General features: G+C 42.0%; 3 protein-coding genes and 1 pseudogene across 5 annotated transcripts; 1 reads left to right on the top strand and 3 right to left on the bottom strand.

The window, feature by feature from the left end:
• Positions 1 to 18,109: 18,109 nt before the first annotated feature.
• On the top strand, positions 18,110 to 20,567 carry TIFA (TRAF interacting protein with forkhead associated domain). The gene is made up of 2 exons (XM_060247335.1): positions 18,110 to 18,231; positions 19,535 to 20,567. Exon 2 carries the CDS (start codon positions 19,559 to 19,561, stop codon positions 20,084 to 20,086), a length of 528 nt encoding a protein of 175 aa, XP_060103318.1. The 5' UTR covers positions 18,110 to 18,231; positions 19,535 to 19,558; the 3' UTR covers positions 20,087 to 20,567.
• Positions 20,568 to 22,476: 1,909 nt separating this feature from the next.
• Positions 22,477 to 63,507, bottom strand: AP1AR (adaptor related protein complex 1 associated regulatory protein). 3 transcript variants are annotated; one of them, XM_060246919.1, is made up of 10 exons: positions 63,092 to 63,507; positions 41,888 to 41,936; positions 39,458 to 39,484; positions 38,353 to 38,378; positions 33,307 to 33,403; positions 31,611 to 31,709; positions 27,527 to 27,588; positions 27,101 to 27,174; positions 26,152 to 26,280; positions 22,477 to 25,176 (listed from the first exon to the last, which is right to left on the bottom strand). In XM_060246919.1, exons 1-10 carry the CDS (start codon positions 63,169 to 63,171, stop codon positions 24,911 to 24,913), a joined length of 909 nt encoding a protein of 302 aa, XP_060102902.1. In that variant the 5' UTR covers positions 63,172 to 63,507; the 3' UTR covers positions 22,477 to 24,910. The 3 variants fall into 3 exon arrangements, with proteins under 3 accessions (XP_060102902.1, XP_060102903.1, XP_060102904.1); XM_060246920.1 differs by lacking the exon at positions 39,458 to 39,484 and having other exon boundaries at positions 63,092 to 63,453; XM_060246921.1 differs by lacking the exon at positions 31,611 to 31,709 and having other exon boundaries at positions 63,092 to 63,453.
• A 10,816-nt stretch (positions 63,508 to 74,323) lies between these two features.
• On the bottom strand, positions 74,324 to 104,613 carry FAM241A (family with sequence similarity 241 member A). The gene is made up of 2 exons (XM_060246923.1): positions 104,025 to 104,613; positions 74,324 to 74,662 (listed from the first exon to the last, which is right to left on the bottom strand). Exons 1-2 carry the CDS (start codon positions 104,193 to 104,195, stop codon positions 74,420 to 74,422), a joined length of 414 nt encoding a protein of 137 aa, XP_060102906.1. The 5' UTR covers positions 104,196 to 104,613; the 3' UTR covers positions 74,324 to 74,419.
• A 32,983-nt stretch (positions 104,614 to 137,596) lies between these two features.
• Positions 137,597 to 144,179, bottom strand: part of LOC132577594 (casein kinase II subunit alpha-like) — a 16,083-nt pseudogene continuing 9,500 nt past the window's right edge.

Below are 144,179 nucleotides of genomic sequence, written 5' to 3' on the forward strand. Positions count from 1 at the left end.
AGAAATTTTATTTGCCTAATTTCTCATGAATATTACTCTTTCACAGCATTCAAGAAGATCTCCAAATGTAGAAGTCTAGAACTGTGAAGTTAAGTATTTTAGAATTTCATGGAGAGACCTTGCAGCAAGGCTTGTCTTATTTACAGTGCTATCCTAAGAACGCTGTCCTGGGAGTACCTTCCCACTGACTGGATTTCACTAGAGTACACACATTTAGAATCGCTCTCTTCATTTGGGTGCAATCCTGTCATCAGCACTCATCAGAAACAAGGACACAATCTTAGGCCCAATCATCATTTTTCTAAAACCAGCACAAATAGGGTTGCCAATCCCCAGGTGGAGGGCAGGGGAGGGGATCCCTGGGTTTGGAGGCCCTCCCCCTGCTTCAGGGTCATCAGAAAGTGGGGTGGGGGAAGAGGGAAATGCTTGCCGGGCACTCCATTATTCCCTATGGAGACCAATTCCCATAGGGTATAATGGAAAATTGATCTGCAGGTATCTGGGACTCTGGGGGGTGGGGCTGACCTTTGAGGTAGAAGCATCACATTTGCAGCATAGCATCCAGTGCCTCTCCCCAAAACATCCTCCAAGTTTCAAAAAGATTGGACCAGGGGGTCCAATTCTATGAGTCCTAAAAGAAGCTGCCCATATCCACCATTATTTCCAGTGGAGGAAAGGCATTTAAAAGGTGTACGATACCTTTAAATGTGAGGGTCAGAACTCCCTTTGGAGTTCAATTATGCTTGTCACAACCTTGCTCTTGGCTCCACTCCCAAAGTCTCCTGGCTCCGCCCACAAAGTCCCCAGATATTTCTTGAATTGGACTTGGCAACCCTAAGCACAAATGTAGTGAGCCTCACCTCCAAGATCCCATCCTATACATATAATATCATGAGTCACAAAAGAAAAAAAAATCTGAAATGACAAAACGCCAGCATAGTGTAGTGGTTCAGAGTGGTGGATAATCTGGAGAACCGGTTTTGATTCTCTGCATGAGATTCTCTGGTTTGGAGGCCCTCCCCTGCTTCAGGGTTATCAGAAAGTGGGGAGGGGAGGGAAATGTCTGCCAGGCCTATGGCCTATGGAGACTGATTCCCGTAGGCAGGAGTGTCAAATGTCTGGCCTGTGGGCCAGAACTGTCTCACCCAGAGCTTTAATCAGGCCTGTGGCCATGGAGCTCTTTTCTTCCCCTCCCCGCTCCTGTCGTCACCTTTTGAAGCTCCAAGGCTGCCAAAGTTCCCAACTCCTTCTTCCTTGTCTGTGTAGGCTGAAGCAGGAAGGAATTCCGGGCTTGCAAAGCTGCAAAGAAAATGCAGAATGGGCTTTCCATTGAGGTCTCTGTGCCCAGATAGACCACTCTGGGAGTAGTCTATCTGGGCACAGAGACCTTAATGGGAAATCCATTCCATATTTTCCTTGCAGTGTTGTCTGTGCTGCAATGTATTTTAATGGAGTGGAGCTCAGTTTCACTTTTCAGCAGTTATATGGTCAGTTAGAAGCTGTTCCTTGCTGGAGTTGTGTGACCTTGTAAATAAAGGGTTGATGCTTTGAGCCAGCCTGTCTCTGCTGAATGGATCTGAGAACTGATGCCTAGTGAGTACTCTAACATGGGAACCCATAGTTCTCTGTGGCTGAGGGCTTGTTCCAGGCTTTCTAATTAAAAGGTAGGGTGTCAAATTTGCCAGGGGTGTCAAATTTGAGGCCTGGGACCTGAAACTGGCACATCCAAGGCTGTTACCTGACTCACGATCAACTGGTGTGAGGTAGGGAAGGTAGGAAGCTGCTGGGGGGGAAGTGAGTGGGTAAACATGCACATGTGGCAAGGTGTGTGTGTCTGTGTATAGCTGAAGCTGTCAAGGAATACAAAGGAAATGACTAGAACAGGATTAGTTACGAGTGCCAGATTTGACACAAATGGGACTTTGTGTGTCATAAAATGTAATGCCAGGTAACAAAGATATAAACTTTATAAAAGATACAGATAAACACAATTAAATATATTATTTTTATTTAAAATAGAAACATGCTTAAAATTCTTGTAATATTTTCTTTAAAATGGAAAAGTGGGGGAATAGTGGGATTTGGCAATGCAATTTTAAAAATAAAACATCAAGAAAAAGCACAAAGATCACAGCAGAAACTGAAAATATAAAACGCTCTGGGCTTAGGAAAACATGATATGGCTGGGCACTGCAAGCTTCCCCCACCCCCAGGTCTACACAGATTGACAATAGATTTCGGTGTAATATGGGTGTGGGTTCCTATATTACAATACTCACTAGGCACCAATGCTCAGGTCCCTTCAGCATAGACAAGCTGGCTCAAAGCATTAACCCTTTATTTGCAAGCAGCTTCAACTGGCCATAAACATTGCAAAAAGTGAAACTGCCTTACCTCCACTGCATTGCAGCAGAAAATGCAAGGAAAACATGGAATGGATTTTCTATTAAGGTCTCTGGATGCAGAGACCTTAATGGAAAATCCATTCTGTGTTTTCCTTGCAGCTTTGCAAGCCCAGAAACCAGCAAAGACAAGGCAGATGGATCAGGGAACATTGTGGGTAGCCATAAAGTTTCAAAGGGTAAGGACAGAAGGGGGAGAAAATTGTCACAGGCCTGATTGAAGCCCTGGGTGGCCTAAGTGTGGCTCGCGGGCTGGGAGTTTGAAAGCCCTATTCTAGAGGTTAGGGCTAACAGGCTGAGGTAAAATAGTGTGTGTGGGGGCGAATGGAAGTGAAGGCAGAGAAAGAGGAATATGTCCCCCCACTGCCTCCTCTGACCACAGCTCAGTGAGGATTGGAGAAGCCACTACATGAGGGGGTAGAGCTGAGGGCTAGCACTGCCATCGCCTCACCAACCAACTTCATGTTGTTTTTCAAAGAGCAACTGTGAGGTGGATTGGCAAGAGTGGATGTGTGGCGCAGCAGTTTGTGGGTGTGTGGAGCTCACAAATGGCCAGCGGGGGGGGGGGGGGCGGGGCTGGCATGTGGATTGGGAGGCAATTGGGTTGTCTTGTGAGTTCTGCTCTGAGGGGAAAGACCTCCTGGCCTTGGAAGTGGATCAATGGGGAAAGGATTGCTGATATTTCCACTGTATGTCTGAACAGTCTCAGAGCTGGAGGGCAGAGTGAATGTTAGGGCAAGTGGGGGATGATGACCTCTCTTTTCCTTCCACCTGTCCTCAGCCTTTGGGGGGAAAGGGGTCATGGGAGGACAACAAGCGCCCCTGGAGGTTTTGGAAACAGCCTCTCTGTCAGGCCTTTTCTCAGCCCCACCACTTCGGTAGGAAACACAGAAGGGATGAGAACTGGGGGTGGTGGGATCTGGAAGAGCCAAGTGCAGGCTAATCCTTCCTGAGCCAGGACCCAGTCATTTGGGTCACATGGGGCTGTTTGCTTTGCCTGGCCCACCTCATAGGATTGGTGGTGGGGGTGGGATGGGATGCTGGAGAGGGGGGGTCTGGTGTACCTCCTCGAGATCCTCAGTGGTAGGATGGGGGAAGAAAAGGAAACAAAGAGCAAGAGATGGATTGTAGTCATGGTCAGCTGCTGAGGCTGGGCATATGGGTATGTGTGCTGAAAAACTACCTTATTTACTTGCAAGGATAAAGGCTCGTCTTCCAGTGCTATATATACAAAAAGTAGCTAATTTGCATGAAAATGTAAGATACCCCCCACTTATGATATTCTTATGATATCCTTTGGGGGAAAAAAACTAGTCTTGCATATTATTATATACATTTATTGGGGCTTTGTGGGTTCCCTAGTAAATCAATTGCTTTCTCTGCTAGGAACCAATTGCTTTTATTTGTATTTTGAGTTAAAAATAATGTTAATTGGGTTTGCCTGTGTCCTTTATGAAGTATATATCTCCATGAAATGTATATATAAAATGTTTATCTTACATGGCCCCACAAAGTAACATTTATGTTAGATCAGGGCCTTGCAACAAATGAGTTCAACACTCTTGAATAAGCTATAGTTGATATAGCATTATAAAATTATAACCCTCTATTGCGATAATATACCAAATTGCAGTTATGTACAGTCAGTAAATTGCCCCTTATAACTTCAAAACCCAAAAGGGCTAGAAACTTATTTTCTGAAAATGAGAGAGATGAATGAAAGCAATATCGTCTTTAGTGATTGGTTTTTTTTTTAAAAAAAAGCTCTCCAGTGGATAAGAGAAATAGCTGCTGCAGGGGCCAAGGAAAGAAAACTTGTGCCAATATTGGTAGGATTTTTTTTTGGGGGGGGGGGACTTCCTGACCACATGACATTCAAAAGCTTGTGAGGCATGCGTAGGGTTGCTAACCTCCAAGTGGTGTTTGCTGATCTCCTGGAAATACAACTGGACTCCAGCCAACAGAAATGAGTTCCCCTAGAGAAAATGGCTGCTTTAGACGTTGGCATCTGTGGCATTGTACACTGCTGAAGTCCCTCTCCTCCCCAAGCCCCACTCTCCCCAGGCTCCACCCCCCAAATTTCCAGGAATTTCCCAACCCAGAGCTGGCAGTCTAGTTGCAATCTTTCCAAAGTGCCATGAGAGATATAACTGTAGTATTCTGACTTTGCACTGTCTGGCATTGACTTTAGACATCATCCAGGGACGGCTATGACAACAGATGTAAAATATTTCTGGGAATTTTGAAGATGGGGTGGGGGGAGTTTGGGCTTTTCTTTTCTTTTTAAAATTTCTTTATCATTATACAGCACAGGCATGTAAGAACATATCAGACACAAAACATCCAAACATAAGAAATACAATACTTTCTCCCTGTTTTCATTATCAAAACAGTTTGAGTGAGACAAGGAATCAATTACTCCCCCCACCCTTGACATCCTACAAATGCCCCTTCTTCCAGGTACCCCATACCTTGCTTCTCAAAGTTAAAATATACTCCCCAGGATATTTGTGTACAAGAAAAATCCCCTCCAAGTCTCTATACTTAGTAGCAACCATAATTTGGAACACTGAACATTTTCTTTTCTCAGTAGAATTTAGAAGGATGCCCCATGGCGCAGAGTGCTAAAGCTGCAGTACTGCAGTCCTAAGCTCTGCTCATGACCTGAGTTCGATCCCCGGCGGTAGCTGGGTTTTCAGGTAGCCGGCTCGAGGTTGACTCAGCCTTCCATCCTTCCAAGATCAATAAAATGAGTACCCAGCTTGCTGGGGGGGGGGGGGGAGTGTAGATGACTGGGGAAGGCAATGGCAAACCACTCTGTAAAAAGTCTGCCGTGAAAACATTGTGAAAGCAACGTCACCACAGAGTTGGAAATGACTGGTGCTTGCACAGGGGACCTTTCCTTTCCAACCTATTTAAATTGTACTGTAAATGACTGAAACTGTCTTGGCTCAATAGATACCAGCGATAAAATAATAAAACCAACGTATTGCAGGATGATGTTTCCTTGTTACTGGAAGAAAGTATATTTCTTGCAAATCCACCTCTTTATTGAGGCAATCAAGTGCAAAAAAACCAAAACAAAACTGAAAAGGCTTTGCAGTGAGGAACTATGTGAAAAACAACTTGAGGAAAGCAAACACACTTGATGACAGAGATTACACAAGAGAGGAATTTCCAGCAGTCTTGGTGCCAATTTGCAACTCACCCTACATGTAAATAATCAATCCTATGACAGGTGCAAAGCATTCTGGGAGCTTAGAATGCTGAAGGAAAATCTCAGTTATAGAAAATGTTTCCCCATATCCCATGTCTACACTTTACTTGCTACTTCTGTTTCTCAAGGTGAAAGCCAGTGTGGTGTTGTGGCTAAGAGTGTTGGACTAGTATCTGGGAGACTCAAATTTGAATCTCCACTCATGCCATGTAAGCTCACTGGGTAACCTGGAGTTAGTCAAACTTTTTCAGCCTAACCTAGCTCAAAGGGTTGTTGTGAGGATAAAACAGAGGTTAGGAGAATGATGTAGGCAGCTTTGAACCCCCACTGGGGAGAAAAGCAGGGTATAAGTAAATAACAAAATACAACATTTAAAACTCTGGTAAAAAGTCTGCTTCTTATTAAAAACTTTAAAAAGTCCATAAATTCCCCTCCCAGTCTATATTCAGTTGTATGATCAATAAAGTGGTGACAGGAAGAAGGGTTTAAATCTCTTAGACACTGATGGCATTCTCAGACAAGCTGCACCTGTACAAAAGAGGTTCATTTGAACCAAAAGAGAACCATGCTGTGGACACTTCATATCATAAAAACATAAGAGAAGCCATGTTGGATCAGGCCAATGGCCCATCCAGTCCAACATTCTGTGTCACACAGTGGCCAAAACCCAAAGTGCCACCAGGAGATCCACCAGTGGGGCCAGGACACTAGAAGCCCTCCCACTGTGCCCCCCAAGCACCAAGAATACAGTGCATCACTGCCCCAGACAGAGAGTTCCATATACTTATCCAATCCCATCTTGAAGCTGTCTATGCTTGTAGCCACCACCACTTCTTGTAGCAGTGAATTCCATGTGTTAATCACCCTTTGGGTGAAGAAGTACTTCCTTTTATCAGTTCTAACCCGACAGCTCAGCAATTTCATTGAATGCCCAAGAGTTCTAGTACTGTGAGAAAGGGAGAAAAGTACTTCTTTCTCTAGCTTCTCTATCCCGTGCATAATCTTGTAAACCTTTATCATGTCACCCCGCAGTCAACGTTTCTCCAAGCTAAAGAGCCAAACCTATCAAAAAGGTACCAGAACAGCTTTTAAACTAATCCCAGGGGAAAAGTCAGTCTGCAGAACCTCCAGTTCAGGACAACTCAGAACAAAGGGACAATAGGGTAAATGCTCAGGATAATATTTGTAGGAAAGAGCACAATAAAACTTGGTGAGAGAGTAGGATGACAAAGGAGGGCCATGTATGGACACAAAAGGGCCAAGGGAATTGAGGACTGTTGGAGAGGGAAATGCGTTATAGGTATCTATATGCCAGTGCTAGAAGGCTCCAAGCCAAGACGAGGGAGCTGGAGTGCTTGGGGTTAAATAATTTAGATATAATGGTATTTTCAAAACATATTGGAATGGGAAAAATCAGTGGGATACAGTTATCCCTGGGTATAAGCTCTATAGGCAGTGCAGGACAGGAGTTGTTCCACTGTATAACAAAGTGGGCAACGGGCAGAGAGTCAACTTAGTTGAAAACATTAGAGCAGGGGTGTCATTTGTTAGGAGGGCTGGATCTGACACAAATGGGATGTGTCATAAAATGTAATGTGAAGTAGCAGAGATGCAGATTTTGCAAAGGACATAGACAAACACAATTAAAGATATTTTTAAATCAAAATACAAACATGCTTAAAACTCTTGCAATATTTTGTTTAAAATGAAAAAAGTGGGATAGTGGGATTTGACAATGCAGTTTTAAAAAGAAATCATCAAGAAAAAGCACAAGAATCACAGGAGAAACTAAAAATATAAAATGTTCTGAGCCTGGGTAAATATGAAAGGCGGGGGAATAGTAGGATTTGGCAATGCAATTTTAAAAATACAACATCAAGAAAAAGCATAAGGATCACAGTAGAAACTAAAAATATAAAGTGCTCTAAGTCTGGGAAAACAATGAAATGGCATTGCAAGCTTCCTCCCCCGCCAGTCTACTCAGATTGGTAACGGCTCTCCAGTGTAATATGCCCCTTTGGCTGTGGGTTCCCAGGTTAGAGTGCTCACTAAGTCAGGTCCATTTTGCAGAGACAAACTGGCTCAAAGCATCACCCTTTATTTGCAAGGACATAGCTGTCTATATCGGAACACTGAAAGGAAACTGATCTTCACTCCATTGAAAGACAGACAAAGCTACAAGAAAAATGTGTAATGGATCTTCCATCAAGGTCCCTGGGCCCCATCTATCTGGGGACAGAGACTTTAACAGAAAATCCACTCCATGTTCTCCCCACAGCTTTGATGGAGTGTCCATTCCATGTTTTCCTTGCAGCTTTGTCTGTGCTGCAACATGCAAAGATGGCAGAAAAGGCAGGGAACTGAAAGGGAAGGGAACTTTGTCAGCCTAAGAGCTTCAAACAGTGAGGACAAGAGCCCCGGGGGCCTGATTAAAGCCCTGGGCAAGACAGTTCTGGCCCATGGGTCAGATGTTTGACACCCCTGCATTAGAGGAATGAACTTCCTGACAGAAGCAATATGGGTGGAGATATTAGATCCAAAGGTTTACTTAAAAGTGGGGTGTATTGTGATACTGGGAGACTTCAATTACCCTAGCATTGATTTCAATGTGCTCAAGTACTACTGTCGAAATGAGATTTCTACATATCATAAATGACTGTGAACTGGAACAGCTGGTTACAGAGCCAGCCAGAGCAGTAGTAATCTTGGACTTGATTCTGAACAGGGCTTCAGACCTAGCACAAGATGTACATGTTGTTGAACCAACTGGGAGCAGTGACCATGGTGCTATTATGTGCAGCATTCATGTCAATGTAAAGTTACCCCTGAAGTCCAAAACTTGATTTGATTTCAAAAGAAGAAACTTACAAAAATGATTTCAAAAGAGGAAACGTTGCAATAAAAAAATGATTTATATCAAAAGAGGAAACTTTACAAAATTGAGGTAACTATTTAGAAGGAAACTGAAATGAAAAACACAAGAGTATCAAATCCTTAGAGCAGGGGTGTTGAACTCATTTATGAGAGTTGGATTTTCACCTTGTCGGGCTAGGCCATGTGTGTCATACAATGTAATGCCAGGTAGGGGAGATATAAACATTATAAAGGACACAGACAAACACCCAAACTCAGCCTAATTCACCTCACTGGTTTGTTGAGCCTCAACCAAGAGAAGGAAAAGAGGCTTGGCTCAGTAGCTCTGCTGTGCAATTGAGAGATCCTGGCAAAGCTAGCTCTCCTTCCCCCACTTCCTCCCCAAGGGAGGAGCTTTGCTCTGCAACTCCTGCGTGATTGAGAAAGCCTGTCAAAGCAAGTTGTGATACAGAACAAAGCAAGAGAGGGAGAAGGAAGCAGATGACAGTGAGTGAGTTGCTTGTGGGCCTGATAAGAGCCCCCTGGGAGCCTGATTTGGTCACTGGGCGGCATGTTTGACACCTCTGCCTGAAAACAATATAAAACCACATTAATTCTGCATTCCCTAAGTTACATAAGGTTCTGCATGCCTTCATGGTTAATGACCCAAGTCAATGAAAGCATAAAAGGCAAAAAGCCTTCTTTTTAAAAATGCCCCAGTGAGGTTAACAGGAGGGAAAATAAGATCTGGTGAAATAAATGTAATTTAATAATTAAGAATGTCCAAAGAGAATTTAAGGAGTGGACTGATAAAAGCACCATGACAAACAATACAAATCTCTGTAAATATATGAGGAGCAGAAAACCAGCCAGAGAAGCATTTTAGATGACCAAGGAATTAAAGGACTGCTGAAGCAAGATGGGGAAATGGGCAGAGAAGCTCAATAAATTATTTGCATTGTTCACTGTGTAAAGTTTTGGACATGTACCCAGACCAGAGCAACTATTTTCAGAAAGGGAATCTGGAGAACTGAGTTAAATTGATGTGAGGCAAGATGAATTTCTAGAACTATTACTCAGGCTAGAGCAACTACATTCAGCAGGAACTCTGAAGAACTGAAGTGAGGAGAGGTGAAGTTCTAGATCTATAGGGGAAATTTAAAAAACAGTAATTCTCCATGTCTGATGACATACATCCAAGGGTTCTTAGGGAACTCGAGTGTGAAACTATTGAGCTGATAGCTAGTATGTGAAACATCACTGAAATCAGCCACTGCATCAGAAGACTGGAGGGCAACAAATGTTACACCAGTTTTTAAAAGGTAAGCCTAACATTTTCCCAGGAAAATTAGTAGAAACTATGGATGGGCACAGACCCGAACACCGAACAAAATCCGGCCCAGACTTTACTTTGTTCAACGTTTGGACAGTTCAGTTTGAAAGTCACATGTTCAGACCAGGAAATCTCCGAACTTTCTGCCCTGTTTGGAACCTCTTGTGCAATCTTGGCAAAGAAATTCCACCCATGGAGTTTCACACTGAAAAGTGGATATGGGTGGGATATTTCCAGCCATCGAGGGACCAATAGTGACAGTCTGAAGCTGACTGGCAAGTCTGATTTCCAATGACAGGCATTGATCTGACTTCCTCAAGATGGGAGGGGAGATGTATATAAGATGGGAGGCACATTCCTGTCCTCTGTTTGCATCTAGATTTGCAAGTCTTGTTCTCCTTGCGCGTGAAAGAATATCTTTTGGTCGACTGAGGGGGGGGAGGGGGAATTACTGGGGTGGGTGGAGAAACCTGTTGAATCTCCTGGCCTCTATACAAACTGTCAGAGTAAAAGCATCACCTCTCTCTTTTTTCTCCTTTGCTTGCATTCAGAGCTACATATCTCCCCCCCCCGCCCCCTTTTTCTTTGCTGTGAGGAGTGGGAAACATGGATAGATTTTTTTCTTTTAAAACATGTTTTTTATTTGATTTGGGGGTGGACTGTTCACTTTTGTGGGTTTTGAAAACTGCCCTTTTTCTCCATGCTGGCTGTGGGGTCCCCTTTCTGCTCCTCCAAAAAGCACCCCGTTTCTTCCAGCATTGCTTGAGTCTCTGCCTGGGGGGTAGTCTCTTGCCAGTTTGGTGTAGTGGTTAAGTGTGCGGACTCTTATCTGGGAGAACCGGATTTGATTCCCCACTCCTCCACTTGCAGCTGCTGGAATGGCCTTGGGTCAGCCATAACTCTGGCAGAGGTTGTCCTTGAAAGGGCAGCTGCTGTGAGAGCCCTCTCCAGCCCCACCCACCTCACAGGGTGTCTGTTGTGGGGGAGGAAGGTAAAGGAGATTGTGAGCCGCTCTGAGACTCTTCGGAGTGGAGGGCGGGATATAAATCCAATATCTTCTTCTTCTTCTCTCTCCTCTTCCACTCAAGCACCCAAACTACCTACAGATTTCTGGGGGGTTTGGCTAACTGCTCTCTTCCCTGGCTGTGGGGTCCCCTTTCTGCTGCTCCAAAAAGCACCTCTATTCTTCCTGCATTGCTTGAGTCTCTGCCTGGGGAGTTTCCTCTCTCCTCTCCCACTCAGGCACCCAAAATATCTACAGATTTCTGGGGAGGAGGGGCTTGGCTAACTGCCCTCTTCCTTGGCTGTGGGGTACCCTTTCTACTCCTCAAAAAAAGCAGCCTTTCTCCTCTGCCACATATTCCCACACATTCCCTTAGCTAGTTCACAGTGTCCCATCACTGGGAGTCTGATGCCTGTAGCTTAACCAGGTCCACACTGTAGTGTCTCAAAATGGTGCAGGACAACTCCCCCCAAAACAGTTTCCTGGAGACACCTTGCTTGGTGGTCTGCTACTTGAAGCCCCCCAAATCTGACATGCATGTAACATGTGGGCCACGTGGAGGGTCACCCCAGGAAGGAACTGTGTGCGTTGAAGGCCTCTAGCTCACCCAGGTCAGTTTTTGTCACTCCTGAACCAGCAGAGGTGACATCCCTTTGAAAAGCATTGCACTAAATGACCTTTTTAGGATCCCCGAAGTCCAATGTGGACCAAACTTGGTGGGTACATTGAAGAGAGTGATCTGGAGACAACCTGCCGTTTTGGAGTCTCGAAGCCCTGTGTGGGGCTTTTTAAAAACTGGACCAGTTCGCAAACTGGTTTGCAAACCAAGCTATTGTTCAGTTCGGTAACTGGTCCGGGAACTGGTCCAGTTCTGTTGGTGAACCGAACCAGCATTTTCTGGTCTGTACCCATCCCTAGTAGAAACCATAACCAAATATAGCATTATTAGGCACACAGAGAAATAAAGTCTGCTGAGGGAAAATCAGCATGGCTGATGGTCCTACTTGACCAGCCTTTTGTAGTTTTTTGAGAAAGTGAACAAATGTATAGATTACCATGACCTAGTCAACTTCTAAAAGGGTTTTGACAAGGTCCATCACTAAAGACTCCTGAATAAGCTTAGCAGTAATGGAATAAGAGGACTGGTTCTCTTATGAATTAAACATTGATTAAATGACAGGAGACAGAAAGTAGGGATAAATGGACAGTTATCTCAGTGGAGGGAAATAAGCAGTAGGCTCCCACAAGGATCAGTATTGGGACCCATGTTATTTAATTTGTTCACAAATCATCTGGAACTGGGTGTGAGTTGTGTTGTAGCCAAGTTTGAAGATGATAAAATACTATTTTATTACTATTACGGGGAGGGACGGTGGCTCAGTGGTAGAGCATCTGCTTGGGAAGCAGAAGGTCCCAGGTTCAATCCCCGGCATCTCCAAAAAAGGGTCCAGGCAAATAGGTGTGAAAAACCTCAGCTTGAGACCCTGGAGAGCCACTGCCAGTCTGAGTAGACAATGCTGACTTGGATGGACCCAGGGTCTGATTCAGTATAAGGCAGCTTCATATGTTCATATATGTTCATATTTAGGATGGTGAAAACCACCAAGGATAAGTATAAAAAGCTCCTGGAGGGTAAGTGGACAACGATGTGGTAAATGAAGTTCAATGCTGGTAAGTGTAAGGTGCGACACAAAGGAACACAACTTGCTAACTTTAAGTATATGCTAATAGAGTCTGAACTTGCTGAGACTGAGAGGGAAAGAGACCTTGAGGTTGTAGCTGATCGTTCAATGAAAGCCGTCAACCGAATGTGTCACAGCAATGAAAAAGGCAAAGTCTAAAAGGACCTAAAATAAAACACCCAATATTATAATGCCCTTGTACAGATCTATGGTGAAAACTCATCCAGAATACTGTATGCAGTTCTAGTCAATGCATCTCAAAAAGGACACTGAAGAGCTGCAAAATGTACAGCAGAGGACAGTGGAGATGATTAAGGGGTTGAAGCCCCTTCCCCATGAGAAAAGGCTGTTCACTTTTTTCAGTTAAGAAAAGTAATGACTAGGGCATAATTGAGGTTTATAAATTCTGCATGGAGTGGAGAGAGTGGAAAGAGATCTTTCCCCTCCTCTCCCAAAATACTGAACTTGAGGGCATTCTATGAAGTTGTTGGGCAGTGGATTCAGGATAGACAAGAGGAAATATTTTATTCAAAAAGTGATAGAAATCAGGAATTTGCTGTCAGAATGTATAATGATGGGCACAGGCATAAATGGCTTTAAACAGACAGATTGGACAGGTTCATGGAGGGTAGATCTATCAGTGGCTACTAGTCATGATGTCTATTGTATAACAGTGTCTAAAGGGAATCACCACATTCAGAGTCAACCTCTGAATACCAATGTCAGGAAGCAACATCAGGGGAAAGCCTTGGCCTCTATGCCCTGTTGTTGGCCCTCCAAAGTAACTGGGTAGCCACTGTATGGATGCTGGACTAGATGGACCACTGGTCTCTTCCAGCAGGGCTCTTTTTGTGTTCTTAAATTTCGAAACTTAAATATAGTGCAATGTCTTCAGACTGCCTTCTGACCTTGCTGGTGGACTACCTGGTGACACCTGGGTTTTGGCCTCTGTGTGACGCTGGGTGTTAGGCTGGATGGACCATTGGTCTGATCCAACATGGCTTCTCTTATGTTCTTAACTTTACTTCATGGTGAAAGTACAGTGTGTAAGATAAGGAAATAGTGCTTGATTCTGGACAAGTCATTTTGCATTACTATACCATTTTCCCTTCCAAAAATGGCCTTTCTTAACTTAAAATTTGAGTCCTGTAGCACCTTAAGGATCAGCAAAATTTACCAGATGTAAGCTTCTGTGAGTTAAAACTCACTTCAGATACCCTGGAGAATCTTTAAGGAGCTACTGGATTTGATTATTACCATGTAGATCAACACAGCTACCCACCTCAAACATTCTTGACAACATTTTCTGCAGGGTCATACTACATCATACTCTGAATCAATCCTCTTCCCTTCCGAAACTCCTCACAGTTGCAGACACCACAGGAAAAAAACAAAGCCTGGCACCTGCACCATGCACAACACACAAGCAACTGATATATTCACTTTAAATAATGGCTTTTAGATTAGATAAATTAGTGGAGAACAGATTATTGAGTGGTTATTACTCACAAAAGTGAACTGGAACTTTTGCCTACAGCTATATCACCCAATCTGATCTTCAATGCTAAGCAGTGTGGGGCTTGGTTGGTACTTGGATTGGAACGGGAACTTTCTATTTCACAGCAGTATACTTCTGAATACCACAGATAAGGGACAAACAACAGAGGAAACCATCCCTGTTGCACCCTGTTTATAAATTTCCCAAGGCATCTGGCTGCTATTACAAATAAAAATAAAAATCTAAATTATTTTTCTCCCAGATTTGGCCATCACCATATTCCATCCAAATCCATATCCTGCTTATGTTAGCCTAGTTCCATCTCCAAAGGGAAGCCCCACTCCTCTTTCCTTATTATCTCCCTGTTTTTATTCTTAAGAAACACAATCCAGTCCTTTAGAGGGAGGTAATGCCTGTATTTCAGCTTGCAGATCGGTTTGTTTGTCTCTTCAGACCTGCTAGAGATGTAAGGGAATAAGACTGATGACATCTGAGAAACAGGCAGCAATTGGCCTACAGTGAGCCACCTTCTCCCCATTAGCTCAATAGTCCCCAATAGTCCTCTACTATTTCCAGAGTGCAGGCACCTGTGCAGAACTTGGCAACAACATACAAGGGATCAATCCTGCCAAACGGTCTCAACAAAGTCACCAAACTTGTGTGGCATGTGTACAAAAAATGAAAAAGACAAACCAGGCAGATAACTTGCACATTGTTTTGAAATCATTTTTCAAAATGGTGAATTTGCTATAACCAGCAAGAGATGACCATTACTAAAAAAACCTAGGCCAGTTTTAGGTACAAAAAAGTGGCTAGGGCACCTCATATGGCTGGTTTACTTAGATTGTTACCCAAAGAAGCCGTCTCCTATTTAATTGGAGGAAATTAGCTTTAAAGGAGACAAAACAAGGGGAGTCAACTGGAATTCTCAACCAATGTTTACAGGGATTTTCCCCCTTATGAGAACTCTCATAAACTAGGCTGATGTCCTTCAGGAAAGGTTTTAAAGAATGAGAAATGGGCAAAATGCACATATATACAAGGTTAGCGAAGAGGAAATCAGGGAGGAAAGGGGAGAATTTCAGGGAAGGCTGTTCAGTCTAGATGAAAGAGGTCTATGAAGACAGAGGCAAAATAACCAGTATGTCACAGAGAAGAGGAAAAGGCCCAAACACAAGTGGGTGGGTGTAGAAATCCAAAGACGCACACACACACTGGTGACTAGGGACTCCAGATATAAGGCAAAAAGTTCCCTGGGGCAAGCTGATGTGTTTGCTCCAGAAACAATGACTGAATGGTTTTTTTGCAATTGGACAATGATTTGAGAGAAATGTGATGGGTTTATCTGAGGTGAACTATATGCATTAAGAACAAAGTAGGAGTCAAGTTTCACCTTTAATGCCAACAAAGTTTTATTCAGAATGTAAGCTTTCGTGTGCTCTAAGAGCACTTGCTCTAAGCACATGGCTGCCCCCTTGGATCTATATGCATTAAGGGGCTTGATGACCCTGTAAGTGCCAGATGGAAAAAGCTACCAGGGTTGGTGAACAGTGTTAAGTGTTGCTTAATTAAGGTAAATGGGTGAGGAGAAGTGAGGCTGGGCACTAATGAGATTAGTCCAAGACTCTTGGGAGATCCATTGTCCTGAATTCTGTATCTCTCTAGAGTGGGGAAGAAGTCATTAGCTGGCTAGTCGCTCGTACTCATACTTCTAAATGACATGTGCAGAATTGTCTCTGGCTAACATCCATTTTGTGTCCTATTGGGCCAGACATTGTGTTGCATTTATGATATCTGAGATGATAGCACACGAAGGGTGTTTATGGGTTTTGGGCTATAAACTGCTCCTCAGGGAGAAGAGAGGTCTGACTGCTAACAAGATGACAGCTTTGGTTATAGTCTTTGAACCTCTGAGTCACAGATCTAGAGCCATAAAAATCCTTCAGACCTGTTCAGGTGTTTGCATATGCCTACTAGAACTTTGGATCACTTTCTGTGGTGACACCATGGAAATTGCTTTTGAAATCCTGCAAATTTTATAAGTGACTTGCTGGACCTTGTAAGGAACTGCTTGAAAGAAGGAGGAAAGTTAAAAAAAAACTGATATGAAAAAGAAGAGGAGTATATGGGAGGCTGCAGTTAGAATGATGAGAGAAAGGATAGCTTCTAATCCAATAGGCCATTTTCCCTTAAGTGGTTGTTCAATGCATGGTAGGGAATGTCTATCTTTCCTTCCCATGGTAGCAAATAATCTAGAGGGATTTTGACTAGAAAAACAGCACAAGAGCCCACTCTAATCCCTACAGCAACCTGCGCTGTCCCTCTAAATCCCTCCCTTCCCAGGTGCCACTCTCAGAATCTCCAGATATTTCCCTGTCTAATGCACAACTTGGCATTAGAAGGATTTGTTCTAAGCTGGATGGATAGAAAAACTCAACACTGCTGCCCACATTATAGTAATTTTGAATTTATGGTATGGGAGCACTAAAACTGTAATGTGTGAAACATACACATAATACCTTATAGTTTCATTTGAAGAATTTCTTCAATGGTTGCCCTAAGACTTTTTCATTATGCCTTGCAGCATGTTGTCTGTTAAGTTACATACAGTGTGTGTGTGTGCTTTTTTTTTTTTTTATAAATCCAAATCAAACCCAATGAGTAATTTATTAGCACTATCACCCAACATAATGAAAGAAAAAGGTATCCTGAACAGATGGCTTGCATGAAGCGTAAGTATGGGGCTTTAGCTCAGTGGCAGAGTGCAAACCAATACTGGTTTATTGTTTAAATGTTGTAAATTGATGTATTTTAAAACTTAATCCTATGTTAGAACTTTTGTGTTGTGAGCTGCCCTGAGCTGCTTTGGTGGGAAGGGCGGGATATAAACTAAATAAAATGAAAATGAAATGAAATGAAATGCAGGAAGTCCCAGGTTCAGCCCCTGGCACCTCCAGCTAAAAAAATCTCAAGTAGCAGGAGCTGGAAAAGACCTTTCTGTGTTTGAACCCTTGGATAATTGCTGCCAAGCAGAATAGACAACACTGAGCTAAACAGTCCAGTAGCCTGGTGTGACAGGCTGATGTTTTTATGTTCAAGTAATTTCTGCTTTTCATAGATGGATGGATGGATGGAATGTACTCAAACAAGGGATATTGGCTGTTGATCTCATTATGACATGACTGGTTTTAGACTATTTATTTAATATATTTAACCTATGAATTGTATTTTAACTGTATTATCTTGTTTTTATTGTTATAACATGGCCTATACCATGTCCTGTAAGCTGCCCTGAGCCTGCTTCGGCGGGGAGGGCGGGGTATAAATAAAAAAAAAATATTATTTATTATTATTATTATATACTAAACCCATCTTCTACTATATTTAATGTATTTTTTCTAATGGCAAACTAGAATGATGTATAGATTTAAGTTACATGTTAAAAGGTAAATTAGTTGGACAGGAAAAACTTCTGGGAAAGAAATGCCCTCATTTTGACCCAGGCTTAGCAATAGAATAATTAACAGACATTCTCACATGTTACTTTTTTATTGGTTTCCTGCTAATGCAACCCAGATCAAAGGTTTTCTGAATTTGTTAATTTTACGATTCTGCTATTGGATTTTAACTTTGTACCACTTTGCATTCTAGACCCCACAAGCTATATGTAGCTCTGCTTACTGTACCTCATTCCTCGTCTGAAGAAGTGTGCATGCACACGAAAGCTTACATTCTGAATAAAAGTTTGTTGGTCTTAAAGGTGATACTTGACTCCTGCTTTGTTCTACAGGTTAAAGAATGTATGTGAGAGACAGACAGATTGCAGTGTCTAGCTCAGCTAAATTTAGTATGGGTGGAAATATGTTTTAGCAGCAGTTCAACTAACCAAATTTGGTCCTTCCCTCCTAAATTTTGGCTTCTGCGGCCAAGACTCTGTTTTACAAAACTGACTCAAATGCCTCTCTCTCCTCCTCCTCCTCCTCCTTCTCTTTCGCAAGGAAAAGGGAAGTACAGAACCGAGCCGCAGCTACAACAGGATTTCCCCATCTCCCCTCCATTTCCCCCTCCTTCCTGGGGCGGGGAGAGTAGAAAGGAAGGGGCGACTCGAGTACTTTATTGCGGCGCTTCAGCTTGAACACTCGAAAGTTGCTTCGCCGTCAGAACAGCAGCAGCTGCAGCGGGGGCTTTTCTCCCAGATCCTGCTGGGATCTCTTTGGGAGCCTTCGCAGACGGATTTGCACAGGTAAGGCATAGCACAAAGCCAAGCGCTTTTCAAAACCGATCTCCTTTTCGGATGCAGATAAGGAGCTACGATTGCAGGAACGGCTGGCGGATCTCGCTTTGCGCAAATCCGTTAAATTCGGGCCGGGGCAAACATACCCCCAAAGTCGCGGGGGCTGCGCTGCTCACCTTGCTCTGTCGTCGTCCCGACTGTTTTGCGAGGGTCTTCAGCAGGAGGGGTGGGTGGGATCCTCAAGCCCTGCTCCCTGGGCGAGCCGTGAGAAAGCGTGCTGCGTTCCCGGAAAACGCCAGATGTGAAAATGAAAGTCTTCCTCGCCCGGCTGGCTTTGCTGTGGGGTGTGCTTGTGGGACTGGCCACAGTTGCACAAGCGTGAGTCAACGGTTATTCCTGAGATTGCGGGTAGTCATGCTTGTCTGTAGCAAACTCCTTCAAACAAGAACGCTGGAGCAGCCAAAGCAAGCTTTCGCGTTCCTTGCTACTCTTTAAGAGGTTAAAGGGTTGCCGTCCTCCAGGTGGAGGCTGAAGATCTCCCGGAATGACAACTGATCTCCAGACTAGACAGATTACTGATTTATTTATTATTTATTTATTGAAAACATTTATTCCGTTTCACCTGGAGAAAATGGCTGCTTTGGAAAGCGGACCACATACCATTATAGCCAGTTTGGTGTAGTGGTTAAGTGTGCGGACTCTTATCTGGGAGAACCAGGTTTGGTTCCCCACACTCCACTTGCAACTGCTGGAATGGCCTTGGGTCAGCCATAGCTCTCACAGGAGTTGTTCTAGAAAGGGCAGCTGCTGGGAGAGCCAGAGTTCTTCTGCAAAGAAGAAAATACACTGGGAAGTTCAATCAGTAAAGAAAAATGGAGGGAAAATTTTGCCTCTGAGGGAGGGAAGTGGACAGGGCCATTATAATAGATAATGAAACATAGTGCAATTTATAATTCTCTATAATGCATACTCATTGTCAAATGTTGGAAGCATTTTTTAAATTGATCACTGGCTTGGTACTGCATCAACAGCCATTTCCTTTCAGGCAGAGTTAATGCCTTATCTGTTGATGCCTCTAAAATCTGAAACAGGAAACTGACAGTGTAAGAACTGGAAGGAAAACTATTGCACTGTTCAGAGATCAACAGTGCAGTTCTCAGTGGAGTTGTATCCTTGTAAGCATGCTGACTTCAGTGGGTGCAGCTCTGCTTTGGGTTGCGCTGAAAGATCACTGCCTGTCTAATGGACTATATATGATCTTGCAAGTGTTGGTAATGTGTCTGGTACAATACTGTGGTTGATTGTCTTGCAGATTTTTCAGAGGATTAGCACTACCATGGCTTCTGAAAATGCAGAAACGGAAGAAACTCTCACTTGTCTCCGCATGACCCTTTATCATCCAGATCAAGGAGAAAATCAAGTATATGGTGACTTGAGCTTTAGCCAGTGCCAGCGAGTGAGAGCACATGATGTGATCATATTTGGCAGAGACAGTAATGTTTGCCATTTTAACTTGACAGATGGACGCGTGTCTCGCATTCAGTTTGCCCTCCAGGTCTTCAGATTGTTCAACAGCACAGAGTTTGGTTTTGAGATAAAGAATCTGAGCAAAAAGGTGAATATAATTGTGAACAATGTTGAACTGTCATACCTAAACAAGGTTGACTTGCCAGAAAACAGCATTGTTTGCTTTGGAGATTACGAGATCCTAATGGAAAAACAAAGAGGACGATCAGAAGATTACTTTGAAATTTGCTTTGAATTGGCCAGTGCTTCGTTGTCGCTGGACAGAAATGTATCTTTTCATCAGTCTATACCTGAAAGTGGCATTTCAGCTCCAACAGAGATGGATGAAAATGAATGAGAAAAATCTCACAAAGGCCAGGCAGGCTAATTTCTGTATTATAGTATTCAGCACCTCCTTTTTTGGTTTCTATTCCATAGCAATTGTTATAATTCATACTTGTAAGGATAAACAAAGTATGGGAATACTTTATATATTCAAAATTGACCTTTTAAACATCAAATAGCTCTCCTGATAAATATGAAAAAAGGCTGTTAAACCATGGTTTCCGGTTATTGAATATTTGTTACAAAATAGTATACCTAATAATCCTTTATATGCAAAGATGATATACTTTTAATAATTGAAACCATGTAAGATTTATATATATATAGATGACAACTTATTAGGAAACTCTTAACCTACTATTTTAAAATATGGTTTTGAATTTTTTGTACTATATTTTATAATTTGTTATATAAAATTTAATAAAATTTGAATGAAAAAAATAATTCATACTTATAGAACATTAACTTGCACTATGAATAAATTAGTATTATCCTTTGTAGCTGAGCACTTACTCCCCCTTTATGGGATGTTTAAAGACAATTTTAAAAGTTATGAGCTGGATCCAGCCATTTTAAAAAAATCTTGCCTAATTTTCCTCCATCCAGAGCTCCCGTCCTAAATGGCCTTTATGCAGTGAAGATCCCATGATTTTCAGCATGACTTTTTTGGTAGTCAGTGCCCCCACCCTTTTCAACAGTGTAAAAGCTGATTGGATCAACCTGAGGTCTCCATAACATTCCTTTTACACAACTACCTGTAATTGGACAGAACTGTAATCATGCTGGCTATCTGCATTACTCACCGTCCTGAAGAAAGGGCAACATGGAGTGAAGGGGTATAATTAAATACTTCCTGAGGCATCTGCCATAATGGTAAAACTGGACCTGATCGTTTTTATTTTTAAATCAGGAAGGCTTTGATTAAACCAAGAACTTGCAAGGCCATTCAAACATGCTTTTATACTTTCGTGAGCATATATTTGCAATGTTAATTTTAACAGGAAGGCTCACACATACAAACTCCGTCCCAACCTTGAAGAATGGTTGATAAGTAAATAAATACTTCATACTGTGTATTTAAATAAATTCATACTGCTATTAATGCTGCCCTGTAAGTTACTTTAAAATATGTATTTACTATTTGGATATTTTTGAACATTTTGTTGGGCTATAGAGATGGGCACAGATGAAAAATTTTGGTTCAGCCCGGGGCTTGCAAGCCAGGTAGCCCCAGACGGAATCCTGGACTGAACTGCTGAGCTCCAAACCCTGCCTGAACAAAATTGGTTCAGGCAGTGTCAGGACAAAATTCATTTTAACATTAGTGGCTGTGGCTAGATTGGCTATTGTGAAAAAATGCAAGTGGCAAATTAATTTGTGGGAGCAATATGTTATAGGGAAGATTATGAATAATCCCTTTTTCTCTGAGCCTCCCTTTGGTGCCGGGTCATTTTGATTACAAAGAAACTTGAGAACCAGTAATACAATATCTAACAAGAGTTATCCCTTCTGCTCAGTATATTGCTGTAGCATAAAAATTTTAAATGGGTGGAGTACTGTATAAATTACTGGATTATATCTCAGGTGGTTTTTTGATGAAATTGATTTTTATCTAAACGGTATTTTGATGTTATGTACCTTATCAAAAATAATAAAAAAGTGGGCCAAGGTACAGTCATTACAGTGCGTAGAAATATTCTCTCTCACAGAGAACATCAGGGTACTTGAATATTTTATAATTTTCTCCTGTGGTTGCCTTCTTTGTTTCACAAGCATTACGAGTTTTTTCAGGTATATACTCAATATCAACAAGGCAATCCTATACACACTGACTCAGAAGTAAGTCCCATTTTGTTCAATGGGACTTATTCCCATGGAAGTGTGCATAGGACCCAGGGCTTTTTTTGTAGCAGGAACTCCTTTACATATTAGGCCACACACCCCTGATGTAGCCAATCCTCCAAGAGCTTATAGGGCTCTTCCTACAGGGCCTACTGTAAGCTTTTGGAGGATTAGTTACATCAGGGGTGTGTGGCCTAATATGCAAAGAAGTTCCTGCTATAAAAAAAGCCCTGGTTGGACCCAATATCTACAGCAATTCCGCTTATACTGAACTCTGTGCCTTGACACGTAGAACCATTGCACTCATTATGTCTTTTCCATGTAGCTTATATCCAGGAATAACTGCAGCTTACTACTTTCCCCATACCACCACCAGTCTGGTTTATTTCAGTTCAAGAAGAGCTCCTCCTTATTCTTGTCTTTATCAAGCTCACTAAAATTAGCCCATCCAATAAAAAGGAACTTTAGAAGCAATCATTATGAGAAAGTTCACATTCTACTCAGCTATAAAAGGTATGAAGGAATACTGCAGCTTTGCAACATAAGCAGTGAAAAGATTAGTTATGAAGTGTGTATAAAATTTATTAACAGCTTGAGAAATTTAACCTTTAAGGGCTGATAACATGAAAAAGTTGACACACAGTAGCTTATGTCAAACCAAAAATATACATTTTAAGTGTACAAATCTTTTATAAAGCGTGTTACAGGCATTGCAAGTGTAGAATTTCTCATGTAAATATTTTTAGCAATAAAGCTTCAGTTTAAGAAATGCGATACATTAAGAAAGGTTATGCTGTTTAAGGTGTCACATATATACATATGGTCAAGAGCTATCTTTTTTTTAAAACAAAAGGCACGGGGAGAAATCAGTGTACTATGATATGGTATATTACACAGGTTAAGACAGATATACAATTCATAATTCTTTAATGCCACTAGCCATTTTACATCCATAATATATTATTGGGGCAGTGACTAACGTGTATAAAAGTAAACAATATGAAACTGGAATGAACTTAAGTTAATCAAGTTTTTAAATTATGAGAACAAGAAAATTAAAACTATGAGACAGAGAGAACTGTCACAGTACAGCTTGTTAACAATGGGTGGAGATGATGGAACTTAAAAATGAAAGTGCTGCCACCAGCCGTAACAACATCTCTATGGAGATGACCTATCTGCATGTTAACTCACTACATAGGGTGGTACTAAAGGAACAACCATGTTGGCCTCAACCTGCATCTGATCACCAGGTGGTCAGCATGGGGCAAATACACAGAGAAGAACGTGTGAATATGCCCCCACCTGTGATCAGCAACGTTGCTTTTGGAACGCTGCTGATCATGGGGAGAGCATGTGCATACAGGTACTTCCTCTGCATGTTCACCCTGTGCACACCACTCAGTGACTGTGTGTGGCCAGGGCCAACAGACATGTGCAGGTCCTCTGCAGCAGCCTAAAGAATGCTAGTACTGGCAGAAAAACTTAGGCAGAAGACATATAGCTGTTTCTAAAGCTCTGTATGCTGCCTTGTTCACATTCTGAGCTGCCACTGCTCCTCTTCATCACTAACAGCAGTTGCTAACATGAGCTATGCTCATGTTTGCTTATAACTGCATAGTTTTAACTTTATGTACCTTGGAAGAAACATCTCCTTTCTGATACCACAAAAGGGGAACAGAGGACTGTACAACAGGCAGAGAAGGACAGCATGCAGCCCAAGAGGACAAACAGTGAGTAATCACACTAAGAAAGCACTCTTCTGCTCCCTGATCGACTGCCCTCAGTAACATTCAGGTTTAGTACGCGTAAAAAGTCTCAGTGGCAGACACATACCCAGATGTAGCAGTATTACTGAAAAGAAAGCACCATTCCAAAGCAGCTTGCTTACCACCAAATAATTTAACAGGAAGAAGACTAACACTTTGCAACAGCCTCAAAAATGCTAGAATTAAGTTGACACTTGAGCTTTTTTTGAGAATTTTAAAGACTCTTTGAGAAAGATATCTTTCCTTTCCCCCCAAATTAGCACAAATTAAACCTGATTAAATTACACTTTTATAGCAAATCCTAAATTAGTTATAAGGTACATGAAGAAATCTTTTATTGTATCCAGAAAATAAACCTTTGGATTGGAATACTACTTTGCATTAATACAATTCCAGAAATATATGTCTTCCACTTATAAAACTTACTAGATGTTCTGAGTTTCAGTTATTAATATAAACTCAGTAAACAGAGAATTTGGAACAAAATTACCTTTGTATCTCTTAAAAGCATACACAACTAAAATCTTTGTTCTAACAGCATTTGGCATTTCATAGTTGGGGGGGAAATGGAACCTTTGGTTCTCTAACATTTTTTTTCTTCAAAAACATATACTGTACTTCAAAATGCTTTAACATACATAGTTTGTTACCATACAAGATAAAATGCTGTCTTGTATGATGTTTTTAATACACTTAAATGTGAGATGCATTGTGCTGGAGATCTGACTTTTCATTCAAATAAAGACATAAATAGAAAAGGTATGTAAATTTTTCATGTATAGCTTTCCTATTGAGTTTCACAACAATAAGATTGTTAGAAAGTTGCTCATTACTTTACACATTCAAGTATTAAATAGAAGGTAATGTTAATAGTTAAACAAATCAGAAATACAGCCCTAAAAAGTACCCAGGTGTGATGCTTCAGTTAGTGCAGATCACTGTATACTAAAATTCAAGGACACAACAATTTTTATGTAAATTTCAAAGGTTGATGATAAAATTGCACTTAAAATTCTGAATTCAGATGGCAAATCATACTCTTATTTTGTAACTGATGAACATTATCATATGGTTTCTTTCATGTTCTAGAAAAAAATCTGTTTCAATTCATCAAGTACTGTCAATGTCAACTTCCTTAGTTTAAAGGAGGTTGTGAAGCAGCAATGACTTGCACGCAACGCATACAGAATTGGACATTTTTGTCCAACTTCAACCATGTAATTTCATTATCTGTCTTGCTGATCGGCATCAGATGTCTTTTTGTCAGATGCAGACAGTTCTAAAACAGGGTTTACAAATCCAGCATACTCAGAGTTGCCATTATCATCCATTTCTGCACTAACAAAGTCATTCTCCCATTCCAAACCATTGGAGTCATCAGAGGCAGAAGTTGGGTTGCTTCCAGTTTTCTTGCCACTAAATTTTAGTGCTGCTCGGAGTATATCCTCTTCAGTTTTTGAACGTTCCCGCAATGGAATCATTCTGTTCATTCCTATAATGTAAGAATTTTTTTTAAAAAAAATTGGTTCTCTCAGATTTGTTTTTGAACTGTTTGGGGATTAAGTAAAATGTATCATGAATGAATACTTGCCCCCCACCCCAAGCTTACGGATATGCTACATTTACCATTCCCCCCCCCCCTAAAAATGTTAAGCAGACAGGCATATTCAATTATTTATACATATTTCTTTATCTTGTCAAATGGTGGTACAACATGTTTGGAAACATTCACTTGTTTGCAAACTTAAGAATTATTTCATATCCTTTCAAATAAGACCCCATTCAAACACATGGATGCTGCTTAGCTGAGCTCGTTACCAAATTAAAAGTGAGCAAGTAACTTATGCTATTCTTTATTTTTTTTAATCTAGGTATATTTATGTACATCTTCCCTTAAATAAATGCAAAGGATCAGGGAAAATGGCTTTATTTGGAATGGAGAATCATGCTCAAATAGACTAGCTATTCCTCTCCTTCTAGCCTGAGCTAGCCCACTTCTTAAAAAATGTTACCATACAATTTGTTTTCAAGTGCGGTAATCACTTAGGAGGGACGGTGGCTCAGTGGTAGAGAATCTGCTTGGAAAGCAGAAGGTCCCAGGTTCAATCCCTGGCATCTCCAAAAAAGGGTCCAGGCAAATAGGCGCGAAAAACCTCAGCTTGAGACCCTGGAGAGCTGCTGCCAGTCTGAGTAGACAATACTGACTTTGATGGACCAAGGGTCTGATTCAGTATAAGGCAGCTTCATATGTTCATTAAGTGGAAATTCACACATCCTAATTCCACCAACAGTATTTGCACAAATGAGTGTATGCCCCTCAATTTAATAACCATTTTCACAACATTTAATTGTCAGTTTATACTTTTGGTTCTAAAAACTATTTTAGTAAGTTTAGACAAGGCCTGCAATTATTGTGAACCATCATTCCATGTTTTCACACTGCTGCAAAGATTTTCAGAATATGTACCTTCTTCATCTTCCCACTCCAAATCTAAAGAGTTACTGTCATCATTTCCACTGGTTGATTTGGTTTTGGTCATCAAGTCACAACTGCTCTCTGTATTTGGTGTCAGAACAGTAGCATCAGATGAGAGCCCTGTGATCAAAAGATGTTTTTATTGTTCAGCTATTCCATCTCTATTAAACACCAGCTCTAAAGCAGCTTTCCATTTAAGCCAAGAACCCCTATTGTCTATTTTAGTTTTTGGAATAAACAACTGCTTAAAAGCATGACAAAAGTATCAAGATGCATCAACACACAGAATTGACATTAGCACTGATGCACTAAAACCTGTGTAAGTAGAACAGAACACCATATGTTCCAATGACAGGATACTACTGAAATCAGCATTTCTGATTAGGCTAGTCAATACAGATTGAGGTACAGGTAAACCATTAAAGTCAGCAGGCTTAAAGGTGCCAGATACTATGATGCATTGTAGCCATTCTGCTCCCCCCGCAACAAATAATACTGCTAGTCTTTCAGACATTATCTTTATAACACAGCTTGCTAGAATCATATTAAGAACTGATAAAAGGAAGTCTTCACCCAAAGGGTGATTAACATGTGGAATTCACTGCCACAGGAGGTGGTGGCAGCTACAACCATAGACAGCTTCAAGAGGGGAATGGATAAGCATACGGAGCAGAGGTCCATCAGTGGCTATTAGCCACAGCTTATGTTGGAACTCTCTGTCTGGGGCACTGATGCTCTGTATTCTTGTGCTTGAGGGGGGGCACAGTGGCAGGGCTTCTAGCCCCACTGGTGGACCTCTTGATGGCACTGGGTGACACAGAGTGTTGGACTGGATGGGCCACTGGCTTGATCCAACATGGCTTCTCTTATGTTCTTATACTGCTGAACAAAATATACAGTAGTAGCAGTTTGAGGAGAAAATACATTTAAAAAACCTTACTGCTACTTCGAAAAGCTTCATATTGTAGTTTCACATTTCTCAAGTAAGCATCGAAGTCTTCTTCTGTCATAGAGCTGTAAGAGACACCAAAGAGGACTATATTCAGAAAAGTAGCTTGAAATCAATCTAAGCTAAATTTACTTAGAGAGTAAGCGTTTCCTGCAATTTCTTTTAGTATTTTTAGAACTATCCAACAGGACTGCAAAAAATTCACTATCAGATATGTAAAACTGGATGAATATTTTTTGTAAGAATATAAGCCCTAGCGTTTGTAGCTCAATGTAGCATATACTGATTGTCAGACATTTCCTTTAGACCAGGCATTGTTACTACAAGTTATTACAAATTCAAGGGACTGCTGCATTAAAGGAAATGTAGGTATTTTGAGATCTTTGCAAAACTAAAAGTTTTGGCTGTACATCTTACCTTTGATTATCTCCACTGTTTGCCAGTTGTGCTCTTTGCATTATCCTCTGCAGCCTTTGTTGCTAACAAAGAACAAACATTTCAAGAAACTGATGAACAAGTCACCGTTTAGCATCTCTTTCATGCCAATAGTTCATATGAATAGTAGCTCACAACACATCAGTTTTTAGAGCCAGTGATCACAAAGGTAAATGCTCTACTAAATATCTTGTATCTGAGAGGGCTGATGTGCAACAAATAAGACTGAAGCCCATAATTGTCCTTACTTAAAAATCTTGTTCCTAACTTGACTATGCTTCTGAGTTTCAAACTTAAAAATTCTAACCTGTGGAGTAGTCTACTCACCCCTTTCCATCATCTGAATATTTTAAAACAGGTCTTAAATGTTCAAGAAGTTTAAGATCAAAGATCAGAGGAAGAACTTGATTATTGAAGAACAGAACATTTTCCCTCACCCTATAAGGAAAATTGTATCACTGCAAGGAATGTTTTTTAAAAATTCCCAAGAATAAAAATGAACAAGAGAAAAGAGGGGTTTTTTTGTTGCTAATATAAAAATTACATCATATGCTAATACTGTATCTTTTCCTGTGTTCTCTAGGGCAATGCTCAGTAGCAGTCTACTACTCTGGAATCATTGGTTTTTAAGTATGTAATATGTCACACAGCCAATTCTATTAAAAAAAAAACCTAACAGACACTTAAAAGTCTTGATTGCCTCTTCTTTTATTTATTTATTTATTTAATTATATTATATTTATATCCCACCCTCCCCTATTGGGCTCAGGGCGGCTCACAACAGTTAAAATACATAATGTTAAAATAAATTACAGTAAAATTGTTAAAATTCATTGTATACATACAATACATTTGCAGTTTCAGTCCTAAAATCCAAGATGGCATCAGTATTATTAATTCATATTTGGTGCTGCACACGATAGTGTTGTTCAATGCTGTGGAATAGTGGTGGCATTCCCTGTTAGTTGTTAAAAGCTAATTTACACAGTTCTGTTTTGTAGGCCCTGCAGAATTGTGGCAAGTCCCACAGGGCCCTGATATTTTCAGGGAGAGCGTTCCCGATAAAGTTGTCCCAAAATCTCAGGATACTGGAAGTTCTTGACAAAGTCTAGGATACACTTGGCATTCTATGATCTCTCATGTGGCAGTCATTCCTTTTCAAAAAGAATATCCTTAACAGCTGGATCACAAGGCTGCCCTGGTAATGCTGATCTTAGACTATTCTATTGTCATTTAGGAAATTATTACATTATTATCGAAGATTTCAGGTTTTCACGGCTGGTAACATAATTAGGGTTTGTAGAATCTTTCGGGATCAAGTGCCGTGTTCTACTGGAGAAAGTTTTCCTTCCAGACGTTTCGTTCTCAGCTGCGGAGAACATCCTCAGTGGCGTTGCAGCCAGAGCAGGCGCTCAGACCTTCTTGGCTGCTGTGCATTGAGTTTCAAACTCTTGGCTTTCAAACTTCTTGGCTGCTGTGCATTGAGTGGGGCCAGGGCTGCTGCCCTGGCCCCACTCAATGCACAGCAGCCAAGAAGGTCTGAGCGCCTGCTCCGGCTGCAACGCCACTGAGGATGTTCTCTGCAGCTGAGAACGAAACGTCTGGAAGGAAAACTTTCTCCAGTAGAACACGGCACTTGATCCCGAAAGATTCTACAAACCCTAATGATATTACATTATTGTTACTTTTATGTAATGGGTGCTCTTCAGTTCCATAGTTCATAAAGGCAGGGATGGTGGAGAAGAAATATGATGCAATACACTGGGAAGATTTCTTTCTGAGTAGTTCCAAATATTGTATGTATATATCTATATAATTAATTGCCCAATCCTTGCCACAGACAGGACTCTGCGTGATACACAAAATTAATAAAAACAACAAAATAAAACCAGCTAAAATATTTACAACATTCCGACAGTCAGATGGTAAGAAATAGTCAAACCCAATCCCAACTGCCAGCTACTTTGTGGGCAGGGGCGAAGAGGATGAGGAAGATGTAAATAACAGAGGGGGGTACCAGTCAAGATGGAACTGTCACTGTCCTCAACCAACGGACTGGCAGAACCTCTCCAACTTGCAGACCCTGTGGAGTTGCATCAGATCCTGCAGGGCCCTGGTGGTGTTTGGCAGAGAGTTCTAGCAGACTGAGGCCAGGAATGAAAAGGCCCTGGTCCTGGTTGAGGACAGCCAGATGTCTTTGGGGCTGGGGACCACCAGCAGGTTGTCATCTCAGGAGCACAATGCTCTCCTGGGGATGTAACAGAGGAGATGGTCAACACCAAAACCTTGAACTTCACTTGGGAGCCAATGCAGCTGCCGCAGCACTGGATGTATATGTGTCCTCTGTGACATTCCCATCAAGACTTGTGCCGCTGCATTTTGGACAAGTTGGAGCTTCAAGGACGGGCCAGCATAGAGCAAGTTACAGTAGTCTAACCTGGAGGTGACCATGAAAATCTATTCACATGTAATTTATATCCCTTGTTCCAAAGTAAGTAAAATCTGGGATCAAAATATCCAATGCTGGATTTCATAACTGTCTTCATGTTCTACATGGAGTCATTGAAATGCTTCCTCCCACAAATCAAGGGATGAAAGGAAGACACAGATTTATAATTACATTTAACAGAACTTTATTGGTTCCTAACACATGCAGAAGAGCAATCTTTAAAAAATTTCTTCAGTATTGACATTTGAGGCACACTTCCCTATGAAGGGGAGTGACAAGTCGAAATTAAAGGCAGAAAATTTTGATGAATAAAAAACAAGAACAATACAAACAAGGAAGATGTGTATTTTAAAAGACACATGAAGTAATTAAAATCATCAGCAGGAATAATCACTTGAAGACCTACCCTCATTCCATCTCATGGTGCCTGTTTTGTCTCCTCTTTTTGGCATTTTCCACTGCATGCTTACTATTTTAGGACAAGTTCCATATCCTAAGTTTTAGCATGTGGTATCCCTGCTTCTTACCTATACTTTCCAGCATACTTAGATATAGTACTGTTCTCACACTGACAGTTTTATCTCAGAATGTATTGGCCAATACATTCTGAGATAAATTCAAATCTCATCTTTTGTTCTTGCTTAATTATGGATTAGATCCAATAAAAAATTTCTGCAGATGGAAGGAATTCCTCTCCTCTTTTTGGCATTTTCCACTGCATGCTTACTATTTTAGGACAAGTTCCATATCCTAAGTTTTAGCATGTGGTATCCCTGCTTCTTACCTATACTTTCCAGCATACTTAGATATAGTACTGTTCTCACACTGACAGTTTTATCTCAGAATGTATCAGCCAATACATTCTGAGATAAATTCAAATCTCATCTTTTGTTCTTGCTTAATTATGGATTAGATCCAATAAAAAAATTCTGCAGATGGAAGGAATTCTCCTCAGAGTTTGACTTGCCTCCCCCTTTCTACTGTGGTCCAAAATACTGCTGCAGGAGTGGGAGTGGCTAGGAAGTTGCTCTGCAAATGCTCCACTGAATTAAGCTTTGTCACTATACTCCCTTTAGTTCTCTGCAAGAGGCCAACACCTTTTCAATATTTTTAGATAACTGGCCAAACGTTACTTACTAATCTAAATTTCAGCTATAACAACACTTTGAAACATGTATATGATGCTCTGCATATGCTACCTGCTACTCAGCTTCAGAGATTACAAGGCAACAAAGAGAGCCAGTCTGGTGTAGTGCTTAAGTGTGCGGACTCTTATCTGGGAGAACCGGGTTTGATTCCCCACTCCTCCACTTGCAGATGCTGGAATGGCCTTGGGTCAGCCATAGCTTTTGCAGAGAGAGATCTCTCAGCCCCACCTACCTCGCAGGGTGTTTGTTGTGGGGGAGAAGATAAAGGTGATTGTGAGTTGCTCTGAGATTCAGAGTGAAGGGCGGGATATAAATCCCCTATCTTCTTCTTTTACTACTACAAACCAAGGTTTGCCTCAGAGGTTCTTTTTATGTTGTTTTTTTAAAGACAGTGAAACTAAGAGCAAGATACATAACAGAAGCTCTGATATACAGATACTGATTTACCGACGGGGTCATTTCCCCTCACCTCCAAGAGCTTTTTCTGCTTTGCTGCCCTGGCTGCTTCACGCTGTGCAGCATATAAAGCCTCCTCTTCTATTCTTAACTTCTCCTCTTGTATGGCTAACTGTATATGAACAAAATAATAAGGGTTAACAAAAGAGAACCTAGCTACCTTTCCTATGAAAACAGGTGCACTAAATTTAAACCAAAAGTCATCAATTAAATAAAACGAAAACAAAAGTTACCAATTAGTTAAAAAAGAAAACACTTTCATACTATTTTCCAATACCAATTTCAATTGAATTACACATATTGCCTAAAAATAACAGGAGGGGGGGAAACGGATGGGAGGGAAGGGAAATCTACTTTCACAGGTCACAGAATGGCTGCTAATACAAGGCGACAATGACTTTTCATGACACACTCCCTACTACCAACAGAACCTTGTCACTCAAATTTCACTACACTCCATTCTTTGGATCACATTCTTAGAGTCTTTTAAAAAGCTATAGCTTTTTTTCCCCAAATGACAAATCCTCTCATAGCATGAAATTAACAAAACTGGCACTTCTTGTGAAAACTACCACAAGAGGTAGATTTCTTGACATGTGCACATGCACGTTATTAAAAGAAAATGACAGCCAATATTATGCAACAGCTAGAATGTCGGACTAATGATCCCTCTAAGCTGTGGAGTCTTGTGAGCAAAAATTCTACTTTGTGAGCTGCTGGCATTAAGTTGTGAGCTACTGCATAAATTAGTTTGCTCTGGGTCATTTTTTGTGAGTTAAGACAAAAATGTGTGAGCTAGATGTTAAAAAACTGTGAACTAGCTCACACTAACTCAGCTTAGAAGGAACACTGTGTCAGACTAGGATCTGGGAGATCCAGAGTCAAATCCTCACGCTGTCATGGAAGCTCACTGGATGATCTTGGGCCAGCTCCACACTCTCAGTCTAACCTGCCTCACAGTGTTATTGTGAGTGGAGAGCAGAATGCTGTAAGTTGCTTTAGGGAAAAAAGGTATATATGGAATAAATTTAAAAAGGCTGCTTCAGATATATACATGACAATAACATATGAAGCAGCTCTTAGCCATTCATAACATAACTTCTCAGTTTTCTTCCACGTTCCTATCCCAAAAGTAGGACTGCAGACCTACTATTACCCCCCCCCGCCCCCTCCCCAAAAAACAATACCACTTTTCTATACAAACGGGATCTTGATATTACAAAACACCCCAACATGACTTGCACATCTTTTATTTATGCTTCAGTTTTAATGTCCAAATCAACGTTTATGCACTTCTTTCAAAAACAGACGCATGCTGTAGATATACTTCTGATTCACCCCTCTCTCACAGAGGAAATGTAACATTCACCACTTCAGATATTACAGTGGAAGTAACACAGCAAGATGCACAAGTCACTTGCTTTTTCTCTGTTGGTACTTCTTGCCATATCCAGAAACTGTCAAAATGTTGACCCTTTTTACTCTCCATTGGATTTATTTTCTATGGAAAGAGTTCTAGTTACATTTTTGTCGCCTCAGCTTATTACAGCTTGCTCATTTTTTCTCTTCTTAGCCTCTCCCTTCAACTCTGATAGGGTCATTCACATTCCTCTTTCACACACCAGATCACGCTTTCAATTTTTTCAGCCAATTATTAAGACTATTCCTTGTATTATAATGGTCCATGTACAAACTGTTACTTCTCTTACCTCTGACTGAAGCTTATGATCTAGTGTTCTTTGTTTTTCAGCAATGGAATTGTAATGCCTTGCTCTTAGATCAGCTATTTCTTCTTCTGTTAGAGGTCTGAAGAAAAAAAGGGAGAAAAAGTTGGCTCAGGGGAGTGTGTTTGTACTTCTTGGCAATATATACAAAACAAATTGTTGCCAGTTTCCCTGCATTATCCACAAATAAGTCCTGCACACTGATCTAACAACAGAAAAGTTAATGTGGAGCTCTTTCAGAAAAGTCATTCAATGAGTTGTTTTGGAGGGAAGAAAAGCAGGGAGAAGAAACTGAATCAAGCCCTCCTTCCCTAACAGCTCCATTTATGCTGCTTTCAAATGAGGTGTCTAAATTCTGTCTAAAATGGAAGAAATACATTAACTGGATTTTTTTTGGTGCAAAAATGGAAAACTTAATAGTTTTGTGCTAAGTGAGTCATCCAATCACAGGCTTGAATCCAAAGAGCTACTTAGTTTACACACCAGTGCATTGGCCTAATGGGATTGTTAACTTGAACAGCTGATACCACCTAACAAACAGCTTTTGAAATTCTTGTCAATTTCTTCTCTCTAAGCTGCTCTCCCCAGATGTTAAACTAGGAGCATATAGCTAAGGATGTGTTTTTAATTCAATAGATTAGTGTACTTGGCCTAGTATATTTTAAGTACTTTTTAAAGAAATAACAAGCAGTGACTTGCAAGAAACTTCCAAGGAAATAGACCAGCAACTGCCAGGAGGAAAGGAGTGCAGTCTTATGAAGCTGATCTCTGGCTCCCTTCCACCCCAAGCGCCACTGGCACTTGACACCCACCTCCCCATCCATCTTCCTCTTTCCCTCCCAGCAGCAGCAAGGAGGAGGAGGGGTGGAAGAGGAGGGCAATGACAGCATGGCAAACACCACCAGTGCTCAGCATGCACCTTCCCCAACCACCTTACTTGACCTTTCATCAGCACCCCCACAGGGCTGCCTAGAGCCACCATGGCCCCCCAAAAACATTCTATCCGGGGTCCCTTCATATGAAAAGGAAAGGTCCCCTGTGCAAGCACCAGTCGTTTCCGACTCTGGGGTGACGTTGCTTTCACAACGTTTTCACGGCAGACTTTTTACGGGGTGGTTTGCCATTGCTTTCCCCAGTCATCTACACTTCCCCCCAGCAAGCTGGATACTCATTTTGCCAACCTCGGAAGGATGGAAGGCTGAGTCAACCTTGGGCTACCTGAACCCAGCTGGATTCGAACTCAGGTCGTGAGCAGAGAGTTCAGACCACAGTACTGCAGTACTGCTGCTTTACCACTCTGTGCCATGGGGCCGCTTCTTTCCATATGACTTTGATCCAAATTAGATATCTTAACAAAACAAATCACTTGATTCACTGTTACCATGAATCTAAAGAAGTAATTATGTATTCATCCATCTGTCCATTTGTGACAGGCAAAACTCATCAAAAAATGAAGCTAGGAATCTCAAAATTGGCCACCAGCTTTAGGATGATCGTGGGAGTTCCAGGAGCATTAATGAAAGGAATCAGAATATTATGGCCCAGGTTATTCCCAGACATTTGCAACTGAAGCTAAGGGTATCTGTTTGTAGCAGGCATGACTCATTACAACAACAACAACAACAACAACAACATCAAAATTTTATTTGTATCCCGCCCTCCCCGCCGGAGCAGGCTCAGGGCGGCTAACAACACAGTTTAGGTTTAGTTATACAGAAATAGATAAAAATACATTTAAACATTGTAAACATTTTAATTAAAATTCTACGTAGGCTTTAAAAGTTGATTAAATTAAAATTAAATTATATAATGAGAATATAATAAATATGCATGTTTGGAAACTGGCCACCAACCCCAGAATGATGGTGGGAGTTTCAGTGCCAAAAATGAAGGGATCAGAACATCCTGGATCAGGTTATCTCCATGAAAGGAAGCATGTAGTATGAGAACCTTTAAGTAACCTTTCATGTGTCTCTTATACTTAAATCTCCAATGGAAGGCAGCTGGGTGACCTTGGGCCGGTGCCACATACTCAGCCAGACTTAGAAGAAGAAGAAGAAGAAGAAGAAGATATTGGATTTATATCCTGCCCTCCACTCCGAAGAGTCTCAGAGCGGCTTACAATCTCCTTAACCTTCCTCCCCCACAACAGACACCCTGTGAGGTGGGTGGGTCTGGAGAGGGCTCTCATAGCAGCTGCCCTTTCAAGGACAACCTTTGCCAGAGCTATGGCTGACCCAAGGCCATGCTAGCAAGGTGCAAGTGGAGGAGTGGGAAATCAAACCCGGTTCTCCCAGGTAAGAGTCCGCACACTTAACCACTACACCAAACTGGCTCTCCTTATAGGGTTGTTGTGAGGATAAAATGGAGGACAGGAGAACAATGGAAGCAGCTTTGGGTCTCCATTAGGGAGAAGGGCAGGATATGACATATGCTATAAATCTGCTTTTGCGTATAGTTCATCAAAAAAAGACAGTCACTCTTGCTGTTGCTTCATCAGATATTGCCACGGCTTTTTTGGTAGGAGAAAGAACGGTTTCAAATTATCATTATACTTCAAGTGCAGTAATCATGTGAAGGACCTTAGTAGTATCTAAATAAGCCTTCATAACTATATAAGTGAAACAGAAGTACATTTCCTTTGTCTTCCCAGACAAGCGGTTCCTCATCTACGGTTTGCACAACCTATGCCTCTCAATATTACTCTTTATAGCCATGTGTCTAATTTTGTAATTTTATATTATGCACACATATAGATCTCTAGCAATATAGAATACACTTCCTATATCTAATAAAGTGGGCCCTAGTTCACAAAAACTTTGTCACAATAAATTTGTAATAAGTACCCTGACCTGGATAACCCAAGCTAGCCTGCTCTCATCAGATCTTGGAAGCTAAGCAGCGTCAGCCCTGGCTAGTATTTGGATCGGTGACCTCCAAGAGATACCAGGGGTGTGATGCAGAGACAGGGAATGGCAAACCACCTCTAAAATATCTCTTGCCTTAAAAACAAGTCTAGCTCATCACCTATTGGTGCATAATGCTAAAAGAGTTAGAGCTTCTGGCTGCCAGACAATCTGAGGATCTCCTGGTTATACTACACACACTTCCATATAATGATAATTATTACTCAGAAAGTAAATCAATCTACTTCAGTTTACCCCTCTACCTCTGTACCTTTACCAAGTACAAAAGCAGGGACAAAATGCATTATGTAGTAGTGCTGGATAAGAAGTGCTGGAGTTATTGGGAATTATTTTGCTCACATTATCAAAAAGATTACATTATTTGTCATACAACATGAAGCTTAATGCCTACAGTAGTAAAGTAGCCTTTACAAAGGGATATACGATGTCCCAACAACACAATAATAACAACCAATTTCCTGAACAGTGTTTAAAATGTACTTACACTAATTAAATGGGAAGGTCTAATTTCTGTTCCACATCTATAATGACTAAAACAGATTAACATTCCATTACTATGCCTAAGGAACTGTGAACTCAGTAGTTCATTTGACCTACTCATTGTTCCTAAAAATAAGCATAAGAATTCACTCAGTGCTATGTTGGTAGTAGGGAGTTGAGATCAAGACTGAAAACAAAATGGTGGTGGGGGCGGGTGGAAGAAAATGACAAAAATTAGATCTGGGGAAGAGAGAAATTACGGCAGATCAAGAAAGGAAGAAAGCAAATTGAAGAAGAGAAAAGTGTGGAAAAGAGGGAGAGAAATTAAGGAAAAGAGAAGGAAAGATGGTTTTCTTTGGCAACAACACACTAACTACCCCTTTGCAGGATTTGGCTAGGCAGACAAAACGATGAAGCTTGCAGCAACAAAAGGGAGAAGGATACTGCTGAAGACAACAACCTTGTTAGCACATTGCAGCCTGGCAATTACTGAAGGAGCTATGAGCTGTGCTGACAGGTCTTGACTTGTTCCAATGGTGGGTTGGCTGATGAGCTTAGTTGATCCTTAGGCAACGGTTTGCAGAAAAGCATGTGCACAGATAGTCAGAGAGACTACCACTTACTACGCTCAGACTTCCCTGCACCCCTGGGGCTGCAGTGGAGAACTGCATTAAAGGTAAAATAAACTGAAATGCATTCAGTAGAATGTAGCTTGACTTCAGCTTAATGGGTCCTTGAGCTCATTTGGGCGCCAGGAATATTATTTCTCTCATCCCTGCCTGGAAGGTCCTACCCACCAATACATTTTTTGGGTTGCTTGGCTGGTAGGTACTGATATTGACTTAAAATACAAATATATTTCGTTTTCACCTGTCTACAAGCAGAAAACATTGTGATCTAAGTAATGTTATGACTTGCATCATTTAAAACAGGAGTGTCATACATTTATTTATTTGGCTTATTCACATGTGGCCCGGGGGCCGAATCAGGCCTCCAGAGGGCTTCTATCAGGCCCATGAGCAAGTCTGCTTCCTTCTCCCTCCCTCTCTCTTGCTTCTTTCTGTGCCACTGCTTGCTTTTCCAGGCTTCCTCAACTGCAAAGAAGCTACAGGGCAAAGCCTGTATTTCCCCCACTGGCTGAGATTGCTCTCTTGGGGAGGAAGGGGGGGGGGGACTTGCTTTGATACAGACCACAATATTGCAAGAGTGCTAATACTTTAAGCATATTTTATTTTAAGGTGTTATTTTTAAAAAATATTTAATTGTGTTTGTCTATGTCCTTTATCTCCACTACCTGGCATTACATTTTATGACACACACGGCCTGACCCGATAAAGTCTCACATGTCAGATTAAGTCTCATTTATGTCAGATCTGGCTCATAACAAATAAGTTTGACATCCCTGATTTAAAACATAACTTATTAATCAGAGTAAGATAATCAAATCGTTTACCTACTCAAAAAACCTAAATGGGTTTGGAAAAAAAAATAATGAAAATAAACAACTAGAAAAATTCAACCAAAATCAGTTCATTGCTAAATTGACTGAGATGTGAAAAGCATTTAATATAAAAGAAAAAGAGAACAAGGTCGAGGGAAATGTATTGTAAGTGCCACCTCTTACCTTTGGCTGCTTCCTGGACTTTCACCCTGTTTAATTAATGAAGAAAATTTAAAACTTAATTCAAGGAAGAACAACAACTCTGTTGCCAAGTTATCTTCAAACCATAAAGCTAACAGATGTGAATTAACAACAAAAATACTCTGCCAAAGAACATCACCTACTCCCATATGAATATAGCTGAACCCTGCAGTCATCTTCAGGGGCCCTTATTTGGGTACTCTTCCTGTTTGAGATTGGATGGGTGGTAACCTGAGAAAGGACCTTCTCAGTCATGGCACCAAAATTATGCAATTTCCCCCCAGGAGACCTGTTTGTCCCCTTCTATCATTTCTTCTGCTAGCATGTGCTTTGTTTGGTATTTCCTCACTGATCCTCTGTATATATGTTTTAACTATAAATGTATTTTGCTTAATTGAAGCTTTTAATAGGTTTTAGACTATGTATTTCAAAAGCTTGTTTCAAAGTTCTGGATTATTTGCTGCTTTGAGGATCCAAAACTAGGTGAAAATGTGGAACACAAATGTTTTAAGTAAACAAATCTTATAAATGGGTTGCAAAGAAAGTTTAATTTAACCTGAATGCTTAGTGAAGGGTAAAAATACTTTAAATTAATAAATTAAAAACAAAAATAGGAGTGAATGGCACTTTGTAGGACTCAGGTTTAAACAAAGCAGTCCGCCACTATCACATCTACTTCAAATCTTAGGCACAACAAAAACCTTCCATGTTAGCCATTTCCTTTAATAGGACATATATACAGCTCAGCAGCAGAGTAGAAAAACATGGTTCTAAGCTACTGCTTGTACGAGAAGTAACTGTATGGCTCAACTCATATAAAAGATGACAGGAATCACAGTGCAAACGGCAATCATGACAAGTAGAACATTCTCTTACATTTATCTTGTCTTACAAGAGCATTGTGGAAACACAGAAAGGAAATGTGAGAAAAATACTGCTCCCTTCCACTATTAAAAAGGTTGCAGAAAACTGTTGCTATTCACATTTTCCCTGTTTCGTGACATTCTGTTACAAACATGCATTAGTCAGTTCATGATCCTAGTTATGTACTTTTCTACTGATTTTTTTGCCATCAGAAATCACTTACCTCATCGCTTTCCACTAGATTTTCAAACTGCAAAAAGATACAATCATTTATTTATTTTATTTTTATTTATTTGCATTATTTATAGTCTGCCTTTCTCACAGAGACTCAAGGCAGATTATTACACATAGTGAGTCAGTACAATCAACAAAATGGGAAATCCAATAACTAGTGCATTAGGATATTAGGACTGAATACACATGAAGCTGCCTCATACTGAATCAGGCTATCTACCCATCAAAGTCAGTATTGTCTACTCACTCTGGCAAGAGCTCCCCAGGATCTCAGGTTAAGGTCTTTCACATCACCTCCTACCTGCACCTATAACTGGAGATGTTGGGGATTGAACCTGGGATGTTCTGCATGCAAAGCAGAGACTCTTCCTTCATGCTACAGCCCCTTCCAAAGAATTACAGCTGCCACCTAGCAGATATTTACTCATATATACTGTCTAATGTTTTCTTAGCTTTGCTCAAGCATGAGATAAAACAGGTGTCCTACAAACAGAACTTAACATTTTAACAAAATAATGTGCATATGGAGCAATATGAATGAACAACCAATGAATTTAATTTGTCCTTGTGCACATGGAAGAGATAATGGGGATGCAATTGTTCATCTTGGCTGGTTCAAGCACACTAAAAGAGGCTGACTGTGTGGATTATTTATCTAGAAATTATTTTTATTGGAATTTCTGTACAAATGTAAAGACTGCATGTGCAGAAAGTATAGTTTCCTCAAGTTTCTCTGCACTGCTGCAGCTCTTTCTCATACCTGGAATTACTAGTACCAGGCTCCCGGAACCCATGTTAAGGAAAACCTGGGGCTGGGGCTGCACTGAGGAAAGAATGGAGATTAAGTTGTTTCTCTTTGCTGAGAGGAAGGGGCAGTTTCATCCCCTTTTCCCTATAGCTCACTTATCCTCACAGTTGTCCTTCTGCGCAGATGCTGCAACTCCAGGAATTATCTTTCCAGGGGTTGGAAGGAGCTGCAGAAATCCAAAAGAACATGAGAAACTCTTGTGTCTTCTACACATGGATGGTAGGGATACCGCCCACTATAGCAAGCACTTCCCTTATATGAACTTGCAGCCAATCACCCTTTTAGCTAACGGAAGGGGAAGGATGGTGTCTCCTTTGACCACACAAAAAGCTGTGCTGGGATCATTGGAGGGGAATTGCCTAAGGTAGGATAAAAAAGCTGTCTAGATTCAACTCACTGCTTAAATTTAGGTGAAAGACTGAAGGCTTTGAAATCTGTTGATATACTAACTTTAGCATGACATCAGTGTTCCTCTAAGCTGAGGTAGTGTGAGCTAGCGCACAGATTTTTAGCCTCCAACTCTCACATTTTGTCTTAGCTCAGGATGAATGACCCCAGAACACAATAATTTATGCAGTAGCTCACAACTTTAATACCACTAGCTCACAAAGTAGAATTTTGCTCACAAGTCTCTGCAGCTTAGAGGGAACAGTGAATGACATGTGAATTAAATTCTCCACTCATCTATTTCAACATAATAACTTAGTCCAAGGAGGTCATTTGACATCTCGTTACTTGTATTACCTGTTGTTATAGTCATCAATTTGATATAGAACTCCCTGTACCATAATGTGAGAGGACACGTATAAATATTAATTTAGCTTTGATTTTTATTTAACCTGCTCAGCCAATCAAATAAATTTTTCAAATAATTAAAAATGTATGTTCTCTCAGACAATTCCTAGGGATACTCATCAGAAAAAAGTGCAACTCTTAAAACTGCAAAGTTTGCCTAATATTGTATTGTCAATGACATCCATTCATTGTTAATTTTATTCAACAATGCATCTTTAGAAATGGATTGTTTTTCTTAAAAAAAATAAAGTATTGGGAAACTTTCCACCATACACCCTCAGGAGAAAGTAAAAAAAATGCTTGAAATAAACACAACTAAACCAGAGCAAAAGAATGTGTCTACTGCATCATGAGAAACAGTACATCCCAAACGACATTCAGTTCTCTTAAAAGCTAATAGTCTGATTTCAGCCTTAGTTTTGGGGATATTTATTTTTAAGGTTTTTCAAACTATACTAACTGCAGGGAAAGACAAGCACTGCAAAAGAATAACCTATATTCTGAAGGTTATTTGAGTACGGCAATATTTTCTATTTTTTACATTTTTTTTCTATTTCCCCAAGTCAAACAAATCTGAAACATGTTGCTGCTCTGCCTTTGGCAGTGGATACACTGTATACATTCTTCTACCCTACAAACAAGCCTAAACATCAACCTCTAAGGCCTCACTTGTTGAGGTGGTAGCACTAAGTTTGTATAAAGTTCATTTAGCATATTTCCCTTGTTTTTTGTATAATGCTTCACAAAACAAAACACAAGATTTTTCTTCTTTAAAAAAAGAGGTTGTAAATTTTGGAACAGAAAACTTGTACTCACCTCTATAGTGAAATGTTCTCCGGTAGAACACGTCCTGAAGTACTTCGATCTAGAAAAAAAGACAACATTGTCAAGAATTCCAAGTCAAGAATTGTTTGAGCATTTTTTGAGTATTGAGAACCTTTTAATACTAGTGCTTTCTCCCTCTTCGATATCGTAAGAAAATTTGCTCCTTCCTTGTCCCTTGAGTGATACACAGCCCTGTGGGTCCTCAGCTCTTTAAAAATATGTAAAAGTTGTGTCTCAATGCTGTTATGAACAATGTAATACTTTATGAAATGTTAATAAAAGTTAATATACAGTATGTCACAGAAAGGAGCAAATATTTAAGTATATCTTTTCATGTGACAACACTGAAGAAACAACACTTGGCTACAATGTAAAGTAGTGAGTCTACAGCTTGTATAACAGTGCAAATGTGCTGTCCCCTCAAAATTATGCAACACACAGCCATTAATGTCTAAACTGCTAGCAACAAAAGTGAGTACACACCCTAAGTGATAATGTCCAAATGGGGCTCAAAGTGTCAATATTTTGTGTGGCCACCATTATTTTCCAGCTCTGCCCTAACCCTCTTGGGCATAGAGTTCACCAGAGCTTCTAGGTTGCCACTGGCATCCTCTTCCACTCCTCCATGATGACATCACGTGGCTGGTGGATTTTAGAGACCTTGCGCACCTCCACCTTCCGTTTCAGGATGCCCCATGGATGCTCAGTAGGGTTTAGGTCTGGAGACATGCTTGGCCAGTCCATCACCTTTACCCTCAGCTTCTTTAGCAAGGTAGTGGTCATGCAGCCCCAGACCATGACATTCCCACCACCATGCTTGACTGTAGGCAAGACACATTTGTCTTTGTACTCCTCACCTGGTTGCCGCCACACATGCTTGACACCATCTGAACCATCTGCAGGGCTGTTGTCCCAGAAGGAAGCCTCTTCTAAAGATGATGCACAAGAAAGCCCGCAAACGATTTGCTGCAGACAAGCAGACTAAGGACATGGATTTCTGGAACCATGTCCTGTGGTCCGATGAGACCAAGTTAAACTTATTTGGTTCAGATGGTGTCAAAGCGTGTGTGGTGGCAACCAGATGAGGAGTACAAAGACAAATGTGTCTTGCCTACAGTCAAGCATGGTGGTGGGAATGTCATGGTCTGGGGCTGCATGAGTGCTGCCGGCACTGGGGAGCTACAGTTCATTGAGGGAACCATGAATGCCAACATGTACTGTGACATACAGAAGCAGAGCATGATCCCCTCCTTTCGGAGACTGGGCCTCAGGGCAGTATTCCAACATAACGACCCCAAACACACCTCCAAAATGACCACTGCCTTGCTAAAGAAGCTGAGGGTAAAGGTGATGGACTGGCCAAGCATGTCTCCAGACCTAAACCATATTGAGCATCTATGGGGCATCCTGAAACGGAAGGTGGAGGTGCGCAAGGTCTCTAACATCCACCAGCTACGTGACGTCGTCATGGAGGAGTGGAAGAGGACTCCAGTGGTAACCTGTGAAGCTCTGGTGAACTCTATGCCCAAGAGGTTTAAGGCAGTGCTGGAAAATAATGGTGGCCACACAAAATATTGACACTTTGGGCGCCATTTGGACATTATCACTTAGGGGTGTACTCACTTTTGTTGCTAGCAGTTTAGACATTAATGGCTGTGTGTTGCATAATTTTAAGGGGACAGCACATTTGCACTGTTATACAAGCTGTAGACTCACTTCTTTACATTGAAGCCAAGTGTTGTTTTTTCAGTGTTGTCACATGAAAAGATATACTTAAATATTTACAAAATGTGAGGGGGTGTACTCACTTCTGTGACATACTGTATATAGTTTATTTAAAGGTTAAAATATTTTATTTTACAGTACAGTCTCTATAACTTGGAAAGGTCCCCTGTGCAAGCACTAGTCCTTTCCGATTCTGGTGTGACGTTGCTTTCACAACGTTTTCATGGCAGACTTTTTACGGTGTAGTTTGCCATTGCCTTCCCCAGTCATCTACACTTTCCCCCCAAGCAAGCTGAGTACTCATTTTACTGACCTCGGAAGGATGGAAGGCTGAGTCAACCTCGAGTCGGCTACCTGAAAACCCAGCTCCTGCTGGGGATCGAACTCAGGTCGTGAGCAGAGCTTAGGACTGCAGTACTGCAGCTTTAACACTCTGCAACACTTAGCAACAGATTAAATCATCTGCCAGCAGGAGTAGGCCTTCTAAGAATTGCATTAACCCCTGAGAGCAGTTCATAGAATCATAGAGTTGGAAGGGATCATACAGACCATCTAATCCAACCCCCTGCTCCATGCAGGATCAGCCTGAAACATCTCTGACAAATAATCATCCAGCTCTGTTTTGAAGACTGCCAATGAAGCGGAACTCACCACCTTCCTAGGCAGCTGGTTCCACCTCTGAACTACTCTGATTGTAGAACATTTTTTTTCTAATATCCAACCAGTACCTTTCTGCTTGTAATTTGAGCCCATTGCTTCAGGTCCTGTCCTTGGCTGCCAAGTGGAACAGCTCCTTACAGGGCTGGTGCATGGGAGTAGGCGAGGCAGGTGGCTGCCTAGGGTGCCACCTCATCATGGATGTGGGCAATCCTCCCCATCTCCGCTCATGCAGCTTCCCTACCTGTCCCTGCTTGAGATGCTTCAGATACTCCCCCCTGCTTCAGAGAGAGCAGGATGGGCAGCGGCTACCTGCATCCTTCTTCCTTCGCCCCAATTCAGAGTGAAGGAAGAAGGACACGGCCATGGTCCAGCCAGCAAAGTGTGCCATTGCGATGATGTCACTTTCGGGTGTGATTAGAGTCCAGGGGGACAAGGGCACAGGGTTCTGCCTGGGGTGGCAGAACCCTTAGCACCAGAGCTGACTTTTTGCCCTCCTCTAAATGACAGTCTTTAAAATGTTTAAAGAGAGCAATCATATCCCCCTACCCCTCGATCTCCTCTTCTCCAGAATAGATATTCCCAAGGCCCTCAGCCTTTCTGAATAGGATTCTTTCTCCAGGCCATTGATCATTCTCGTTGCTCTCTTCTTCACCTGCTTGATTTTGTCCACATCTTTTTTGAAGTTAATGGTGCTTTGCCGCGCATACTCACACAAGCTCTATTTAGTAAAATTTCTTATTTCACACAATTATTGAAAATACCTAAGATACTACATTAGAAGGAAATCAGGTCTCATGTACCTTGACACTAGGTGCAATGGTTATGAGGCCCATTACAAAGACTTAAACATCTTGTAGCAGCTTTTCACCTACAGACAACTTTCTCATACAGCAATTAAAGGACTTAACTCTGCCCCCAACAGAACATTCATATACTCTGCAATTAACAGAAAGGCTATATGCAATAGTAAATCAGCTATTCTGCCTCCACTAGAACCACAAGACTTGTCTCCTCTTCCCTAATAATTATACCTAATAACTGTGTACTGCCTTGCAGGAAGGTATCATATTTATTTCAAAATAATTTATGTAACTTCAGCCCCAATCCTGAAACTTAGTATTAAAATCCACAAAGACTGTTTCTTAGTGTTTCCAATACAATATTGTTTCGACTGTAATACAGTTAAGAAGAAAGAACAGCCTTTACCCACAGATCCTTAAGCAGCACATGTGACTTACAGTGGCTTGAACCTGGCCCAATGATTCTTCCTAACAAACAATAATCACTGAGTAATTAAAACTGTAATACCTGATTTTCCTGTTCTACTCACAGACACTTTAGGATGATCAATTTATTCGTTTTCCAATTGCTACCTAATATGCAGCTATATTCATTCCTCCCCATTCCATTCTCTCTCTTGAAGGTACATTTTTACAGTGTTACAGCGATTTAAAATTTATAATAGCTTTAGATTTTTGTTTATCTTAGATATGTAGAGACAATGGGCCACTTTGTCTTTGCGCTTCATTGGTTTTCAGTTGCTATTCAAGCCAAGTTCCATGTGCCAGTTTTGACCTAAAAAGGGCTTGGGTCTAGGATATTTTAGGAAGAGCCTTCTGACATATCTATCACTCCACTTTCCCTGCCATTAAAATAAATTAAAAGGAAATACTATAGGTGCCACTATTATCCAGTGCAGCTTATAAACTGAATGTCTTCAGTCTCAGCAATGCCAGGCTTTCATAAGTAGATCTCTCACAATAGAACATAGAAGACCTGAAGAACTTGTCAGACAGCAAATATGCCAGAGAACACCTGTTGCTGTTGCTGCCAGTGCAGTAATCTAGCCTTAGTGGGATGAAAGGATGGTTACTTTTAGACAAATGCTGACCTCAAAGAAAGACCACAGCAGGTGCACCAACTGAAGCTGGCTAGAGACGCCATTCATCAAATACAAGCTTTCTGGGCACTGGTCTAATAGCACCCCCAAGCTATTAGCCCATTTCTTCAGCGCCATCTCTGGGTTTCAGGTGACCTGCACAAGATGCTCTACAATAGTTTCCCCATTAAGTGTATTGCCCCTTTTCCAAGTGCTGCAAGTGCCCCAGTATTTCCCCTCCCACTTGAAATATGGAGAGCAATTCTTTCACTCTCCTTTAAGCCTGGCTGGTCCTGGCAGAGCAGAAAAAGAAAGTGGCAGTGGCACTTTGCTTTCTACAACATTCCCTGGCAAAGCTGTTCATTTCCTGCTCTGGACAGCACTACCAAAAGTAGGCACCACAGATTTTGTTGTTGTTGTCACTTCCTCAGGGCACAGCTACAACTGTCCCTTCTTCCTAACTTGCCTTCTCCCTCTAGCTGGTGCATCTCAACTATTTTAATTTAATTGAATTTGTGATTTATACTCTGCCCTATCCCGCAAGGCAGGCTCAGGGTGGCTTACAACATTAAAACATTGCAATAACAAGAAATAAATAATATCCAATTAAGCAAATATCTCATAAACATAATACATAGAGGGTCATAACTCCAACAATAATACAGCCAGAGGCCACAGTTCAGCAGTTAGTACATTCAGAAGTGAATGAATAGTTGGCTAGTGATCTGCAGAAGAACATGAAGATACAAAGTCTGTCCTACTTGATTTAAAGATAACTTTTAAAAAATTGTGATCTAGAGCTGCTTTGTTAAAAAACCCACACCAGAGGTTGGCGCCAGAGAAAAGCCTTCCACTGAGGTGAAGCTAACTGCAGACAGAACACAAGAAGCTCCCTTAATAAACCTTGACTCAAGTTTAAATTGTGAGCTTATATTTATATTTATCCCCAAAGTGTACAAAAACTAAACTCTAAAGACTGGATATTGTTGTAACTGACCTCTGTGAAAACAATTCTCAGTCTAGCCAAGTACACTGCAGCCAGAGTGAGGCAGAACCTATGGGCCCTGCCTCCCTTGGATTCTTAACAGTTAAGAGCCAGCTACTTTGCAGCAGCCCTTCTTAGATCTTTCCAACCTATTAACCCCGAACAAACTACTACTCAGGCACAAAGTTTACAAGCTAACATGAAGATTGAAGATGATAATCAACCAAGAAAGACCACATACCCATCCCTTTAGGCCAAGGCCCCAAAATTCAATTAAATTCCTAACATGGACTATTGCAGAACAAAATAAGAATCGATTGTACCTTTAAGACCACGTTCTGAATAAAACTAAGCTTACGTTCTGAATAAAACTAAGTTGGTTTTAAAGGTGCAATCGATTCCTATTTTGTTCTACTACTTCAGACCAACACGGCTGCCTACTTGGATCTATCTACATGGAATATTGCAGGTTGGGCTTCCAAGGGAGCTGATAACTCTTAACTCTTTTTTGGCTCAACATTTCATCATCTGCCTCCAAGAAACCTGGTCCAAAGACCCATTGTACACAGATGGATTTACAATAAACAATCTCCAAACCACAGAAGGGTAGGAAAGGAAGGGCCAAAGGAGAGTTGGCTCTTCTTATTGCTACTAGACTACATGTGACAGTTACTCTGCTGATCCCATGTGAACACTGGGCTCAGGCATGTACGGTCCAATACAGGAAACAAACCCTACTGATTATAAATGTTCACCTTTCCTCCTATGGTACCAAGCAATAGGCACACAAAATCTGGATCAAGTTTGAACTATATTTAGACTTGCTGCTCACCTCCTTTTTAAATATATCTGTTGTAGTTACCGGAGATTTTAGGGCCAGACTTGGACCCTCAGATGAATCACTATATACCTTCTTCAACTTAGTATAATCAGTGAAAGATTAGAACCTTCAAAGACAGCTAATTAAACCTGAAATGATACCACTGAGCCTTGCTCAGTTCCGCAGGGTCTTAAAGACTGCTCTTTTTCAGCTGGTCTTTACTTAATGATCTTGCAGCAAATTGTTAAATGAATACCACCGCCACAGAAAAACTGTACAATGTTTAACATCAAGATTTTAATTTTAATCTAATTTTAGAATGTTTTTTAATTACAATGATGATTAATTTTATAAATGTTTGATTTATAATATGTATGTATGTATAATATGTATTGTTTTAATTGTTGAAATACCTGTGTTGTGAGCAGCCCTGAGCCTGCTTCGGTGGGGAGGGCGGGATACAAATTAAACATTATTATTATTATTTTTATTATTATTATTACAGCATGCATCTAAATTAGACTTTTCCATCCTCAATGGGGCTATCCAAAGAGATATCCCAGGGGAGTATATATACCGGTCTGAACATGGTTCAAGTACTATAGACTTTGACATCCTACAACCTGTTCCTGGAAATAGTCGTCTCAACAGGACAGTGACCATCTCCTAATCACTCTGGAGCTTTAACCTATCAGAATGTATCTCTTAATAACTCAACATCGACCCAGAATCTGTTCAGAGCTACAGGAGGTCAATCCGGTCTGAGATAGTAGATCATCAATGCCAAAAATACTTTACCTCAAACAATACTTCACCTCAGCTCCAAAACACTGTGATCTCAGCAAATGCCATATATACAGTGATTACATCATACCAAGCCTCATTCTTGGCTGGATGCAAACTCCCCTAAGGAAATCTCATGTTCAAAGTATCCAACCATTAAAAAAAAGCAAATTGAAGATCTGGTTTGATGCAGACTTCCATGCAGTGAAAAACAATCTAGTGCCCAAATTGCAGCAGTACTGGCTAAGCAATTCATCCAAAATTCCCCCAGAGCACAAAACCCTAAAACAATGCTAGAAAAACCTTCTAGCAGAGAAAAAACAAAGAGCTCAAAGAGACTCCTGGACTTGGATGATCCAAGCTTCTAAATCAAATAATAGCAACCTTCTGGCACTTAATCAGGGCTGAGCTCCATACAGAGTCCTCAAGATAAGCTGCAATATTTCCCCCCAATTTTGGGAATCTCACTTCCACAGCTCTATTTGTCTGAAACAGACCCACATACTCCTCTGGAGATCCAGATACAAAGCCTCCGAAAATGGCCACTGGTAATTGTCAATGACGTTAAAAAAAAACTAATAAATCAATTTGAGATTATTATGATTTATTTAATTTGCTTAATTGCCTCATCCTGGCCCAGGCTGGGCTCTGGGTGATGTTCATCAAATAAAAACAGTACACAAATTAAAAACAGCACAACAATTCAAATAAAACAATAAAAAACCTCAACCTCCCCCCCCCCATGGCATCCTGCTAATTGTGTTATCTGGCAAGGCTCTTCTAAGTGATATCTCCAGAAATGATAAAATACAATATTGGCTGGTGGGCCCCAATGTTCACTGCATCTGTCGGCCCATATCCTCTAAGACTGTGGCCATTCAATTACCATCCCAATGTACAAGAAGGGGGGGGGGGAACTGAACCCCACCAATGATTGATTAATTAGTCTCCTTAGTGTTGTTAGCAAATTATATTCAAAGAACTTATATTGGAAATGTGTTAACTGGCTAGATCAAGAAAATATACTGATGGATAAGCAAGCAAGTTTCAGAGCTGGCCATTCCACCATAGACCACTGTATGATTTTGTACCATCTCACAGAAAAGTACAGATCTAAAACCAATGGAGCACTCTATGCTCCTTTTGCGAATTTCAAAGCATCCCAAGGAATAGGCTCTGGACAAAGCTTGAGAACTCCTCAACAGACTGAAGACTCTACACGCTTATTTGCTTGCTGCATGAAGGAAACTTCCTAAAAGTAAAATGTAGTCCTTAAGACTATCTTTCCAATAAGATTTCATTTCACAAAGGAGTTAAGCAGGGCTGTATCCTGGCCCCTCTACTTTTTAACTATTATGTCAATTCCTAGGTGTAACTCCTAATAAATCTAAACTTCCACTCTCCAAAGCTTGCTGATAAAATGATTCCTGCCTTACTATATGCAGATGATACTGTCATCCTATCTTATTAACAAGTGCGCCTTAGGAGAGCACTCCGTACCTTAACCACACACTGTAAAGAGCAGCAGCTTGTGATGAACTATCAAAAAACAAAAGTCGTTATCTTTACCAAAAAAAAAGCAAATCCATAGAAGGCAAATAGAAGGCCACAACATTAAACAAACAAAAATCTTTTAAAATCTTGATATAGTCTTCAGTAGTTTGGACATTGGAGAGTTCAGATACTGCATGCCGCAGAGACTGCCTGCAGAGCAACCATCACCATTGTAAGATTCTACCCTGCAATAACCAAGGTCTTCCAAGGAAAGGTTGTCACCCAGCTCTTATACAATTCCCAGTTTTGTGTTTACAAAGAAAGGCACTCACTTGAAGTGATAAAATCCAAATTCATATGAACAATCCTTGGAGTCCTGCAATGTAATCCAAATATCCTTCTTAGACTAGACTGGATCGATGCCCTTGGAGACTTATATGTGGCTACTTGCAACTATCTATTGGTTAAAACTCATCTTCAATCTGGTGGGCCTAGTACCCTTGATCCTTGTTGACAGTCACTGTTTAGCCCAGCAAAGAGGAACTGAGGGGAAACTCCAGGAGTGTGGCCTCTCCCCTCAAGCCTTACTGTACCCTGGGTACCAAAACCCCCCAAAAGAAATCATTAAACAGCAGTTCTGGGATCATGCCCTATAATCAGATAGGGCACTAATACAGAAATATCCAATTGTTCTGCAATATGCCAAATGCTTTCAACCAGTAGACAGGGCCTGGTGGTTGCCTAGAGCACCAGAGTGAGGGAGGCGCAGAATTGAGTTCCCCCTGGTGCCCAAGACAAATGTCTAAATTTGCCTCTCTCCCCCACCACCAGCCTTTTCTCTTCCGTTCCCCCCGCCCTGTGTGATCAGAGGAGTGTGCTGCGACAAAGAATGGCCCTACCGGCTTTGAGGTGGCCGGCATCTGAGAGTTCTTTGAAGAAACAGCTGGAGGAGGCTTCACTCCCCCCACACTTCTGGTTCCAGAAAAGGGGAGGGGGAAGCCTCATCCAGAGCTCTCTTCAAAGAATGCTCAGATGCCAGCCGCCTTGAAGCCGGTAGGGTTGATCCTTGTTGCGGTGCGCTCCTGACTGATTGGGGGGGGGGGGGCACGACAAAGCGCGGTGCTGTGGAGGGAGGGCAGGAAGTGGCAGTGGTGGGGGGCAGGGAATCTGCCTGGGGTGCCATGCGCCTTAGGGCTGGCACTGCCAGCCGGTTATCTTTAGATCCCTTGAGATCTCAAAATATCAGGACATCTTTACCTTGTCACACTTTAATGTTCAACCTTCAGCCCTTCTGGAAGGCAGATACCATCATGTCCCACTCCATCAATGGCTCTGTCCACACCATACACAAAAAAGTAGAGTCTATCAAACACATTCCGCTGTACTGCTCATCCTGAAAGCCAATCTCAGTACATCATTCCAATCCTGCAAATTTTACCAGGAAGACCGGAACAACTTTATGCCTCTCTCCTTTTTGGAGACTCTTTCCAGGAGATAACTAATAAAGTTGGCAAATTTTGCTTTTGGGCATGTGGGATACACAAGCAACAGAATCTCAATAATTTTACTTTTCTGTCCCCCTAGAATCCACCCTCATTGCTTTATGCTTGTTACACTGCATGTGTCCTCATTTTTTATCTTTTTTATTTACTGTTATTACTGTTGATTATCTGGTGCTGATCTTGTATCAAAACAACAACTTGAAACTAGTTCACTAGCAATGAAAACAGCAGGGGGCACCGGACCAATTTAGCAGTGTGGTGGTAGAAAGGGTCAGTGCCCAAAGGGAACACTCCTCCAAAGGAAAGGCTAGGCAGCATCCACTCTTGGGGTAGGCAGAGATAGTTTGTTGGAAAGTAGCAGAGGATCACTGGGTAGCTTGCCCAAGGATGAATGGGCAAGGTGTGTGATGCCACTGGTCTTTTATGTACATTGCTATAGCACAATACTGACAACACAAAATAACTGCATGGGCTTAAAGAGATAAACTCACTCAGTGTTTTAAGATCATTACTAGAAGCTGTAGCTGTTTTAAAACTGTTTTAAAATATTTATACTGAGAACTGCCAACTTAAAGAGACTGAAATAAAACTTTAAAAAGTGAGACTCAGCTGGTTTTCTGCCATTCGTTTTATGGATAACAGAACACATCAAGAACATATCAGGCACAGGATTCTTTAGTATTCAACTGTCAACTGAAACTACAAACAACCCATAAAAGTTTGGGATATAGTTGCTAAGATATTAGTTTTACACTATGAATGAATTATTAAAACTGTTTAGGCATAAGAAATTTATGTGACACTAGAGATGGTAGGATGCCGGCTTTGATTATTCTCCAGATATAGTAACAGAATAAGTTCAGAGTTCTAATTATATTTATTCCTAGAGACTTGTTAAGAATGATGTTGTGATCCCTCTAGGAATAAAGCAAAAGCTGACAATTGAGGTCATCGAAAGTAGACCCGACCCACTTTCTAATTATGGCTGTGGCACATAACCAACAAACTGTTACAACAAACAAAACAGATATTTCTAGAATAACATTCAAATCCTTCTTACAAGAATTAAATATCTATAATACAATGTTTAATTTTTTAAAAAACTAGTTTAAAGGCAGAAATCATGCAGTTATTCTAAAAATTCACAACTAATACACAAATATATATACCATACACACACAGTTTTAGTAAATCCTATGATAGGAGGAAAATTTATGTTAGTTTGGAGATTCAAGAACATTAATGAGCAACATATATTATATTGAGACTGTTCCAATCAATCCAGGCATATTCATAAATCATTGCAGTAAATTCTTCAGATAGGTTCGGATAAAATAGAGTTGGACAAAACAAGTGAACTCAGGTCCTGACAGAAACAAAGAAGGTACAAGTTCCATGCATTAAAACATAAAGCCAGTGTGGTACAGGTTCCAATTCCTACCTTACTATGAAACTCTCTGAGTCGCCTTGGGCCAGCGATAGTCTTTCGGTCTAGCCTACCTCTCAGGATAGTTGAGAGGATAGAATGGGATTGAGAGAATCCTGAGTTTCTTGGAAGAATGGCAGAATAAAAAATATACTAGATAACAATGTGTTAAGTATCTTAATACAAATTAGCACCTTCTCTCCAGCCTATTATAAATTTCCATTTTGGCCTTTAACTGCTAGTCAGGAGATTAAAACAGTTCAGAACCGTCTTACCTTTACTCTTACTAGAGACATTACTATAAAAATATGTTTCATACATCATGCACTAGATGTTCCTTTCCAGAGTGGGAAGAGACAGGGTGGAAAAGGAGGACACATGCGACACCTAAAACATTTGCTACTGATGCAGCCCTGTTCTTCTCAGTGTCCTGTTACAATGCTACCTAGCTGTTTGCCTCAGTTGTTCTTGATCACAACATCCATTTTTCAGAATGCTCCCCAGAGCTGTAAAAGTTCAGGGGGAGCATTCAGGGGCACCTGGAAGTGTTAAATGTAACAAGGTACCGAATAGGTAAAAATGCTGATGGTAAGTTAGTGTATGAAGCTGTCTGAAGCATCTGTACATACATTATTTCCTTAGCTCAGGGGTGGCCAATGGTAGCTCTCCAGATGTTTTTTGCCTACAACTCCCATCAGCCCCAGCCAGCATGGCCAATGGCTTGGGCTGATGAGAGTTGTAGGCAAAAAATATCTGGAGAGCTACCGCCGGCCACCCCTGCCTTAGCTGATTGCTTCAATAAGTCAACAGTTCTCACACATTTAAGGTGTTTTTGTTCATATTGCATTTAATCATTTTATGACAAGATTTCAATAGGGGAATTCTTTGCTATATTTTAGTCCATAAACAGCTTGCTCTTCTTGACATTCCCTAGTTACCTGCTTTCGTGGTCACTTAACAAGGTCAATGGAAGGCACTTGATATTGCATCTAAAATCCTAGCCTCATTTACTTGCCAATGCATAACACATTTAGCTATATAAGCAAAACCAAAAGGTATGTTGAACTGGAGAACTGGAGAAAAGCCACAGACTGAAATGCATATAAGAAAAGAGTCTAGAACAGTCATGGACAACACACAGGGAACAGACTCAGTCTGCTATCAGCTCACCAAATTCAGTTCTGCAGATTCTATTTTCTTTCAGAGGCAGGAAAATTATGATTCTCTATTGGGGGGGGGCGGGGGGGGGAGACCCAAGGCAAGACATATCTGTTGATCTGAAGTTTGAAATATCAACTGAAGCTCTTTTTCTTGGAAGGTAATCATTTCCTTTGAAAATGTTAAACAGTCCTTTACCCTCTCTCTCTCGGCTTGGCTTCGCGAACGAAGATTTAAGAAGGGTGTAATAGTCCACGTCTGCTGCAGGCTCGCTGGTGGCTGACAAGACCAACGCGGGACAGGCAGGTCCGGCCACAGTGGCTGCAGGGAAAAGTCTGATTTAGGGTTGGTGCTGTAGCAGTGCGATTCTTCCTCAGTCTCCTTTTGTCCTCAAGACCAGCTATGCGTGCGTTCTCAAAGGAAGAGACAGCCTGGTGGATGGTGTGTCTCCATGCTTTGCGATCTGAGGCTAGGTCAGACCACTGGTGATGGTTGATGCGACAGGTGCCAAGGGATTTCTTCAAGGAGTCCTTGTACCTCTTCTTTGGTGCCCCTCTATTTCGATGGCCGGTGGAGAGTTCGCCATACAGGGCAATCTTGGGAAGGCGGTGGTTTTCCATCCTAGAAATATGCCCTGCCCCACTATGTCTACTGGTTGAAAGCATTAGGTATATTGCAGAACAATTGGATATTGTATTGTGTATTAATTGTGAATTGTTAGAATAACTGCATGATTTCTGCCTTTAAACTAGTTTTTTTTTAAATTAAACATTGTTGTACTATAGATATTCAATTCTTGTAAGAAGGATTTGAATGTTATTCTAGAAATATCTGTTTTTTTTGTTGTAAAGGTTTGTTGGTTATGTGCCACAGCCATAATTAGAAAGTGGGTCGGGTCTACTTTCGATGACCTCAATTGTCAGCTTTTGCTTTATTCCTAGAGGGATCACAACATCATTCTTAACAAGTATTAACTTTTCCAAATTATGACGAAACTACTGAATACTTTCTATGTCATTAACTCAACTTTCAATTATGTATTTCTTCTTTGATCATTTTAGCATGCTGTGAACATTTACCTAAACAAAAGCACATTAAAGAATTTAAGAATCTATGAAGGTGACAACTGCTGCTCTGACAGGAGATATATTCTCACCACAATCATATATCCAGGAGTATCTTCCAACTGGGGTATTCTGCTGCATCTTTGCAATTATCAAAGCTCTGCAGGATTAAAAGCAGCAAAACTAGCAGGGTACAGGTAGAAGCAGCCAGCTGGAGCCAGCCTAAGTGTTATAGCAGTCAAGATCCATATTATTTATGCTGTCTGCACAAGGTATAGATATTCTATTTTCTTTCAAGATCAAATTAATTATTACGTGTGTACACTTTCAAAAAGGTTATACTTTCCTTCACAATTAAAGCATATTTTCTTCTGCATCACTTATTTAAGTGAAAACCATAATACCAAACTAGAAGAAATTTGCCTTCTAAAAGTTAGTTTTGAAGACTGAGTTTGATCCCGGTGGAAGCTGGGTTCAGCTAGACGACTCAGCCTTCCATCCTTCTGACGTCGGTACCCAGCTTGCTGGGGGGAAAGTATAGATGACGGGAAGGCAATGGCAAACCATCTCATAAAAAGTCTGCTGTGAAAACGTTGTGATGCGACGTCATCTCAGGGCTGGAAACGACTGGTGCGTGCACAGGGGACTACCTTTCCCTTTTTTTCCTGAGTAGAAGACATTTTCTGAAATTTTATAATTAGGATGTAATAACTCAGTTCCTGTATGTTCTCTTTCAGTATGGCTTAGTTCATCTCAGAAAACATCAGACCACTTTATTTGGTATTTGGTATTTTATTTTAAACTGAATTTTAAACCATTATTGCAAACCACCTTGAACCTCTAGGATAGACTGGTATAAATGTATAAATAAATAAACAAATGCTTTCATGCTTGGTGGACATAAGACAAAGAACTACGCTCATATGCCTGCTCTTGTGGACCCTATAGCACTTTCCTGTGTTGACAATATAGAAGAGGTAGGTATATGAAGCTGCACTATGTCTTACTTCCAGGTTTGTAGTTAAGCATTATGACAACTCCACTTGTTCCTCTCTGGTTTCTGAACTCAAAGCCCAATTTTCAGAAAAGGCTGCAGAATGACAAAAGAGAGAGGGGCATCCAGTTACACTGTACTGATATCTTCTCCCACCAGGAAGTACATCTGTACACTGTTTCTATATCAACAGAGAGCAAGCATGAGTGACCATACATAGAGATGGCACAGGATGCTGCTTCATCTCCCTGCTATATAAATGTTGGGAAATATGGTGGTTTCCACACCTGCATTTTCTATTCCAGTTGAAGGGTTCTAACAGGTGCAATACTGTAGACTGAAAGGAAGCAGGGCCCGTTTTGGAATACCATGTGAAACAAGCTAGTCCCTAATTAAAAGGCCATATTGCCATTGCATTTGATATCTTAATGTTCATGTGAACAGAGCACTGAACCTGCTCATGTACAGTTGAAATGACAATATTTGAAAACACCCCTTAGCCTTCAGGGTCATTAGTCATGTGCATATTATACAGAGCATCACCCTGTAGTGCCAGTATACAGAAAACAATTCCCACTGCTAGCATTTCTTTTCAATGCTGACTGTATCATTCAGATTCTTTAAGTGATTCCATGTCCTTAGAAAAGTAATGTGTAATTGTATTGCTGCTTCTTGTGTAAATGTCAGTGGCAAGAATAACAAATGGGAGTTTCAAACTGGAAAGGCTGTCAAGTCTGCTTCAACTCTGGTCAAGCCTGTGTATCATCTTTGGTTCAGGGGAAAGCCTTCTGGGTAAAAGCCATACTGTATGCCAATGTTGCTAGCTCTACTCTTCCTCCTCCCCCCTTCCTGTCTTTTGTTATGTAGTTTGCTCTGAAATGGAAGCATGTGAAAGAGATAATAGTGCCTTCTCAGACTGGGCAATGGGGGAGAGGCGCCTAGCCCAAGGCCAGCTGGCCTGAGAACAATTTGTAACATCAATGTGTGAATGTGCCCTGCATAGTGCCCCCTCCCTAAAGAATTCCTTTGAAGAACACCTTATATGATTATCCTTACTGTATGTTCCTCAGTCTCTCAATCTCTTAGCTGTTGGATACAATGATTTCAATAAACTAGAAACTTTTTATCAAAAGGTTATTGAATCAGCCGACTTGACATTTTGAGAGACTCCCCTTCGAAGTTCGACCTTTCCGGCAACTTTAAAGCCTTATGGCTGAGCAGATTCCGAACAACAGAGAACTTCCCATCAACATGGATCTGGAAGGGGCAGAGGCACTGTGGCACGTCCTAGACTCCAGGAGAGCCGCAGACTCACCCCCCCCAGTTCCAGCTAGTGATCACGCCCCGGCAGTATCAACCGAGGACCTCTACCACCATCATGGAGCAGGCCCCGATCCGCCGGGAGGCTATTCTGACTCGCCACACCAAGCAAGTCCAGATTGCCGCAGCAGAGGCCGCCGAACCGGGTCTCATCGAGTCGGGAGAGGCAGACAGCATCATCATCGTCCAGGTCCCGGAGGACGACAACATGGGTGCTGAGTGCAGAGGGGCCGAGAGCGGGGAGACGAGGCCCAAGGACAGGCACGATGAGGACTACCAGATGTTCCGTTCGATGGTCCGGCGGGAGGTCGACGGAGCGATCCGGGGCCTGAAGGATGAGATGCACACCTTGACGGCGCAACTGGGGAGGGCCCTGGGGGTGACCGGGTCCCGACACCAGCAGCCAACCCAACCGGTGACCCGAGGCTGCCCGGGCCCACCGGCCCAGGCGGCAGCCCCCGCGAGAGGCGCCGCTCCCCAGATACCAGCGGCTCCATCGGCACCCATGGCTCCCCATGACGCGGGCCGGGGACGCGAGTTGGATGCGACCTTTGACAGGGACCCGGAGGAGGTGAACTACTTCGCCATTCAAGCTAACAGCTTTATGTATTACTGGGGGAACTCCTTCCCCGATGAATTCAGCAGGGTAGACTACCTGGGCTCGAAGCTGAGAGGAGCAGCCAAGCGCTGGTATGTGAGCCTGTGCGAAACCATGAGCCCTGACCTGGACTATGTGCATACCTTCCTCCAAGCCCTGCTGACCCAGTATGAGGACCCCCTGCAGGAGACCCGTGCGTTGGCGGCTCTCCGCAACATGCAACAAGGGTCCCGCTCCATCCGCGAGTACGCCGCGGATTTCCAGGCGAACGCGGCCAGGGTGCGAGGGTGGAGCGAACTGATGAAAATCGAGCATTTCTCCAACGGGCTGAACGCCAGTATTCTGGATCGGGCCCTTACCCAGGCGAGCCTGGACACTCTGGTCAGGTGGATCCAGCTAGCGGGAGAAGTGGAAACCAACTTGAAGTGGGTGGCGATGCTGCGCCAACACCAGTCCGGGAAGAGCCAGACGAAGGTTGAACAAGGTGTCGGGGGGGAAGATTTTCACTAAGTTGGACTTGAGGGACGCGTACTTCCGAGTGCGCATCAAGGAGGGGGATGAGTGGAAGACGGCGTTTAACACCCCGATGGGACAGTTTGAATACTTGGTCATGCCGTTTGGGTTGCAGGAGGCGCCGGGAGTGTTTATGAATTTTATAAATGATGTGCTCCGCAAATTTTTGTACAAGGGGGTGGTGGTGTACCTTGATGACATCATTATTTACTCACAAGACGTACAGTCCCACGTGGAACTAGTGAGAGAGGTGCTGAGCACATTGCTCGAGCACCAACTGTATGCCAAACTGTCCATGTGCGAGTTTCACTGGACCGAGCTAGACTATCTAGGCTTCCGGGTGTCAGGGCAGGGGTTGGCCATGGACCCCACGAAAGTGCAGGCGGTGTTGGAGTGGGCTCCCCCGAGGACACATAGACAGCTCCAATCATTTCTCGGGTTCGCAAATTTTTATAGGGCGTTCATAGAGGGGTTTGCCCAAATCGCTCTGCCTCTGACAGAGCTCCTAAAGACAAAGGGGAAGGGGCCGGAAGCCAAGCGGCCGGGAGCCAGGTTAAACTGGACTCCCGCGTGTCAGGTGGCATTCGACCAGCTAAAGCGCCTGTTCACCAGCGAGCCGGTCCTGAGCCACCCCGATGAGCAAAGGGCCTTCGTGGTTCAATGCGACGCCTTCGACGTGGCCGTAGGAGCCATTCTCATGCAGCGGGATGGGGAAGGGAAACTGCGGCCATGCGATTACATCTCCCGAAAATTTTCTGACGAACAGAGAAATTGGGCAGTTTGGGACAAGGAGGCGTTCGCAGTCATGTTTGCCCTAAAAACCTGGAGATCTTGGCTGGAGGGGGCCAAAGTGCCATTTGAGGTGTGGACCGACCACAAAAACCTGGAGGCTCTCACCGGGAAGAGGAAACTCAGTGAAAAACAAATCCAGTGGGCGGGTTTCTTCTCCAAGTTTGACTTTACCCTGAGGCATATCCTGGGGACGAAGAATTTCTTAGCGGACGCCCTCTCCTGCCTCTCGCAACACGAGAGTCAACGGGAGGAGGTGGTAGACGCGCTCATTTCGCCCTCCCAGGTGGCGGCCATGGTAACCACGCAGTCCCAAAAAAGGAGGGAGCTGGGGGGAATTAGCCGTGAGCGCATTGCCGCAGAGACCGAGCGGGAGGGAAAGGACCGCCCCGAAGGGGTGCTGAAAGGGAAAGATGGGTTATGATACAGAGGGGAGAAAATGTACATCCCAGAGGGGCTCCGGAGGGAAATTTTACAGCTCTGCCACTCCTCCAAGTTACGTAAAAACTCCTCCAAGTTACGTAAAAACCAACCCAAGTTGGTTACGTAAAAACCCTTCACTTGGTGAACCGGCAATTCTGGTGGCCGTCCCTGCGGCGGGACGTGTCAGAATTTGTAACTAACTGCCCGGTGTGCATAATGGCCAAAAGGAGGGGGGGGAAGCCACCAGGACTTCTGCAACCGATCAAGACTGCTAAACGCCCTTGGTCAATAGTCTCGATGGATTTCATAGTGGAACTTCCCCCCTCCCGAGGGAAAACGTTGATGTTAGTGGTGGTGGACACTTTTTCGAAGCAAGCCCATTTTATTCCCTGCACCCAATTGCCCACCACCAAGAAACTTGCGGCCCTCTTTTTCGATCACGTGGTAAAACTACACTCATTCCCAGACAAGGTCATTAGCGACCGCGGGCCGCAGTTCGTTGCCACCTTCTGGCGGGAGTTTTCCAAGTTGGTGGGCATGGAGCAGGGACTGAGTTCTGCCTATCACCCACAGACAGATGGAGCGGGTGAACGGGGTTCTGGAGCAATACCTAAGGTATTTCATTAATCAGCGCCAGAACGACTGGGTAGACCTCCTCCCCTTCGCAGAGTATTGTTACAACAACAGTGCTCACAGTTCCACCAAAGCCTCCCCCTTTGCAACGGTCTTTGGGTATGAGGGTAAACCAATCCCCCTCCTCCCGGGGGGGGGGGGGAACTCCGGAGACCCTCACTACTTTTCAACAGTGGTGGCAAGGGCTGAGCCAGAGCTGGCCAACTATTAGGGAAAACTTAGAGGTGGCCAAAGAGACTTACAAGAAGCAATATGACAAGTCCCATGTCCCGGCATGGGATTTCAAAGTGGGGGACTCAGTGTACCTATCAACCAAGAACCTACCTCTTCCCCAGCCTTCCTGAAAACTGCCGTACAAATATATTGGACCTTTTAAAATCAAAAGAGTCATTAACCCAGTGACTGTAGAACTAGAGCTGCCTCCTGCCCTTGGTAAAATAACCCTGTATTTCATTGCAGCTTGCTGCGTCGAGACCCTGGTTCTTCGGACTGGCACCCTCCATCTCCAACACCCCCCCCTCTCTCTCAAGGGGGGGCAGGGCCATTTGGGCCCCAAGATCCAGGACTTTAAAACCCATCCGCCTCTCCCACAACCACAAGCGGTGGCGGGGGCTTAGGGGGGGCAGCATGTCAAGTCTGCTTCAACTCTGGTCAAGCCTGTGTATCATCTTTGGTTCAGGGGAAAGCCTTCTGGGTAAAAGCCATACTGTATGCCAATGCTGCTAGCTCTACTCTTCCTCCTCCCCTTCCTGTCTTTTGTTATGTAGTTTGCTCTGAAATGGAAGCATGTGAAAGAGATAATAGTGCCTTCTCAGACTGGGCAATGGGGGAGAGGCGCCTAGCCCAAGGCCAGCCGGCCTGAGAACGATTTGTAACATCAATGTGTGAATGTGCCCTGCATAGTGCCCCCTCCCTAAAGAATTCCTTTGAAGAACACCTTATATGATTATCCTTACTGTATGTTCCTCAGTCTCTCAATCTCTTAGCTGTTGGATACAATGATTTCAATAAACTAGAAACTTTTTATCAAAAGGTCTCGTTATTGAATCAGCCGACTTGACAAAGGCTAAAGAATACATGAGTTGCAGAAAACATGAAGAAATCTGTGGGTATTTTAAGAAGAGAGGAGCGGGGAGGCACTTAATGAAGGCAACCTATCAAAATTATAAACAAAGTATCTGGGTCAACTCCTTTCAGTCAAGGAGGCATTAACAACTGTTTGATCAGGTATTATCACAAGTTTCAAAACTCACTTAACCTTAATTTACTGTCCCTGCATCTTGTGACAGGAATTCAGAAAATCTACCACAAAATAAATGCATCAACACTCTGACTCAACAGCTCTCTATTTTCCCCCTCCTTATGCAAACAAAGATGAGAGACTTACTGTGTTGAATCCAACTGGCCTTTTTTGCTGTTGAAAAAAGGAAGACTCTCCTTTGATTATCAAAAAAAGGCTAAGCTGGGGACCCAAATGCAAGAGGGGATGATATTCAGTGAAAAAGACAGCTGGATCCAACCCATAATGACCCAGTTTTTATATGTTGTAATGGAAGATCACAATTCAAATTTGCAGCAAATCAATTTCCTGTTTCCTCCAATACAAGACCATAGGAAGACGTCTGATCTTCCTGGATCAGACCAAGGGCCCAGCTACTGTATCCTGTTTCCAGCAATGTGCTTCTGGAAAATCCCGTAAATAGGGCTTTGAGATTATACCCCCCCAACCCCTGTTCTTAGGGCTCAGAGACATTAGCTATCATTGCTCATAGCTGCTAAGGGGTCTATCTCTCTATGAAAAATAGCAAATTTCTATAGCAGGCGTGAATCTACAAAGTATTTCACATATATGTTGATGTAGTCCTTGTAAGGCAGGTTGGCACTATAATGTATTTATCTTTCATATTTTTACTTCACCCTTCTTCCAAGGAGTTGAGAGTGATGTACACTGTTCTCCCCTCCTCCATCTTATCCTAACAGGCCTCTGAGGATGGGCTACCAAACGAGCCCATGGCAGAAGGAAAACCTGACCCCAGAACCTCTCGGATCACAGATGTTAGTCACAATGCTAAACCAAAATCCCCTTTCCCAGTAGGGGCCAGCAACATATCTCCTGGCTGCGAGTTCCAGAAGTTAATTAAAGCGCTATGCGAACAAACACTCTTTCTTCCCTTTTGAAAAGCACTACTTATCAATTTAACTGTGTTGCTCTAACTTCCCAAGAGTCTAAAGCCGTTGGAACTCCCTGCCCTTCGTAGTACGAAAGGGGGAAATCCTCCCTTTCGGTGGGGCGATGCCTTGGCCATCAAGGGCCGCTGCATCTGTGGGATGGGAGGGCGAAGGCACTTGACAGCCCATCCCCGCTTCCACTCACTCCCGAAAGGCGGAGCCCAGGCCTGTCGCCTTCCCCGCCCCCATCCCGCACTTACCCTCCTCCTCGTTGGATCCGTCCAGTTTCCCGCCTCGGGAAAAGCCAGCAGCACCACTGCGCCGCCCAACTGTTCCCCATGGCATGCTGGGTGCGTGCGAACAGGGTCACGCGCAGGAATGAACAGCGGCGGTTAGTCCCCAACCGTCACACCGCCGGACCTCAAAGACTGTCCCTCCGCGGCGCAAGCCGCCGCCGCCCAATCGCAGCGGCATCCATGGCCAGGAGGAAAGTGAAATGGTGAGGGGAGGACGGCGGCGGTCGCGATGGCAACAGCTCCAAAGAGTTACGGCCCGACGAAGCGCCGCTTCTCTGGCCTCATGGCACTGCTGCGTCCTCTCACGTTGCGACTGCCTGTCGCATGCAAGTCCGAAGCTCCGCCCGCTAGTCCCCATTATACCACGCCCCTCTTCTCTTATTCACGGTGCCAACCCCGGAGGAAGAAGGCCGGTAAGAGCATGCGCAGTTAGGAAAAATTGGGCTCTGCCCCTTGCAGTTTCTTAAATCCGGTTTACGGACAAAATGGGGGAGATTAATGAGACATATTGAGTGGGAAACTGGTTGACGTTGAAAAGGGCAGAGGTGGAGATTGTACGGAACGCGAGCATGAGTAATGGCAGACGTAATCAGTCATACACAAATGATGCTAGCATTCCCAGGGCTAAAACCCAGAATATATTTCCAGCACCAACACTCAACCCCGTACTTTTATTTAACAATGCTAACCTGGATGCCTCGATTATGCAGTTAATGGGTGGTCCAGACGAGATAATACTGCACCATGTCTAGAAAGACAAATAGTCGCAGAATTTCTTGATGCGGTTTAAGAAGCTTCACTTGAATTTTGGGCGCCTTTTGACTTCCAGTTTGACTCTGGTTTGAACTGAATTTCGGACAGAGTGCTTAACTGATGCTGTTATTTTGACCTCGGAGCTTGCTGCTTTTATTGTTGGTAGATTTAAAAAAACATAAAATGCTTAAAAACCTCTTAAATTGCTAAAATATTGCAGTTGCTTAAATGCCATAATTGTCCTGGTTTAACCTTCTCCCTCCAGCTTGTAAAGTCTGTGTACAAGCCGTGGTTATCTAGTGATTTTCTCAGGTGTACTTGTGGTTTGATCTCATCCTGATTAGATTTCAGCGGTGCAGTCTATGCAGTTGCCTTCCAAACTGGACCATGTGCTGTCAGTTGGTCTCTGTTAAAGGTATGAAAAAAAAATCTAAGGTCAGGATGGCAGGGCAGGAGAGAAACCCAGAGTGTTCTGCTTGCTAGACATATCTAACCCCTTTGAGTCCCAAAAGCCAGGTTCAAAGTCTATGGTAATGTTCACCAACTCAAAATGTAAGTCCAGTTTATTGAACTACATCAGAAAGCAATTGCAGAATCCATTCCCAAAGAGATCTATACTGGTTCACTAAACATTGTCCTAAAGCAGAGTCCTACTCACGAAGATCCACTTTGTAGATAGCACAGACAGCACTTTCTTTCTGCAGCTAAGTAGAGTGCCATATGTCAAGAAGGCCTTCTTGCAGCAGCAGGAACTTTTTCTGTGAAGATGCTGGATGAGTCTTCAAGCTTGTTTGGTGTAGTGGTTAAGTGTGTGGACTCTTATCTGGGAGAACCAGGTTTGATTCCCCAGTCTTCCACTTGCACCTGCTGGAATGGCCTTGGGGTCAGCCATAGCTTTCACAGGAGTTGTCCTTGAAAGGGCAACTGCTGTAAAAAGCTCTCTCAGCCCCACCTACCTCACAGGGTGTCTGTTGTGGGGTGGGGTGGGGGTAAAGGAGATTTGACTGCTCTGAGACTCTGTGATTCAGAGTATAGGGCGAGATATAAATCCATTATCTTCTTCTTGTTCATTGCCCTAAGAGCAGTTTCCCTTTTCTCCTGGCAAGACAAAGCTTTGTACTAGGGTGCTGATTTCAGTGCACTCAGTGATGAGTTCAGCTATCTGCAGTTCTTGCTTTTCAGCTCTTCACAGCTTCTCCAGCTCTCCCAGTGTGGATTATTAAATTCTTCCCAACTAGCAATTTCAGTTCTGTCTTTTCTGTCCTTTTTGGATCCAAAGTTTGTTTTAAAAAAAACAAAACTTTGGGCTTCAGAGAGTACCATCTTCAGTTCTTCTCAGCCTATCTGCCCTTTTTGTCCTTTCAGGTAGGCCAGCCCTGTTTTATACAAAGTCTCAAAGTCATGGTGGCTGTTTGAAAGCATGCCGCATGAGCCTTTGCTAAACAAGCAAATTAACACAAGCTACTGTATCTGCTAGTCCGCCCTGGCCTAAGGTCTAGCTAAGTAACTGCAGTCTACTAACCAGTTGTAGGCCCCAAACCGTTTTCCCCAGTAAATGTATCATATCAACACAAAACTTCCAGTACATATATCATTAACATTCCGTTATACAAATGTATGCTTAATGGCATGGACTATTTTACAATTGTGTGCAAGGACTAGCTCATGAGTCTTTTTAAAGTTAGGAACTCCTTTATGTGGTCTTGTGTTTTAGCATTCTGTATTCTTGCCAAAGTAAGATTTTCAGTCATTTGTTCTTCCAATAACTTAATGGATTTAGGAGAACAAATAGTTTCTAGGCCTTTCCACTGGCAATGACTAAGGTCTTGATTATTTTCTGTAACCAATACATGATTCCAGTATATCCTTATGTTGTCATCTTACATTTGGTCCAGCAAATGACTGACTTCTGCTGTAGAAATTTAAAAAAAAGTTATAAGAGAATGAACTAGAGAATCAGAATGCAGCTGAATAGAAGATCTAACATCTGATATTTCTATCCAACTCTGGCAGTGGTATTTTCACATGTGTTCATCAAGCAATGATATGCAAGAATATAAGACTTCATAGATCAGATCTCACGGATAGGTTTCATGGCAGTTCAGATTCAATATATTATATAGGAGATTCATCTGTGACACGTAAAGGTTGACAAATCATGTTATATTGTGAGAGTTTGTATATGTTTGTAAATTGGCCCACTTTTTGCTAGAGAATTCAGCTTTTTGAATACTTTGGTGTAATCTAAAAACATGCACATGCACACATAATGATGCATTACTATCTCAGACATTATTAATAAATAATGTAAAGTGCTATTTAAAACAGTGGTCCCAATGAAGATGTTTAAGACATACAGTGCATGTCCCTCCATTGCGAAAATTGTCTATTGCTACTGGTTGCTTCCTGTCTTTTCACTGATTATTTTGTACTGTATCTGGTACCAGATCATCTTTATAATTTTACTCTCACAGTTAGGATCTTCCGTTTCCTGCATCCTCTTCCCCCCCACACACTTTACTTCTTTCTCTCATTCTGTTAGCCCCTACAGTCTCCTTTCCCTGCTTCTTTCTCTGTTTAGAATAAAAGTAAAATATATAAATGTTCACTTAGTTCTTCACCTTGTCAATTACAATTGGGAAACTCACCAATTAACCTAAAACTTTAACCCCTTCCCACAGATTTGCATTTACAGATTGCGCAAGTACTGTAGAAGGGGAACAGCCATTTGCAAGAAGATACAAGGCCTGAACTGAAATCAGTGAAATGTGGCCTAAGAGTGAAGAAGCAGAAATCAAATTGGTGCATTCATGGGTGGAAGTGTTTATAAAATGAAAGAATAGACTTTATACACTTGAAAAGAATATAGTGTACTACAGACACAGCATGTAACTGTTCTTCATAGGGGGCACTGTGAAGCTTGTTCAGAGCTCCACTCCTGTAGTTTAAAAATATCAAAATGTGTTTGCAGTAGTAGCAGAGATGTTATAAATCTATGATGTGCTGCATAAGAATTGTTCAGCTAACCTCAGCTCATAATAAAGCCAATAATGCAGAACAGTACAAAGATAACAATCCTAATTGCTAGGCTTAGGTTGCACTAGAAGCACTATAAACCTTTGCTTTTCCATGGGGACGTGCTAATGCATTTTACAGTAAAGCAAATGCAAGGAACATTTGACCTCATTGCTTCATGGGGCTAAATACACTCAACTATGTTGTTATTTTTTTTAAGCCAGGGGAAATATATGAGAATTGAGCTCTGCATCCAATTTGAGGGCTTTCCAACAAGGAAAGATCTACTTCAAAGTTAGCTGCATGTAAAACTGTTATTTAGATTTCATGTTCTTCACCCTTCTTACACTCATACCTCACACAATACCAGAAGTTGAAAAATATAAAATAAGCAGAGCTGTGTGCTTATTACAAAGCCACTCAAATACTTGTACACCAACTGTTCATGATGGGTTTTGATAATAGCTGCTAGTTCTACATACTTGCCAACTTCAGAAAATCTCCTGGCACCCATTCAGATCACGTTCCCTAATGGATCCTAGAAACAAAAACTTGAATGTGCTTTGTACTGCCACGCTGCAAAGCTGAGCAATTTTCAGCCTGTTTTCAGTGCCAAGGCGCAGTGCTTATTTTCAATTACCAGGTGGAAGCCTGTGCTGAAATCACAGAATAAATGCCTGTGGCCCTCAAATGTAATAGCATTACAATACTTCTGAATTCTGGGGGTAGAAAGTAGCCAAGAGGTAGTTTACGTCCGCACTCATGTTCATTTTTATTTCTTTTTCTGCTGCTTAACTACCTTCAACATTTTGTGGATCTCTAATAGCAGTGAGCATATTTAATACTCATTAGCCAGTAGAGTGGCACTTGTAAAAAATACAAAATGTTAATTTTTTCTACATACACAGGGAGTTTCTCAAAAGTGCTGAAATATTTACCATTTCTGAAGGAAATCTTGTTTGTTGTCTGTAATAGGTACTAAAAAATTAAATACGTAGTTAGAAGGAACAACTAGGAGCCTATCAGGTATCATGGGGTAAATTAATAATTTGGAATCTTCCTCTACACATGCAATCCACAAATTCTTGGGGTATGCTTATTCTTCAGTAGGCACAAGATGCCCACCTTATTGTTAAAAAGTATAGAATCCCTGTCTCATAATCATCAATGGGGGCATGACAGCATCCTTTCTTGTTTGATTCTTCTGGATTACTAGTGGCTTTTGGTACTATCATCCATGATATTCTTCTGGAGAGCCCAGCTGGGTTGGGAGTGAAAAGCATCATGCTTCAGTGGTTCCACTCTTACCTGACTAGCTAATTCCAGAAGATGGTGCTGGTGGACTGCTGTTTGGCCCCATGGTACTTAGGCTCTGCAGTTCCAGGGGGTCCATATTGTTCCCTGTGTTGACATCTACATGGGAGACTGAGGATTTTAACGAAGGTGCCTCCAATATGCAGAGCATGACACCAAGTTCTGTTTCTCCCTGAAAGTTGAGTTGTGTGGGTCTGTGGAAGTCCTGGAGAAGGTAATGGGGAAGTTGAGTGCCCATAAACTGAAGCTCAAATCAGACAAGACTGAAAAGCTGTTGGCCAACAACAAAGCTGTTTAAAGACTAAGGAGTCGGCCTGTCCTGAAGGGGTTTGCATTTCCCATGAAAGTATCCTGGAGGTGCTGATGGATCTTGGGGTGCAGGTCTCCTTCACAGGACGTAGCAGCTTCTTTAATTGTTATGCCAGCTTTGGCAGAAATTGCGATCTGGCAGTGGTGATCCATGCTCTGATCACATCCAGATTAATGTAATGTGCTGTATATTGGGCTGCTTCTGAAAACTGTCCAGGCCCTTCAGTTGATATGCAGTGCAACAGCTGGGCTATTACTGAAAGAGCTTCCCATCTGGTTCTGAGCAAAATTCAAAGTGCTATGTCTTGTTTTAAGGCCCTAAATGGCTTGAATCCAGACTTGTTGAAGGATTGACTCCTTCACATATTGTCCAGTCTGCCAGTTAACATCTTCTTAAGCTCTGCTCATTGTTCTCCCACCTGCAGAGGTGAGCAAAGACTGTGCTTTTTCAGTGGGGGAGAGGAAAGAATGCTGTAAGCTGATGTAATGGCTGACAACTCCTCTCTATTAAACAGTCTGTCAGATATAGCTGTTGGTCTGAAAGGTTTCACTACAGGTCTGAGGCAGAACACATTTTGGCCACTCCTGACTATAGCTGCCAGTTCCAGGTTGGTGAGAAATTCTTGAGATTCTATGGTGGAGTTTGAGGAGGGCACAGGAGTTAGGGCTTCAGAGCAGGGACTGCTGGACCCAGGTCCTTGCTGTGAAACCTGACTGAGTTATTTTGGACCAGTCACAGACTTCCAGCCTATCTCAACTCACAGTATTGTGAGAGGCAAGTGAAGCAAGCTGCTTTGGTCCACCCCCTTCCCCCAACCTGTGAAGAAAGACAGCCTATGTAGAGGCTGCAGGGAGGGGGAAGGAGATGGAAAACTGAAGTCAGAGGGGCAGATAAAGGGAAGGAGATAGAGTTGCCAACTCCAGGTTAGGAAATTAATGGATATTTAAGGGGTGGGACCTCAGGCAGGTATAATGCAGTTTCCTCCTACAGAACCACTGGAGATCACGCAGATTTACAATTGCTCTCTAGATAGCAGAGATAAGCTCCCCTTGAGGTTGGGGGAGGGGAGAGACAGCAAGGGTGACAGGCACTTGTACAGAGCCTCTTTCAAGAGCCCATTATTTTTTTCTTCACAACCGGCCTTACTCCTAGTTTAAATTATAAATCTAGAATCTGAAGTGTTCCTTAGGTGCATACAACTTCTGTGGATAGATCAGAGCTCTGATCCCCCCCTTTGACTGCAACTCCTAATATTAAATCAGGGGCTGATCCCTGAATTATCTTACACTGGGCAAGGCATATAGCTAGTTTTGGGTGAAGGATTCTCAGAAGCTCTGCTGCTTGCAAGGAAACTCCTCAGATAACCCTTTGGATTCCTGGATCCCTGTGGATTGGTAAGGAACACTTCCAATATGAAAGCTTATGTTGATGTTGCAAACTGTCAGTTATAACTTAAGTTTTTGTACCTATGAAAGTCTGTCTTGTGAAGTAACATTGACTTCCACTGACTGAACCTTGTATTGAATCAAAATAATGTAATAACACAACTTTGCCATTTGAGCTTTCCATGCAAATTTAGATATCTCATGGCAAATACCAGGCAGAAAAATGGAAGAACAATGTGTAATGAGCAAATATTTTATTAGAAAACATAATGAAGCGTTTTCAAATTATAGTTTATACAAATATTGAAAAGGAAACAATTTCATCTTGTGGTCAGTTTGTGTATAACAGTGCTTCAGTGCAAATGATGTCCCCCCAACCTATTAATACAGTCTAAACCAAAGAACCCCATGTAAGCAAAAAAGCACCTCTGTACATGTATTGGTGTCTGGATCACAATTCATACCCTTGACTTCATCCAGTCATGTGGCCCTATACACAATACTGGATGAATCAGTGATCTTTGCTGTCTGGTGCTGTAGCAGAAATGTAGGTCTGGGAACGCTCTGCAAACACTGTGTATGACCCTTTGAATCTTGATTAGTTTCCTGTAAACAGTAATTCAAATCATGTATCTAATAATGATAGGTGTTTAGGTGTTCCTCCTGTGTAGATAAAAAAAACTGCAAACATCTCTAGGTTAGGGTATATGTGTATGTAAACGCAAATGCAAGGTAACCCCACAGCTCTGAAGATAAATCTGAAATCTAAAGGAGAAGGAGGGCGTTAGAACAATCATCCAAAAATAGCTTGTGATGCCTGCCATTTTGCCGACATTGCAGAAAACAAATCAGCTGCCATTATGGATGCTGTATGAAGACATCAAAAAGACAAAGGGTAGGAGATTGGTCAGGGGAGAAGAAACACCAAGATAAGGGGAAGAGTATGTGTATGCAGTTAAGCAGGTTGGAAGTGGAAGAACAATAAGGTGGATGGTGAAAGAAGAAAAAACAGGGATTGGCAGACTGGGTTACACATGGGAGAAATGGACCTATAAAATGGAAGGAAGTACAGACTAGTAAAAGGTAAAATTGGGTTTCTCTTTTCCCCATCAGTAATCACAGGTCTTCCTCTTGTAACTATATTTGAAGAGCATTTTCCCTCCCCCCCCTCATGACATGAACATAGTATGGAGTAACAAAGCATTTAAAATGAATACATCCATGAATGCAGAACCTTATGATATGCTCCAAAAGTTATCATTTAATATCACTGGTCATATTATTTATTTTAAGCTATAAATATATTCCCATAAATAAAATATACATATATACAAATGAGAATTTGGGTGTAAGAAATCCTCTTGATGTCAACAGATTCTCTTCAAAATGAACATGTCAAAATTCAACACTATCAACTTTTCTACATATTTCCCATGCTTTCCAATGGCTTTTACACTGGAGCAGTACTGAACTTTGCCTGAAACAGAATATTAATATTAGAACATATTAATATAGTTAATATTTTGCTCTTTAAAATGTGGGACACTGCCTCCTTCAAAACAGAAATTTCAATAATTGGGACCTGACATTTTCAATCCTAACATTTGTCTCAAAGCATGCAACAAACATCTTTATCTAGATACCCAAAGTTCATATGGAACTCTTCTGCATATGGTGATAATCCATATATTTCAATGGAACTTGTACCTCTAAGAAAGCATCTTTTTTGCATATAGACTTGCCATCCTTTCCTGAAATGAATGGAACAGATATTGCAGGTGAAGAAACTTCAAGTGCATGTCAGAGTCACAGTACACCAAGAAGTCACTGGCCTTGACTACAAAACCAGTAGTCTTCATCTTGCACACTTGATAGATACTGGCACATTCAGTACAATAAAGGTACCTTTCTAAAAATCAGCAAGATCAACTACTTCTCCCTTCATTAGAAAGAAGCCCTTTGTATGTAGCAAGTTGCACAGGAGAAAGAGAATTGGTTCACTTATTTTTCACATCAAACTAGCTTATCTGTAGGTAAATTCATGGTTCTTTCAGATCTAGGGGAACTGTGATGTTTGTAGGAAAAAAATCAGGTTTTTAAAAAGCAGGGTACAGCACACCCAACTTAATAAATGTAAATTTAAAAACTCTGGTGTTTAAGTGGCATTTGCCCTTGCCATTGCAAAATTGCATGCAAATCATTGCCATGGCCATCAACAACAGGTAAGGGGAGTAGTCTGACCCAGTTGTGCGTACTCATGCCATCCTGAAAAGAAGACAAGCAGGTAGAAGGTATGGGGAAGTCAGAGTTGGAAGGGAATACGAGCCAATGTGGCAAGAAGGAAGTGGGTAGCTTGAGGGGGGGGTGTGCCAGAGCCAAATGGTGACAGGGAAGTAGGGGGAAGATAAACTGGAAAAGGTAGCAATTTTTCTCCAGGGCCAGTTTGGCCAGAGATCCTGGAGGGTGTTTTTCCCATCTTCAGCAAAGAGCACTGGGGTGTGTAGAGGGGAGGTATTTGTGAATTTCCTGCATTGTGCAGGGAGTTGGACTAGATGACACTAGAGATATCTTCCAACTCTATGATTCTAAGGAGATTAAGGAGGCTGTGATTCTAAGGAGATTAAGGGAGAAAAGATGGAGGGAAGGAGGTAGAAAATTGCATTTACTCTCTTCCACTGAGTACTGATGGATCTCCCTTGACTTGATACACTTGACTCCAGAAATTCATACAAAGATGCAGAATATACATGGCAATACTAAAATTACAGCAAAATACATCCCAAACCCAGAGCTGCTAAAATTCTGAGTATTTTATTTTGCAATCTATATTCTGTATTGAAAAAGATGTAATTATATTGAAGAATGAAACGGTTTTTTTAAAGCCACCATTGTTTTTCGAACAACATAGTAAAGCAGTGTTCCAAGGAGAAAAAATGGGTTTTGTGACCTGTAGCAGCCATACAACAAGATGCATAAAACAAAAAATGCAAAATAATTCCTTCATATTGTCACTGCATTTGTATGGTTTCACTTTCTTCTAATTTCCCCACAACCCTCTTATTTAAATAAATCTTTCACTTTGCAAGTCAATATAACCAGAGTCACAATAATTTATAAATGCAGTACATGCACACAGCTTTACCAAGGAACAATCTATAAGAAACTGTGAGAGGAATGAACTAGATAACATGATCTGAATTATAAGATGCATAACAAGCAGCATTAACCATGATCTATTAAATGAAACTTTAATGTTTTATACTAGTCAGGAATAACTGAAAGCACGTTTCCCATGGTTCTTGATTACCCTGGATGTTTTTGCACATGATCACAACTGTGTCTAGAAAGCTTTAGTACACAGTAGCAGCAGGAGCATTTACAAACTGAGTTGACTAATTACAAACTGGTCAGAATTGAGATGTCTAGGCCCAAACAGTTTATCCAAGGAACTTTCCTCACATGGCTGAAGAAACATGGGGAAGAGTATAGATAAGAGTGTTTTGTGTAGCTGAGTCTGCTTTGTTTTTGCATGAATTTCAACATTTGTATAATAGCTTTCTAACTTAACTGCATTAAATGACAGCATTTTTATTTTGGCTACTGGTATATCTCTTTTGAAAATGTGAACTGACAATAGAAACATGACTAGAGAGGGAATGATGCTTTCAGGCTATCTGAAAAGTCCAAAATGATTTTCCCCCTATGATCCAGGCATTAGGCTGGAGCCTAGAAATCACAAGCAGATGTCCACTTGCAGAATGGATCCTTTCTGCATGCTCCTCCTTGTTGCAGCCACCTGACCCCTTGAAAAGCCACTTCTGAGAGTCATGGGGCCCTTGGGAACAATCTGAGAAATGGCACATGAAGCTGCAGCTTGAAGGGAGAATCCACAAAACTTGCAGGTCTCCCCTTGTGCAAGAAGAGTTAATCTGAATACAACTCATAGCATTAATGGCATCAAGTCTGTCAGACAAACGCAGATTCACTTTGGTAGATGGTGTATGTTCATACAGTAGTGTAGGTACCCAAAATTAACTGCATAAGAATTTAAGCGAAAAAAGTCTGCAAAGAGTTTTACAGTTTAAAAAATCATTAAAAGCATAAAAGCTTATACAAATTGGCCTTTTAAAGTTCAGTTTCCAATACAAAACATAGGTATCAATTAAAAGCAGCGATAGCACAAATATAAAATTGATGCCAATCATTTATACAAAGATGTTTTATACTAGAAAGAACTGAAGTTCACAGGCACTACTTTAATTCAGTAGCCTCTGATCATTCAAATACATTATGTTCCATGGCCTTATACTAAGATTCCCCCTGTACTGATCGTTCATGCTGAATCAGAAATGTTTAGATTCCTTTTGAACTGCAAAGATAATAACCTGAAAAGAAAGAGTATAGAAGTTGGCTACAGGGTTCAGCATAATAGCTTTTAATACACCATTCCTGCTTGGCTAAGTACATAAATCCATCGAGATATGGCATCGTTGTTCAGCAGACACACACTGTACTTTATTGTTGCACATAAATAATGACAAGGCACAGGACAGCAACCAGTCCAAGGGCTTGCAAACCAAGGAACCAAAGCATAACCCAGAAGAATATGACTATGACAGGTTCCACAATCCGTTCTCCAAAGTATATCCTTGTGAAGCCTATGCTGATGAGGCTTTTGTTGATCTCACCAAAGAGAGTACCCATCTTTTTATAGTCATCTATAACAGGTTCATCATTGTTGTTTCTTCCTTCTTGGACCTGTAGCCAGAAAAGACAAGCAGACAAATCCATAATATATCAATTCTATTTGTAGAAACCCTATTTCTTTAACTTTTTACTTAAACTTAAATAATGATTGAAAAGGATTTCAGTTTTTTTTTAAATACTATACCATTATTTAAATCACAGACATGTCACGTTCAGGATTTTTGTTGTTCCTCACAAGAGTGTTTAGCCCAGGGGTGCCAAATGTGCGGCCCAAGGACCGGAGGCCCCCAAAGGGCTCCTATCAGGCCTGTGAGCAACTCACTATCATCTGCTTCCTTCTGCATCACTCTTTGCCAAGATCGTTCAATTGCCCAAGAGTTACAGAGCAAAGCCTCTATTTTCTCCAATGGCTGACCAGCACACGAAGCAACTTATGTCCAAAAGCTAGTAATGCCCAGCTATTTCATGTTTTCCGCTGAGTCTTAGGATCAAAGCATTGGCTACAGGATTTCTGTAATGAATATCAATAAATCAAAAGTAGGTTTGCAACTTACACACACCTGAACAACATACTCAAGATTACTACAGCATAGATGTTGTCTCCAGATTTTGATGCAATAATTCAGAGCAAGAGGTGTCAATTACCAGAAACTGTTAAACAAAATATTGCAGGAGTGCTAATCTTTTAAGCATATTTTAAGGGTTTTTTAAAAAATCTTTAACAGTGTTTGTCTGTGTCCTTTATAAAGTTTATATCTCTGCTACCTGGTATTACATTTTATGACACACACGGCTCAGCCCAACTAGGTATTTATGTTGGATCCGGCCCTCATAACAAATGAATTCGACACCCCTGGTTTAGCCAATAGTAAAAAACTTTGCTTGTGGTATTTCATATCCCAAAAGGAGTCACAGCAAAGCATTAAGAGGCCTCAAAAGTGATCAAAAGCAATAATTAATCCTCAGAACTAGAATGACCCAACACCAAACATGTCTAGGGTCACACCTTGATCTGGATAGTCCAAGCTAGCCTGATCATGTCTAATCTTGAAAGTTCTAAGCAGGGCTGGCTGTGGTTAGTAGTGGTGTGGGAGACCACCAAGGAAGTCCAGGGTTGCTATGCAGAGGCAGACAATGGCACCCCATCTCTGAATGTCTCTTGCCTTGAAAACCCTGTGTGGTCACCATAAATTGGCTGTGATTTGATGACATTTCTACCACAAAACATGTCTGACAGTAGTGGAACCTTTGTGGTTGGACAGTCACGAGCAGATGGAGTTAGCACCTACTGGATTTAATATTTTTCTTATTAAAGTACTTTAAAAGAAAGTGTTGAAAAAAACCCCTAAAATAATGCTGATACTCTGCTTTCAGGCTTACCATCTATCAAATAAAAAAGGGCAAACAGTGGAAAGGCATATGATAGGGATTTAGCTTCAGGGTAACAGCCAGGGAAATCAATTGTGTCTTCTAATACCAACCCTAAAGTTTGCACATGCTCTACTGTCAGGAGGCAGGGAATTTCCTAGGAAATACCAGTCCTTTTGTGATTCACCTAGATTTACAGAAATACCAACTGGCAGAGGACTTTATTACCTTTTATGGCATGGCTAATCAGACCAAATGGCCAAGCTACACTGTGTTACCATGTGACCAGGCTGCATACTTAATCTACAAACAGCTTGTATTTCAGCCCACAATTCCTGATCCCTTTGTCCGATGAAGTGTGCTTAAGAAAGCACACGAAAGCTTACGTTCTAAATAAAATCTGGTTGGTCTTAAATCTGGTTGCTGCTTTGTTCAACTGCTTCAGACCAACACAGCTGCCCTAACCAAACCCTATGGGCCCATTCACTATAATGATTCCTATAGGCTATAATGGTGAATGGAAAAAATCCAAGACTTTGCCCTATCAACACTATACCTTTCAGTGTAATATGAAAGCTATCTTTAACCTCACCCTAAACCGAACTGTATCTCGCACTTAGGGTGGCCAGACCGTCCCGGTCCCCCGGGACTTTCCCGGATCTGGCCCCCAATTCCCGGCTCCCGGGCTGGGTATACCGGGACCATTTTGAGGTCCCGGTTTAGCCAGCCAGAGAGCCGGGGGCAGCGTGCGGGGGCGGGGAAGGCGGTGAGTGAGGGAGGGAGCGACCCTGAAGCAGCCTGTCGGTCACTTCCAGGTTCCTGTCCTGCATCTCGACCTGTCTTATTAGTGACAGGCTGCTTCGGCGTGCCGCTGCGCCGGCCCCCTGGGCCCCACAACGATGGGACCGATGCCACAGGGACGGGCTCGAAACACTCTATAACCCCTCAAAAGAACAGCAGTCTAGCTCGCTTCCCCCGAGCCCTGCCGCCATAAGCCTCAAGGGGGCTCATTTTGCGGCATCTCCCGGCGGGAGGGTGGCACCCGCACGGGACACATATCAAATGAAAGAGGGGGCGCAGGGCTATCAGAAACAGCCGGCGGAGGGAGTCGGGAGACCACCCCACTGGGGGATCCACACCCCGAAAGTGATGAAGGTGGCGCAGATAGAGCCAACAGAGCAAACAGGACAAAATAAATAGGCTGCATTATGCAGCACAGTTGAGAAAGTGCCTTATCCCATATACTGATGAAGTATATACAGGATTTCAGAACAAAATTGTTTCCGGCAGTGATATTTGGGGGATTTTTGGGGATGTCACAGGAAGTGCTGTGAAGTCACTTCCTGTTTCCGGCAGTGGCATTTGGGGGAAATGATGTCACGGGAAGTGATGTCAGTTCCCATTTCCGGCAGGTGACGCGGGGGAAATGATGTCACAGGAAGTGATGTCACTTCCTGTTTCCTGTGGTAGCATGCCGTCACCGGAAATGATGTCACAGGAAGTGACGTCACTTCCTGTTTCCGGCGGTGGCATGCCGTCACCGGAAGTGACGTCACTTCCTGTTTCCGGCGGAGCACGCGCGGAGCGCACGCGCACCCCTACCTTCCCCCCCCCCCAACGTGTCCCTGGCTGGCCTTCAGACATTATGGTCACCCTACTCGCACTGTAACCTGTGACTCAATCCGTAACCCTAACCCTAACCCTATGGACCCATTCACTGAAATGATTCCCATAAGCTATAATGGGGAATGAAAAAACATTCAAAACTCTTCCCCATCAGCACTATACCTTTTAGTATCATATGCGAACTACCTTTAACCTCACCGTAAGCCTAACCAAATCTCGAATCGTAACCTAACTCTGACCCAATCCGTAATCCTAATCCTATCCTTAATCCTATGGGACGATTCACTGTAATGGTTCCCATTGGCTATAATGGGGAATGGCAAAACATCCAAATCTTTCCTCCAGCAACACTATATATTTCAGTATGATATGCAAGCTACCTTCTACTTCACCCTAAACCTAACCATACCTCAAACCGTAACCTAACTTTGACTCCATCCCTAACGCTATGGGCCCACTCACTGTAATTAGTCCCATTGGCTACAATGAGAATGGAAAAACATCCAAAACATTTCCCCATCAACACTATACCTTTCAGTAAGATATGAAAGCTACCTTTAACCTCACCCTAGACCTAACTGTACCTCAAACTGTAACCTGTGACTCAATGCATAACCCTTACCCTAACCCTGTCCCATCCAATTCCTATAAGCTCACTCACTGTAATTATTTCCATAGGCTGCAATGGGGAATGGAAAATCATCCAAAACTTTCCCCCATCAACACTATCCAAAACTTTCCCCCATCAACACTATACCTTTCAGCCTATGCAGGCTACCTTTAACCTCACCCTAAACCTAACTGTACCTCAAACCATAACCTAACTGTGACTCAATCCGTAACCCTAACCCTATGGCCTTATTCACTGTAATGATTCCTATAGGCTCATATGTATAGAATGGAAAAACATCCTAAACTTTCCTGCATCAACACTATACCTTTCAGTATGATATGCAAGCTACCTTTAACCTCACCCTAAACCTAACCGTCCCTTCATCCGTAACCTGTGACTTAACATCCATGGGCCCTCTTGCTTACTTTGCCAGTTTATGGGGATTTCTACCGACTTCATTAGTTGTTTTAAAATGTGCTGTTTTTTGTGTATGTTACAATTGAATGGTCTGCCCCCCTCTCCTTATTTGTGTGACTTGGTTCAGTCTTGTGGGGTGGACTCTCTCTCTGCCAAGTTCTGCTTGTTAGAACTGTATACTGCCTGAGGCCCAGTGTCATAATACAAGTTTCTCCAGACCATGTATTTTAAGGTTACGAGTTCTGCATTGGGAAATATCTGGAGATTTTGAGAGTGGAGCCTGAGGAGGAGGATGTTTGGGCGGTGGAGGGAATTCAGTGGGGTTGTAAGGCCATACAGCTCACTTTCCAAAATGGCCACTAATGGGAACTGATTGCTGTCCCCTGGTGATCAGCTGCAATCCCAGGAGATCTCCATCCACCTTCTGGAAGTTGGCAACCCTATCTCTTTGCTAATCAATTGTTTTCTACATACCATCTCTCCTGTCTCAACCTGAAAGCAGAAACCTGAGTAAATACCCTATTCCTGACCCGTGAGCAAAAGGGTTCCTTCCTTCCTCACACACACACAAAGAGTAGCAAATTAATAAAGGATTAGTCTGTCGGTCAATATTACTCAGGACAGCTAAATGGAACCTCCATGTTCAGAGGCAGGATCTTGTAGAATATCAGATACTGAGGAGTCCAGGGCTCTTTTTCTGGAAGAGGAGGAGCTGGAACTCTCAAGATGGGAAATGAAGGAGAAACCCATGGGATTCTTTGAAACAATATTATTTTCATGCACTATGAACTTACCTCTACTTTAAAGCAGCAACAGCAAAAACTCCCCTTTGCTATCTGGCTGCTTCCCTGTTTGCTCACAGCAGCTACCAGGCATCCACTCATTTAAATCTTATTTTTAAAATTTTAATATTTTTGTGATGTCATAACTCATGGCATGCACTCATGGTGCCCCTCCCATAAACTTCTAGACATTTATTGTAGAATTTGCTTCCACAAAGAGGTTCCAGAACTCTGTTCCAGCATATTTCCCCAAAAGAAAGCCCTGCTGAAGACTCTTCATTAATGCCTCTACTTTTTTCCTCTGCGGCTTTCACAGTTTTAGAGTTCATTTTGGAGTACAAAACTTAAACAATGCATTTCCTAAAATATAAGAAAGCAGAACTATGTACAGCTGTGGCATTATATCTGTGTGTACATAAGAATAAAAAGATAGCAAAGCTTGATCAGTCAAGAATGACATTTGGCTGGCAGAAAATGGCTTGTAGTTTAGCTGGAAGGAAAAGCAAGAACAGGATTAATCTGTTAGTGTTGACCAGAAAGATAAGGAATAAATCAACATTGGAAAGCAAACAGGCACTATACAAAATTATTTAGCTCTTATGGCAATAAACATCCAGATATGATTTCATTTACAGGAAATAAAGCTTAAGGATTTGCCAAAAGTTGTTATGGCAACTGAGCTCTTAAGGAGTAACTGAACAACTCTAATTCCACACAGTTGGACTCCAATTCAGTCAAATCTTTATGAAACATTTTATTTTAAAAGAAGCCATTTTTCCAAAGCATTTAATGAAACTAGAACCTAAACCAACTACAAGTTATATTGGCTGTTTAGCTCACTTGCAAAGATGTTGAAGGTAGAAATAAGTCCAAGTGTCAAGTTGAATTTGAGATTTGCACAGGTCCAACATGTTTCAGCACACATCAGACCTGCAGTCTGCACTGCATGTGCATGTTCATCAGGGTTCAGTGCTGTGTTAGTGCTTTGTGAATGACTATTAGTTGCATTAAGAGCCCGCTGGCACAGAGTGGTAAAGCTGCAGTACTGCAGTCCAAACTCTGTTCACAACTTGAGTTTGATCCCAGCGGAAGCTGGATTCAGGTAGCCAGCTCAAGGTTGATTCAGCCTTCCATCCTTCCAAGGTCGATAAAATGAGTACCCAGCCTGGTGGGGGGAAAGTGTAGATGACTGGGGAAGGCAATGACAAACCACCCCGTAAAACGTCTGCCGTGAAAACGTCATGATGCAACGTCATCCCAGAGTCAGAAATGACTGGTGCGTGCACAGAGGACTGCCTTTACCTTTATAAGTTGCACTGCCACTATCTTGCATTACACTGTTTCTCTATAAACAGGAACCTGCAGCAGGCCATCAATCCTCCTGTACCAGACACTGACTTTGCATTTAATGTCTTTTCCAAACAATAAAACCACAGATGTTTTCCTCCCCTGCACTATATTTATATTAGCCCTAATTCAGTGCAATATTTCATGGACGAAATGACAGTTCTTGTTGCAGGTTATGTAAATTATGTAATGCATATATTTGTCAGTTGACTTTTTGAAAAACCCAAAACAGTTATTCAACCCCGAGTACAAAAAGTAGGAGAAAAACCTTAAAGGTCTATGAAATGAGGGTGTTATGTTAATCTGAGGGCAATATTTATCATTTATAAGAATTAAAGGAACTACTCCATGCTGGAATGTGAAAGGGAACACTCTTAATGACCCACCCCTATCTCCCACAAACAGAACAAAATGTTTAAAAGATGACAAAGTGGTGTGAGCATGGAGGGTGGGAAAAGAGTTTTGTTTGTTTTGGTCTTCCTTTGACATTTTTCTCATTTCAACAATACTCAGTAGTTGAAGATGGAAATGAGCCTGTGATCCAAACAGGGCAAAAGTCTCAATGGTAGCTGATGTTCCTGGCTTTCTCACTCTCAAGGTCCACGTTTATGTACAATGGAGAGGGAAAATGAGCTAGCAAATGGATATAATTTGATCTTCTGCAGCACCCCATGGTCAGATAGCCTGTTTTAGTACCCTACTGACTTCTCAGAACCCATGATGTCTGAGCTGTAGGAAAGGGCCATGTTTGAGAATAAAGCCAGGAAATTAAGATCAGGCTGCATGTCATTAAGAGGTTTTTATTAGAGGGAGCAGCCGATTCCCAAGAGAACTCTGACCCACCCTAATTGAAGGCTCTGTTATGTGCACCTCTGAGACTCATCAACTCTCTGGCTATGATTAAAGCCCAGGGCTTTTAGGATAATAACCTACCCTCTCAGACCACTTAGGAATCTCACTTCCAGTGCAGACTTCTTATTTATTTATTTGATTTATACCCCGCCCTCCCCGCCAAAGCAGGCTCAGGGCGGCTTACAGCATAAAATCCCAGAAGCAATAAAAATTAATAAGTATTAAAAATACATATTCGGTAATAAACAACAATAATTAAAACAGTTAAAACAATTAAACAGAAAAACAGACTATTAAATTGGTGCTATTCTGATGGCGATGGCCTTCTTCCACAGCTTTTAAATACTGGTGCCAGTCAATTGTATGCCAGCCGGAAGAGGACAGTCTTGCAGGCCTTGCGGAACTGCACCAGGTTCCACAAGGCCCTCACTTCATCTGGTAGTTGGTTCCACCAGCAGGGGGCTATGCTTGAGAAGGCCCTGTCTCTAGTTGATTTCAATCAGGCCTCCTTCAGCCTGGGCATTACTAACAGATTTTGTGATCCCGATCTAAGTACTCTCTGGGGAACATGTGGGGAGAGACGGTCCCTAAGGTAGGCAGGTCCTAGGCCATATAGGGCTTTAAAGATAACCTAATCAGAAACCTAATCAAATGTCCAACCAGGACCCCACCTCTTGACTAACTGTCGCCAGATATCAGCTATACCTGCTACACAGGTAACTTGATCATTTCAGACAGGTCTATCACCCACTCCTATTACAATACCTAAACCAAGGGTGGCCAAACTGTGGCTCGGGACTTACTTGTGGCTCTTTCACACACATAGTGTGGCTCTCAAAGTCCCTGCCACCCTGTTGGCGGGCTTGGAGAATGCACTTAAAGTTGATCTCTTCCCATCTCTCCACCTCCTCTCTCCCCATCTTTTTCCTCCTTCCCTCCCTTCGATATTCATGCCTTGCAACTCTCAAACATCTTTTGTTTATTCTGTGTGGCTCTTGCATTAAGCAAGTTTGGCCACCCCTGACCTAGACAAATCCCTCATGAACATCTCCCCCCAAGAAAGTTCAGATCTTGACATTTCTTCCAATAAGAATACAGGTGCAAATACTTCTACACTCACAAATCAAACCTAAATTCCTGAGACTGGCTGGATTCTAAAGTTTGGCTGAACAATGTGGATTCAAACCTTAACCCAATAATATTTGACCCCCATAGTAAACGCCTACTGCCCTGTTCACATGTACTATGAATGCACATAACATCCTGCTAGTTTGTGCATTCCTGCCAAAATATATTCAGTTTGCAAAGAAAACTGAGGACCAGTGGGGTTTATATTACATGTTGAGTTGCACATGTATTGACAGTAACACGAGAATTACTCAATGCACATACAAAGAACAGTCAAGTGTACACTGTCTGTGGATTGTATGTGTGTTCATTATAACTTGTGAACAGAGCTTAGGTAAAAAGAATACCAGAATGGCATTCTGAAAGTCTCTGTCTCAGACGGTTCCTCCACTAGTTAAGGACACAAGACAAGGGGGTTGGGGATATGAATTTAAGACCCCAGGATTGCTTCACCATCACAGACACTCATAGCTTAACACAGGTATGTCCAACAGGTAGATCGCGGAGGGGTCAGAGGTAGATCACCAGCACCACTTGGTCTCATGGTTTGCTGGAGAGGTTTTATGTTTTTTTAATGATTGTTTGGTGTGGTGGTATTTGTTTATTGGTGCCAGTATGATGAATTCTTATTTTTACTTTTAGAACTGCATGTGTGGCTTTGGCATCATCCAGAGGTCTTCAGTTCCTGTTGATCTTTAATACTTTGGGACAGTGACAGTTTAGGACCAGATTCAGCCAGTGTTAACTTAGCACCCCAGCCACCCCAGTATAACGAAGATGAGTGTTCCAAAGAAGAGCAAAACCTACCACTTTCATGATGAATGGGAAATGGACTACTTCATCATGGTGAAAGACAAGTGTTGTTGTCTACTTTGTAACGCTACTGCATCCTTGCCCAAAAAGGGTAATCTGGAGCGTCATTATAAGGCTTTGCATAGCAATAAGTTTGATGCTGATTTTCCACCCAAAAGTGAAATTCGTAAACTGAAGCTCAAAGAACTTAAATCTAAATTGGCTGCACAGCAACAGTTGATGGAGAAGCCAAGGTCACATTCGGTCAATGCAATCATGGCATCCTACAAGGTCAGCAACCTGATTGCAAAGAAATGCAAACCTTTCAATGGAGGAGAATTTGTAAAAGATTGTTTTCTTGAAGCAGCAATCTTTTTGAAGGATTTAAGAATAAGAAAGAGATCATAGCTGCTGTTCAAGATGTACAATTGTCAAGAAACACCGTTGTGTGGCGAATAGAAAAGATATGTGGAGACACAACTGAACAATTGTTGGAGGATGTTTCAGTTTGTGTTGCTTTCTCACTCCAACTGGATGAATCTACAGACATAAGAGACATAGCCCAGTTACTAGTCTTTATCTGGATGGTTTTTGAAGATTTCAGTGTTAAATAAGAACTACTTGGAATGATTTTTTTTAAAGGGAGAACTACCAGTCAGGAAATATTCAGCTCTTTCCATTCTTTTGTGATAAAGTGTAATATTCCATTGCATAAACTTGTTTCCATCACTATTGATGGAGCAAGAGCAATGACAGGTGAGGTTAACGGTTTCATAGGCCTCTGTAGACAGCATGACGACTTTCCAGATTTCCTTTCTTACCACTGCATCATTCACCAGCAAGTTTTGGCAAGCAAGAGACTCAATACAAAGGCTGTCATGGACATCACTTTCAAAATTGTAAATTCAATTCGTGGAAGATCACTTCAAAGATGGCTTTTCAATCTTACTCTTGATGAAGGGGCAGCGGAAATCATTTTGCACACAGATGTAAGATGGCTAAGTAGGCACAAATTTCTGCAAAGATTTCGTGATTTGCTGAATGAAATAAGGTTTTTGAAGGAGAGGGGAGATGACAAAGCAGAGTTGGAAGATGAGGAGTGGTTATGTGATCTGGCATTTCTTGCTGACTTTACAGGCGAACTAAGTGATATGAACATGGAACTTCAAGGTAAAAACAAATGCATTGGCGAAATGATGAGTACAGTTTCATTCTACAAGAGCTAATGATGACTGACCTTGCAAACAACACTTTTGATCATTTTCCTAATACGCAGGACCATCTGGGACAATATTCAAATTTTGTTTTTCAGAACGAGTAGCATGTGACAGAAATCTGCTCTGTTATCCAGGAATTCGAAAAAAGATTCTGTGACTTCCAAAGAATTGAAAAAGTTGTGGAGTACTTGTCATACCCATTCAAAGTAGATATGGACATTAAGGAAACTGCAGCTGCTATCAGTAAAAATTACTCACTGAACAAGGCATCTCTTGAAAACTAAATAGTAACCCTTAAAAATGACATTTTTCTCCCTAAGAGGCGGAGGACATCTTGGGTGTTTCCCACCGTCCAATCAGGGAGGCAGGAATCTTAAAAAACTTCCCCTTCCTGTGGATGTGGGAACCACCCTCCTTCCAGTTTATTTCCTGCCTCGACAGGGAGTAGCAGCGTTTAGGCTAGGTTCCTACCCTTTCTCATTACTTGCCTATCTCTTAAAAAAAAAAAAAAAGATACTTTTTCTTTCCCCTCAGTTCCTACCTTGTTGTTCATCTCCTGATATTCTACCTCAGATTTTTTTTTTCTGCCTTCTCAATCCGTCCTTCAGTCCCTCTCAGCTTCTCTGCCTCCTTTCCCCCCCCCCACTTTCTTCAGCGCTTCAGAAGCGGCGCGGCTGTTTAAACTCAAGCCGCGGCCGAGCGCACAGCATTCAAGCCGCAGAGGAGAGGGAAAATGGCGCGTCGGTCAAGAGACGCGTTCATGGACGACGACCTGGTTCCTGACGCCTGGCGCGGAACCGAGAGGCCCGCCTCCGGAGCCGGCATGTCTTCTAAGCTTGCCTCGGCTACCGGCAACGTGCCCTGTAGGGGCGAGAAAACCCAAAGGCGAACGCAGGCGGCGCTGGTCTTCCCCAGCCACGGAGGAGGCTTCCTCGTCAGGGCTCTTCCCCACTGGCAGCGGCCATCTTGGGGAGCGCAAAAAGGCGCGAAACGGGGACAGACCTCAGCCATGCACCTTCCAGACGCAGGAACGTCCTGATGCCAACCTCCTGGCGGGAGACTCAGTTGCAGATGTGATCCAACCTGCGCTGGAAGCCACGCAGACCTGCCAGCCCCAGTCGGGCTTGGGTAACGTACCCTTTATGGGGCCCTCCTTTTTTACTGAGTTTCTTGAATCAATAAAGCAGACGGTGGGGGCAGCAGTCAGGGCATCTGGCCATAGGAGACCCAGGTCCCCCAGGTCCAGTTCCCCCTCCAGATCACCTTCTCCAAAGAGGTCCAGAGGTAGCTCCAGCCACCATAGGGCTTCAAAGAAACCTCTGCTCTGTGACTAGATGGAGAGCGAAAGATCCATTTCTGAGACCCACTCTCATGATTCCTATGGGGGAGATCGGGAGGAGGGGGAATTCTTATCTGATGAGGAGCTAGAGGACGTTGCAGTTCCGGAACCCTCATCACGGTTTTTTCAAGGCAGAAGAGTTCCAACCTCTTTTAGCCAAGGTGCTGTCTGCTCTAGACTTACAAGCATCACCCGAGGAGCAGGAGTCTCCCCACCCACTAGCCAACCCCAGAAACAAACCCAAGGGAAATACGGAGTTTTTCCCCAGATTCAGATCCTCTGAAAAGGTTTTTCCCTTCCCTGAGTTCTTTGAGCGTCAGTTGAAATCTGAGTGGGCCAAACCTAGTACCAACAGACAGGTACCCAATTCTATCAAGAAGCTCTATGAATTACCTGCCTTTGCTAACGATATGCTGCAAGTACCATTGGTGGATGCACCAATCGCAGCCTTACAGTCTGTTAGCCTAACAGCCTTACAGTCTGTTAGCTGAGGATGGCCATGGCTCGGTGCGAGACAACTGGGACAAAAAGATAGACTTGGCCTTGAAGAGGAGCCACGAAGCTACGGCTCTGGCCATCAAGGCAGCTGCGGCCACCTCTATAGTTTCCAGAGCAGCGATCGTCTGGATAAGACGGCTTACTCAGCTACTGCCGGACGTGGATAAACGGGTCCTGGAAGGTACCAGCAGACTCCTTAGGGCCTCCGAATTTTCAGCGGATGCCTCTTTAGATGCCCTCACTTTCTCCGCTAGAGCAATGGCATCAAGCACTGTAGCAAGGCGGGGGTTATGGCTCCGGGCTTGGCCGGCAGACGTGCACTCAAAGTCCATCGTGTCAGCATACCCATTCCAGGGAGAAAAGCTATTTGGAGACACCCTGGATAAGATCCTGGTGGAAACACGGGATAAGAAAAAGGCCATGCCCAAGTATCTGCGACGCTCCGATAAGAGAAGCTTCGGGTCTGGTTCCTTTCGTGCCTCCTCCAGCTTCTCCAAACCAAAACAGGACTTCAGAAGAACAACCTGGGGACAGTCCAAACAGAGTTTCCAAAAAGGGCTTCTCCAATTAACGATTCCAGAGGAATCAGCCCGATAGGTCCGACAAATTTGAGAAGGGCCCCAAGCCCAACAAAGCATGACTGGAATTCTATTCCAGTGGGGGGCCGTCTACTACACTTCCAGCAGGCGTGGGCGGCCTCGAGGGTCGATGCTTGGACGTTGGAAATTGTTTCCTGGGGTTACCCCATAGAATTCAAAAGGGCACCTCCTGTTCGTTACTTGGTGTCTCCTCTTCGCTCAAACCCAGAACAAAAAAGCATCACCCTCAAAGCAACTCAACATTTGCTGCAAATTGCAATGATAGAACCTGTTCCTCCATTGCAGAGAGGTCAAGGCGTCTATTCCATCTTCTTCACGGTACCCAAGAAAAACGGGGGCTGGAGAGCGATTCTAGACCTGAAATTTTTTAAACAGACATATCAACCTCCGTCACTTCAGGATGGAGTCCATCAAATCTATAACGGAGTCCCTGCACCATCAGGACTACATGTCTTCTCTGGGCCTAACAGAGGCATATCTGCACATTCCAATCCTCCCAGCACATCGCAAGTTTCTTCGTTTTTTGCGTAAATGGGACTCACTACCAATTCAGAGCCTTACCCTTCGGCCTGGCGACGGCACCACGGGTGTTCACCAAGGTGTTGGTGAACCTGATTGCAATCCTCAGACAGAGAGGGATACATGTGCACCCCTTCCTCGACGACCTGCTGATAAGATCCTCGTTGAGGGAGAGTGCGGAGCAGGACGTTATACACACCATATCCTGTCTTCAACAACACGGGTTCATAATCAACATTCCCAAGAGTCATTTACAACCGTCCCAGAGGCTACAACATCTGGGTATGGTCATCGACACAAGGATGAATTCTGTTTTCCTCCCAGAAGACAAGATACTGAGGACCAAGGCATTGGTGCTCCAGTTAGTGCGGGAACCATTGTCATCTCTCCAGACCCTGGCACGACTTATGGGTCTTCTAGTCTCAAATCTGGAGGCGCTTCAATGGGGTCGCTTTTCACACCAGACAACTTCAGATGTTTTTGCGCCCTTATCAGATCCAGATCATGGAGAAGCGCCCTATGTCGTTGTCTGTTCCCAAGAAGGTCAAGGAGAGTCTCCTGTGGTGGACGAAGGACCACAACCTGCGTCACGGGAGAACGTTCCTCGTAGAGAAGGAAATACAGCTCCTTTCGGACGCCAGACTTTCAGGTTGGGGGGCGACCCTCAACGAGATACCTACCCAGGGCCAGTGGACACCCGAGGAGGCGAATCTTCCCATCAACCTTCTGGAACTCCGTGCGAATGGACAATATCGCTGCCAAGGCCTATTTAAACAATCAAGGGGGGTCCAGGTCGACTTCCCTTCGCAAGGAGGCCGTGAAACTGTTCGAATGGGCGGAGAGACATCTAAAGTCCATAAGGGCGGAGCATATCAAGGGGACTTGCAATATCAAGGCGGACTGGCTCAGCCGGGAGAGCATTCAATCGGGAGAGTGGTCTCCCAACAAGAAGCTTTTCTTAACGCTTCGGCCCGCCGGTGTTGGACCTCTTTGCGTCTTCTCAGAAACCACCAGCTTCCTCGATTCTACACGAGGTACTACCACTATCAAGCGGAGGCCACGGACGCATTAACTTCTCCCTGGCCGCAAGGCCTTCTATACGCCTTTCCCCCAATCCCGATCATTCCGAGGTTGCTCAGAAGGATCAGGCTGCTAAGGGCCGACGTCATTCTGGTTGCTTCCTGGTGGCCGCGACGTCACTGGTTCTCATCAATCCAACAGATGTCAGTAGCGGAGCCGCTTCACTTACCAATCTGTCCAGACATGCTGTTACAGGGCCCGGTGTGGCATCCTCATACAGACTGGCTGAGGTTGACCGCTTGGAGGTTGAACGGCTCTCTCTCCTAGATCTTGGTTATGCAAGTGACGTGACGATCACCATCCTAGCATCCAGAAAAAGCTCCACAACGCGGATCTACGACATGTCCTGGAAAGCCTTCCACAGATGGTGTCGGAGAAAAGCCGTGGACCCGTTGCATCCTTCTGTCCCCAAGATCCTACAGTTCATTCAGGACTTTCTCCATTCTGGATTGAAGCCAGCTACCCTCAAACGTCAGGTGGCAACCTTATCCTCAGTTTCTCCAGCAGATGGACGGCGTGGACCTCTCATCTCACCCCCATATTCGACGCTTCCTTAGAGGAGCCTCCATGAGTTCTCCACCACAAGTACATCGGTTTCCTACCTGGAGATTGAACCTGGTACTCTCGGCCCTAACAGGTCCTCCCTTCGAGCCCTTAAGTTCTGTATTCCTAAAGTTCATGCGTATGAAGACCATCTTTCTGGTGGCAATAACATCAGCCAGAAGAGTTTCAGAGATCGGGGCCTTATCGGTTAAGAGGGAACTGTGTGTGTGTTCCACAAGGACAAGGTGGTCCTCTATCCGGACCCTACCTTCCGACCGAAGGTCTCTTCTAGATTCCATCAGAGTCAAGAGATCAACTTACCATCCTTCTGTCCAGATCCCAAGCATCCCAAGGAGCGCACATGGCATACCTTAGACGTGCGAAGAGCAATTAAGGTCTATCTTACAAAACTGAATCTATCCGAAAATTAGACTTCATGTTCATTAATATAGCGGCTCCTAGACTGGGACAGAAGATGTCCAAATCAGCAATTAGCTACGCCATCAAGCAGTGTATATCGGAGGCGTATAAGGCGTTAAACCTTCAAGTACCACCAGGGATCACTGCACACTCAACCAGGAGTGCGGCCACCAATGCTGCCTTCAACAGGAATGCCTCCATAGAGGAGGTGTGCAAGGCAGCTACGTGGGCATCTATCTCCACTTTCATCCGACACTATAAGTTGAACGCATATGTGTCGGCGGACGCAACTTTGGCAGACGAATCCTGCAACACGTGCTGCCTGAGTAGGACGATCCCACCCGGTATGACATACTGCTATGGGAGCACCCAAGATGTCCTCCGCCTCTTAGGGAGAACGACCCTTGGCACTTACCGTGAGGGGTCCTTCTCCTAAGAGGACAGGAGGACATCTTGCCCTCCCCTTCTTCTATCGTCCTACCCTGGGCAGCATCTATGTATCTGGATCTAACTTCTTCTCCTGTAGTCTCACATACAGCTGTTGATTACTCTTTAACACAGGCTACCTGTAGTTTACATGTTTTTTCTCAGTTTCTATACGAGTTTATTTCAGTCGGTTTGGGAGGCTCATGCCAAGTTTTTGTACCGACCACCAGTTAGCTCACCTTTTTTCATAGCAGCGATGGTTGCAAGAGTTCTTTACTGCTTCTCGGAGTCACCCGAACTGGAAGGAGGGTGGTTCCCACATCCACAGGAAGGGGAAGTTTTTTAAGATTCCTGCCTCCCTGATTGGACGGTGGGAAACACCCAAGATGTCCTCCTGTCCTCTTAGGAGAAGGACCCCTCACGGTAAGTGCCAAGGGTCGTTCTCATGACCCATGCTGAGCAAGAATCATTTTGGAAGCTAGTGCCTAGAGACAAATTTCCCAACTTGAGAAGATGCAGTGAAGCTGTACACTCCTGTTTCGGTTTAACTTATTTGTGTGAATCTGCGTTTTCTCATCTGAAAATGACAAAGAGTACACAGCATTCCAACATGACAGATGAACATCTCCAGGATTCCCCGAGACTGGTCCTCGCGCAATATTCACCCAACTTCAAAAAGCTGGTGGATGAAATGCAGGCTCAGACGTCTCAATAATTAGCAAGAGCGAAGTTTTAAAGATTGTGCAAGATCAGCCTGGATCAGTACTTGACCTACATTTAACACAAATTACTCAATAAAAGTTAAAGTTATTAAGACAGTTAAAGAAAGTTATAACAATAAAAATTTAAGAAAAACTGTTCACAGTTCTTTCTGGATCTTCGTCTGTTTTGTTTTTGCTTATTTTGCTTACCAGTAAATGACAGAAGGTGCATTGTAAATGGAGGGGGCGGGGGGGCAGTGGAACCCAACTTTGGTGGGTTAAAATCTAATTTGAAACTAATTTGAAATTTAATTTTCATGGTGGTAGAACACCAGCACTTTTGTCCGGAAAAAATAGATCACGACCTGTTCGAAGTTGGACATGCCTGGCTTAACATATTCCCTAAATATAGTATATTGCTTTGCTTTTTCATCATGGTTTTTGTTATATGTTTGACAGATAACAAAGTTAGTTACCAACTCCCTCTGTTTTCTCAAAGAATTCCACTGAAATGTTCTGAGTAAAATCACATAAAATCAGGCCCAAAGAAACTTAAAAGTGTACAACTGAAAGCCAAAGGCATGTGATTCCTTGCTTCTCTGGTAACACAACCCCTTGTCAAACCTCCAGAAATCAACTGTTTAATTTGGTTTCTAAGCAGTCAACAGACATACAGCAATAAGTTTTAAAAGTTGTTTTTCCTGCTCTGTGCCCTCCCCCCTTCCAATATGACCTCCATATCAGTCATATCATCTTTAGAGGCCTGTAAGTAAATCAGCATATGAAATTAGCAATGATTAAAGGAGGGAGACTCATTCTGTAAGGCACAGAAATTCAAACTAGGCCCCTTCAGTGATGTATGTGACACAGCCTCAGTTAAATATATTAATTTTTTTTTTAAATGACATGGATTTCTCATTCTTCTTCAAGCCAAAGCGGCCATAGCCATAATGAATTTACAATGCAGGACACCCCTTATCCCTTTGATAATTTTTGGTGGTTTTGTTTCTTTTTTTAAATTCTTTTTGAGTGTGGGATTGTGAAGAGTGGAAGTTTCTGCACTGCAGATATATGGAATATCATATGTGGAATATGAAAACAGTCTGGGTTATATGTTTTGTTGCATAGGCTCAGGGCAAATCTTTTGCTTCATGCTTACACTACAGGTACCAAACAAGCATGATTGTGTCTGGCTAAACTACCACCTAATGAAATGATCACAGCATCATCCTAAGCAGAGTTACATCCTTCTGAACTCACTGAAGTCAATGGGCTTAGACCAGGGGCGACCAAACTGCAGCTCAGGAGCCACATGTGCCTCTTTCACACATATTGTGTGGATCTTGAAGTACCCATCCCATCAGCCAGCTTGGAGAAGGCATTTGTCTCTTTAAATCACTTCAAGTCAAGTCAGCTGGCAGCTTGGAGAATGCATTTAAAGTTGCTTTCTTTCCATTTCCCTCTCCCCTCCCTCCCTGACTTGCAGTTTCAAACATCTGATGTTTATTCTATGTGGCTCTTATGTTAAGCAAGTTTGGCCACCCCAAGTTTAGAAGGTCGTAGCTATACTTAGGATGGCACTGCTAATAAAAAGAGTGCCTGATTACATACCTTCCCCAGTTTTCTCCAAGCAGGGAAGAATAGACAGCTGATTCAACTATGACTGCCTTGCTCTTGCTGCAGGTGTTTTACCTTTTTATGCTGAACAGAACAAAAATATCACAAGACAGCAGCAGGCTGCGTAGGATGCTAAAATCCACGTAGTGACCAGCTGTGGTGCTTAGAGAAAAGTGCTCTCTACATACGAAGAGGCAACCTTCCTTCCAGGAACTGGAAAAACAGCTCAAGCAAATCATCCAAAACAAAAGCTCCAGACCTCAATACCAGCGCATGAAACAAGGGTCCGGAGTCAATCTTCGCCTGAAGGTGACACATCACAACAGCTGTTGGTCAACACATAGCAGGTTTTTCTTGAGGAGCCTAATTAGCTCAAAGAGACTAAGCAAGTGCGCAAACATTTGAAACGATATAATGCTCAGACAGGGGGATAAGGAGCTTTGATACAAAACTATCCAAATACTGAGCAAATCTTATATCAACAATGTTTAAAAACTAACAAACACATCCTGTCCAAAGTTTATTTAGCTATATATGCTATATTTTCATTGGTGCAAAATAACTATAAAGAATGTTGGAATAAACCTGAACAGTTATAGCTGTATGGTTGATGATCCAACCACATGAAGAATATGTAATTGCTCTCAGGTTTTCCTAAGAAGAGGGTGTAGATTTTTGTTAATTCCCCCTTCCCATTGTAGATCCCTGCTATGTTGCTCCCAAAGGTCTGCTATGCCTCCCCCCCACAACAAAACTTCAAGGGGCTAAAGGGGCTAGGGAGTGGGAGGGAGAAAGCAGTGAAATTCACTACTCTCTCTGAATGGTTGGATCTATGCCACTGCCTGTGTTTCCCAAGCCCCAAAGGCTATTCTTGAGGTGCTGCAAAACCTTGGTTTATATTATTCCTAACACATATTTTTGATGGATTTTACTAGAGTTTCATTACTAATTTAAGAATCCTGAAAACACAGCTTTACAAAATAATAAACAGAAGCTGGCTATATATTACTCCTCTGTGGTAGACTGTTTTTTTTCCTATTAAGGCAAGAAAATGAACAAAGGCAATGCTAACTCTCAACAGCTGGTTCCTGAAAATGTCATAGGTTCCTCCACAGTTAAAAGCATAACAGAGTTAGCACAACAAATACTTGCTTTCTGTGCAGTATTTTCAGAGTCTTGCAAAACATATATAATTAAACTTAATTTAGTTAGAAAGTAGAAAAAGCAAGTAGAAACCTGCAGTGTTTTATGGAATGCTTTCAATATGCAGAAAATGCCTAGCTCTCATAAACCCTTATGAATACACATACAGACCAGCTATTTGTATAATGAGATCTTCAACTTATTCTTGAATAGACCTTCCCCCTAAGGTGAGTCCACCTTGTGCCTGTCAGCATTTTTTAATTTTGAGAACAGGTAGCAAGCACCACCATAAAATGGCTGCCAAGATGGGAGAAGCACAATAAATCAAAGAACTGCCAGTGGGAGTTTAAATCCAGTCATAAAACATTGGTAGATTCCAAGTTAAGTGTTCTCCTATGACAGAGGCAGCTATTTCTGAACAGACGCTCCTTGCAAACACAAATGGACTTTTCTTAATCAACAAATGACCCAACAAGGTAGAGAAAAATGAAGACTGGATCTTCACTTTGGGTTTAGCTATAAAAGGGGATTGGACAAATCCATGCAAGTTTCTCCATCAGTAGCTACAAGTCAGTGTTACCAAAGGGAACCTCCATGTTCAGAGGCAGAAAACCTTTGAATACCAGCGCTAGGAGGCATCATAAGAGGAAGGTTATGGCTTCTATATCCTGTTGCTGGCTCTCTATGGTAACTGGTTGCCCACAGTGAGACAGGATGCTGGACCACTGGTCTGATCCAGCTGGGCACTTCAATGTTCTTAAGAAGGAAATGGATGCCAGGAAACAAATAAGGGGATGCCATATTAGCGCCCTTTGAAAACTTTCAGTCTTTCTTTAGTGGTCACTGGAGGCAGAACAAAATGCAGACTACACTAGGAATCTGTACTTTAACCACAGAAGTTCTCTGGGTGACAAGATCTACTTATGGGGAAGCCACCTATAATCAAAGAAACCCCCTTTCTCCAGAGGTGACCTTGCATCTCTATCATTTCTCTTCCATTGCCGCTTTGTTGCATCCTTCACTATGGATGTGGCTGTGCCGACCTCCTTATGCTAGGACTTGGGCTGTGTAAGAGAAACCACAGAAGTTCTCTGGGTGACAAGATTGACATGGGGAAGCCACCTATAATCAAAGAAACCCCCTTTCTCCAGAGGTGACCTTGCATCTGTATAATTTCTCTTCCATTTCTTCTTTGTTGCCTCCATTATGGATGTGGCTGTGTCGACCTCCTTATGCTAGGACTTGGGCTGTGTAAGAGAAACCAAGCCTGACTAATTGCAAGTCACAGGTGAGAGATGCTCTCTTTAGGAGCAGATCTCCTTTCAACACAAACCTATTTTTCTGGAAAGCCTTCATGATGCAAGAATTACAGGAAGCTCAAAATGACCTGCACTGAACCTCAGGAAGGACTGTTGTACTTATTTGTGAGGTTCCGGCAAATTACCTAACTGTCTATTAATAGATATTAATACAGTATAGCTTAAAGATAGAGTTGCCAGCTGCCCTGAAGAAAAACATCCTGTCCCTTTAATGTGTGGACCTGGGCAGCCAAAGGTTTTCATGGCACTGAGGAAAATATCTTCCTTTTAAAGCCTCTATTAAAGGGGGAGGACATTTTTTTCTCCAAGCAACTGGCAGTCCTACCTAAAGATAACAGAAGAAGGGTAAAATTCTGCATCTTTAAAACTGTGATCCTGTTAACCTGGGACCAAGTAGCATTTTATGTGATGAGATTTACAAGCAAATTTGCATACAATCAGAAGAGCTGAACAATTTTTACAATAGGAAAATGTGCCACATACCATAAAATATATTAATTTCATCATGGAAATCCAGAACATTTGTTTGAAACTCTCCTGTGCCACATTTCAATTCAATTTCATGCCCCCAAGGTATCCAAAATGGTGAACATTAATATGTTTTGAACATTAAAATGTATTTTACATACAAATACACATGAACACAAAATAAAACATATGAACACATAAGAACATAAGAGAAGCCATGTTGGATCAGGACAATGGCCCATCGAGTCCAACACTGTATCACACAGTGGCCAAAAATTTATTTATATATATATACACACACACACACACACACTGTGGCTAATAGCCACTGATGGACCTCTGCTCCATATTTTTATCTAACCCCCTCTTGAAGCTGACTATGCTTGTAGCCGCCACCACCTGCTGTGGCAGTGAATTCCACATGTTAATCACCCTTTGGGTGAAGAAGTACCTCCTTTTATCCGTTCTAACCTGACTGCTCAGCAATTTCATTGAATGCCCACGAGTTCTTGTATTGTGAGAAAGGGAGAAAAGTACTTCTTTCTCTACCTTCTCCATCCCATGCATAATCTTGTAAGCCTCTATCATGTCACCCCGCAGTCAACGTTTCTCCAAGCTAAAGAGCCCCAAGCGTTTAACCTTTCGTCATAGGGAAAGTGTTCCAAACCTGTAATCATTCTAGTTGCCCTTTTCTGCACTTTTTCCAATGCTATAATATCCTTTTTGAGGTGTGGTGACCAGAATTGCACACAGTATTCCAAATGAGACCGCACCATCGATTTATACAGGGGCATTATGATACTGGCTGATTTGTTTTCAATTCCCTTCCTAATAATACCCAGCATGGCGTTGGACTTTATTATTGCAATCACACACTGTCTTGACATTTTCAGTGAATTATCTACCACGACCCCAAGATCTCTCTCTTGGTCAATTTCTGCCAGTTCACACCCCATCAACTTGTATTTGCAGCTGGGATTCTTGGCTCCAATGTGCATTACTTTGCACTTGGCCACATTGAACCGCATCTGCCACGTTGACGCCTACTCACCCAGCCTCAACAGATCCCTTTGGAGTTCCTCACAATCCTCTCTGGTTCTTACCACCCTGAACAATTTAGTGTCATCTGCAAACTTGGCCACTTTACTGCTTACTCCCAACTCCAAATCATTTATGAACAAGTTAAAGAGCATGGGACCCAGTACTGAGCCCTGCGGCACTCCTCTGCTTACTGTCCTCCACTGCGAAGACTGCTCATTTATACTCACTCTCTGCTTCCTATTAATTAGGCAGTTTTTGATCCACAAGAGGACCTGTCCTTTTACTCCCTGACTCTCGAGCTTACTAAGGAGCCTTTGATGAGGAACTTTATCAAAAGCTTTCTGGAAGTCAAGGTAAACAATATCTTTCAGGTCTCCTTTGTCCACATGTTTGTTCACCCCCTCAAAGAAATGTAACAGGTTAGTGAGGCAAGATCTTCCCTTACAGAACCCATGCTGAGTCTTCCTCAATAACTCGTGTTCATTAATGTGCCTACTCATTCTGTCCTTGATAATGGTTTCTACCAACTTTCCCGGTATTGAAGTCAGCCTGTAGTTACCCGGATCTCCTCTGGAACCCTTTTTAAAGATGGGGGTGACATTTGCTAACTTCCAGTCCTCAGGAACGGAGGCAGATTTCAATGAAAGATTACATATTTTTGTCAGGAGATCCACAAGTTCAACTTTGAGTTCTTTCAGAACTCTTGGATGTATGCCATCCGGACCTGGTGACTTATTAGTTTTTAATTCATCCATCAGTTGTAGGACCTTCTCTCTTATCACCTCAATCTGGCTCAGGTCTTTCAACACCCCTTCCAATAGAAGTGGTTCCGGAGCAGGCAAACACTTCTCATCTTCCACAGTGAAGACAAAGGCAAAAATTCATTTAGCTTCTCAGCCATTTCCCTATCCTCCTTCAGTAACCCTTTGACCCCTTGGTCATCCAAGGGCCCCACTGCTTCCCTGGCTGGTTTCCCACTTCTAATATATTTGAAGAAATTTTTATTGTTGGTCTTTATGTTTTTTGCAGTATGCTCCTCATAGTCCCTTTTTGCCTGCCTGATCACAGCCTTGCATTTGATTTGCCATTGCCTGTATTCCCTTTTATTAATTTCACTTGGACTAGCTTTCCACCCCTTAAAGGAGTCCTTCTTACCTTTTACAGCTTCCATTACTTTGTTTGTTAACCATGCAGGCCTTCTCTTATACCTGTTTGTACCTTTCCTAACTTGTGATATATATTTTATCTGTGCTTCTAGGATTGTAGTTTTAAATAGCTTCCAAGCTTCCCCAAGGGTTTTGACTGTATTTACCTTTCCTTTCAGTTTCCTCTTCACATGCCTCCGCATCTCAGAGAATTTACCCCTTTTAAAGTTAAACGTGGTTGTGCTGGTCTTTTGGGGCAACTCCCTATTTATACAAATAGTGAAATCAATAATGTTATGGTCACTGCTCCCAAGCGGCGCAATCACTTTTACATCTCTCACCAAGTCTTGGGCATTACTTAGGACCAAATCCAGGATCGCCGCACCCCTGGTAGGTTCTGTGACCATCTGCTCCATAGCACAGTCATTGAGAGCATCTAGAAACTCAGTCTCTTTCTCTCGACCAGAACACATATTGACCCAATCAATCTGCGGGTAGTTAAAATCACATATGACTACACAGTTTTTTCGTCTAGCCACCATCTTTAAGCCTTCCATCATATTATAGTCATCCTCTGTCTTTTGATTTGGTGGGCAATAACAAACTCCCATAGTTAAATTGCCTTTTGGGCCCTCTATTTCAACCCAAAGCATTTCTATAAGGGAGTCTAATTCTCTGACTTCAGTCTTACTGGACCGTGTGCCCTCTCTGACATACAGAGCTACCCTACCTCCAACCCTTCCCTCCCTATCCTTCCGGTATAACTTATATCCAGGAATCACCGTGTCCCACTGATTCTCCTCATTCCACCAAGTTTCTGAAATTCCTACAATGTCTATGTTTTCTCTCAACACTAAACATTCTAACTCACCAATTTTACTTTGAAGACTTCTAGCATTTGCGTAAAATCATCTATAATTTCCTAAGCAAGCTAGGCCCGCCATCTTCCTCCTGCCGCCTCGAGACTCTGGCAGGCAGTCCATTCTGTTTGTCACCGTCTCAGTGGACAACTCTGTTCTATTACCCGGTAGAAAAATATCAGCTAACCCTTCATCTCTTTGAGATGAGTCTTCCCAAACCAGAGACATTTCATCTCCTGTTGGCTTTCCCCCTAAAATTTCATCTCCTGTCGGCTTTCCCCATAAAAATGCACAAACATGCAGGAGGGCTAATACGAGTCATGAGGAAATGCTAAACAAAACAAAAGCCTTCGCCCACTGGTAGAAGATAACAATAGAGGGAGACAGACGGGGGAGACAAAGTTTCAGAGACGGAGAAGGCCATTTCCCATATTGCCACCCATTTAGCCTCAGATAGTGGGAGTACACAAAGCAGGGCCTCTGAAGATGACTGGGGTTGTTGGATAGTTTCATATGGGAGGAGGTGGTCCTGCAGGTATTTGGGCCTTGGCCGTAAAACATTTTAAACATAAATACCAGCACCCTGAATTGGACCAGGAAGCAAACTGGGAGCTACTGTACATGGAACAAGGCAGAAATGAAAGGGTCCCTCTACTTCAGTGATGTGGACCCACTCTAGTCAGACTTCTGGCTCCATCATTCTGCACCAGTTGTAGCTTTTGAAATGAGTAAGAAGAAATTTTACCCCACGTAAGTAAATAAAGTCTGTTTATCTATAATTGCCAGTGATGCTGCGCTGCAAATCAATTCTGTCAGATGGGCTTAAATGAGGGTTATGAAGCCTGGACGAACCCCAGTGCTTGTACACAGTGCATTTTTCTTGATTTGCTGGTATTATTTAACATTTGCAAACATTATGTATGGCAATAAATGTTTTTAGTCTTTAAGGTGCCACTGGACTTTTATTGTACTTTAAGTTTATTTTGCATGACATCTCTACTGAACCTAAAAATGGTTCCTGTACAGCTATGGTCAAGCTGTTTCCACACACAGCTAGGTTAAAGCTGTGATAGGTCCCTTAGAAAAAAAAGAGGAAAATCTGCAATAGTTCCCTTAGGAAAAAAAAAAGAGGAAGAACCAGCTTGATTTGGAAATCTTATCAAACTGAAAGGGGCCATGGCTGTTGCTCTGTCACAAATGGCAAAACTGACTACAATTCAAAGAGAAAACCCAATAAATCCCACAAGTCACAATATCATATGCAATTACAATTAGATTGAAGTCATTGTAATAATGTAGCCACAACATACTGTATGCTGACTGCTGATCTTCTGAAATATAAATGCAAAAACTGAAACTGTTTACCTTTCACACATAAGTGTTTCATTTGATTACAGCTTTCTTTTATAACTTCTGATAGTGAAATACACTACACATGTTTCTGAAGGGTGCAGTATGAAAGCTTATACACAGAATAAAGTTTATATACAGAATAGAAGTGCCACTGGACTACACTACCCACTGAAATGGTGAAATACATATATGTTGGAGGCGGCAGAAACTGCATTTTATTATCCGTGCTGTAAATGTGAATTAAGCATATATTGCTATTTTGTTACATGATATCAGAGGCTACCATTTTCTGAAATGGATGTGATAATGTTTTACACTGAGAGTCTTTTGAAGCAACTTGTGCATTTTTTCCTGATAAGCCTTCCTAGTAGTGATACCAGCATTTTACATTTGGCAGTTAGCAGCTGCATTCCTGTAGACACTTTCTTGATAGTAGTGCCTGCTGAATTCAGTGGAACTTATTTCAAGTAAATGCGTACACCTGTACACAGCAAGTCGTCATGGGCATACAGTGAAAGATCACGACATGCCATCTTGTTCGCAGACATATGCAAAATCCAAGATAAAACAATTTCTTTTATTCACTGAACTGCTAGCTTTTAAGTGCTTTAGTCTTTGCTCCCTAGCAAAGGTTGTGAACCCCACTCAGGGCTGGAAACAGTGTCACATACATGTGCCTATAGGCAATCATACATTTCTATTGGAGCTGCTGGTAATTGGGAGGTCTCAGAACTTTCATTCTTGCATGCTTTCACATTAATGCATTTTGGTAACTGTAAATCCCAGCACGCACAAAGCCAGAAAAGGTCAAATTCACAGCAGATCACATTCTATTTAGGTCACGGGGAAAAATTCCAAAAACCTACTTCACTAGCACAAGCATTTCAAAACCAGCAATTCATCTTCTCCTAGCTTTTGGAGCTGTGCTTATAGATACGCAACAGTCTAAGCTTCTGTTCCCCCAAGTCTTGGATAGGTGTCTCTTGTAGATCGCTTAAGTGAAAGTGCAGACACCATGTGCCTTGAGATGTCAACTACTGAACCACCTGCCACAGCCTTTCACATACAAACTGACAAGTACACTCCTTTCATGTGGATCAATATCCTTGTTGCATGGGCTAGATTTTCCAAATGACTGTTTGGAACTTGGGAACAGCTCAAGCTACATTTCATATCCTCTGCCCTTACAAACAATACTAGACAAGCTTCCCAAGCAGGAGCTCATTGTGTTTTTGATAGCCTAGATCCTCAAGGCCTTGGCTTTAAGATCAAGTTTGAGAAAAGAAAACCTATACCATCTTTGTATCAAGTGTGCACCAAAACCTAGTACTTTAGGACTTGGCTTGCAGTAGTGTAGTTACCAAGGGCAAGTACTACTAATGCTACTTTTGCAAATCTTCTTTAGACTAGATAGGATGCTTTGGAAGGTGGGAAGGCTGGTGAATGTTTAGAATTAATCTGAAAAGCTGTTCAGCTGCAACAAAATTCGATGAACTATTATATAAATAACAATTTTATCTCTTATGATCATGCATTACATCATGACACTATTGCAGAACGCATTACCTCTCTCATCTGGCTCCTTCTGTCAAGTTTACACATTGCATGCATGGCAAAGAATTAGTACACATGTCCAAGAGATAGAACACCACCTTTCAGCTAGACTGGAAATAAAATATTGGATTTGGATTTATATCCCACCCTATACTCTGAATCTCAGAGTCTCAGACTGGTCACAATCTCCTTTACCTCCCCCCCCACCACACACAACAGATACCCTGTGAGGTAGGTGGAACTGAGAGAGCTCTTACAGCAGTTGCCCTTTCAAGGACAACTCCTGCAGCAGCTATGGGTGACTCAAGGCCATTCCAGCAGTTGCAAGTGGAGGAGTGCGGAATCAAACCCAGTTCTCCCAGATAAGAGTCTGCGCACTTGACCACTACACCAAACTGCCTCTAATGACACTATGGCAGAACGCATTACCGGTACTTCTCTCAGCCAGCTCCTTCTGTCAAGTTTACACATTGCATCTATGGCAAAGAATTAGTGTACACATCCAAGAGACAGAACACCACCTTTACCTTCCCCGCCCCCCACAACAGATACCCTGTGAGGTAAGCGGGGCCGAGGCAGCTCTTACAACAGCTGCCCTTTCAAGGACAACTCCTGTGAGAGCACTGAGGCATCACCCTACCTGTGGGTCAGAATTAATATCATTGTACTATATTGATTATTGATATGATACAATGTAGCTAGAAAGGGTTTGGCAAGCTGAGTTCCAGCATTTCAGCAAAACAGACTGCTTTTGGAAGAACACAGCTGAGTGTTCTTAGAGATTAAACTTTCAGTAAATGCTGTGGCATGATAAGCATCCTGAAACTTCAGCTGATCTTATGACTGTGAAACGTGGGGCTCTGGGATAAGTAGCTTCCTGTAAGGAAAAACTGTTTTCACTAAGAAGGAGCCCAATACGTCTCTGCCCCCTTCTGTGTAGTATTTCAGTGCATGGTGTTTCAGGTACTTTCAGAGGGGGCATGTTACTATTATGACTGTACAGATGAGCAAATAAAGACAGGCAAACAAAAAACACAAGATACATTAAGAGAGAACATAAGAGAAGCCATGTTGGATCAGGCCAACGGCCCATCAAGTCCAACACTCTGTGTCACACAGTGGCAAAAAATGTTATATACACACATACACTGTGGCTAATAGCCACTGGTGGACCTGTGCTCCATACACTGTGGCTAATAGCCACTGATGGACCTGTGCTCCATATTTTTATCTAAACCCCTCTTGAAGGTGGCTATACTTGTGGCCGCCACCACCTCCTGTGGCAGTGAATTCCACATGTTAATCACCCTTTGGGTGAAGAAGTACTTCCTTTTATCCGTCTTAACCTGTCTGCTCAGCAATTTCATCGAATGCCCACGAGTTCTTGTATTGTGAGAAAGGGAGAAAAGTACTTCTTTCTCTACTTTCTCCATTCCATGCATTATCTTGTAAACCTCTATCATGTCACCCCGCAGTCGACGTTTCTCCAAGCTAAAGAGTCCCAAGCGTTTCAACCTTTCTTCATAGGGAAAGTGCTCCAGCCCTTTAATCATTCTAGTTGCCCTTCTCTGCACCTTCTCTAAAGCTATAATATCCTTTTTGAGGTGCGGCGACCAGAACTGCACACAGTACTCCAAATGAGACCGCACCATCGATTTATACAGGGGCATTATGATACTGGCTGATTTGTTTTCAATTCCCTTCCTAATAAGGCATTATATGCCATATTAATGCCTAATAAGGCATTATATGCCATATTAATCAATTCAAACTACCATTCATAAACACCCTCTGAGATTCACAATTCTACACTTCTACAATGGAAGAGGAACATTTTAACACCCCTTAACCACAATTAAGCCTTTTAACACTTCACTAGCAATGTTTGTGTGGTGCCCACTTTGTGTCTGCCTTTAAAAAGAAAAAAGCTACTGGGGCAAAAAGGAACCCAGAGAACCCAGATTTGAATGGGGCAAGAGAAAATGCATGTAGAGGGTTAAAGCTGTTCCTTGCCCAGTACCATTACCATCTGCCATAGCTGAACCCCTCTTGCTATTGTTTACCAACTTTATCCTGACAGCTCCTCAATAATAAGCCTGATAAATGGAATAAACAATGAAAAGGTTAGTTTTACTGTACATCTTAAGTACAGTAACTTACAACGGAAGGGCGTGGCAACTTTTGCAGGGTCTAGCAGGCACATTTTCATAGGATTGTTTTCCACAAATAGAAAGGAAACATCCCCAACTGTGGGCCAGGTTTGCCCATGAACATCACGGGGGTGGGGGGGTCATGCTTGCTCCCCGACACCTTGCCCCCCCCCAAACATAGGAGGAGCTACATCACCCCGCAGAACAGCGTCTTGGGGTTGCCATCGCATCAGCCTTTCCTCTTGTCTCTTGAGAGGCGGGAAAGGTTTTAAAGAAGGGCCCTTTGAGCCCAGACCGCCGCCCAAGCTGAAGCCAGACCGGTGGGCCAGGAAGCCCCGGCGAGGGCGTGTCCTCCTAGCCGGGTGGGCGCATTGTCTGGGCTGCCAGCGGTGCCCGGGCATGGGGGTGGGGTTGTTATGGCCCTTGCGCCTCCCCGAGAACAACCAAGGCGGGGGGGGGGGGGGGAGTCTCAGCCGAAAGAGCCGTGGTCACTCACCTGCTGCTCGTCCTCTGAATGCTGCTGCTTCTGCTGCTGTTGCTGCCGCCTCGGCTGCCGGGCAGCCGCCGCCGCTCTCCCACCTAGCGCCAGCAGCGATGGCGCCGGCTCCCACTCCCTCTCCACCACACACTTGGGCGCTGGCAACAGCAACTCCTCGGTCGAGCCCATTGGCTCCGTCGCGGCGGGGGCAAAGCCAAGCGAGGCTCCAGGGTTCAGGGCAGCTCCAGGCGAGGAGTGGCGACGGCGAAGCCGAGCCAGGAAGAGATCCGTCGGCGGAAGGCTCTGGCACGCCGCTCGGCAGCCCAAAGCCACCGCCTCGCAGGGCGTGTCTAGAGCGCCGTCACGGGCTTAGAAGGGAAGGCGGAAGGCGGGAGCGTGGCTGCCAAGGCAGCGGGCGGGGCGGCGAAGGAGCGCCGTTGGCCACCTGCACAGGCTTTACCTGCCGCCTCTTGTCTCTCCGCCTTGACCTCGAGCGGCCTGAGGGAGATTTTCAAGGGTGCAGCCGCCTTGGGCTACAAAGCAAACCATCGGGCCTCTGGGCGTATGCGGGGTGCTTGCATCTGTGCAGGAATGCCTCCTGGTGTTTCCAGATGTGTTACGTTGACAACTCGCCCCCTGCTGGCGAAGTGGGCTCAGATGCTGCGCTCCGTGGGAGGTGGGCGATGGCGGGATAGCAGGGCGAAAGACGACAGGCTTCAGGACTGGACCTTGAGCTGGCCAGTTCAGGTGGAAGAAAGGGCTGGGAGACCAGCAGACAGGTGGGCACCTACAGAGGTGCCTCTTCTTCCTGCCCGTCGTGCGCCTCCTTTCCATTCTCAACTCACAAGCTTTACAATGTGTGCCTACACACTCTGTTCTTTCTTGATGCTACCAGAAATATCTCTCCTTAATGGTTGTACCATTATGCACTTAGAAGGAGCTGAAGTTCTCTCCCTCCCCCCTTTGCTGGCTTTGCATCATCTAATCTTGGCTTCTGGATAAAAGGCTAGCCCTCTGATCTGGCCAGTAAAAGCTTGATTGTATGGCAGGTCTTAAGTAAATAAATACATGGCCCATCCAGAGTGGAAATCTCAGACATTATAACAGATTGTCCTCTGTTGGAGGCCTACCTCTTAGGCAGATGTCAATAGCACAGAAATCTTACAGTAAATCTTAGCCCATCCTGTGTAGATGGGAAAAATGGCTGCTAAGTCTAGCAAGATGTCACCCACAAACTCCAGCAGTGACCACTGAAGGGCTTGATTTTATATGGAGTGGATGCAGTGAGCTAATAAAGAGGAAGTAACTGTTGTTTGCTTGGTGCTGTAGGTGTTCCACTTGGCTGATAATGCAATCCCTCCTCCTCTAGTGTATTTAGAAAATGTGTATGTCATCTCTCCAAGCCTGATTGACACAATAATAAAACAAACAAAATAAAATGAAGCATATAATTTTAAAAATCATAGCTATAAAACATATAAATAAAAAAATCCAAGACAATAATTAGAAATAAAATACAAAACCATCACTAAAAAGCAAGCCAGGACATAAAAACACATAAAAGAAGCAGTCTAAAATGACATTGATCAAGCAGGTTCCATTAGACAACTTAAAAATATGGAACCCCTCAGTTAAAAGCCTGGTGTGATGGACAGCAAGCAGAGGCATGCTTAAAGACAGTGCTGCTTGGAAGGGACTCAGTTAGTTGACCTGACTGATGGCCCATGGAATGCACTCTGACTGGGGAACTGCAGTTAACTGTCGAGAAGAGGGTGACAGTTGGGCAGTTGGAGGTTGGTTGGAAAAGTGAGTGATGGCTTTTGAGAGACTCTTTAATTTAATTTAATGTTTCAATTTAATTTAATTTCAATTTAGTTTCAATTTAATTTGAAATTTAAGTTTAATTTGAAATTTCAATTTAGTTTCAATTTAATTTGAAATTTAAGTTTAATTTGAAATTTCAGTTTAGTGTGAGAAGAGTGAAAAGCAGAGTCTGCTTCAGAGCCAGTGTGGTGTGGCTTTGGAAAAAGAATAGACTCTGGCAGTGATTTTGCAGGGGAATTACATTCCTTTAAACTGACTGCTTTTCCCCAAACCTTGTCTATAGATTTTACAAGGCACCATTATTAAATTGTGTAGCTGTAAAGCTTTAGATAAACTTGAAAACTGTATCAGATATATTTTAACAGGTATCTGTAATGAAAACTTAAACCTGTTCATATAAACCTGTTAATTCTTTTTGCAGTCATTAGACTAAAATGTTGCAGAAGCTTTATGAGTTCCACTGAGGTAACTAATAAGACAGTCACCTTGTCACACTTGGGAAGATATTTTGGCCTGACACCTAATGCGAAAATAATCACCAGTGAGCTTTAAGGGGGTGGATATTCCAAAGGTAGCATTTCAGTAGCACAGTCATTCAGAGCTAGGAGGCAGAGCTCTGAGCTGGGAACCGCTGACATGAGCTGACTGAGGGCCAAACTAGATATTATGGAAGCCATGAGTCTGACCCATGACCACTGATGCCATTTTAGAGAATATAGATAACTTATCTAATGCAGCAACTTCCCAGACCTTAGCCGTCCATTGTTATTTTGTAGGAATCAGAGTCAATTTCCAATACTGAGCTATCAAAATCTTAGCCACCATTAGTAAAAGTTATGCCAATTCTTTTTTTTTTTTTTGTGGTGTAAGGTTTTACTTTAGCTAGTAATTTAGAAGAATTGAATCTGGGGTGAAAGGAATCTCACAGCACAAAATATTATTTATAAGTTTTACTATCGAACTCCAAAAGGCATTAATTCCTAGGCAAAGCATCCCAGCTATTGGCTGGGAAATCTAAGGAAGAAGCAAGAAAATACTGGGCCAAGTTTTATACCTGGTTAGATACTTAAGATTTTTGGTGTGAACTTATACTTTCTATTTTCCAGGCAATACATATTATATGATCATATATTTGTACTAGAAATGTAAGCTTATACAGATAATTTGAATGAAGACTTACAATTGTTAAAAAACTTTATTTAGTCTCTCATTATATAGTTGAAAGTGATATTAACATTTTATATAGCTGTTCTTAAGGAAATAGCTTCATGCAGACTAGATTATATTTGTATTGAATTTTCTATTTCTAATTCATCTTATTTCTTTGTTCTGTCTCCTTTGTATTTTGAAAACTAAGAAAAAATTTAAAATGGAATAATTCCTGGGCACAGCCACCAACAGTATATAAAAGAACCATGTTGTTTACAACCTTTCCAACAATCTGGAGAAGATTTCATTCGAGAGAGAAAGAGCTTTCTAGGGGTTTCTAGATACCATCTGAAAAAGATCTTATAGTTCTGTAGCCTTATTCAGTGAGTATGTGGTATAAAGTGAAGATGACCAAATGGTTTTCCATTAACCCAAACAACAGGCTTCAATAATATTCACATCTGGATATCACCGACTGAAATAGCAATATATATGTGTAAGTATACCTCTAAACTGATACAAAATAGCTCTGCACGCACATTTGTATTGGTCATTATTTGTATATTTCAATATACATTGTTCTGTTCTCTCAGCTTTTTTCTTTATACTGTCCCCCCCCTCCCCATGGTTTTTTTTTTTTTTGTGGTCAGATATCTGCTATGCAATGGGAGCTTGCTGGATAACCTTGGGCCATGCTTTGTCAGACTAACCTACCTCATAGCACCATTGTTTTGTATATATAACTGACTAGGAAACCACAGTTTTGTCAACTACTTTGCATTCCCATTAGAGGAAAAAAATGGGATATATTTGAATAAATGGACTAGATAGTCTTAGCCATCAGTCTTTTCAATTGAGTACTTTTAAAGGGTTGTTGTGAAAGTCACTGAGATAATGAGGTATTTCTAATATTCTAAATAGCTTTAAAATACTAAATATTATTAGGAACTGTGAAATATTTTGCATAGGTAAAAATACAATAGGGATGTATACTCAAATATATCATCAGAATATCTGCCCAAAAAACACCTTATTGGTATTTGGGGGGTATATCTGGGGATCTTGGAACAGTATTTGAGATTCGTGGCAATACCAACATCTGTGTCTATTATATTTCCAGAAATATTCAGAAATATCCAACATTGTAAAGATCCCAAACCTCTTTTTTCCCCCTTTAAAAGGCTTCCTGGGTAAGAACGGTCCTGGCCTGGGAAAATTGGCTCCCGCACTGAGTAAACGAGGCACTAGGCCTGACAGAGCTGTCGGCCTGGTGGGCTCCTTCTTCTTTCCTTCCTCTTTTGTGGGGTGGGGCCCTTTTCCAGGGCCATTTTTCCTTCTTACTCCCCTGCAAGTAGGATTGCTGGGGCACCTTGTTCAGGGGCCCATAGAATTTGACCTCTTGGTCCAACATGTTTGAAATGTGTGGTTTTTATTAGACAGGCAGTACTAGCACCCCTACAGTTTGGGTGTCATTTGGTTGAAAATCAGCCACGGAGCCTCCTCCCATAGTCACCCATAGAGGGTAATGGAACCTGAATAATTCCTGAAAAACCCAATGTTCCTAGAATATGGATGCGTGTTCCTAGAATATGAATGATTGGACAAGAGCATTGATAAATTTATGGTTGTTCTAAGAGAAATAGCAGGAGGGGGGGAAGGAACCTTGTTAAGAGACTGGTCCCTTTTTTGCAGTCTCTTGCCAATTCTAACAATGGTTCAGGCTGAGGCCTAAGCAAAGATCATAAAAGCTTTTTTATCTCTGAGAATCAAGTTCAAGCTGACTGTAGCTTCAAAGAATGATAAGGAGATAGGAGTTGCCACAGATTAGGGTTTTAAGGTCATGCCTAGCTGCTGCAGGGGGGATTTCTTTGTGCATGTCAAGTGCATGCACTGCAACTGAATCACCAGGAAGTGAAGTAATCACACTAGGCACATCATGTTGGGACGCTCTAGCATCTAGGAGGACACATTTCATGCAGAGACTTAAGTTACATCAGTGTCTATACATTTGATTAATCAACCACAATCATGCCAGTGTGGGTTGCTGAGTATAAAGAAAGATTCTTCAGTAGTTTTTGTCCTTTGTATGGAGTACATCTAACTTTAGGATACCTCTTGATTCTGAGTGTGCCAGTTTGGTTGGAGCCGACTCTGAAAACTATATTGGACTAAATCTTGCCAGGTAACATTTGTCTTTAGAACTAATGCTTCTAGAAGTGCATATTTAGCTGTATTATTTTATCCTTACTTTTTAATTGCATTTTGTCCTTACTTTTTAATTGCATATACTCTTTTATTGTATATTCCTGCATGATCTTTTAATAAATCAATTTAATTATATTTGTTTTTTTTTTGAAAGAAGAATTTTTTATTTAGAAAGATTACACATACAAAAAAGGAAAGAAAAAATAATACACATATACACATGGCATACATACCAAACAAAACGCAAGAGATACAATACTAACATCTACCACAAAACCCAGTCATACATACTGGGAGAAGGAGAGGTTTAATTAATCTAGAGATAAAAAACCATAGTTACTCCAATCCAAAACCTTTACTTTTGACCCATTTATAGACAGGGTCCCAGTCCTCTTGACATTTTTGCACATTACCATTTCTTAGTCTTGTGGACATTAAGTCAGATTCAGCGGCATCCAACAATTTGTTGATAAATTCATCTCTATTGGGGGTTTTGTCACTCTTCCAATACTTGGCATACAATATTCTAGCAGTAGTAACTATGTACAATAACAATTTCAATTTAGAAGGAGTCAGGTTTTGTCTACAAATGTTTAACAAATACAATTCCGGCACATGATTAATTTGTACTTTCAAAATTTTTTGGGTCCAAATATTAACTTGTGACCAGCAATTTAATTATATTTGTGATGTTCTTGGATTTTGGGACTATAACTTGAATGTAGTACTTTAACCCATGTAGGCTACAGCTACTAGAATAATTGTTTTCTGGAACTCACCTTATAAGTGTCCTACTCTGCAGAATTAACTTCTTGATCTTAGACCCAAGAAGCCTAGAGGGTTCCACCATTGGTCTCTGGCTGACAAGATAGTAAGGGGTCTGGGCTATGTTGATTCCCACTTCAGCTCTTTTGGTTTTGTCTTAACCAACCTGTCACCCATAAAGAGGACTTTGGCCTTAAAGTACTTAAACTTGTCATTTTACCTTGGATAGAAGTAAATACATTTGATTATAATAGAAATGAGTTGGACAGATTTTCATGTCTTATTGTTAATATTATTTTGCAGTTCTGGTAACATGCTGGCAGTTCCCAAAACCACTTTGATCCAAAATTCTATTAGGATGGATTTTCTACTTACCCAAACCATTTACACAGATAACAGATAAATGGAACTTAATGGGGCTGTAGCAATATAAGCACCCAGCAGATTCTTTTAAAAACAGATTATGTAGAAGCAGTTCTTTCCCTTTCTTTATATTAGGTACTGACACAAATCTACAAATTTCACAAACTCTAAAGTATTTACCAGTATCATGGGAGAATGTGTAGCTTTCCTTAAACCTTTGCTAATGGAAAAATTTTGAAGATAAAAGAAGGGAAGGGATAATACCCAAAATACAGCCAGCACAATTTTCTTCTAAAATAGCAGGTTTAATATGAATAAACAGTTTTAGAATCTTTGATAGGGTTCATTTCCTTAGTATCCAGGATGTTAATTTAGCTAAATACTATTCTGTGTTCTTAGGTAATTGGGCCATTATGTCCACTTAAGCGTTTGCTGTCAATTTAGACCTAAAGTAGATTTTCCTGTAAAGCCGGTAAATTGTGTAATTTCTTCTTGTTCTTCAAGTGCAATATATAAGGATATACAGAAAGGTTTTCAAGACATTAATTAGGAACAATTTAAATTCAAAACATGAGCCTGGATCAGGAAGCACCTGGTTAACATTGAGATGCAACTATTTATTTGGTCACTGCTGTTACTATTCATAATGATATGGAATAAATTGCACAGTGGCTTTTATCAAATGTTCCAATTTTATAATCCATGATACAATCTACTTTAATAATGAAGGAATGGAAATGAAGAATAGGAGCTGACTTGCAGCAAAGTTAGAAAGATAACTTTTAAAAAGGTATTTAGTGCCAGTTCAGTAAATTATATATCTCCTACAGCAGTAGTTTACAAACTTTACAAACTCACCTGTATGCCCTTGGCCTGACAGCTGTGGGCAGTGTGTGTGGCTGTAGCTGATGCACAGATATTTGAATGCTAGTAAGCAGGTGCAGGAAGAATGGACAGAAGGAGAAGGCAGGTTGGTTGCTGTGGGCCCTGTCAAAAGCCCTGGCAGCTACTTCAACTTGTGGTAGGCTGATGCTGGCTTCAATGCACAGTCTCCAACACAATCTATATCACTTTTGAGTAGCTGAAAAGATGGGACATTGAAGCAGGGGTCCCCAACCTTGTTGAGTCTGCAGATGCTTTTTGAGCTTTCAAAAAGGGTAGTGGATGCCCAGCTTCATTTTTTTACCTCAGCGTAATAGTCTTTGAAGTCTGTGTACATGATATTCCATCCACACAATGAATGTGAATTTTCTCCAGTGAATGAGAAGAAAAACATGATCCTGAAATATATTAAAGCAACAAAAGAAGAAATAATTTGAAATGTAGGTCCCAAAAGTATGTATGTATTTAGCAGGGGTGGGGGGGAGGCCTAGCCAAAGGAGTGGGAATTGGTGCTATTTCCTTTAGAAAAAAATATAAACAAGATCTAATTAGATCTTGAACGATAAACGGGTTGGTCCTGGTTAGTGTTTGAATGGGGGGACCTCCAAGGAAGTCCAGGGTCACTACAGAGAGGAAGGCAATGTCAAAACAACAATACAGAGAGGAAGGCAATGGCAAAATAATGGCAAAACAACTCAAAGCACTGAGGACCTGAACAAATTCTGTGAAACATCACAATATAGTGCATACAAGGAGGAGACCTGGTCCTGACAGCTACCTCTGCAAGCATCCCTGGAGGAATGAGGAACTTCAGGGCAATACCATGTACCCTTCAGCATGGCCAAGTGGTTGACCAGGGCCAAATGGTCAACTGTATCAAATGCTGCTGACAAATCTAATAAGATCAGCAGTGCTGAACCACCTCAATCTAATTGTTGGTGGAGGTCATCCACCAGAGCTATGAGCACAGTCTTAGTTCTGAAACCAGATCTGAAGCTGGACTGAAAGGGACAAATGCAGACATTATGAAGGCAGAAAAGTAAGCCTTCTTTGTTACCTTCACTGCTACCTCAAATATTCCTCTATAACATGGCTGCACCTGCCCAGGCTGAGCTACTCAGTTGACTGACAGGAAGTTGCCTGAAGCTGTCTCTTTTTTCCATTTACATTTGGGATACTGGATTTTATCTCCAAGATTCAAGAAGCAAGCAGATGCTAGTCAGGATGCCCTTGGGTACCATCCTGGGATATTTGCCTTATAGATTTGTTTTACAGTAATATATTGTTGGAAAGCTGACTTTCTTTGTTACATGAATGCATCTTTTTGCTATGTTTTTGTCTAACATGTCATTCAAGTGGGTAATTAGGGATTTCAGAAATGAAGATACTTCAAGTCAAGTTTATTATAATCTGAGATCAGAATTCAGAATCAAAGTCATCAGTAAATATTTACATTGGTTCTGTATCTGAAATACACTAGATACACAAAATGCAATACTGATGTAAAATATTAATATCTGTTAAATTAAACATGCCTGTGTACAAAATCTGCTTACTTTTAGAATCATTTTGTTACAAGGGTTTCCAAGAAGGAGAAACTGATTGGTTCTATCTGGAAAATGGGATAAAATTGGAGTAATATAAATATTTCAAATATTCTGGTAAATTTAACAGTATAATAAAACATGCTCGATTGTCTCTACCATATTTGAACGGCATGAGCACAGACATTTTTCATATGGAATTCAAGCAAATATCCCTTCAAGAAGAGCAGTTGGAAGAACATTCAATCAGTCAAGGGTGAAGGCTCTGCGATGATTAGGGTATTCTGGCATATAGAGGTAAGTGGTGAGGTGAAGTTTTAATTACAATTCCCAACAACCAGGATCAGATGTGCTTTAGGTCTGTCCAATTGAAGGGAGATATCTCATAATATCTGCTTGATTATAGTTTTGGCTCCTTGATAGCGAAGATGCAAGAGAGCTATGCTGGAAAAACCTAAAGATTGAAGTTTGAAGATACTTTTGAACAGGGCTTTTTTGCAGAAAAAGCCCAGCAGGAATTCATTGCATATTAGGCCACACCCCTGATGTCACCATAGTTCCACACAGGGCTTTTTTGTAGAAAAAGCCCAGCAGGAATTCATTTGCATATTAGGCCACACCTCCTGATGCCAAGCCAGCCAGAACTGCATTCCTGTGCATTCCTGCTCAAAAAAGGCCCTGTTTGTGAATTACTTTCCCCCAGTTTTAGAATATAATAATCAGCACCAAATCAGTACTCTTCAGCTCCAGTGGAAATGGGACCAAAACAATTTGGAATCTGTTTTCAGTTCTGAATTAAGAGAGAGAGAGACACATATCTGAGGTGGGTGAGGTGGAAGCACCCATGTGTTGAAACAATGATACTGTGGAATGGTTACAAAACTTAAGGCAGTTAGATAAAGTCAGTCACACAATATTAACAAACAGTGCAGCTTCTATGCAGGAAGACCCTGTATTTTGTCTTCCAGCACGCACCATTTTGTTGGGAGGAGGAAACCATCCAGAAGGCCTACGCACTATAAGATTCAGATGTGAGGGCAATTGAAGAAGGAGGTCTAGAGAACTGAAAACCAAGGGGGGAAAGAGAAGCCAACTTCCATATATTGATTTGAAATAGGCAGTAAAATCTTTGATGCCAGGTTTTGAACAATATTTTAAATCAATCAGTAGGGTTGCCAGGTCAAACTCAGAAAATACCTGGGGACTTCGGGGGTGGAGCCAAGAGACTTTCCCATTCCAAGGAAGGAAGAAAGGAAGAAGTATAAGCCCCCTGATTACAGTCTTTATTTCCTCATCCCCCAGCAGCTGTCTGCACTTCTACTAAATGAAAGTGAACACACCCACACACATTCACAAGGCAACCAAAATAAACACACTTGCAAACAAACACTTTTGTGATCTCACTGGGGCAATTTACTTACAGGAGTTGCTGAATGTAACCATCTGCTGTATCCCTACCAACTTTAGACTAACACAAGGAACAAAACGTTCTAGTTTACTTTTTATTATGCAACCAACTTCTGAAAAGAATGTAAAACAAATGGAGGGACTGTGTTGGCTTCACAGACTCAACAGGAATAGCCACGTGCCCTGCCCCCATTCAGCCTTGCTTCTACTGAGATTTAAAGGTGCACAAACATTCAAAGTTTCCAAGCTTCTTCTAAACTTCCAAGCTTCTTCTAAGTCTTTCAGTGTGAAAATACACATGGTGGCTGTTTGGGGCAGGGATTCCCCTCACCTACCAGCTGGCTTTCAATGGGGAGGAGCTTGCAAAACCAGGGGATCCTGCACCAGGACCTGGGGACTGGCAAGCCTGTCTATCAGTAAAATAGGGCTGGGGCTAGGATCAGTGGATCATTTTATCCAAGCAAATGTGCTCACAATAAGGTGCTGCATGTATCTCTATATAGCTGTAGTTCCCTCTTCTAAGTGCACACTTTTTAGGTTTGTCTTGAAGGCAGTGTATTTAGACATTTAATTTTTTTTCTGAAAATAACCTGTGTGACAGTTTCATTTCTGAAAGGCTGATTATTTTAAATGTCATATTTCTTAACTGTTATTATTCATTCCCAATGAGAACTCAAAGTCATAACTTTTTTTCCTTTTTTTTAAAGAAATCAGTTCATAAAAACTATGATTTTAGAGTTTTAAATAAATAAAACAGTTCATATGGATATTTTGGTGTTTCTTAAAATTAGTAAAGTGAATGAATCAGTCCTTTGATTAATATTTTATTTTGCAAATTGACTGAAAGTGCAACATTATTTTCCAATTGCATCAATTATTTAACAATATTTACCAGTATAAATCTGCAAGCCAAAAGGTTTTTTGCCTTGATCCAGCCAAATTATGTGATTCTGCTATTGGAAAACATTTTAACCTTATTTTTGTTGGTGCCACAGTGATTCACTCAGACTTTCTTTTTAAAGCTTTGTTCATTGTGCTTTCAAAAAGGACTTCACAAAGCCTTTAGAAAGGTGAATTTGTGGTTGAAATGTTGTGATATGACATCTTCTTTAGTCTTCAGGAATCATGAAATAAAGAGTCTGATCAACAGCTTTGCTGTGCTGCCATGATGTGGTCCTTCCAGCACCAACAGAACAATAGCACACCTGATGCATACCTGCAAGCTAAAATGTTGTGTTTCTGAGGCTCTGGTGATGGAGCATTCAGAGCAGCTCCTTCCCAGAATGTGCTGACAATGGCTTGTGGCTTCTGGTCAGGAGCTATTGTGATTGCTTCCACCAGCAGCATTGATACACATTACATTGCATATGGTCATGTATGGATCCCAGGTGTACCTGGGGTTTGCCATGTCTAGGAGGAGGAGGAAGATGGAAAGATTGTCTGACATTTGTTTAGACTGGATTAGTTCCAGAGGGGTAGTTTGTAGTGGCAGAATAAAGCAAGAGTCCACTGGCACTTTAAACACTTACAAGATTTATTCCAGCATATGCTTTTGTACATCAGAGCTCACTTCATCAGATGCACTGGAGTATAAATCCATCAGACCACCACAGAAGATATGTATGTGTGAGGGGCAGAGCGTTACAAAGTGAGGATGATTTAAAAAAAGGTTCATTCGAAAGAGTGAGATACTCTGGGCTGTTCTCAGATAGGCAAAATGTAAAAGCTAGTTCCAACTGAAATAAGCATATACATTGGAAATCTCAGAGTATAGTTGTAATCAATATCTATAAGAGATGGGCAAGGGAAAATGTTAAGATGAGCATTGGGTGAGATGAGTGTATACTGTTTCAAATTTGTAAGTGAATTCAGAAATTTTGTGTTTGGTTCTTTGTAAGAGAATGGTAACTTTTAGATTAAAGCCAGATTGTCACGAATTAAAATGTATATTCTTGCAATTAACCAAAATAATATTAAAATTACTTATTGATGATCAATTAGCAATTAAAATATTGACATATAGCAATATATTTCTGTTCCCTCGGGACTAAGGAAGTTCAGTAAATCTATGATAACTGTGAAGAATATAAATCAAAAAAGGTTCAAAATACAGTTTCCTTAACCATTTACAGTTTTTGTAGGAGAAAAATTAAGCAATATATTATTTTATTTAAAGACTTGGTTTGAGGTGATAACAATGATGAGCATCCTTTGCTTGAATTGTAAAATTATTGTGAACTGCAAGCAAAGAAAGCACAAAAAGTGCCTAGTTTATATCAAACTTTTTCAACTGGATTGCAAATAGTTTGCGCACAAATATTTCATGATGTTGCTTGAAAATTTTTTTGTTTGTGTGGGGAAGGCCCCAATCTGGAAAGAAGCTGCATGACATCCTCCTTTCCGCTGTCTAGCCAGGAAAACTTATTCAGAAGAGAGAAGCTTGGACCCTTCTATGGCAACGGCATGTCTTGTCTATTTCTGCCAACTTTAATCCTCATTGTAGTGTTGTCAGCTCTGGAGTGGGAAATTTCTGGAGCTTGGAGGGTTGGCACTTGTGACAGCTGGTATTTGAGGAAGGTGGGAGCTGAGCAGGCAAGTGATGCTATAAAGTCTACCTTACATAGCTGTTATTTTTCTCCAAGGCAACCGATCTCTGCAGGCTGGAGATCCGTCGTAATCCAGGAAGAACTCCAGCCTCCACCTCCTTCCGTCGCTAAGCCAGCGCAAACGTTTTCCTGCATCTTTGCGATTTCCGTTTGCGCTGGCTTAGCGACGGAAGTAGCCGGCGCTTCTGGGAGCGCCGGCGCTTCTGGTGCGAAATCCATGCAGATTCGCCGGCGTCAGGACGGTCGTGGCGCCAGTAAAACGTGAGTGCGAAAACGGCCATTGTGTTCTGGATGACTCTGGTTGGGCCTGATTCAGATATAGGCATTCACTTAAGAAACCCTAGGCATGTAGTTAGCTTTCCTATACCAGATTATTTAACTTCTAGCCAGAGGTTCCAGATATAGTACACAAGCAATGCTATTCAAGAATCTTTGCTTCCATTCTAAGCAATTTGAATTAAGAGTATAACTATTGTGTTCTTAACATAGACTAAATCCACAAAAACATTACACTATCTATCCATCATTGTTACACAGACAATTAAAAGAGGGCGATTACATGAGTTCCTAAAAGTTTTTTACCCCAAAAGGAAGCAAGTCACAGGCAAGGAGCGTCTTCTGAAAAGAAGCTCTCAATCAATGCAGTGTTCAATATTTATAGGATCTTAAGATCATCTCCTATCAATAGCTAACTGTCCTAAGGGCACACATTCTTGGCTCACTCCTTATAACTTCAAACACTGTACAAGATTATACTTAAAATGTGTTCTTAGAATATATAAGAAAAGTTAATTCATTCTTGCTACTTTTTAATTTAACAAACCTTCTATTCAAAACAATGACCACCAGTTTCTCATACATATGAATGTCTTTTGGATCTCAACCAATACTCCCATCCTTCAATCATATCTTCACTTCTGTGAAGCTGAATATTCCTGGAATTCTCAGACACTTCTGCACCTGGGCCTAATCAAATTATATTGATAATGGATTGGATGGCTTCTAATCTACACAAGGCCATATAATTATGTTACTACTTTGTATTTTTTTAACTGCTTTTCAAGGCTATTTTATTCTGGGCCTTTAGGCAGCCCTAATCTCCAGTCCTCAGGGGAGCCAATGCTCTAGTCCTTTTGATTTGCTTGCCTATGTTGCCTTTCTGATTGTTCATCCTTCCATTTAAGGGGATGTCAAGTATTTATTGAGCATTCTAAGTTGAATCTCAAACAACTGTACATTTTTGCACTGCTGCCTGGGAGCTGTGGTTGATATGAGGGAAACACATTGCATTTCATAGGCAATTCTGCAACACTTTGTGCATGCCATGAGTCAAAATACATGTTTCTGCAAATGCACTCACTGTATCTGCTACCTAGAGAGCCAGCATGGTATAGTGGTTAGGAGTAATTCCCCATTCCTCCACATGAAGCCTGCTGAGTGACCTTGGGCTTTTCACCATGGTTCTCTCTCAGCCCCACCTACCTCACAAGGTGACTGTTGTGGAGATAGGAAAGGACCGTGATTGTAAGCAGCTGAGACCCCTTAGGGTAGAGAAAAGTATGAAATTCTTCTTCTTCTTCTTTGAGTGCTTCAGCAGCATAGATGCAAAACCAGCAAAAACTTTAAATGTTTCATTTTTAAATGATGCATACTTTGCCCTTGAGGCATATATAAGTTTGCCAGTAGTCTGGCAACTTCCGAGCCGGCAGCTGCCAGATGACAGCCTAATTTGATGATAAATGCTGCCGATTGTACAGATGCAAAAAAATAAAAGCAGCTCATAAAAATCCTGTTTGTTTTGAATTGGGGACATATCAGCCATTCAAGATTGTGGGTGAACTGTCTGAAAAGAAAATGGATGTTATAAGCAGGATGAATGAGCTAAATTTTTCAGCTCATATTTGTGAGGACTACAGCATCACTAGTAATACTGTCCAAGCCATTTATTTTATGAGATTAAAAGGCCAAATGCAAACAGCTAGCAGTAGGGTTGCCAAGTCCAATTCAAGAAATATCTGGGGACTTTGGGGATAGAGCCAGGAGACTTTGGGGGTGGAGCCAGGAGACATTAGGGGTGGAGTCAAGATCAAGGCTGTGACAAGCATCACTGAACTCCAAAGGCAGTTCTGGCCATCAAATTTAAAGGGACGGCACACCTTTTTAATTCCCTCCTTCCATAGGAAATAATGGATAGGGGCACCTTCTTCTGGGGCTCATAGAATTGGACCCCCTAGTCCAATCTTTTTGAAACTTGGGGGGTATTTTGGGGAGAGGCACTAGATACTATACTGAAAATTTGGTGCCTCTACCCCCCAAAACAGCCCCCCCCAGAGCCCAGATACCCATGAATCAATTCTCCATGATTTTCTATGGGAATAAATCTCCATAAGGAATAATAGAGTTCCCAGCAGACATTTCCCTCCCCTCCCCCCGCTTTCTGATGACCCTGAAGCGGGGGGAGGGTCTCCAAACCAGGGGATCCCCTGCCCCCACCTGGGGATTGGCAACCCTAGCTAGCAGTTTATCAACTAATCTTCAGCTCCCCCCACCCCCTCAATAAATAATACTGGGGATTCTCAGCATATAAGCTTTCAAGAGTTATCTGATAAAGGGAGTTTTGGTTTTCTAAAGTTCACCTGGCTGGCTTGGTGTCAGGGGGTGTGGCCTAATATGCAAATGAGTTCCTGCTGGACTTTTTCTACAAAAAGCCCTATGTGAAACGATGGTGATGTCCAGGGTGTGGCCTAATATGCAAATGAGTTCCTGCTAGGCCTTTTCTACAAAAACGGTCCTGGTCTCAGTGCTCCAGAGATGGCACAAACTCTTCTTACTAACTTGAAGAATTCTTCCCCACACCTGACCAGCTGAGGCTATGAGCCCTTAGTCTTTGGAGGTGTCATGAGCCCTGATGAGGGGGAGCTGGAAGGGTTAACAGACCTGGAAGAGTTGCCAGCCAGTTCCTCAGCTGAACAAACAGCAGTTGGCCCATCAATCACTCGCCAGGCACCAGTGTCAGCTGTTGATGATCAATTTCCTCCAAGCTCTCCTCCCATTTCAAGCAGGCTCCAGAAAGAACTTTCAGAGTGAAGACATGAGGCACGTTGAGGCTTCAGATCTCTCAGCCCTGAGTTCTAGCAGAGTCACTGCCACCCAGGGAGCAGGCTGATTGAGGCTCCAATGTAGCTCCCACCCAGGACCTGGTAACCGTGTGGAAGCAACAAGTCTTTTCTCTGGCTTGTATCCACGCTCCTTCCTGATCCTGACCCGCTTGATTTCCTTAGCACCCTGATCTTTTGGCTTTTGGACATTGACTTCTGATTCTGGTTTGTGATTCTGCATTGGTGACTTGGCTCCTGCTTGACTTCCTGGACTTTGACCTTGGACTGGCTTTGGACTTCTGCCTTCCTGCACCCTGAGAACATGACAGGAGGTACTAAAGTAAAGTACCTCATCCACAGGTTCAAAACACTTGGAGAGCTATGACTGAGTCTTGCCAGAGGTTTTAAAGCTAAATTGAATCACATGCACATCTAATACAAACAGGTCCCAGGAAATTTTGACTCTAAAAAGTTTATACCCTGAAAATCTTGGTGGTCTTTAAGGTGCTTCTGTACTCAAATCTGACTTCCCTAAGGTCATCTGGAGAGACCATACCTGATCTAGAATTGCCTTTGCTTATTGCTGTGGCCCCTACCCCGTGGAACAGTCTGCCTGAGGAAGTCAGGAAGGCTCCAACACTTTGAGCATTGCATGAATTCAGTAACCCAGAATTGTTCAGGAGGGCATTTTTTAAAAGTTTATAGGGCTATATTATAAGGAATGACTCAAGAAAGTGCCTTAATAAAGAGAGCAGGGACTGTGGACTTCACTACTGTGCACAGTATGAATTATCTGTTATATATATTATCTTGCTCTTGTTGTACTGTATTCAACTTATGTATTATTCTTGGCATGAATATATGTTAATACTTATGCATTGTTTCACATTTCTGTAATGCTAACTTAATAAAGGGGAAATAAGAACTCTTGTTTGTACATATAAGCAAGGGAATTTCATTATCAAAATTACATTTGTTATAATCAGAAGTATTTTATGTCCCCCCTTTTAATGTTTGTTCTTGTTTTTTATATTGATATTTGTGCATGGTTTCAGTTTTTTTCTCTGTATATCTTCTAGTTTTACTTCTCTAATAAAATCAAATTTTACCCCAGATTTCTGTAAGTAATAGTCCCTTTACATTGCTTATTAGATGTCTCATCCTATTGATTGCATTGGTTTATGGTGTGCAAATTGCAATCCTCCTTAAGTCTCAGTGAGAAGGGCAATCTATAACTAATATAAATTAAAATAAAAGAATAATCAAGTCATGCTTGGCTGTAATGCCACAACAGTCCACTAAAGAACATGATCATGAATAGATTTTTAAAACAAGTCCTTCATGTTCTGAAGCAGCAAACCTCACAGCGCAATCCTAGACAGAATTGTTGTTCAGTCGCACAGTCGAGTTCGACTCTTCGCGACTCCATGGACAAAGTCATGCCAGGGCCTCCTGTCTTCCACCATACTCTGAAGTCTGCTCAAATTCGTGTTTGTTACATCAGTAATGCTGTCCAGCCATCTCATCTTTTGCCATCCCCTGCTACTTTTGCCTTCTGAATTATGCCCTTGTAAACCCATTGTGTGAGCTTCCCTCCACTGTATATATAATTTTTAGAAATTACAGTTGTGTGTGTGTGTGTAACTTTAATTGTGCTTAATCATAGCTTCCTAATAAACTTATGTCTAATTCCTTGTGCATTCTTTCGGAATGGAAAATCGAAACGAAAAGTATGTAGCTTTTTTATGTTGCACTCAGAAAATTTTTAAAACAAGTTTATACACTAACAAAACTTGCAACAAATTTGGAAACATATGAAGTAGGGAGAAGAAGACAGGACATGAATTAAGAAATTGACTCTTTCATGAGATCTTTATGATTAATTCATTATATATTCTTCATAAGAGAGGAAGATAGAAGCTAACAGAGTTAATCACAGTTGCTCATTGATTTCAATGAATTTAGGTGTAATTCTGTTTAGAATTGCACTGGGCACACATGTAGCTTTCTTTTAATTTATGTTGCAATCAGAAAGTTTTTCAGCAAATGGCTACATTTATAAAACCTGGCACAAAATCCTCAAATACCTAAAGTTCATTAAGTGCAAGAAGAGAAAACAGGAAACCCTAGGAAATTGATTGTTTAATGATTTATTTGTTACTCTTAGGAAGTGGAAGCATAAAGCAATGTGAAGACTACTTAGACCAAGGCAGAAAGTATTGTTTGTTGTAATTCAGGAACTGCTCCTTCAAATATGGTGAATGAATAACAAATGGACTTTTAAATCATTTTGTGGAAATTGGGAAATTCAGTAAAATAGGCCTCTTTGGTCTGTGAAACAGCAACGTAAACAAATTCTATAACTGTTGCAAGTTTTCATTCACAGGGTTCCTGCAGGATCGCAAATCATTCTTGTTGTATCATCTCAGCCTTGTGTACATGCAACTTAACATGCTAATGTTTGCACTTTCAACAGGAAGATTCTTGCATGACACAACTACAACCTTTTTATAAAATGTAAATAAAATTGAATTGTTGATAAAAATTCAACTCATCTTACTCTCAAACAGCATCCTGGGTGAGAACACAATTTACAGAACAGTGGGTGAAGGAAAAGTCAGGAGAAGTTTTCTATATATTATGAGGAACTACCTGCTAGGGTTGCCTACCAGGGTAAGAGATCCTCTGCCCTCAGTTAACCTTACCTTTTGGCACTTCAGTGTCCAGTGGGAGAGAAAAAATGCATTCAGTGACAGTGACAGCATGATGTCATTTCTGGTAACACCCAGAAATGACGTCAGTCCTCTCTAAGAATTGCCAAAAACGCTATGGTTTCCCCACAGTTTCTGGTGATCCCTAGAGAGGCAACTCTACTCCCAACATACGCATGAAAATCATGGGTGGTTTTAAAGACATTCTTCTCCCATAAGCTTGAGAAGACCAAGGCCTATACTGCACACGAATGTGTCATGCTGCACATGAATGTTACACTGGTGCAAGTGCACGGCTATTTGGAGGTGCTGTGCATTAGATCCAGGATAAATGAGATGCACATCCAAACAGCCCGTCCTTACCTGCCTATCTGTATTGCACTGTTTTCAATGGAAGGTTCCTCTCTTCTTTCTTTGAATCCCATTCTTTAATTGTTGGTGTCTTAATATATCCCCTTGTTCTCTGCATATTTTGATAAGTAGGTTTCAGTTTCAAGACTATTCTTAAATTATCTCTCTCTAAAAAAATTAATTGGCATCTTGCTATCCTGAAAAAAAATGGAAATGCTAGCTGAATTTATTTTTTCCGTGTAGAAATATAGCTGTTTTCTTCTCTCTTGAATGCTGATCGTCTACATGGAAGGGATTTCAAAGGACTTTGAAAGAATATGATAATATTAATCTATTCCATCTTTATATAGTGGCTCAAAGGTGGAAAAATGCATACTAAGTTGTTTTCAGAGGTTCTCCAAAGGTTAACCTGATAAATCTAAAGTTATTACCATAAATAAACTGTATAAAGGCCAGCCACAGAAACAGATGGGTTTTCTGAACGGACCTGAAACACTTCCAAATCTTAATTCATCCCAAACATTGCGTCTGGATCTTTGTATTTTTATGGACCTCTGTGCTCACTATAACAGCAGTATTAAAAAAATAGATTTCACCTATTAAAAAGTTTTTGCAAAGAAAAACAAAGAGGCATACCAATTCTGTCTGTAAAATAAACAGTTACATGGTTGATGAAGAATATGCAATTTACAAATATTAGGAATAGCAGAATACTTTACTATATTTATATAATATATTTAATACGATCTTGAGTGATTTAGGGATGTGTAAAAGGATTTCATTCCTCCAAATGCATTTAAAATTAATGTTTTGGAAACATTAGATGAAAGATATAAAACAGCTGTTCAGAGACATACTTCACATAATATAACCCCTGCACTATTTATCTACAAGCAATATGCTACTTTTTGCCAATTATGTTCAGTAAATGATGGTATGTTTGTGCTAACAAAGTGTTGGATCTTACCAGCCTTTTCCCTGTCGGAAAATGGAAGAGGCATGGCTGGCATGTAGGAGTAGGTAAGGCAGACTCCATCTTGGGTGCCTCTCAGTGGTCCACCACTCTCGGCTTCCTGGGTCACAAACCCGGGAAGCTGAGAGTGGCAGGACAGCACACCAGTGTGTGCTCTCTTTCGAGTCCAGCTTTCTAGCAGGGCTTGGAGGAAAGTCTTGCATGGGAGGCAGCCTTGGAGCAAGGCAGAGTAGCCCCACTGCCCCTTTCACCTGCCCAGGATCTGGGTGGACAAAAGAGGCAGCTTGGCCTTGCTCCTGGCTCCCTCCCCTTGCAAGGGGAGACAGCCTCACAGTGACGCAGAGCAGCCCCACTACCCCTTTCACCCACCTGGAACCCAGGTGGACAAAAGCCAGTTTGGGGTAGAGGTTAAGTGCATGGACTCTTATCTGGGAGAACCAGGTCTGATTCCCCACTCCTCCACTTGCAGCTGCTAGAATGGCGTTGGGTCAGCCATAGCTCTGGCAGGGGTTGCCCTTGAAAGGGCAGCTGCTGTGAGAGCCCTCTCAGCTCCACCCACATCACAGGGTGTCTGTTGTGGGGGGAGAAGATATAGGAGATTGTAAGCCACTCTGAGCCTCTGATTCAGAGAGAAGGGCGGGGTATAAATCTGCAGTCATCTTCTTAAAAAAGGTAGCACAACCTTGCTCCCAACTGCTTCCCCTACACGAGGAGACAACCTCATAGAGAGGCAGAGCAGCCCCACAGCTCCTTTTGCCTGCCCAGGATCCATACGGACAAAAGAGGTGGCGTGGTCTCACTTCAACCCCTGTGGGGGTGGCCTGGGGCAGCAAAAGCCCCAGTGGTGCCCCTGGAAAGGGGTACTCAGTGATCACCAAATCCAGTATGGACAAAAGTCACGTGGGACAGAGGTTGTAGTGAGGTACAGGAGTGGGCAAGATTAGCTAGATCCAACCCCAAAACAGCAGAACTGAGCCTCTAAAGAGAACAAGCAGAGTTGTCTTCATTTGCTCATTGTGGCAATTTTGGGGCTTCTTGAATGGATGATTTTTTTATCTAAAACCTCCTTGAAGCTGCAATCATTCCTTTTGCCACAATGTGATTTAATGAGAACATTTATCCTTCTTCAGCATCACTCCATCAGTCAGTTCTGAAGCTGACTATCTTTCATTCATGTTTTACTAAAATATCTAATTTACTTCATTGTTGTCCAGATCAGGGAGTGTAGTGTAAATTCTGTCTATTTAGGAGAGAGAAGTATTAAAGGGAGGACTGCCAAGAGCCACCATGGTCATCCAGACAAAGATTCCACCTGGGAATTCCATGTCAAAAAATGAATGGAATCAAGATATCTTGGCCCAGGATATCTACAGACATCCCGTCACTTCCCATGCTCTTTGCAATAGAAGCTAAGCTAAATTCTAACTTCTGTTTCTCACTCATTACCACTAAGGCGGATTAGCATTCCATTATCATGTATACAAAGGGTATACAGTCCCTGACCTAGATAGCCCAGGCTACCCTGATTTCATCAGATCTCAGAAATCACAATTGGCCCTGGCTGGTATTTGGATGGGAGATCTCCAGTGAATACCAGGGCCATAATATGGAGACAGGCAATGGGCAAACCACCTCTGAACATCTCTTGAAAACCCTATGGAGCCACCATAAGTCAGTTGCGGCTTGATGGCAGTTTCCCCCATCAAAGGGGAATTCATCCTTTTATTATTTTGATTAACTGTGAGAAAATATTAGCTCCTTCCTTCTATTCATAATATAATAAAGGTTTGCTACTTTTCTAAATACATTCCAAATTGCCAGTTAGGATCGATAAGAAGGATTTGAGACCAAGATAGAAAAATGTGGGGATTTAAGGGGGGGAGGGGAGATCCATTGCAGTTGTGTTTTTTTTTTTGCTTCTTTGTGAAATGCTGGTCATTTTGCTGCTGCCTCTGTGGAGCTCTATCTCAGAGACTGGTAACCAGGGCTTTTTTTTTTTATAGAAAAAGCCCAGCAGAAATTCATTAGCATAATAGGTCACAACCCTGATGTCAGTAACTGATTAGCATAATAGTCCACACCCCCTGACAGCAGAAATGCATTAGCATATTAGACTGACATCACCAAAAATGTGGTTTGATCATGCTGTTTGGTCATGCTGTTTCTTCTCAATTTCACCCTCTGCTTTCCTATCCACTGCTGGGCTCAGAAATTTATCATTGGCTAGTTTATTATCAGATAGAGCAAAAATACATGCTTCAGATCTACATTTTTAACACAGTCTCTTAGTCTGCAACCTTTGACATCTCAGCCACAAACTTAGGAAACTGTATACCAAACTACAGAAGAGAAATTATATTACATGAATTTCAAACTGAATCTTTAATAATTAAGATCTGAGAAAAATTAGGATCACCTTTTAATGTATACTTAATATGAACAAGTCTTTTTAATGTTAATAACATCTCCCCCCTGTGCTTTGTACCATATTTTGAAACTTACACTATCTTTTCTCTGCAGTCCCCTTATTTTGTTTTCACATTCTAAAACTTTACAGCTTTTCCAGAATGCTAAACATGTCAAATACTGATTTCTACTTTTTACAGATTTTAAACAGAAAATTACTTATTTTTATTTCATTTTAATCTAATTTTTTAAACAAAAAGCATACATACAATGGTAAACTGTAAATAACTTGTTATTTTATAAAAGAGCAACAAGATTTCATAAACCATTGATTTCATAAGCCAGTCCTACCCAGACAAATATTATAAAATCCTTATTGCTCAAAAGTAATGTCAATAAACATTTGGAGAGTTAGTTAATGTTTGTGATAAGGGGAAATGACGGATGGTACAAGTGGGAAAGACAGCCTAAATTTGGAGTGGATTTGCTATCAGTGTTTGTGCTTTGGTACACAGAATCTACCCCTGGTTTTGCTACTCCACATCCTAGTTATTCCTGTATGAAAGTGCGCAAAAAAGAGGTTTGCACTTTCCCACAGATTGCTTAGAAAGATGCCCCATAATGAGTCCTTGTTTCAGTCACTATCTCATCCCTCCATTATTGGAATCTTTGTTGTTGTTAAATACATTTTATTCTGGCATTGCACCCATTTACCTTTTTCCCACCTGTGCACCTATTATCTACATTTTTAGCAGAAGCGAAGCCTGGATCCTTCATAATCTCATCTCAAAAACTGCATCCCACCCCACCCCACCCCAACATACCACATCACATTTCGCATGTTCATTAGGATAAACACCATAAGAACAAGATCAGACCCATTTAGTCTATCCTGAACTGATTGCCCATCTACTGTAATGTGACTCAGCTTCTTATTCTCAGAAGGTGCAACAGAGGCTGTAAAAGAATTTACCCCACAGTGATATGCTATGGTATACCTAGTTTTTTTTGGGGGGGGGGGGGGGTTGGAGGGGGGCAGAGTGTCTCCAGATCAAATTCCTACATGAGAAAGACCAGGAGGGAGGAATAAGGAAGGGAAGAAGAACTGAGGGGCAAAAGGAGCTTACAATTCAAAAAGAAGGCGGCAAAGGGGTGAGAACCAGCCCCAGAATAATGAGGAAATGCAACTCCGTATATAAAAGTAGAGCTGACAGAATTTTGGAAGCTTTCTCCATGTTTTACAAGTTCTTTTCCCCCTCCATCTGACAGTATTTATAAAACATTTCAGTTGTCCTTTAATAGAATATTTATTCTTCTTGCATATAAAATACCATTCAGCATTCACAATGGTGAGTAATCATTTGTCACAGTGTTCCTCTAAGAAATTGTATGTCTGCCAAAGTCAAAGCCTTTGTCATCTCTTTAGCTTCATATTGTCATACATATATGGATCAGATCCACTTGGTTTCATCTTCTGATTCTGACAGGGAAGTTGGAGGGATTGTACAAGAGAGCTCTCTCCCACATGCCAGATCTGTGTATTTTATGGCTGTGGAAATAAGAAAGGAGATCTAGACAGGAACATCTTTCAATAAAATAATATTTTGCTTAACAGCAACAGAGCCAGCACGCTGATAGCTGCTGCTGATAATTGCCAGCCTGCAGGTCATTGTCTCCAATAGTCTAGCTTTTCTCTCTTTCTTTCGTTGCACCCAGCTCAGCCAGATCTTGCAAAGTGGTAGTTAGGGCATTGCAGCAGATAAACAACCATTGTACTGGTTCTGCTGGGCTTCCAATGCCCACCCTTGCTTGGACTGTGATCCTGTGCTTGACATCAGCTGGGATTGCTACAGTGGCACTGGGTTTGCTGGGCACTGTACATTGCACTGCTTCTACTGGGCTTCCAGCTACAACCCCTGATCCCGCTTGGCCTGGGAGAAAGTAAAAGAAAGAAAGGTTGTTTTATCTTGTTGTTAGGCAAGTTTGCTTCAGTCTTGGAGAATGGGAAGTTTAAGAGATCCTAGTGTACTTTTTGCTATGCTCAGACTTCCTTGCACACCTAATGGCTACAGTGAGAACTGCATTTCAAAAAGATGTGTCAAGGACACCCTTCAAGGGCCATCCTTGAGCTAAGCCCAGTGTGGCTTGCACCCCCTGCCATTGGTTCACCACCACTTGGGGGAGAGTGACTGGCTCAAGGCTATCCTGTGTGGTAGGATAAGGATTTGAACTTAGGTTTCCCAGTTCCTACTACAACACTCTAAAAAAAAATTAGAAGAGGGGAGTATTCAAAATTATCCACCATGGATGTCAGTGCTCCCAGCCTAACTGAATTCATGGTTGCCATGCAGATAAAATGGAGGAAGAGTGAATGATGTATGTTGCCTTGAGCTCCTTGGACAAAGACTGAGATAAAAATACACTAAATAAATAATAATTTCAATGAATATTAGCTACAGTAATGAAATGCTTACCTATGATAGCATCTGAGTACAGGATGCTGAATACAAGTCCTTCTTCAGGGCCTTTTATAAGCACACCATTAGAAACATATGGGGAAATCTAGCAAGTTTTTTCTGATATTCTTAAAATGGAAGAATACCATCCCTTCCCAAGGATGCGCAAAATCTATTCTCTGTTTTAGCAAATGAAACTGAATGCTCATTCAAATTATGGCATGCATTACATTTCCTATCTACTTTTCTGGCTTTGTGTCAGGGCTGAAAAATGGGATTATTCCAGAGAGGTTTGGGGGCAGTCTCGGCCAAAAAATGGAATAAAGTTGTTTGCAGCCATCCTGGTCCAACATCAAAATAATAATAATAAAACCCACAGTCCACATAATATCTTTTATTGGGATCAGCGCACAGGTTTTCTAGTTCACCAGAACTTTTGCTCAGGCTGTGCTACAAATGAATGAATGAAAGAATGAATAAAAAGGAGGTATGAAGAGAAAAAGACATTCCAGGCCAGGGTTTTAAAGGCCTTCTCTCATTGGCATCTCTGTGCTGAATGTCAGGGGAAGTAGTGCACTTAATGTCTAGTTCCACTGAGCAAGTGAGAAAAAGAAAAAGAAGATGGAAATGGTGTTTTCTGAAGTGGAATTACAAAGGTTGCCAGATTTCCTCAGTGTCTCTGACAATAACAGCATAATCATAAGGGGTGGGTGGAATTGGCACAGGGAGCTCTAACTTATGCCAGCATAAGGGCACTTAGTAAGTGCTGGCATGGAGCTCTGGAACAAACCCCTGCACCAGTGGGGATTTGGGCATGGCAGCATTTAAATGGCTCCCTAAGCACTTCTGGTGTGGAAATGCCCCCTAAATAGATGCAAAACAGTTCTTCAAAAATGCATAGACCATTGGCAGTCATGTAAAATCAATATCCTCCCCTCCCCAGTGCTGCAGCCATGCCCACAGGAAACCAGGCAGCTCAGGATACAAACTAAGGTTGCATCCAGTCAAACTAGGATGGGCACAAAGTATAGTAATGTGGTTCGTTTCAGTTAGTGGTTCATGGGTAAATTACAAACTGAACCACAAACCCCATGAACTCAGTTATTTCACGTTTCAGTTTTATTATTATTATGGTCAGTGACCAGACCCAACTGTCAAAAACATTATCAGGTATACAAATATTCAAGTTAACTTCCAGTTAAAAACAGAAAATATAGCAAAAAATCTATATACAATTACACAGTAGAAAGATAATATAAAATATGCAAAATAATACTTTAGATAACCATATTTAAAATTTGAATCTGGAATCTAAAAACTTAGAACTTTATAGTAGACCTTGTGATAAAGTCTAAGTCAGGGGTCAAAAAGGCAGGACTGAAATTTATTGCACACTTTGATCGCCTGCGCACAGAATCTAGCAGTTAGCTTGGTAATAACAGATTTCATCCGTTAATGATTTATCTAAGCATATCTGGTCTGCTCCTACCACAGGACTGTCAATAAGGGAAAGAACTGTCTTATCTTGAATTTGTTTGTAGAGGGGGCAGTGGGAAAACACATGTCCTGTTGTTTCCACCTCTGCTAGAGGTCAGGGGCAAATTATCTCAGAGTATGCAATCTTCTTATAGCTTACTTCCAAAATCATGGACGGCATGGCATCACATCTGGCCAATGTAAAAGCCTTCCTATAAGGGGGGGTGGAATCTAAAGTTTTGAGATATTGGGCTATGATGTATTTTGTCTTCTCTCCCATGGCTTTAATGAAGACTTCAAGATTTTTTAACTTCCATTTTGAACCATCAGCCTTGTAGCACACAACAGTCTCCTTTGGAACACAGTGTAGCTTTAGGCTGTGTTTGCTTGGATACCTGATCAAAGTGGTGACTGTAGACCAGGGACATCAAACTCATAAGTTATGAGGGCCAGATCTGGAGGGGGTGGTGGTGGTGGTGGAGCGTCGCGTGTAGATGGCGGATGCAAATTGAAAGAGCTCCGATAGCCTCCTTCCCCATTAATCTCTATTCCTGACTTTGTGGACTCCAATGTCATCAAAAAGAAAAGGAAAAACAGCGCGTCAAAAGCAGAAGCAGAATCCGAAAAGAAAAGTCTCAGTTTCATATTTTTTCACTCAGGATGGTGCTTCAAAGGTTTGTGGCCCTATTGTGCGATCTCTACCGCCTACTTCTCCTAAAATGGCAGCAAGCCCTTCCAACTCCCAGCCTGCCACATCTCCTTCCCCTCTGCAAGCAGAGGATGGCCCGATTATTCGCAAAGACCTGGATTTCCTTAGGTTGGATATACATAAATATTTCCAAGACTCCATAGCAGAGTATATCCGACCCATAAACTCTCAACTCAAGGAAATGTCAGAGGACATAGCAACCACTGCAAAGATATCAGAATGGGTGGCAGAGTTGGGACTCACTCTTAAAGGGGAAATAACTCAAATAAATGAAAGAGAAGACAAAGTACAGAATAAACTTATTGCTCTGGAAAACAAATGGAGGGCCCTAAATCTTAAATTTCGTGGGTTTGAAGAGGATGTAGAAGAAAGAGGGGACCTCTCGTTGTTTATTTCAAAATGGCTACAAATGAAATTGGCACTCAAAGACAACATGGCGCCTGACATTGTGAGGGCCCTAAGACTTGGTCCAATAACCCAGGCAACCAACCATGAGACATTTTATTGCAATTTTCTAATGCCAAAATCAGAGACATGATCCTCCAAAAAGCTCATAGAGAGGATGATTTATCTTACAACGGGAAATGCATTTTAATCTTGTTAGATCTCTCCCCAGAGACATTGGAAAAGTGAAAGAAATTAAAGATCTTTACATCCAAATGGCATGCAGCCAACCTGCGTTTCCGGTGGAGCCTGGTTTCAGACATTTTACTTTGTGTATTACACAAAACCTCTGATATGAACTCCGGCATAGCTTTGATGAATGCACTCAATTTAAAACTAATGGCAGATGAAGAGGAAGAGCTGTGGAAGTGCAATCCTGCCCAAGAAGACCACGAGTTGGCTGATGTCTGAGCTGCATAGCTTCACATATACAGAAATTTTGTAATTGACCACTCTTAGTTATTAGGCTACTTGCCTTTTAGGCAGTTAGTTGGTACATTTGTTCGAGTTGTATTAGGTATTGAAATAAGATAAAGAGGGGAATTTTTTTTTTTAAAAAAAAGACGGCTATACAATGCGTTGATAAGGCTTCAGAAATCACAAAATGTTTTATTAGTCATAAGAAAACACTGTCAAGCATGGTGAAATTCCATTGATAATTGATCATTATAGGGTCCTGCCTAAACCTGGTCTGTGAAGTATCATGGGGGATCCAACTTTGTTAGCTTGTTATTCTTTCCCTTCCCCCGGTCTTGCTTTATGGCTTAAAATTAGAAGTAGTGAGAACTGAAACCAAGTAATCAGCACCTTCCCATACATTCCTGTAAGGGAGTACGAGACATCTGGGGAAAGCAAGGATGAAGTCCTGATAACACTATGGGAATGTAGACATTTATGATAGTTTATGTGTGAATGCTACCCTGCACCCACATCCCTTGGAATCCTTTTGAAGTAAGCCTTAAAAGTATTGTATCAATGTATTGGTAGCATTACTCTCAAGAACCTGTTACACCAAAGTATCGGTCTATCAATAAACGTAGTCTTTGTATCAACTTTGACTCGTCATTGAACCCGCATGCTTGACATTTTGAGAGTAATCTCACAAGAAGTTTAACCGCCCTGGCAACTTTAGAAGAAGATGAAGATGAAGATATTGGATTTATATCCTGCTCTCCACTCCGAAGAGTCTCAGAGCGGCTCACAATCTCCTTTACCTTCCTCCCCCACAACAGACACCCTGTGAGGTGGGTGGGGCTGGAGAGGACTCTCACAGCAGCTGCCCTTTCAAGGACAACCTCTGCCAGAGCTATGGCTGACCCAAGGCCATTCCAGCAGGTGCAAGTGGAGGAGTGGGGAATCAAACCCGGTTCTCCCAGATAAGAGTCCACACACTTAACCACTACACCAAACTGGCTCTTATAGCCGAATGGCTGAAAAGATTCCAGTAAGCAGTGAATTTCCCGAACCTGAAGAAGGGGCGAGGGCACCAACCCCACTGTGGCATGTACTGGACACTTGGAGAGTCGCTGGACCGAGTTCCCCTCTCCACATTCAAAACTCTTGGTCATCCCGTGGCAATGGCAGCCATGTACATAAAAACATAAGAGAAGCCATGTTGGATCAGGCCAACGGCCCATCCAGTCCAACACTCTGTGTCACACAGTGGCCAAAAATTTTATATACACACATACACTGTGGCTAATAGCCATTGATGGACCTCTGCTCCATATTTTTATCTAACCCCCTCTTGAAGGTGGCTATACTTGTGGCCGCCACCACCTCCTGTGGCAGTGAATTCCACATGTTAATCACCCTTTGGGTGAAGAAGTACTTCCTTTTATCCGTTTTAACTTGTCTGCTCAGCAATTTCATCGAATGCCCACGAGTTCTTGTATTGTGAGAAAGAGAGAAAAGTACTTCTTTCTCCTCCACCACCACAATGGATGAGGCCCCAGTGCGCCGAGAAGCCATCCTAACCAGGCACATGCACCGGGTGAAGATGGCCAACGAAGGGGGTGAGAACCCTGGACCTGGAGAGAAGAGGGCACAGCGGCCGCAGCAGTAACCGGTGTGGAAGCCGATCCCCCTCTGGGCACGGGAGTTGGGAACCCCGAAGTACTGAGCCTGAGAGAGGAGGAAGATGAGATGGCTCGAGAATTCCGAGCGATGATCCAAAAGGAGGTCGAAGAGGTTGCCAAGGGACTGTTGGATGAGATGCAGGCGATGACTACCATGATGGCCGGAGAGTTCAACAGGCAAATCAACCGAGTCCTGGGAACGACTGACCTGAGAAGAGCCCCGCAACCACCTGCGGCTAGCCCCCTGGCCGCGCCGCTGCAACTGCAACTGGCGGTGCCCCCGGCCCCTCGAGAAGGGGGCTGCGGGAGAGAGTTGGAAGCCACCTTTGACAGGGATCCCGAGGAGGTGGAGTATTCGATGGAGTGGGCAGAAAAGGTGAAACTGCGAAAATTCCTAGGTGAGAACTTGAAACGAGGTTTCTTCTGACCCGCTACAGCCCCCCATGCAGCCCCAGTCCTTTTTAGAAAAAATAAGGACGGTTCGCTCAGACCTTGTACTGATTTTCGGGGGATTAATGGGATTTCCACCTCCAATGCCTATCCAATCCCCCTCATCAAGGACTTGCTCAGCACGGTGTCGGAGGGGAAGGTATTCACAAAGCTGGACTTGAGGGATGCGTATTTTAGATAGATAATATCAACTAGTGATGTATTAAGCATTTTAATAGAATTGGCTCACTTTTCTCCACTTTTCAATGCACCTTTTTTTGGCCAAGTTTTTTACATCTGTTTAGAATAGGTTCTGAGTAGCTCAAGCATGCCTAGTTCTTAACTAATTGGAAAAATGAGTTCTTTTTCTGATGGTAGCCAAAAAATGATTAGGATGAATATTTTGGATGAATGTAACGAATGATTAACTAATGTGTATCTAACAATTCTCTTTTTAAGTCTAAAGTCCTTAAATAGGCTTATTTTGATAAGGTATATCGTACTAGGAAACTCTCCATTTAAGTCTGTGCAAGGTTCCAAGAGTTAACATAGAAACAACATGAAGTTTTGCTATGTATTTTGTAGAAATTATTAAGGAAACTCGTGAAGGTTATAGAAAGCTGTTTTGTTTAATTCTAATATGGTGGTTATTTGGTTAAACTAAAGATGGTCAAAGAAATGATTTCTTATTCTGGTTCAGATATCTCAAGTTACAGTTAGTTTAAACACTTAAGAAAAATAATAGATATAAGAAAATAAGGCTTTAAAAAGATATTGTAAGCTTTATTCTTAATTGCACACTTTGGAGTTTGCTGTAAATCTGTTTACAATGGGAAGGGGGGTTGGATTTGGTAGTTTTCCACTTAGTTTATTCTCATCTTTAGCCCTCCTTGAGGAGAGAACTGGTTTCTTGTTAGGGAGACCTATAGGTATTCTCCCTAGCTTCTTCCTTGGGAGGTAGCTTATTGAAACTATACCCTAAACAAGGGTCTTAGTGTTGGATTTTGGCTTTTTCTAGCTTAATTGGTTTAAGTATTACTAAATTATTACTTAATATCTGTTCATTTGCTATTTTATATTATTTGTATGTTGACTAAGCTGAAATTTTGAAAAATAATAAAAAAAATTAAGTTTTAAAAAAATGAGGGCCAGATCTGACATAAATGAGACCTTTTTGGGCCAGACCATGTGTGTCATAAAATGTAACGCCAGGTGGCAGAGATATAAATTTTATAAAGGACACAGACAAACACAAAGATTTTTTAAAAACTTAAAATAAAACATGCTTAAAAGATTAGCACTCTTGCAGTATTTTGTTTATTTAACAGTTTCTGATAAATGACACCTCTCGCTCTGAATTATTGCATCAAAATCTGGAGACAATGTCTGTGCTGTAGCAATCTTTTCTGTTCAGGTGTATGTCTGTAAGTTGCAAACCTACTTTTGATTTATTGATATTCATTACAGAAATCTCATGGTCAATGCTTTGAGCCTAAGACCCAGGGGGAAACATGAAATGGCTGGGCATTGTGAGCTTTTGTACATAAGTTGCTTCATGTGCTAGTCAGCCAATGGAAAAAATAAAGGCCTTGCTCTGTAGCTCCTGTGAGATTGAGCAAGCCTGATAAAGCAAGCTGTGATGGAGAAGGAAGCAGATGACAGTGAGGTGCTTGTGGGCCTGATTGGAGCCCTCCGGGGACCTGATTGGAGCCCCCCGGGAACATGTTTGACACACCTGCTGTAGACTGTTTTCCTGTAGCTAGTCTACATATTTGAATGATGAAATGAAATATAAAAGAAAGTGTGAAAATGCTGGAATGTCAGAGGAAATTATTGGTATGGTCATTCAACATAATTTTCTAAATGTTCACAATGTACCATTGGGACTAAACATAAACAAACACAAGTACTCATTTTTCTTGGGACTGCACAAATACCATTTTTCATCCTTGTGGCAGCTGATACATGCCTATAGCAAAACGATAATTCAGAAATATAAATGTGTGTGGCACTAGGGAAGATTTCCAAACAAGCAGATGTCTGTGCCAGTGCAATGGACCTTTTCTGATCTTTCCAAAACCAGATATTACTTTTGTTTCTTTATGTCTTCATGGTGGGTAGGAGGCAATGATGAAGCTCTTCCCACTTCCACAGACACTTGGGAGCTGATTTGTTCTCTCTTACTATTTTAAATTTTAGGAACAGAGAAAATAAATTTTATTCTCCATTTCAGTGTCTAAGCTGAAGTAACATCTCTGGTCTCAAACTTCCTAGGAGGAATGCAGATCATCATGTGACACTAGCGCTTTCTGCACAGACAGCTTACTTCTGGTTTTCACTGAAGTCAAGTCAGTCGAGGTTTACTTTGAATGCTGTGCCTGTATTCTGCACCTTTTTTTCTTTCTCTAATTTCTATTGGTAATTGAGTATATATTCGGCATACCAAGGAGAAAATGCAGATAGTGCTGTGGGTTGGCCTCTCCTGAGTGGTCAGTTTTGCACTGGGCATGTCTTTTGAAATAGAAGATTCTTCCAGCAGATTTTACTGTGGGGCCACTCTTATTGTTCCTCCCCTTTATCAGTAGCCAAGGTATTTAATACTAATCCAAGATGGTTGGAGAAAAAACCCCAATCATTGGCAGTAAGAGGAGCTGCCAAACTCTTGGCCAAAGAGGCAGCAGGGAGGCTGCTGTGCAACAGCCTGGTGGAGGTGGTTCACAAGGAGAGGGGAGGTGGAGACTTCAATGCTTTGCAGACTGAGCTCCCCCCCTGTTATTTGGAAATAAGATGACAAAAGGAGGAAACCAGATGTTGAGATGGACCAGACTTTTTTTTAAACAGGCTTCTGCTGCCCCAGACCAGGTTCCACAGTATTATTCTCCCATGTGAAATGTTTGTGGTTAGAGTCACTTTAAAAGAAAGCCACCCCCCCCCCAAAAAAAAATTACTCAAATGAGGAATCAAACCAACAACAATTAGTAGAACTGCATCTTAACAAACTGAGCTAACTAACCATTCCTGCGACCAACTCAGACAAAGGCAAGTATTATTCTCCCATGTGAAATGTTTGTGGTTAGAGTCACTTTAAAAGAAAGCCACCCCCCCCCCAAAAAAAAATTACTCAAATGAGGAATCAAACCAACAACAATTAGTAGAACTGCATCTTAACAAACTGAGCTAACTAACCATTCCTGCGACCAACTCAGACGAAGGCAATTACTTTCCTAATCTCCTATTTCAAAATACATGCTTAGTGCAAAACTGACCAATAAGGAGAGACCAACTGGCCTCTGAGGGGAGGGGGAGGAAAAGTCTGAGGAAATGTATATGCTTTTAATTTGTGTTTGGCTTGAAAGTGAACTAGGGGATAAATTGCTGCAAAAGGACTCTGAGAAGACTTGGGGGTGGGAGGAGGCAGACTGAAAGTGGGCTCAGAGCTTAAGAGGAAGAAATCAATGCAAAAAGAAAAACAAAACATGATTGGAATGTGAAGAAGGGGGAAAAATCCCAATGGTGATACACATTGAAAGTGAAGGAAACAAAGTACAGAAAGGGCCACAGACACAGAGAGGCCTTTGTACATAGCCAGACTTCCCTGCTTACCCACCATCTGTTCTCCTCCTGCCTTGCAAGGGCAGATGGAAAAGGTGAGGCCACAGCCTTGGTGATGCTGCAACTCAAATGTGGCATTGGTGGTGAGTTCAAGGCTGCACTTCAGCAGCAGAAGGGACTGGTGATTGAAGAGGATGTGACGGGTGAAGCAGCCAAGCTGCTGATGGTCTGAGAGGCAGCCATGGAAGCGATCCCTGCCAACATGCTAGAAGAACTGACTGGGGTGTTGGTGGAGGAGCCCATCCTTGCTGGATCTTTCACTACTGGATAGAAGTAGGGCTGCTCCATGGCCTCACCAGTTATGGTGGTCATAGTACAGCAGTGTATCCAGGAAGTCCATTGCCTCAACAGCCATTTTCTAACTTTCTAACCGCATAGTCACTAGGTGCTGGTTCTCACTGTGCACAAAGCACTCCCAGTGCTTGTGAGAGTGTCTGCTGACGATGTCATTGAACTGAGTGTCCAGCTCAGTGTTGTACTTGTCAATGTGGTAATAGATGTCTATAGAAAAAGGGCTCCATGAGGAAGATCATACTGGCTAGCATGTTCTGGCTGTACTCATACGTCTGGCAGTCCATAATGAGCTCTGGCCCCTTGATAGAACACAGCCAAACCCCAGTCAATCAGATGCAGCTTCCTGCACCTGTGGTCAAATTATGATGTTGTGTGGCTTGATGTCCCGATCCATCATCATCATGCTGTGACAGTAGTCTAGCATCTTCAGGATTTTGGACATGTAGAATTGAATGTCAAATCAGTGTCTGATGCAATTGCTTAAAATCTGTTATTGGTATGGTCAAAGACCAGGGTGTGTGTCCCTGACATGGGATCACTGACTATGTCCAGAAGGCAGATAATATTGGACCCCCCCCCTAGAGTTTTTCCAGGGTCTTAATTTCATGCTTGGTTTTCTTCTTTTTGACTGGCCTGAGGATTTTTCACCACCCCACTCTCATTGTTGATATTGGTGCCTTCAAAGACCCTGCTGTATTTGCCAAGTTTCTGCAACAGCTGGTAATCATTTTGGTTGCCCTATTCCACAATATGCAACTCATAGTCTGAATACTTGTGGGCTGTGTATTCACATGTGTGTAGACCCTTCTTCAACTTGGCACTAGGCTCAATATGCTGCCCTAGTAAGGAGGTCAGCTCCTTGATGGGCACCTGGGAGGGACAGGTCTCCCTCCCTCTTACTATTTTAAAGATGAGTGTTAGGTCACACATTAAATGCAAGCTGGGTTGAGGGAAACCCCAACTCAACTCGTGTTTCACAGATTATGAGGCTTGCAGCCTGCAGCTTTGCTGCTAGGCTGCTACAGCCTGTTTTGCTGCCCAGAAAAGGATAGAGTCAGTCTTTGCCCGTTTGGGCGTGCAAGGTGGTGGGCGGAGCCTGGCTGTCTTAACGGCCAGACCTCCGCCCTTTGCTGACAGTCCTGTGGACGATATGCCCTCCTGCCCGCCCTGTCTGTTATGTAGGCGGTTGCTGCTTGCCTCATTTGGTCGGGCCGGGTAGGAATTTTTTTATGTCCCAGCTGATTGGCAGTTGCTGGGGTGTGTTTTTTGCCTACCCTACATAGCAGTGCAGTGGATTGTGGAATTGGCTATCGGGAGGTGCTGTTAAATAGGCGGTCACTTTAGTTGGCAGGTTTTTGGGGTTTAGGACACTATGCGGCTAGGGGAGGACTGTGAAGCATCCCCCTTTTGGGCAATTAGGGGTCTGGCATGATCAACCCTGGGGTTTGGTTACCCGTTGTGTGAAGAATGCAGACCGCCCTGGAGGCTCAACTAGAGGGTGCCTTTCCATTGAGATGTGCGTCTGGATTTGGGCCCTCTGGTGCGTGCCTCCCTGCTGGGCCTGCCTGGCGGGAGCTGAGTCATACAGCTGCGGCTGGGGGGCTGGGTCTCTTGCCCACTAATGGCAGGGGAGCGGTTGCGGTGACCCCTAGCCCTGGCCAGGCCGCTGGTTGGGTGCCCTTGCCGTTTATTATGATGTTTAACAAAGTGGCCCAGTTTTATACCAACGCATTGTGTCTGACTCTTTATTCCGACCATGGGGGGGCAACATCTAATCATCCTAACCTGGCAATCCCACTATACCCTGTAAGAATGGCTGAAGTTACCTTGGTCCAGGAGGCAGCCTGTAAAAAGCAATAGGGGCTGACTAAGGAGCTCTTGCTATAGTCCAACTCAGGTTCAGGATCTGTAGGATGCAAAAGGAATCGAACTTTTCCTGGACCAAGTCTGTATTATACATAGTAGTGAACTCTAATCACATAGTCAATAGTTAGTACAGGCTGCTTCTCTCTGAATGCTATGTAACTATATTGATGGCAGTGCCATTTTCCTTCTGCTTTACTAAACTCATAGCTACTTTATAAAAAGTAAACAAATAAACAAAAACCCTTTAAGCAAAAAAGTAACTGCTAAAAACTGTCAAATCACAGGGTACTGATACTTTACAGAGATGCTTCAGTATCTATGATTAGCAGTAAATTAATTATAGGACCAATTTTTCAAATAGTTTAATAAGGCAATGGTTGGCAAAAATCAAATTATGAAAATTTAATTTTTGCAAGTGAATATCTGGAGTTCCAATGATCAACATACATTTCAGATAGGAATATAGTGTTATGCTGATATATTTGATATTTCTTTTAAATTAATTTTGAGAAGATGAAGTTTTGAGCCTTATTCTGTCTTCACATTCCAGTTGTCTAAATATATAAAACAAAGTGGATCCTTATGGCTTGTATCAAAGTGCTAAACACATTTGTTTAAAGCAAATCCAGTTGATTTAAATGAAACTCATTTCCACATAAATGGCTTTGGAATGTATTTTTATTAATACATTAAGACTTTGGCATGCTATTTTGTGAAATGCAGTTTTGAGGAAAACTTTGTAACTGTTATTGCTACTCTGTAGGGTAAAAAAAATTGAAATGGCTGGTTAGAGCCAAAAAAAGTTGAAATGGCTGGTTGAATACAGTTTAGCCACAATTGTGTATTAAAATGTATGCAAAATTGTTCAGATGAGACAGTCATAATTTATTTACTTCACTGATAGTGCATCTTTCTTTCAGTAGAGATTGAAGGCAGGTTACAGAATGAGAAAACAACACACTGAAGACTACTATAACAAATACAAAACAGTGCAACAAAACTGGATTGCAAAATTAAAGAATGCTGGAATAATGAACACATTAGTGAGACTTGCAGATAAAAAACCCCAGCCTTTGGCTATATCAGAAACAGCATTTGGTCATGTTTATATATAACTGTGCCTTGCTTAATTGTGAAATATCGGGTTATATGAGAGTATGCCTAAAAGAAGATAAACTCCTTTAATGCAAGGAAAAGAACACTCCCAGGTTTTGAAATTGCTTACTCACACAATTGCTCCCTAGAAGCCTTTTTCCCCCTTTGAACACTATGCATTTGAAATATTCTTCTGAAATGTATTTATGTAGCCACCAGATGTCACTGTTTCTCCACCCAAATAAATGTGGTTAACAAACGCTTTGCATTCTTGCTTGGCATTTACTCCCTTCCCCAGCTACATTACACAGTTGGCTATGGAAAGCTGACTATCTGAGGCATAATTATGTATTATTTGTGTATTATGAATGTGCTATGCTAAAGACAGCATTATTTGTCCTGTATCTGGCCTATTGTGAACTATTCTGGACTGAGGCAATGGACTGCTCAGAGATGTATGGAATATGTTCATATTCTATAATATAGTAGGTTCAATGCATGGCTGAGGCAAGGTGGTAGTAAATCATCAGCTCTTTATTGATTACAGCATCTTGAAGCATACACATAAGACTGTCTAACTGGGCCCACAGGGCCAACTATATACACTCCCGTGTTCCCGCGCAAGCGTTTGATTGGACCATTCAAACCAGCAGGGGGCCCGTGATTGGAGCTGGGCAGCAGGGTTTTGGATCCTGCTGCCCATTGTTCCCAAGTCCCCAAGCTCTGACCGTCTGGCTCCAATGAGCCCGGCAGGACACGCTTTCAGTTCTCACTTGAGTCTGCATACATTACATATTCAAAGTTCATATTCAAGGTAGAGTTTATATTCAAAGATGTGAAATTACTTTATGATACCTTCCCCACATACAGTGCCACCCTATGCAGAGTTACACTGCTCACTGACTTCAGTGGACTTAGAAGAGTGTAACTCTCCTTAGGACTGCACTGACAGTCATTCCATATTAGTTGTGGCCAAGCTGCACCTTATAAGAACCACTAATTTTGGAAGGGGTGTTGAAAGACCTGAGTCAGATTGAGGTGATGAGAGGAGGTCCTACAACTGATTGACGAATTAAAAATGAATAAGTCACCAGGTCCGATGGCATGCATCCAAGAGTTATGAAAGAACTTAAAGTTGAATAGGATGAGGCAATTCAGTAAATGGAATAAATAAATAAACAAAATACCGTAAATGTAACAAAACCTATGTGTAATGGGGGCTGTAATATGAAGGACAATTGACCAAGATTGAGTGAGAAAGCTGGCTACTTTCAATATCTTGTATACTTCTAGAATGCATGAAGTCCTGCAGAGGGCTTAATCTACAAAAATCCATACCACAAGGTTGAAGACTTAACCATCCTATGGGAAAAAAAACCTGCTATACTACTTTGGCATAGGGGTCAAAGGGATCCCACGTTAGAGCAAAAAGCAATGGAAACCTGATAAATCTCTCAGTCATGGCATTACCTACTAAAAAAAAAAAATCAGGCCTCAAAAATAACTCCTTTCAGAAAAGCAGGACAAAGGAGAGTAAAATTTGGAATTGGGGTCATAAATACCCCTCATTAAAAACAACAAAACCCCACAAAAACATAAATAGGATCAAATTGACTCCACCATTTTTAAAGCAGAAGACATAGATGAGAATCTATAAAACTGTTTATTTAAAAGAAAGCAATCATTGTAACCTTCCACTTACACACACACCAAATATGTAAAGTTGAGAAGGTGACTCAGAGGTTTGGAAAATGTGAAGGTTCAGTATACAGGTGGCTATGGTAAAGTTTGAGATGAGTAAAGTTGAGATGACCCCCTGTAAAGCTGAGATAACCAAATCAGAGGTTTTTAAAAAAATGAAGGACAAAGGGAACCAATCAGCACAGTGGACAGGAGGCTGGGATCATCTAGAGTATTTACCCCACCCCCAGATATGTAAAGTTGAGAAGATCACTTCTCAGTTTTGCAAAATTTGAAAGTGAAGCAATTAGCTCAGAAAACAGGTGAGAAGATCACTTCTCAGTTTTGCAAAATTTGAAAGTGAAGCAATTAGCTCAGAAAACAGGTGGTCAGGGGTCATCTAGAGTTCCAGGCTCTCCATGGCTCCTTCAAGTCTGGAAAATGTAAGGTTCAAAAGATACCTTCAAACATCTTCAGACTTATCCTGCTGGGGAATAGAATGACTCCATTTCCAAAGGTGCGGTGCAGTTCAATTTGAGCTTTTTCATGAGGCTGTGGGCATGAGAGAAGCTTTGCCAGAGCACAAATGCAAAGACTGCTTTCCCTTGGGGGTCACTGAAACACCCAATTCCAAAAGTGATCTAAAGCTGCAAAGCTCCCCCCCCCCCCAAAAAGGTCTATAGATATAAATTATGAGATTTTTTTGTTTGTTTTCACTGCTTGCTCCACCTTTCAATAAAATGGAGATAATAGGTGTTGATCCATCTATATCAGGCGTCCCCAACCCCTAGGACATGGACCAGTACTGGTCAATGGCCTGTTAGCAACGGGGCCATGGAGTGAGGCAGAGACCTTTGCCTACTCCTCATTTAAAAACCCTCATGGGGGGCAGGCATAGGGTGTGGGCATGGAGGCAGCCTGGGGCAGCAAAAAACCCAGCACCCCCACCACCACCAGTCCATGGAAAAATTGTCTTCCACAAAACTGGCCCCTGGTGCCAAAAAAGTTGGGGGCCACTGATCTATATAAACATGGGAACAGTGCTAAAATCATTTTTTCAGTATTCTTTGGGGTCAATAGAACTCCTTGTGACATATTATGCATAATGCTTTCAAGACAAATCTATTGGGGGCCAGACTGACCCCATTAGAGAGCCAGTTTGGTGTAGTGGTTAAGTGCGCTGTCTCTTATCTGGGAAAACTGGGTTTAATTCTCCACTCCTACACTTGCAGCTGATGGAATGGCCTTGGGAATGGCATTGCTCTTGTAGGAGTTGTCCTTGAAAGGGCAGCTGCTGTTGAGAGCTCTCTCAGCCCCACCTACCTCATAGGGTGTCTGTTGAGAGGGGGGGGGAAGGTAAAGGAGATTGTGACCCCTCTAAGACTCTGAGATTCAGAGTATAGGGTGGGATATAAATCCAATTTCTTCTTCTTCTTCTCTTTTGATGAAACTCAAAATTTAAAAAAAGAAAGGCAGTTGGAAGGGGAGAGAGGGATTGCAGGGCACCACTGAGGAGAAGCCTTAACAGGAGGTTGGTGCCTGTGGAAAGCTTTAAATGGGCAAACCATTTTTCCCCATGACTCCAGCATAAAAAAAACACCCCTGCGTGCTTGGGAGGGCTAAGTTGAATTTATTCTCTCCATGTAAGATATTATAATGATGTAACCACAGCTGTCTTTTTTTTTTATTAAAACACTAATATCTGGTGAAGAATTTTTTTTTGTCTTTTCTGAACAAGTAGCTGCATTGT

The sequence above is a fragment of the Heteronotia binoei genome, chromosome 9 (assembly GCF_032191835.1).
Source record: "Heteronotia binoei isolate CCM8104 ecotype False Entrance Well chromosome 9, APGP_CSIRO_Hbin_v1, whole genome shotgun sequence".
Classification (NCBI taxonomy): domain Eukaryota; kingdom Metazoa; phylum Chordata; class Lepidosauria; order Squamata; family Gekkonidae; genus Heteronotia; species Heteronotia binoei.

Bases quoted from the DNA above. Each gene is read 5' to 3' on its own strand.
- FAM241A (XM_060246923.1), bottom strand. From the start codon at position 104,195: ATGGGCTCGACCGAGGAGTTGCTGTTGCCAGCGCCCAAGTGTGTGGTG. The intron at 74,663-104,024 runs GTGAGTGACCAC...TTCTGGCTACAG, and splicing joins ATTCAGAGGACGAGCAGCAG to GTCCAAGAAGGAAGAAACAA.
- TIFA (XM_060247335.1), top strand. From the start codon at position 19,559: ATGGCTTCTGAAAATGCAGAAACGGAAGAAACTCTCACTTGTCTCCGC.
- AP1AR (XM_060246919.1), bottom strand. From the start codon at position 63,171: ATGGGGAACAGTTGGGCGGCGCAGTGGTGCTGCTGGCTTTTCCCGAGG. The intron at 33,404-38,352 runs GTAAGAGGTGGC...TTTTTTCTTCAG, and splicing joins AGTCCAGGAAGCAGCCAAAG to ACCTCTAACAGAAGAAGAAA. The intron at 31,710-33,306 runs GTAAGAGAAGTA...GTTCATATACAG, and splicing joins ATCATAAGCTTCAGTCAGAG to TTAGCCATACAAGAGGAGAA.